The sequence below is a fragment of the Lytechinus variegatus genome, chromosome 14 (assembly GCF_018143015.1).
Source record: "Lytechinus variegatus isolate NC3 chromosome 14, Lvar_3.0, whole genome shotgun sequence".
Classification (NCBI taxonomy): domain Eukaryota; kingdom Metazoa; phylum Echinodermata; class Echinoidea; order Temnopleuroida; family Toxopneustidae; genus Lytechinus; species Lytechinus variegatus.
The window spans coordinates 32,692,281-32,836,459 of NC_054753.1; the positions used below are offsets into that span (position 1 = coordinate 32,692,281).

Below are 144,179 nucleotides of genomic sequence, written 5' to 3' on the forward strand. Positions count from 1 at the left end.
GTAAGATCTGAAAGGTAGCAATCATCAAGACTAAAAGCCTCTTCCTGTGCAACATCGATAGGTCTCTTCCCTCTATTATTCCTCAAATTGTAAGAACAGCCATACCTTAGAAATAGAAGAGCTATGTCTTGAACCATCTGAATCTCTCCCGAGAACACAAGACCCATCAATGAATGCAGAAAGGTATCTCCATTGATATCAATATCTGAGGCACCTTCAACTTGGACTAAGTGAACAAGTACTTGCTTGAAACAGTGACAAGTGTACCTATTTTCCTCAAAGTCATAGTAGCATCTAAAGTGCGCAACCATATCACAAAGTAACTTATGACAGACAGAGTTGGTGAGATGCCTGTATGGATCCCTAGAGACTGAAGCTCTATCTAACCTGCTCCATATGACTTTGATCATCTGGACAACTGGCTGAATCACACATTCCACACCTTGGACACTGCAAAGACTATCAGTGAAGGAATATAAGATCTTTGATAGGTTGATTAGAATTTCCTGGATGTGGCTTTTAAGGTTTTTAACACTGACCTGCCTGATGACATCAATATAATACTGTAGAGACTGACAAAGTAGACTCACATATTGTGGAATAAACCTATGTAGGCTTGGAGAGCTTGTAGCTTGGCTGATGCTGTACCTCAATGACAAAAGTACCCTTCCAACAGGCAAACATCCTTTGCGTTCTAGACAAAGACATTTTGTGAACACCCTGAAGCCTGCATCCAGCGTATCCCAAAGAAACAACAGTGAATATCCATAATCGACAAGACGTTCATAAATAAATTCTTCCTTCAGTGAATTGGGTAAGACACGATCCGCAACCAGCATACCTTCAACTCTCATTGCATACTTGTCACCATTAATCCTTCTGAGGTCATGGAGACTCCTACATTCCGAGCGACCTAGACAATGTTCTAACTCAGATTTCTTGATACTGCCTTGCTCAGTGTCTGGATTATCATAGCACTTTTCTACTGCCATTGTAAATGCTTTGTACGCTTTCTCATACTCATCCTTCATCATGAACGATGAACCAATGATTTCCAATGCTCTTCTTTGCTCTGACTTTGGAATATAGTCTTGATTTATATAGTGCAACACAGTTGATAGTTTCCTATGTAGCCCAGCAATATCTGCAGGAGTCAATCCATCATTGTTGATCTGAATCAAAGCACCATACTGTAATATTAAAGTATCTATGATCCTAGCACTTCTCTTCTGCTTTTTAAACACAGTACATTGACAATATTTTTCATCCAAACAGTACTTTATGATCAAACGGTTGTAAGTATCATCTTGGCTTTCCCGAGTCAAGAAGTCTTTGCAACTGCTCTTGGCTTCTGACACATTGTCGAGAATAGGTTCCCAATCTTCCAAGTCTGTCTCGCTTTCTATGTCACAGCATGGTCGACTTTGGCTAAGAAAGTGTAGAGCACTGTTTCCCTCTCTTTGGCATCTCAGGTTAGGATTTGCTCCTTTCTCTAACAAAAACTCCACAACTTCTTTGTTTCTATCTAGACAAGCTCTCATGAGAGCAGTTTGACCCTCCTCATTCCTCTGATCAATATTGATGTTTCCATGATTCCTATCGATAAAATCCCTGATGTCTTGAAGATTATACATCTCTGTTGTTATGTATGTCGCTAAGTTTATCTGGCAATCAACCCTTGGACATTGTTCACTACTGCCATTAAGAGGTTCCTCTCGAGATGCTGCCATACTTACTCTAGATAGGACATCTGGACCAGTGGATGTTGGGCTGCTCTGCAAGTCTCTCCGAAGTCTGCTACTCATATACCTGTTGATATTAATAGTAAAATGGTAAATTATGAGCACTACTAATGGTAAAATTTAATCACTGATAAAAATTGACTGTTGAGCATAAAGGTGACCACACACCTTCATGATTTTTTGGAATGAAACGTAGTAGAATTTGATGCTTATATTGAGACATGGAATAACTTACTGTGTAATGTATTAAATCATCATACGAATACCTATGTTCATATCTGCGACTAGGCTATCATCCTTCTTAGAATAAAAGCGAATATCTATTTGTAATGCAGGGGTACGATTGGCTACGACTTGAAACTAATTTGGCCTTTACTCCTAAATAAAGGCTTGCAATCTTTCATAATGGTTATATTAGTATTCTTTCAATTAATTTTAATCTCAAATAAAATGTTTCATTCACATTTCCAAAGTTGGACAGTGAACAGTCGTAGGTGTGCAGTGGCCTTTACTGATAAGATATTACATGCAATGCTCCCCGGGTGATTAGATTATCAAGAAACAAAATGTGAGCCCCATCTTTCAAAAAGAGTTAGCCTTCTAGAATTTATTACATATTATAAATAATTAGTATAATACTGCTAATTATTTATAATCACGTAATAAGTTTTAGTATATGTGAAATAATATTTTTGGGGTCTATAAATTGTTCTTCAAAGTGGCATTGCTTTAATATCAGAAGTGCGTAATACACAAGCGGTTCAAAGGTCCACGCCATTGTATTTGCGTTGTTTAGTAGATCAAGGGGTCTACGCGACATCAATCTGCTAGGAAATCTTCATTTTGTAACATTTTTACTCAAGATTTTTTAAACCTTCCTATGCATTAGGCGTAGGAAGGTGTAAATTAATAAAATAAAAACATTTTACGTGATCATTTCATCAAAAGACGGATTTCCTAGGGAAATCCATCTTTATTTACCTGGTTTTCTTATATATAAAGGCCCGTTCAAGACTCCAATGATGAAGAAGTATATGTCAGATTGAAAAAAGACATCATCGTGATCCATGGAGTCCTCAAGACTACCCCCACTATCATATTGACCATTTGTAATGTACCATTGTATGATTTGAACTGAATTGATCTAATAAATACTTCTTCATCTCTTTAAGTACAGGCCACCGTCTGGTGTATTGTCGTACTGTTGTGCGGTGCAATGTATGTATAGTGTCTCAAATAAGGGGTCTAAAATAAACTCTAAAAGTGTGCAGCTAAAAAGACATCCGTAGAAAGTAAACAGAGCTGGATTTTCTGTACCTCCCTTTAGAAACTTGGAAGAGACGTACATGAGATGGCGACCTGTGGAAGAGCGTTTCATAGCCTGGTTGCATCACTATCAGGAAAAAAGCTTTTTTGCATTGTCTGTGTCCTAGCAAATGGTACTTGTAATTTCTGGTTATGACCTCTTTGTGAGGAATGGAGAGATGGGATCAGAGTAGCCTCGAGAACAGATATTAACAAGTTCTTAATGCAGAACATCATCACAACCTTTGCCTGGGCTCTCCTTTCTTGCAGGGATGGCCATTGCAGTTGTTGGAGCATGGAGGTGACACTGCTTGTTCTGCGTTGGTCATTGCAAACAAAGCGAGCATACCTTGAGCTGTATCATTTCAAGCCTCATGATGTTAGCTTGAGTGAAAGGATCCCAGATGGTCCATATTCCATGACTGGTCTAAGTAGAGTGAGGTAGCAGAGCACCTTGACTTCGCGAGAACATGATCTAATGTTCCTTTGAAGAAAAGCCCTGGTGGAATTAGCCTTTTTTGCTACCTGACTGATGTGATGATTCCAGCTGAGCTTTTGATGGAGGTAGATTCCAAGATATTTTGCTGTGTCTCCGTTGTCCAAGGTGTAACCATGAAGGATGTATGGCAATATGATAGGCTTCTGTTTGTTGGTTACGTGGAGGACTTGGCATTTCTTGGGGTTGAACTCCATCAGCCAGTCAGCCTCCTATTGCTCCAAGGACTTGATGTCTTCCTGCAGTTGAGCACCATCTTCCTCTGACCTTATCTTGCAATAAACTAGGCAGTCATCTGCAAAAAGCCTCACAGTGGTGTCATTATTAGACAGGTACTCTGGTCTTCATTGATAAATATCAGAAACAACATTGGCTTAACGACACTACCATGCGGAACTCCCGATGTCACGTGGGTCTTGGTAGAGATGGTTCCTTCAAGGAGTACTTATTGCGTGCGACTGTCAAGAAAGTCAGCTATTCATTCATGGGTATAGTTCTGTATACCTTAAAAATCAAGCTTATGTCTATACCCCTCGCAAGGTCTTGCACCACAAGAGCAAGTTGTGAGACACAGGATCATGTTTTTTACGCAAACCATGCTGAGCATCAGAGAGCATGTTGTGGTTTTCAAGATGGTCCATAATCTTGCTGTGGACATGTTCCAAAACTTTGCATGTCATTGATAATGTTAATGTAGTTCTCTGGCTTTACATCGTTCACCTTTTTTGAAGACAGGGGCAATGTTTGAATTCTTCCAGTCAGCTGGAACAACTCCTTGGTCAGGGAAAGCTTGAAATAGGACTGTCAGAACAGGTGCGAGTTCGCAGTCTAAGTTTTTCAATAGCTGTGAAGACAGTTCATTGGGCCCTGTGGCTTCATGGATTTGTAGACCAGACAATATTTTCTGCACATCATCAGATTGTATGGTGATGGGTTCCATACAGGGATAGGGAGAACTTCCCATGTCCTCCATGTTAGTCATGTCTTAATTTCTAGTAAAGACAGATGAGAACTATCTATTCTGGATGTTACATTTTGAAGCACTATCCGAGTATGCTAGTCCATCGCTCGACTTCAGCAAAGCTATCCCAGATGAGTCACATCTTTTGCTATTAATATAATTCAGAATCATTTAGAATTGTTGTTGAATCTGGGCAGACAAAATCTTCAACATATTTGAAGTAAGCAGCTTTACATGCCTTCTTTGTCTGTTTCTTTACATCCAAGTACTTGGTATAATCCCCAGGGTTGTTGCTTGCCTTAGCTCTGCCAAAGCATCACTTCTTCTTCAACTGCTTCAATGAACGAGTGATCCAAGGTTGATTGTATCTGGTTGATGTTATCTTAGATGGTACATGCTTTTCCATGAGACGTAAGAGGGTAGACTTGATGTTGTTCCACATGACTTGCACAGGACTCGTCCTATCAAATTGCTCTGTAAAGGAATGTTGAAAGGCAAGACTTCTCGGAGGGCCTCCATATCAACATGCTTCCAAAGGAATACTTTCCTCTTCACCGGTCTTTTCCTGCGTGCTACAACAGAGGATTCCACTAGCACGATATCATGGTCACTTATTCCTGGAAGGGTAATACACCTGATAAGAAGAGTGGGCCTAATTGACAGGAAAATGTCAAGAAAGCTGTTCAACCTATTAGGAAAGGATACCATCTGTTGTAGTTCACAATTATGGATCATCGTCAAGAACCTTTGCTTGATTGGCAGAGGCTACTGGTTACCCGATGACGACTCTGTATTCCAGTCGATGTCCAGTAGATTTAGGTCCCCACCCATCCAGATGACAGAACTTTGGTGCTGATTGTGAATTTCTTCTAGAAATTAACAGAGATTCTCCATATAGTTGACAGAACTAGAAGAAGATATACAAAGCACCTATAATAAGGAAGTTATTCTTTGGAAGGCTTACTTTGATGAAGATTGCTTCAACATCAAGATTAGGATCATCTGGTAGTTGTTCAAAGATGATGTCCGATTTAAGTGCTATGAGAACACCACCATATCCATCAAAGCGATCCTTCCGTATCACTTCATGCTCTGGAGGGAACAATTCAGCACTATGGATGTTGCTGTTGAGCCAAGTCTTAGTGCCAAGGATAATATCTGGAACAGAACAATCTATTAGATTTCCGATCTCTTCCTTTTTGTTACATGCACTCTGAAAGTTGACAGTTAAAACCTTCATTTTTTTTTCTGTGACTAGGTGCCTTCTTCTATTAGACTGACGGGATGGAGAAGAAGATGCTATCTGCGGTTCAGGACTAGATGGCGCTGTTTCATTATCATCAGAGAAGGACGATGACATTTTGGAGAAGGTATTGCTAATGTCAACTATAAAGTTGAACAAACTGCTAGAAATCTGGGGCATTCCACAAGAAATACATTGCCAAGATACACTTGAATTAGCGAGAGCTACTACATGGTACCACTGGTTACAGTCATCACATGCAACGCCTCGCTGTTGCCATGTTACCGTGTAAGTGCAAATCTGCAAGGATACTTGCTGGCAGGACCTGGGTTGAGTTCAATGTCTGATGCATTTCTTAAGAGCAGCAGGGTTAGATAAGCGGCTATGAGAGTCTTACATCCACATGTAGAACTAAGCATGTGAATGTTGCCTTCCTTTGCACTCAAAGATGGAGTTTGTTAAAACTTTAAAATCAGTTGGCAGGTTATTGGTTAATCCTATTTGGGCATGCCCTAAAGAAAGCTTGCTGGATGATGACTTATGGCTATGGGTATATTTCAGCCTTGCAAATAGCAATGTCCTTGTAGATCTACGGACACAATTCTCAGAGTATATCATATTTAAGATTGTCATAAGCAAAGTAAGGCAAATAGTCTTGCTAGCTACAGATCCAGCCATTTTTGTTTTGTTTTTGTGGCCAAGCTTATCATCAGGAACCACGTACAATGGATAACTCAATCAGACTTCACCCTCAGGGCTACAGTGAGTCTACAATGATCTAGTAAATGATAACAGTCACACACCATTCACAACTTAATCCAGCAATAAGATAAAAATCGGTTTCAAAATTCAGCATACAAACTAATGACAACTGCCTGAGCAGATTGATACTAGCTTGGATGGAAATGCTTTAGTAGCACCAGTTGAAGAAGGAAGAAAGTACAAGTGTCATCTGCTGCTTGATTGTTAACTCTACTCAAAATACAGAAGATGGGACTGAAGTCAGGGAGCTTGCTTTGCTTCTGTAGTTCAGAGATGGTAAAAAGTAAGCTTGTAACCGATTTTTCAATCGGCAACCGATTCCATTCGATTTCACCACAATTGGCGGTCACTTGATGATCTTTGATCATGCCCCTTGAAGGAAAAAAATTGGATATAAAAAAAATTGGCGATCTAGTTACAGTGCGTGATCGTTCACAACATATTTCAAGATTGTTTTTGAGGTGCTAGCTATTTAGAGGTCGAATTAATCAGGGAGAAAGACGCGCTATTATCTCTGACGATGTTTGCGAAGATAAATATCTTCTCTTCTTGGATGCCACCGTCAACTTGGTAAAGGTCGTGTTAATGACGGACATCACTGCGCTACTCTCTTACATCGTTTTTGATGAAAGACATCTTCTCTTCAACCTCGTTGTGTTAGCGGACACTGTCGTGAAGTTTTAAAGGTTGTATTATTGACAGACATCACTAGGCTACTCCCTTACATCGTACAAGATCAAGAGATCATTCCAATAATTCTAAATCGCTAGCATCTAACACAAAATACATAAAAAAGATTCCCGTCGATCGTTCATTGACCTGTGATCTATGAAAATTATTTTCATTTTATTTTCCTTTGTGACTTTGCTCATAAGATGCGTCATTCTTTTATCTTTCTTTGAATTACTAATTTTATTGTAAAGCAGTAACACCTCAGAACCTTTTTAAAACATGTTCTAAACGATTGAGCATGTTGGCGACTTCCATTCCAATGCATTTGTCTTTGTGACTTTGACTTTGTCAGGAAGATGAGCGCGACCACGAACAAAATTTTGATGTATTTCTTTGTTTTTAAACATCGCTGATTTGATTTTAGAATCTGATTGTTTATTCGATTTACAACATGAGTGAAAAGTCCATTCAAAATCCAGCTTAATCAAAAATCAGTGTGCAGCAGTAAAGTTGCACAATGAAAATACTGATGGTCCAAATTTTGATAGAAATTGCACAAATCTGATCTAAAGATGATTTTTTGAGCTAAATTAGGCCCATATAATCCACCCATGGGTTCAAAGCATCTCGCATGCGAAGGAATATCAGTCGTATGCACGCGACACACACGACACTTCTTAAATATTCTGGGCTTTTGCCCACATATTACCTATAATTTTATATTTCACATTCTACTATGACACTTACCGAATCATTTAGATCCTTCCGTGACTTCTCCTTGAAGTTTCTTTTAAAAAACATGTATTTTTTCTTGATCTTTAGTGAAGATTTTACGGAGATGAAAACTGATCAGCGTGGATATCAATTTTCGCCTAAAGAGGGCCCGCAATTCATATTCATATCAAAGACACAACAAGGGAAAGACTAGGCACCTTCACTATTTTACACGCAAATCCACGCAAGGCATTACGCGAAGTCCGTGAAGTGTCCAATCTTTTCATTGTATAGACTTTGGGAAACCGTGTACGTATTGCACATTCATTAAAGCTTGTACTGCTGTTTCTTTCCAGGCACGTATATTATTTTCATTTTTTTTTATTAGTCATCTTTTTAAATAAGTGTTATCATCACCAATACTAATATTTAATTATGTTTTGAAGGTATTTCATTTATTGGTGCCCATAATTAGTAAATTAATCATAAGGATTGCGCATTTAAAGAATTTAGACACAGTTATAAAATTACAGAGGAGCTGAATCAAGGTTGTGAAATTATTAGCGCCACCAACGGGCTTCCTTGTATTTCCGTACAAGAGACAAGCGAAGTCACTTTCGAGGCAGAGGTAAGCGAAATTTGCTATTTTTTAATGATTATAATTTTTAAATTATTTTCATATTTGTTGAATGTATTGCTACTTCCTGGCAAGAGCCCCGGTGTTTGCCGACTACTTCGAAATCCAGGGTCAAACACAGTTCATCGTACGAGGTTAGTATATATACTAACCTCGTAGAGTCTACTTAGTGTGAGTTTGAGTGTGAGTGCATATAATCCAGACACTGCACACACACTCACCTCCTCTCTCTGCCATTATGTACTTGCATTCAACAATGATAGGGATGTAGGGAGAAACTGAGCTGGGCAGACTCGATTTAGCAATAGGTGGGGCAGTTGGTGAGGTAGTTGATGGCTGGCCCACAACATCAACTAACGGTCATTTCCCTGCCTATCAGAGAAATGTACTCTCCTTGGAGAATGCCAGTGGAAGCAGTAAAGCTGGAAAAAACACATTTGCAGCATTGAGTGAAAGTGAAGGGAAAAAAGAGGAAGGTGTGTTCATCAGTTTGACTGATGTCATGGAGAACTTTGAAGATGATCAGGAACGTGAAAAACTAGCTCAAATCACTATGAAAGCTGTGCAAGCTGCTGTCCAGGCAGCAATACCAGCAGTGATTAAAGCAGTGAAGGATACCTGCATCTCAAAGGAGGAAATGAATCCTCACATCCTCCTATCTCAATTCAAAGTGGATGCTCTTGAGCAGTATACTCGCCGAGAGAATCTCCGTTTCATGGGAATCCAGGAGTCTGATGATGAGAATGTAGATGACCTTACAAGAAAGATCGTCAAGGTGGCAGATAAAGCAGGTGTTAAGATTTCAGAAAGCGACATCTCTACCTGTCATCGCCTGGGATCCCCAACCAAAAGCAAAGGCAAACCAAGACAAGTCATCATGAGGTTCACAACAATGAAAAAAAGAAACGAATTGTATGACAGCAGATTTAAATTGAAAGGGAAAGATGCCTGCAAAGGTGTCTTTATAAACGAGGACCTTACAACAGTCAGGTACTCCATCCTCATGGCAGCGAAGAAGGCGACCACTGTAAAGGGTGTGTCCACAAAGAATGGCAACATTATATGTAAAATGAACGATGACACTTACAAGACTTTTCGGTCACCAGATGACCTCTTTGACATTGGAGTGGACGATGTCGCATACGACAGATTTGGCCTCCACATTTTGGCTTGACTTTCTTGATCTCTCGAACCATGAAGGCACTGCATCATGTTACTTCCATAAATAATGATTAATAGTAATGTAACTGATGATATAAAGATAATCTGCAAATTTATGTCCAAGTTCATTTGATGTTAAGGTAAACAAGATTACTGAAAATGCTTTAAATGTTTCACATGTAAACATAAGATCCTTACAAAAAAAATATTGATAGTTTACGATTACTATATGAATGTTCGTTGCAAACAAAATTTCATGTGATTGGGTTATCTGAAGTTTGGAATGTATCTTTTCCACAGATGTTAGGTTTACAAGGATATTCATTAGAAGTTCAGTTCAGAAAAGCGCCTCAAAGAGGGGGAGGTGTTGGCGCATATATTCATTCATCTGTACCATACAAAGTACTAAGTCCCAGTTTTGAAGTAAAACATACTGAATCCATTTGGATTGAAGCATCATTTGAAAAGCAGACATATCTTATTGGCATACTTTATAGAAAACCAAACACAGATGTATTAGAATTTCAGGAAAGTTTACTTGATGCACTTGAAACCTTAAAAGTGGATAAAACAAAGTGCATTTTAATGGGTGATTTTAACATCAATATGAATAACCCTGGAAATACAGAAGAGGATTTTATTTCAGCTTTACAATGTATGCAATTTCAACAACTTATTAAGGTTCCGACAAGGGTGAATAATTTGTCAAGTTCTTTGATTGATCATGTGTATTCAAACTTCATTTCAAAATGTGTTTATTCAGGTACAATAAATACCGATATTTCTGATCATTTTTTCCCATTTATGTTATATTTGAAAATAAATTAAAGATGCAAAAGGTCAAACAGAAGATATTTAAGAGGAATTATAGGTATTATAATAAGGTCAGTTTTTGTGAAGAGCTCTCTGCTCAAGACTGGAGTGATATTGAAAATAAGACAAATGTAAATGATGCTTATGATGTATTCTTACAAACTTTTGGAGCCATTTGTAACAAACACGCCCCAATTTTGAAGTGTTCTGTTGTAAAGAAAGGGGCAAGGAACCCATGGATAACAAAAGCTATATTGAAATCAATCAAAACAAAACTTAAGCTTTATTCTAAAATGATTTCATCTAACCACCAGCCACAGCATGTTGAAAAATATAAGAAGTTTCGGAACATCTTGACAAATGTTTTAAGAAAAGTGAAAAGGGAATATTACAGCTGCCTATTCATGACTCATAAAAATGACACAGGTCAGACCTGGAAAGTGATAAATGACCTCCTCCATAGTGTAACAGTAGATCAAAGGTCACACAGGTTGAAAAGTTGTGCTCAGAATCGGATACCAATGGAGGGACGACTCACGTTTCTTCTGCAGAGGAAATCGGACAGGTTTTTAATAACTTTTTTGTAAATGTGGGTCCGAAATTAGCAAGTAACATACAGGAAGACACTGCTGGTCGTAGCTTTAGGGATTATCTTTGTGATAAAAGTAAAGGTAAAATGGCTTTTAAACCAGTTACAGAATATGAGGTCCAATGTCAGTTATTGTCTCTGAATGTAAATAAAGCATGTGGTCATGATAATATCCCAGCTAGGTTAATAAGGGATGCAGCAGATTTTATTGCTAGACCATTGTCTCATATTTTTAATCACTCACTTCATACAGGAAGAGTTCCAAATTCAATGAAAGTGGCCAAAGTCACACCTGTCTACAAAAAGGGTGAAAGGGATAACCCTGGTAATTATCGTCCAATATCTGTCCTTCCATTATTTGCAAAGATTTTAGAAAGAATGGTAAATGATAGATTACTTGTCTTCTTGGAAATGAATGAAACATTGTATAAGCATCAGTATGGTTTTAGGAAAAAGTTTAGTACAAAACTTTCCTTAATTAACCTGATTAATGATGTTATCAAGTCGATAGACAATAGAATGGTTACAATTGGAATTTTCATTGATTTTAAAAAGGCTTTTGATACGATAGATCATACTATTTTGTTCAAGAAATTAGAACACTATGGGTTGGAAGGTATGCCCCTTCAATGGTTTATGGATTACTTATCTGATAGATTTCAGTTTGTAACTTATAATGGGGCACTCTCTGAGTACAGTCCAATAACTTGCGGCGTACCTCAGGGGTCTGTTCTTGGACCAACTCTGTTTTTGTATATTAATGATTTACCAAGGTCAAGTAACTATTTCACTTTTAGATTGTTTGCTGATGATTCCAATTTGTTTCATACATTTCAAGCTGGAAAATTTGAGATAGATCTGGGAGAAGTGACCCTAGAATTAAAGAAAGTTCTGAATTGGTGTAATGTCAATAGAGTTACTATAAATTTGTCAAAGACAAATTATATGCTAATTAGAGGGAAGAGACAGGCAATTAAGGTAAGAGAGAAAATTCATCTCATGGACACAGAGGTGCATGAAGTAGATGTTACAACATTTATTGGAGTAGACATTGATAAACATTTGACATGTAAAAATCATATTGCAAAAATTAAATTATGCATACGCAAGAAGGTTGGTATTCTATATCGACTAAGACACTTCGTACCACGAAGTATTTTGATTCTGCTGTACAAGACATTCATACAGCCCCACATCACATATGGTATTGAAGTCTGGGGTGGAGCTAGAAAAAGTTATCTAGATTCTATATTATTAATTCAAAAAATGGCAGTGCGTGCGATAACATTCAGTGCATATATGACAAGATCAGCACCATTATTCAGGGTTCTTAAGATACTTGACATTTACCAACTGTATAGATTATCTATCTGTAGTTTTATGTACGATCTAATTAATACAAATTTGCCACATTCACTGCTGCAATATTGTTCACTGATTAAACATAGATATAATACAAGGCAAAAGGAAGACGATAACCTGTATGTACCAAAGGTTAGGACAAGCTTGGGAAAAGAGTGTTTATCCTATGTAGGCACAACTTCTTGGAATGTGCTACCAACCAAAATTAGAAAGCAACCATCAAGATCAAGTTTTCGTAAAGCTATTGTCGAACATCTGTTGGAAAAATGAATTTTGATACCATCTATATTTTTTATCATCTAGATATCTTTCATATGTAAATACTGTTAACTAATTTTGTTAAATTGTTATGTAGTCATTGCTAGCGTGTACTAGTAGACTCACGATTTTCATTCTTAAAAACATGTTTCTATCTATCTAGACTAGAAGGGGCCAGACTTGACTAGCATCCATGCTATTTTCTGGTTCCTATTATCCTTGCTTTTCTATGTATACATAAATTATTGTCTGTAAACTTGTAAAATTTGTATTATCATTGCATTGGATAATAAATTCATTCATTCATTCAATGAGGACGAAAGGATGTATCCACATTACCATGACGTTCAGGTCGGCGATAGTCATCATAGTATCTATCACGACGGAGGGGGCTTCTTCCTCTGTCTCATCTGTCACTAGGACTTGGTGAACGTCGCCAATTATCATTGAAGTTCCGACGAGCTCGGTGATCGTCGGCGAAATTTATCAGCATAATTACGATGAAGGGGGCTTGCTGCTCTTTCTCGACTATGATACTCATAATCTGGGGAGTCATGGCCATGATGGCCATTGTATCTTAGAATCTCCAGAACAGTGGAGGGATCACCTAAGAGAGAGAGATGGACGGGGCTTGTCTCTCTTTCCCGTCGGAAATCAGGATACCGCCTTGGACTAGGACTGGATGCGCGACGTCGGTCCTCTTCGAAAGGAGAACGAGGCGATTTGTCTCTACTTCGGGTACAAGGAGATGTAGGGTGAAGTGTCAGTGAAGAAACTTTCTTCTCAAGATCTTCCAGACGATCTAAAACTTTTGAAGAGAAGGGTGATCAGAAGTTTCCTCGGATGGAGAGACAACTGCACTGGGGGTATCGGTCTGTCTGCCAAAAATATGAGCTCTCTCAATTCTATTAGCCAACTCGACAGCCTCTTGGAAAGTCTTTGCTCCCATTTCGTGAATTTTCACTTGTAAAAGATTGCTCAGGCCAGCGACAAATCTTCGGAACTTCTCCCCTTCCTTGGCATTATCACCATAAGAAGGAAAAGCTTCCTCGACCAATGATGCAATGGCAGCTGCGTACACAGGGATCTGCTCTCCCGGCTGCCTCACCCGAGCTGTAATACATGACTGGAATGTAGTAATAAAATCTGACCGACCAAAAATTGCGGATAGTCTCTTTTTGGCCCGTTTAAAGTCGGCCCGTTCACTTGGAGGAAGACTTTCCCATACAGAGAAAGCAGGTCCTGTCAATTTGGAGGGAAGGACAAATTGAAGCTTGTTGGCCACCGATGAGTCAGCCGCTGCAACTACCTCCAATCTGCTAACCCATTGTCTAAAGTCCTTTCCGTCTTCACCAGAGAAAAACTCTGGCAATTCAATTTGAAACATGACTATGTCGACGAAGGGTGAAATAGGTGAATAGGTTTGAGGTATTCATATAATTATGAAGGAGGGAGGTTCCCTTTTCTTCTCTAGTAAATACTTGTCTCAAGTAGAGAAAAATGAATTGAAATATAGATCTTCAGTGCTTGGATACAAAGCTGATATCAAAATCTGAACACCAATATGAAGGAGGAAGATATACCACCAGACTGTGTGGATGCAAATAGATCTATATCAGTTAACTACATCTGAAGGAGGGAGATATATCACAAGAAGAGATAGAACTCTTATATCTAAACTCAAATAGCTGGTATATGTCGGGACATATGAGAGGAAGACACCATATAAAGTAGGGCGACCAATCTCAGCCAACATCAAAAATAGGAGGTAGCTAAAATATTACAAAATCTAGTCAGGAGCTACGATGTAAATGACTAGAAAATGAGTGCTGCTGGAAAGCTGGACTATATACTGTTATCAAATGAAGGAGGGTGTAAAATACAAACAAAATGTAGGTAGACTCACCAAAAATAATGTATCAAAATACATGAAGAAGGGTGGAGCTCAAAAATACAATGAAGGAGGGAGAAAATGTCGATGCTGACAAAACAGGAACAGCATAGACTGGAAGTAAATATATATGAAGTGAGGGCGTGGCTGGATCAGGTCCGGATAAGACAACAGAACACCGCTGGCACCAGTTGTAACATGACCGATTGTACTCTTGTAAAATCATAAACTCAGTCTCCTATGCTCTCCTGTAATTAAACTAAAATTATTAAACTGAAGATAGGGTGAACACAGAATAGATTAGAAGTCAACAAGATGAAGTCTAGATCAGCACTGACTTTACTTTCCAATCTTATCTTCTGCCAATGTACCCACATTGGATAATCATAGAAATAAACCAATCAAATGCAAGGAAAATGGTATGAACTATAAAATGAACTAACCCTATTTAAAAATAAGAACCAATCAGAAAATAGAGAAGGGTGACCATGAGTTAAACTGAATCATAATGAGAATTAAACAATAAGACCATGTGGAGTGGAAAGCTAATGGAAAACCAGGAAGCATGACTGAGGGGAAACTGAATGAATGAAATGCAATGAACCTGTGTTGCTATACGAGATGTATTGCGGAGATGGAATGAAAGATGAGATCATGACAATGTATGTGGATTGAGAGGGTGGAAAGAAGGATGAGATGAGTTGGAATGGAAATAAACAAGTTGAATGTAAACAATAAAGTATGGAAAGCCAAATGTAAGAGTACAGATTAAATAGAACCAGCAATATTTACTGTTACACTAACCTCGTAGAGTCTACTTAGTGTGAGTGCATATAATCCAGACACTGCACACACACTCACACAACTCAAATAAAATTACAAAAAAAAAATAAGATCCTTAAATTGAACTAAATAACGACCAACTACGAACAACAATCGAATTCCGCTCACGGGCCACGGCACTTATCATGATCGGGTGGAAATAATCTACTACGACTACGGTACCGGCTACCGCAAGACTCCAAGACGGCAAGAGTTTGGTCGGGAGAGCTCTGGCGACCAAATTCAAACGATAGTGTTCTGACTACTGCCACACTGGTGGGGTTTTTACTAGTAAGATACCGAGAAGGGATTTATCATTCAAAGTATTTTAAAAAAACAATACTAGCCAGATACGGTCTTCAGAAGTTCTTATCAGAACCTTATCATTAGGCCTAAGTGAGAAGTTAAAGGCTTGAACTTGAAGGTTTATTAAAAATAACTTACAAAGGCAAGCTCCAGTCGGTACAGTCACAGTTGGTGATCATGTGTGGACGACGCGAAGGTACAGTAGCGTTAAAAACAATAAGCAAAAATTACGATACCAATAATTTTTGGCAACAAATTGAAAATGAGCGATCTTTTCGAAACAGAATAAGGATAAGATTATAATCAGGGGGCGAATCTACAATTTGCCCGACCCCTAAAACCTGACTTTTGTCTGGTTTTTAAGGAGCTAGGCCTATAACTAAAGACTAAAGTACATCCTATCCTTTTATATACACAAAGTCATATCAAAGATTCTGAGCAATTTTTATAATTATGATCAAGATGCGGAGATAACTTAAAGAATAATGCTTTCGCGAAGCGCGGGCTGAAATCGTTTATGTGCTGACAAGTGACTCATGATGAAGAGGGTTTATTTAAAGAATGCCAGCTCAAATAATAATAATCTAAGCCAGTTCTCAAAACTCTTTGTTCCTCTTCTACTTTTTCTCTCTCCCCCTCCATCTCTCCTCCCTATCTCTCCCCCTCCCTTTCTCTGAATATTGTATACATGTATCTGATAATTACTTGATAATGTGTTTTTGCTTTTTGTGTTACTTTGTAGCATGATGAATGTTGTAAAGTTCGACTATTGTAACATTTAAGTTCTCACATTATGCAACTCCACCTCCTCAGGGCTATACTATCTGATAATAGCATAACGTTGTTCATCTAAATACATGAACATTTCTTAATTCTTATTGATGATTATAATTGCACATGAAAACAAACACTCTTTATTATAAGGTTCTTTGTTTTTAATAAGTAATGCATCTAAACATATATGTCATTTCATTCCAATTTTATTTTGTTTATTTGTAAACCCCGACCCGGGACCCCGACGAGAGCTTCATAACAGAAACAAGTTTTTCTTTCAGTCATCCTCAGGCACTAGTCGGTGGTAGTTTCTTCCTGTTGTATATATTCTTGTTGTCTTTTGCCTGGAAATAAAATAAATATATATCTATATAGCGTGGAAGCGTCGTGGTGTAGCGGTTCTGACTCTCGCCTTGTAATCAGAGGGTCGTGTGTTCGAATCCCACCATGGCCTAGCGTCCTTTGGCAAGGCGTTAATCCACACTTTGCCACTCTCCACCCAGGTGTTAAATGGGTACCCGTTAGGATGTGAAAGCCTATATATGTAGTATAGTCTTGGAACTCTTGTTGGAATACTCCCTAGGGAGTGGAGAAGGTGCATACATTGTATGCGGGCATGCAAGGATCCGATGACCGGGGTAATAATATGTCTGTAAAGCGCTTAGAGACGTAGTTCTGATGTATTAAGCGCTATATAAATGCGGAATATTATTATTATCATTATAGCTTCCTCTGCCGAAGAACTTCAATTCATGCTGAACCTCACCTATAATTATACAACCACATGAAAGTACAAGATCAACCCATCAAAAAATGCAATGCTCGTTTTAGATAAACAAGGGTACCTTAATTGATGTTGAGAAAGTTAAAGAAGTTAGTTATCATCCCCACCTTGGTGTTACCAAGTCCTCTACTCATGTAGATCTTGAACCTAAAATCATTCCCAAGGGATACAATACTCTGTTAGGTGGTAAGGTTCAAGGAAGAACTTCTGGCCTTCAATCATTGCCAAGTTATGTTCCACCTATTGCCATGATTGCATGGGCGTACAGAGAGAGAGAGAGGGGGGGGGGGCTTGGGCTTTTTCACGACCAAGAAAAAAAAAAGAAAAGGAAAGAAAGGGAAAGGGACAAGGGTGAAATATGATATTATTTTCCGAATATTATATGCAAACCTATCACTAACTTTGATTTTTGTGATAAAAACGTCGACATTTTAACTTCTTATTAATCTTACGCGATTCGCCATATTGAACCCCTCAAAATCTTTGGCTCAATACGCCACTGACTATTGTTTGCCAAGGGTGCTTTATCAATATTTTCATCTGACAAGTTGTCAGATCTGACATCTTTCCATAATTTTGATTGGCTGAGAGGCACTGTTCCTATGGTAACTGTCGGATAAAATGGGACTTGTCGGGTAAAACGTCCGACAAGTCCTTTCATGAAACGCCCCCCAGGTGGGTGTTTCCTAAAGCTGTTCGTAAGTTAAGAGCGACTTTAAGAACAACTGGTGATCCTTTCTTGTAAATGGTATACCTATACACCAAAACGTTTATTGGAGATGGTTTAGTGAGTAAGAAAGGTTCACCAGTCGTTCTTAAAGTCGCTCTTAACTTATGAACAGCTTTATGAAAAGGCCACCTGGGGACCGTTTCATCAACATTTTTGTCTGACAAGTCAGATCTGACATCTTTCCTTGATTCTGATTGGTTGAGAGGCACTGTTACTATAGTAACTACCGGATAAATTGGGACTTGTCGGATAAAACGTCCGACAAGTCTTTTCATGAAACGCTCCCTGGAAGAACGATTGGGGATATGACATCACCTGCCCACCTAATGAATATTCATAAAAACATGCCCAGAACTGTTTCACCAGAATAATGCAAATCTATAAAAATTCAATAACTTCGTTATTTGTTACCCGATTTTGATCAAATTTTCAGCATTTTGCTTTGTGAATTTTACTCTATTTATTGATATATAAATATATCCAACCTGAACCATTCCTTTCACAATTTGTGGTGCGACTGCTTACGACCGTTGCGATCATGTGTGTGCAACATATATTGTGACCAAATGATCGTAAACAATCACAAGAGTGATTGTGAAAGCCCCTTTACTGACATAATAATGTATTCGCTTTAGAAGTAATTGCAAACAGTCCTCATCATATCTCTGTTCATGCAGGATAGTATAAATGATGTTATATTTTTATAACAACTCCCATCATTCCAATTCATGCTTATATATAAAGAAAAGTATTAAAACCCCGTGGACAATCATTTTTAACGAATTTTCGCCCTTAGGGATTTGTCAAGTTATGACAAATTTATTAGATTGCGTCAAAACAATGCATCATAAAGATGCACGTATCCAAAATAGTAAGCAATAGCAAAAGCAGTCGACGTGACGACTTGCGAATTTCGTCTGCTAAAAAAATAATTATTGTCCATGGAGTATTAATACTTTTCTTTGTTTGAACCTTTTTATAATCCCCGAGCAGATCATTTTACTTAATATTTTTTTTTGAAATAAACGAATGAAGAGAAGAATGCCAAAGCTGTTGTACATGTATAATTTCTCAAGTAGGCCTATACATTTTAAGCTAAATATTTCTGGTATAGACGCCATGAAGAAGGCTAAAGGCGAAAAATTTAGCAAAGTAAATCGGTGGTTTACAGGCAAAGTCCGAATCGTCTTGCTTTATATTGCCCCCCCCCCCCCGTCTGACTGACTGTCTGTCTCTCTATATATATAATATACAAGAATACAAGAATAGCAATCAATCTAACAAAGAGACTACAGTACCATGGTAGAATCGTCCTTCAACATTACTATACATTGATAGAATTCGTCGACCAAATTAGGGTGCAGTGTCATGTTACTTTCATCAGCAGCATCCTCAAGCAGTCGGTGTGACGACGTGCGTATTTCATCGTCTGCTAAAACTAAGAGCTATAGCAGTATACATCCCAATACATTAACTTCATAAGGACAGTGCCAGGATCCTATAAAATGTGTATAGTGGAATTTAATGTAAGTTCTTTTTGCATCATATTTATTATGGTTTTCAGAGATATATTGTGATTCTGTGGTGATGGTGTTGCAAGTTGTGAGTCAGAAATATTATGAGTCAGAGATTATACATTTAAGTGCTGTTTAATGTAATTTCATTATTTGTATGATTAGTTATTCATTGTAAAGCGCTTAGATCATATTTTTGGTAAAGCGCTATATAAGCACCTGTTATGTATGTATGTGAGTATGTATGTATGGGTGTGTGGGTGTGTATGTAAACGCATGTTGCAGTGACTGGTACTGGTATATATATATATATATATATATATAGATATTGCGGTGGTGTCATGAATTGATGACCCATTATATAACCCCTAACCCCACCATATTGTTTTCGACTTTGAAACAAAAAGTACTTTTTTAGACGGTAAATACGAATTTTAGCCAAAAAAGTAAAAACACTCTTAAAAATATTGGGTAAAAGTGCTCCATGATGGTAATTATGTATCCAACCAACAATGGGCATTTCTTTTGGGCATTATTATTTATCCAGTGTGATGAAAATTTTTCTCATTCTAAAGTAATTTCTGCTTATTTTTTAACCTTACTGGACAATATGCTTCTCGCATTGGGTAAAATACTACCCCAAATTGGTTGGATACATAATTACCCTCGTGCTGGTTAAAATTTTTCCCAATATTTTTCACAGTGAAACGGGTGTAAAATAGAGGAGTGATTTTTACCCACACACGTCTTTAAATATAATAAAGAAACAAGAACAATATTGTTGGTCCGGGTATGGATCCTCATTCTTGTCATAGTAATTTACATGATGGATGCGTGAGAAATGTGTGGATGTGGAAATATCGCATTAAGTTCGGACTGGGGTACTTTGAGCCAGCCAACATGGGGCAAGTTGAGCCATGGTAATTCTTGTGGTGATAAGAATGAAAAATTAAAAACAAAATGAAAAGCCATTGATATGCAGGCAGAAAAGTGTAAATTCACATGACAGTTATTTTACTTTTAGAGGATGTTAGTATTTATAGAGAATTAGCAAGTGGAAAGACTAGATATAAAAATTGACATGCTGCTTCTTCCCGCATATATTTTGTACACATGTGGCTCAACTTACCCCATGAGATGGCACAACTTACCCCACGTATGGGGCAAGTTTAGCCATTTGACATCGTTTTTTTTCAAAGGTCACAATGAATTTCAGTTTTGGGGTAGAAAGTTATATATAGGCCTAGGTGAAAAAATATTTCCCAAGAATCAAATTTAAAGGCAAGGTACTTATTTCTTCAATATTATTAGTCATATCAATTCTAACATGCAAAATGCAAAAAGTGTCACAACTTACCCCGCCTTCCCCTATATATATAGTCATCGGGTCAGAGTTTAAAAAGGTAGAGTGTTTAATGAGAAAGTAGGAGGGAGCTCCGTTTAAACGCAACCCAAAATATTAATCCCAAGTGCGCACAGTTGATTGGTTGAAAATCAAGTTGCGCATAATTTTTAGAGTTGCGATTGATTGCAACTCTTTCTGCAACGGGCCCCAGATAATACACAATATCGAACTTAGTCAGATTAGAACTCGTGGCAGCGGTGGGATGTATTTATTTTATGCACAGGGCATTTGTTTATATTGAAGATTGCTCTTACATTTGAAAGCTTGCCAAAGGTTTGTCATACATATCAACATCTCAACGTATGGAAACTGGATTCCAGCTGAGTCAATTTTAGCTTGTTCATAGTCTCCAGTCACAGACCCTGATTGAAATCTAATCAACAAGCTGCTAGCCTCGCACAACATATTTCATGAAAATTTCCATTCAGCTCTCGGGTTAAAATTAAGAACCTGCAAGCTACGAGCTTTGCATGCAATATATCTTATAGAAGACTCTTTGTGTCCCATAAAAAATGTGTTTACATCTTATGCTGATTAGCAGACCCTTTAGGATTAAAAAGATTCTGCAGGTCTCAATAGCATTTTTCGGGGGATGAGGGTTACCTTCGGGTAAAAAGGGGCAACGGGCTACAAAGCAATTAAGTTTGTGGATTCTATCGCTGCTACTAAAATGAAAACTTGCCGTTAATTTTAAGCAATATGATAACGTTGTCTGCTTCGATGAACTGACAAATCAAGTAATAGATTTGATAAATATGATGAAAGAATAGATTAAGGTCTATAATAGTTAGAGGGTGCGTAAGGCGATTGCCATAAATTACATCTGCATACGAATAGATTCTGAAAGAGTTATTATTGGGTTATCAATTGGCCACAAGATAAAGCTTTAAACTGCCCTTGATCATGTTGATAGTATTGTTCTGAGGCAAACAAGTTGAGCAAAGACAAAAATGATACACTGTCATGAATTCCCAACTGTATTAAGTGGTTTTGAATTTGGAGATTCATATAACGTTAAGCTCGTATACAGTACGTATATAAAAAAAACGGGACAGTTTTGATAAGTCTATGAATTTTTTTTTCAAATTATTATATCTATACTTTGATATCGATAGATGCTCTGTTATCTTATCTTTGAAATGCAATTAAAAAAACATATTTTTTTTATGCTTGAGCGAACATGGGACGTTTTTGTCGGGGGTTCAAAAAGAGGCTTGCGCCAAAATGGTAGAAATGATAATTTTGATAATTAGACTTTTGGGCAATCAGCAGACTTCCTCTTTATCTTTTCATTATCTTTGCCATAATTTTCAGATTGTGCTGTCATATTTCATTTACAAATTTATTTATTTCACTGAATTATTTTGTTTTTCCTTTAAACTTCTTTTACCTTTGAATTTTCCTTCATAAGTAAGAAAAGAAGACTTTTTGTCAACCCAAGTAAGAAGATTTGCATTATTAATTGGGAGAATGTGTAATTATTCAAATCCTTTTATTATGTGAAACAAATTATGTTATGGTACCTATAAAAGACATGAATTATATTTTCAAGGGGTTATTGAATCCTTCAAGTTTAATTATGTGCGTGGCAGGACAAACAGGAAAGGATTCATCTCTTTTAATGGCAATGATGTAGCATATTGAGTCGATTTTGAAGGAACAAGATAAAGAAGATCGGGTAAAATGTATTAAAAATTTGTGAAGCGAGCAAGCAAAACATTTCCACCTTTTTTTATTAAAATATCAAATTTTGTGATTTTGACATAATATTCAGAAAATGATATCATATTTCACTATCTATGTATTCTGTGATTTTCCTTGATTTTTTTTTGGTCATGATTTTTTTTTTTTTTTTTTTGGGGGGGGGGGGTGGGCACCCCGATCCCCCACCCATCAGTATGCCACTATTCAAAGGCACCATAACCTTTCTAGCACACAATGAAAGGATTTGAAAAAATGACGCTCTCCCATACTTCGGTTAAAAAAAAATGCTTAGAGAAGGAATATTCAAAGCTGAAAGAGAACTTATTTATAACGAACAACAACAGAACTATTCAAGCAAATAAGTAAATTTGGAAACGAATTTTGACCACATAATTCGAAAAATATGGCAAAGATAATGAAAAGGTTAAGATGAAGTCTGCTGATTAGCAAGAAGTCCGACCATCATGTTTATCATTTTATGCCATTTTGGCGCAAGCCTCCTTTTTGACCCCTGACAAAAACATTCTGTGTTCGCTCAAGCATGAACGAAACTAAATTATTTTGATGGCATTTGAAGGATAAGACCTAAGAGCACCTATTGACACCAAAATATATAGATCATAATTTGAAAAAAAAGTTTATTGACTTTTCAAATCTGTCCCGTTTTTTTATACACACTGTATAGCTCTTTTGTCGCAGGATGCTAAATTCTTGTTTTTTTCATTTGTTTGATTATTCCTTTGTTTTCGGATTTTGGGTGTGAGTCCTCTTTTAATGTATACTGGTTGCTCTATTACCCGCTTACTTAAAGATGAATTAAATCTCGTTACTATTGATATCAACAGGTATACATGGTATATGTTTGCGGTAGACTTTAGAGGGACTTGCAGAGAAGCACAATATCTAAAGGTCCAGATGTCCCATCTGGAGTAAGTATGGCGACGGCCAGAGAAGTAGAGGATTCTTTTGATGACAGTAGGTGTCTAAGGGTTAATTGCCAGATAAACTTAGCAACATACACGACAACAGAGACGTATAATCTTCAAGATGTCAGGGATTTTATTGATAGGAATCATGGAAACATAAATATTGATCAGAGGAATGAGGAGGGTCAAACTGCTCTCATGAGAGCTTGTCTAGATAGAAACAAAGAAGTTGTGGAGTTTTTGTTAGAGAAAGGAGCAGATCCTAACCTGAGATGCCTAAGAGAGGGAAACACTGCTCTACACTTTCTTAGCCAAAGTCGACCATGCTGTGACACAGAAAGCGAGACAGACCTGGAAGATTGGGAACCTCTTCTCGACAAAGTGTCAGAAGCCGAGAGCAGTTGCAAAGACTTCTTAACTCGGGAAAGCCAAGATGATACTTACAACCGTTTGATCATGAAGTACTGTTTGGATGAAAAGTACTGTCAATGTACTGTGTTTAAAAAGCAGAAGAGAAGTGCTAGGATCATAGATACTTTAATATTACAGTATGGTGCTTTGATTCAGATCAACAATGATGGATTGACTCCTGCAGATATTGCTGGGCTACATAGGAAACTATCAACGGTGTTGCACTACATAAATCAAGACTATATTCCAGAGTCAGAACAAAGAAGAGCGTTAGAGATCATGGGTTCGTCGTTCATGATGAAGGATGAGTATGAGAAAGCTTATCATGCATTTACCATGGCAATGGAAAATCGTGAAGGTTCTGGTACTGTTTCAATGACCATCCAAAGATCTCAGTTCGAAAGTTGCTTGGGTCGCACGGAATCTAGGAGTTTCAGTGACCTTAGAAAGATTAATGGTGACAAGTATGCAATGAAGATTCAAGGCATCCTTGTTGCAGATCGTGTTTTACCAGATTCACTGAAGTCAGAATATGTTTATGAACGCCTTGTTGACTATGGATATTCACTGTTGTTTCATTGGGATACATTGAATGACGCCTTCAAAGTATTCACAGAATGTCTTTGTCTGGAACGCAAAGGACTTTTGCCTATTGGGAGGGTCCTTTTGTCACTGATGTACAGCATCAGTCAAGCTACAAGCTCTCCAGGCCTCCACAGATGCATTCCACAATATGTGACTCTACTCTGTCAGTCTTTACAGGTCTATGTTGATGTAATCAGTGAGGCAAGCGTTGAGAACTTGACAAGTCATATCCAGGATGTTCTTACAAACCTATCAATGACCTTGTATTCCTTCACAAACCATCTCTGTAGAGTAAAGGATGTTCAGTGTGTCGTTGAACCAGTTACCAAGATGATTAAAGTCATATGGAGAAGGATAGATAAACATTCTGTCTCCAGAGACCCTTACAAGCACCTAACAAACTCTGTCTGTCATAAATTACTTTGTGATATGATAACCCACTTTCGATACTATCATGACTTTGAAGAAAATAAATATACTTGTAACTGTTTTAAGCAAGTACTTGCTCGTTTAGTACAAGTCGAAGGAGCATTAGATGTCGACATGAGAGGAGATACGCTCTTGCACTCATTGGTTGGTCTTGTGTCCTTTGGTGAGATTCAGATGATTGCCGATATCGCTGCTCTTTTTCTGAAATATGGTTGTCCGCACCGAGTGAAGAATATTCAAGGCAAAATGCCTATTGATATTGTACAGGAGGAAGCTACTGGTCTTCAAAATGGTTTTCGTCAAGAACTCACCATTCTCTACGATGCCCTATCTCCTGCAACACTCACTTTGCAAGAGTTGAGTATCAGAACCATCCTTAGGTATGATATTCGTTATTGGGGTAACCTTCCTGGAAAACTTTGTTCCCTTATTGATGAACGGTTTCTTGAGGGTTATGACCCTTGGGAAGTGACCTAGAAATAAGGCTAATGAAGATTCAATATCCATGTCTAGATTAAACGTCCTGGTAAGCTCGTAGATTGCGGATTGTGTCCAGGTCCATGGGATATATCATTGGAGTTCTGAACATGAGGTCTGTGTTCAGATTCTTCCTCGAAAGAAGGTCCTAATTTTCTTTGAAAGACATTGATGTACAACTGCCACTATAGCTAATATAAGATCCTAGCTGGAAGGATTTGTATGTAAAGTGATCACCAAGTTGGGTACCTGGCAGCACAAGGATGCTATTGCCAGACATGGATCTCTTTGCCAGTGTTTTTGGTCAGTGATACTTAATGCGTGTTTCTGGTTTGAAATATTTTGCAAAATGTTGTCGGCCTACTTGTTAATATCTGTCTATACTTACATACTAATGAAAAGAAGATTCGAATTCATCAATTATCAATCATCGATTGTCTTCTGAACTTTTAATGTCGGTCTATGATTAAATCAAAGGATAGTTATGATGTTGATTGTAAATGAATACTGCATTTGCGACCCAAAGTATGTGAGTATCATGCGCATTTTTGCGAAAATAATCCTTCAAATTTCATCCTTTTTTTGCATCTTTTTACATGCATCATGAGACGCGACATTTTGTCGATGCATTCGCCAATTTTTATCTCTGCTTTCAAGCTTGCATCTTGTTTTAAGCAGGATTACTGAGGGATTGTGCTTAAATTCTATATAGATGGCCATGTTTTGAACTCAAATGAAAAGAAATGATTAAAAGACGAATTAGTAAGTGTAAGGAATCTAGAGTATTATGATTAATGTGTGAATGTGATGATAAGAATAGAATATTCAGGGAAGCAAGCCAATATTGGTGACAGACTGTAAATCAACTGAATGTTGTAAGGAACACTAATGTTGCCTGGTTGTAGGTATTGATTTACATTGGCCAATTGGCAATGGCTATGGGTTGGTATCATACTACAATATACTCTGGAATCAAACAAAATAATAAAATGCTCATGTGTTAACACTTTCATACTATTTTATTTTCATGAGTAAGGAATGCACAGTTAATATTTCCCGCTCTTTTTATCCAACAGATCCCCTATAAGCAGTGCATGTAAACATGATCTGATCAAGCCGGTATCTTCGCATCTTGAGTTTTAGGCTCATTTCTATGGATGAGTATGAAAGTTTTGGGTTGATGATGTTGGATTTTACATACACATTGTACATTTTCCAAAATGGGTAAAATCGATATAAATATTATTGCACTTTGGAAATAACACTTAATCCATATTTCAGGTTTTTCAGGCCATATTTTAAGAAGGTCTTTTCATGTCAGTGCATGTGTGTTAGCGTGTGTTCATTGAATTAACGATTTTTGAGGAATTACACTATATTTCATCGAGAGCATGGTTCCATGGTTATTTATTAATATTAAAGTTGTTTTCAACTAATATCTAAATAGAACACGTTTGACTGGGGACGCTACCTTATCAATAATTCTTCGTTGAAAGTTTGGGACAGCGGTCCTGAGAAGCGGGGAGATGTTCTCCATAGGTAGAACGGCCTGGGATTCTAGTAGGTGTGACAAAATGTAAAAAAAAATGACCTACATTTTGTTTAACCCCCCCTTTTTTACTTTTCAGATTTACATCAGCACCCCTGTAAAAAAAATCATTCCCAGGGCCCTGGTCTGAGTTTAATTGAAGTTTGTTTTCCACTTCTCGTTTACGAATATATAGAAATGCAAACAATATTGATAAATTATACCTTTAAATACATTGCAAGACAATATTTGGTAGGCAACCGCATCTCTCTTATGCGAAAGGTGGAACACAGGAGTATAGGCAACTTCAAGAAAAAAGAAAATAGTTGATTGATGTATACACGGAAGGACGGGTGTGCTCACATTATCTGCAGGCATCGTAAGATTTCTTGACATACCAAAGCATTTTAAGTAATTTCTTCATAATCGTGAGGAATATTAACCATAATGGGTTTCTATTTTTACAGCTCAAATGTGTTTTATAAAGAAAAAAAGTTTTGTTGCAGTACATTGCTAAATCTATATTGTGCGTTGTGTTGATAAATTGATGATGTTAGTTTGCATTTTGTATTAAAATCTTGATATTTGGTATTTTGGTTGTTCTGAAGCATGTATTGCATGTTGTTCTTGCAATTGCTTTTTCCATTGCAATTGTTCACATAGTTTTAAGGATAAAATGTAGAAATAATTTTTTGTCGCCGATTTGAAGAATAAAAGATGATTAAGTATTCCTGGATGAATTAAAACTGTCCCAAATTCTTAATTTTGGTGATAATTCATATAGCATATCTATATACTGCTTTGATTGCCCTGCTAGAAAGAACATAGTATTACATACACAGTGGTTCACAGTGTGTTCACAGCCAGAACACAGTGTTTTACATTGTGTTCATAGTGCAGTCATAGTGGTTCAAAGTGTGTTCACAGTGTTTTAATAGTATGTTCACAGTGTGCTCACAGTGCAGTCGTAGTGGTTCAGTGTGATCATGGTGTGTTCACAGTGCAGTCATAGTGGTTCAGTGTGATCACAGTGTGTTCACAGTGCAGTCATAGTGGTTCAGTGTGATCACAGTGTGTTCACAGTGCAGTCATAGTGGTTAAGTGTGATCACAGTATGCTCACAGTGCAGTCGTAGTGGTTCAGTGTGATCACAGTGTGTTCACAGTGCAGTCGTAGTGGTTCAGTGTGATCACAGTGTGTTCACAGTGCAGTCATAGTGGTTCAGTGTGATCACAGTGTGTTCACAGTGCAGTCGTAGTGGTTCAGTGTGATCACAGTGTGTTCACAGTGCAGTCATAGTGGTTCAGTGTGATCACAGTGTGTTCACAGTGCAGTCGTAGTGGTTCAGTGTGATCATGGTGTGTTCACAGTGCAGTCATAGTGGTTCAGTGTGATCACAGTGTGTTCACAGTGCAGTCATAGTGGTTCAGTGTGATCACAATGTGTTCACAGTGCAGTCATAGTGGTTCAAAGTGCATTCACAGTGTGATCATAGTGTGTTCACAGTGCAGTCATAGTGGTTCAGTGTGATCACAGTGTGATCACAGTGTGTTCACAGTGCAGTCATAGTGGTTCAAAGTGCATTCACAGTGTGTTCACAGTGCAGTCATAGTGGTTCAAAGTGCATTCACAGTGTGATCATGATGTGTTCACAGTGCAGTCATAGTGGTTCAGTGTGATCACAGTGTGTTCACAGTGCAGTCATAGTGGTTCAAAGTGCATTCACAGTGTGATCATGGTGTGTTCACAGTGCAGTCATAGTGGTTCAGTGTGATCACAGTGTGTTCACAGTGCAGTCGTAGTGGTTCAGTGTGATCACAGTGTGTTCACAGTGCAGTCATAGTGGTTCAGTGTGATCATGGTGTGTTCACAGTGCAGTCAAAGTGGTTCAGTGTGATCACAGTGTGTTCACAGTGCAGTCGTAGTGGTTCAGTGTGATCACAGTGTGTTCACAGTGCAGTCATAGTGGTTCAGTGTGATCATGATGTGTTCACAGTGCAGTCGTAGTGGTTCAGTGTGATCACAGTGTGTTTACAGTGCAGTCGTAGTGGTTCAGTGTGATCACAGTGTGTTCACAGTGCAGTCATAGTGGTTAAGTGTGATCACAGTATGCTCACAGTGCAGTCATAGTGGTTCAAAGTGCATTCACAGTGTGATCATGGTGTGTTCACAGTGCAGTCATAGTGGTTCAGTGTGATCATGGTGTGTTCACAGTGCAGTCGTAGTGGTTCAGTGTGATCACAGTGTGTTCACAGTGCAGTCATAGTGGTTCAGTGTGATCACAGTGTGTTCACAGTGCAGTCATAGTGGTTCAGTGTGATCACAGTGTGTTCACAGTGCAGTCATAGTGGTTCAGTGTGATCATGGTGTGTTCACAGTGCAGTCATAGTGGTTCAGTGTGATCACAGTGTGTTCACAGTGCAGTCGTAGTGGTTCAGTGTGATCACAGTGTGTTCACAGTGCAGTCATAGTGGTTCAGTGTGATCATGATGTGTTCACAGTGCAGTCGTAGTGGTTCAGTGTGATCACAGTGTGTTCACAGTGCAGTCGTAGTGGTTCAGTGTGATCACAGTGTGTTCACAGTGCAGTCGTAGTGGTTCAGTGTGATCACAGTGTGTTCACAGTGCAGTCATAGTGGTTCAGTGTGATCATGATGTGTTCACAGTGCAGTCGTAGTGGTTCAGTGTGATCACAGTGTGTTCACAGTGCAGTCATAGTGGTTCAGTGTGATCATGGTGTGTTCACAGTGCAGTCGTAGTGGTTCAGTGTGATCACAGTGTGTTCACAGTGCAGTCATAGTGGTTCAGTGTGATCATGATGTGTTCACAGTGCAGTCGTAGTGGTTCAGTGTGATCACAGTGTGTTTACAGTGCAGTCGTAGTGGTTCAGTGTGATCACAGTGTGTTCACAGTGCAGTCATAGTGGTTAAGTGTGATCACAGTATGCTCACAGTGCAGTCATAGTGGTTCAAAGTGCATTCACAGTGTGATCATGGTGTGTTCACAGTGCAGTCATAGTGGTTCAGTGTGATCATGGTGTGTTCACAGTGCAGTCGTAGTGGTTCAGTGTGATCACAGTGTGTTCACAGTGCAGTCATAGTGGTTCAGCTGAGTTTTAGGAAGTAGACCAATACAATTTTACAGTTATGATGTTAATTCAACAAATACCCCCAATGGCCAAAGTTCAGTGACCTTAAATGACCTTTGACCTTGGTCATGTGACTTGGAAACTTAGGCATTAATTACCTTATGGCCAAGGTTCATGAACTAGTTCCATATACTTTTTAAGTTATGGTGTCATTTCAAAAACTTCACCTAAGAAGATTTCAAATTGACTCCCCCAACATGGTTTAAGTTCATTGACCCTAAATGACCTTTGACCTTGGTCATGTGACATGAAACTCAGGCAGGATGTTCAGTAATACTTGAATAATAATAATCCAAGTTTTATTAACTAGATCCATAGACTTTCTAAGTTATGATGTCATTTGAAAAATTTCACCTTGGGTTAAGATTTCGATATTGACGCCGCCGCTGTCAGAAAAGCGGCACCCATAGTCTCACTCTTCTATGTAGATGAGACAAAATCTTTCTATCAGCCCTTAGGATTCTTTCAGCAAACCAAAATAAATTATTAAAAAAAGAGGAAAATTAGTAGATTAAAAAACAACAACTTAATTTCCCAATATTTAGAGATACATGTACTGTACTTTGGTTCCTTTTTTCCTCTTTTCACAAACAGTACTTTATTTTTAATTAAATTGTTGTTTATATTTCCATTTATTATCTTAATACGGTTGACTGTTATCATGGTAATAACAAAACAGTTCATAATCATGGTAACATTTATGTTGATAGCGTACAAAGCTTTATTTGGATCATGACATGTTCCTTATTCATATATAGTACTATTCTCATTTCTTTTTTCCTCTTTTCCTTCTCTTTATCTTATTGTCTTTATCTCGTTTCTCTATGTGTGTCTGTCTTTGCCGATTTCTCTCTCTCTCTTGCTTGCTCTATCTCACTTTAACACCATTCTCAATCACTGTAACCACTTTCCAGAGTCCTCCTCTCTAAATCATTTTATCCCTCTTGTTCTTCTGCCCCCCCCCCTCTCTCTCTCTTCCTCCACTATACTGTAATAGACATTTATCAAAGGGATTTCAAAGTTGGTCTAGAGTCACGTATGCTTTTATGACTGTGTATACTTAATTGTATTATGTTCATACAACACTAAAACAAACAAACGTGTAATCATTACGTATTGCGCATATGACATATATTTTATTTCCAATTTTACTTGAGAAAATAATAACAAAACTATGAAATCTTGAACTTTCAAAAAGTCAAAATGGACATTGTATTTCTAGGACAAAAAGGTGCTTTGAATATTAAAACTAATTTCAGCCTTCATCTAGGCCCCGTTAAGACGTGAACAAAAATATAAATCGTAAAAAAGAAAATCACTGCAAGTCTGATTTCTAGTCAGCTACAATCATCATGTAATATTACGGTCTATTGGGAATGACAAAAGGCCAGTTTTTAATTGGCCTTGGTATCAGTCCCAGACACATATGCAAAGTCTAAGGCTCTTTTTTTCATCCAATGCCTTTTGGCTCTTAATGGATTTTATCACTGTAATCTACCTCGGAATTTCCAAGCAACAATACTTCAAGTTGATTCACGACAATAATCTAACATGGAAATAAATTACAGACTAAATGAATAATTGAGAATAGCTAGAGAAAATTTGATGCGTTAATGGAATGGAATATTGCAAGAAAACTAACTTGCTTGGAGGCTAGAAGATTTGAACAAGGATTAAACGTAACGAATCTGGTAGATTTTAGCTATAAATGATTTAAATTGTTTTCTTCATGAGTTGTGTTGTACTTCATATATTTGTATTTTACAGTTTTCTTTTCTAAACCACATTTGTATATATGTATTGCAATTGTAAATTGAACCAATTCTGCCATTTGTCTGCCACATGTAATATTTCATAAAAAACCCTTTGTATTTAGTTAGATTAAATTAATTTCATTTAAATTCAGTTTCTAACCATGTTTCAACTTCATACACCTTTCTGAATGTAGCCCAATATGTTAATTGGTTCTAAAGAGCCATTTAATACAATTCAAGTAACATTAAAATGACCAAGTGCTTGCTTCATGATACAGTTTGTAAGTTATATACAACTGCTGACTCTTTTTGTGAGAGACCTAAAAGCATCTGTTTTTTTTGTTATTCAAGCAGCCTTCTATAACCCTTATCAAATCATGAAGAACATCAAAAGTTGAATTAAAATTGTTGTTAAAAATGAGAAGTTTACTTCACAAGGATTTGAATTTTGATCAACATAAATTTGAATTTCGATCTTTGTAAATTAAATATAATCGATTTGAATGGAAGTGTGTATCAGCACCCAAGAGTCACCAGTTGTGCGTAAAGTTACAAGAAGCTTTGTGAAACCCCATCCCTGTCATTAGATTCAATGCTTGGAGTTCTGTTCTTCTTTACTCATAAATCATATTTTCAGCAAATAGATGATGTCTAGGGAACACAACAGTTATTTAAATAATAATAAAAAATAAAACGAGTCAAACATTGAACAGTTAAAAAAAAATTCTGCACCATTTTGATTTGCTAGGCAATCAAGTTCTAGCCAACTCCAAATGTCCTTGTCATTTGTAAAATGGAAATGAATTTCTCTGGAATAGTAAGATTATCAATCGGACTCACTACTAGACATCTGTTGAGTGTAACAACATAGCTCAAAAATGAAATGGATATGAGGGGGGGGGGGGGGGTGCTAATGACAGGTTGCAAAAAAAGAGTTCAGCAAACATGGGTAGTCTTGATTTGGAATTATTCTCTTACTGCTACTACACATTTTACAGACAGGTCTGCAACCCAACTTTGGAATAAAACAATACATTTGATGTGATATATTGGAAAATGGAACATCCTACCGACCAATGTTCTGAATAATCTTAAAGTGAATAATAAAACAAAAATTGTGACTATTATGATCCTCTGTAAAATAAGAAAAGGCTTAGTTTTGAAAACAAATTGGACTTTACTTCGTAATTTAAAGGCTTGCAATAATCTTGATTGCAATATAAGCATTGTCATTGTTAAAACTTCAGATAAAAATGCCAGAAAGAATGCAAAAAGCAATTTTTTTCCTCCAAAATTGGATCCATAACGAGTTGTAAGGTATTCAGTGGCCTTCAGGCAACTGATTGGAAAAAGTTGCAGGTCTCACGTACAAAAAATACCTTCATAACTTGATAACTTATGAACGGATTAAACATTGTCACCATCGACTGTGATATGGATCTTCACATAATTACGTTGTGCTTTCTCTAAAATGGTTTCTTGGAAGAAAATTTAAGAATTTTGTTCATTTCTGCCTTGGAACTTAATAAACTTTGTTAAGATAATGGAAATAACTTTTTTTTACTATGAAAGATGAAAATTTCACTTTCCTTCAGGTAAGATGCCACTGGGTTATTTGAAGAATTATGAGGGGAAATTGTCTTATTCACGCAAGTCAAGCCACAGTTAGAAGTTATTTATTCGAGTCAAGCCACAGTTAGAAGTTATTTATTCGAGTCAATCCACAGTTAGAAGTTATTCATTAATTATCAATTCATTTCTTTGACTTACCAGGCATCAATTACCTTGAAATTTAAAAACGGGTGACAATTCAAGTTTATGTAAAGATTGAATAAAACATTATTGCAAATGACATTGTCTATACAAAGGTCAAATAAGAAGAAAACATTCCAATCCCACAATTGCACTCATTCAATTTTTACCAAGAATAATAAATAATGAAAAATGTCTGGGACTCGCCCAACATCGAGAAAAGAACAATTTTTCACTGTTCTCCCCTTCTCACTCTACTATACAACAGAATGAGATACCAATAAATATTGTCTAATAAATAATGGTCTCTGTGGAGAACATGAGGGATATATTCATCTATACATGCATTTAAAGTGGGAAATTAAAGCGAGAGTAGAAATATCCCATTTTAATCCCTGATTGAAAATTCTCTATTCACTTTAGAGATAATAAAAAAATGATATCAAGATAGATAAATAAAAACCAAAAATGAACTACAATGGGCAAGGATGATGATAAATATATATAACTTCATAAGATTTTGTATGTTACATTGCATATCACAACCAACTGAAACGCTCTTTAATTTTTTTTTACAGAATATGACTAAACATACTCGATGTATTAAAACATATTTCAAATCAACAAGATTACCAAAAAACCGACAAAACATGGAAAAAATGTACATATACCACATAAGGACCCTATGGCATTTAATTATGACAATAATTCTTTACATATTTTCATGGTATATACATTCTGTTTAGTTATGTACACTGATGCAAGTATCATACAAGCGGATTAATAGGCTATCTCTGACCGATCCAAGCTTACTATGATCTGAAACTTCTCTCTCTCTACAAAAATAATTTCACACAAGGTTTGCATGTACTGGTCATATGTTCAAATGAGAATAATCCATTGTTTCCCATCAAAAAATAAAAGACTATTCCCTGCAAATTTTGAGAAAGTATTGACGATTGAAAGTCTTTTTAGAAAAAAAGGGGAAAGATCATCATAATTGGCCAGAAGTTGCATTCCGCAGCCTTTCAGTTGGTAGAAGAGCAAGCCTTCATAAGAAAAGGTGACATCAGTATATTGTGTTTTGAACACAAGACAATTACTTAAACCAATGCAAGAATGTTCTGTAAGAACTGTTGTTATTTTTTACAAGATGATAAACTCAGGGAGCTTTCATGAAAGGTTTTTCTCATGTTACTATATTTATGATGATCCATCATCTAACAAAGAATCTTAGCACTAAGTATAATGCAGTAAATTACTTTTTTCAAATTATTGAAGAAGATTAACTGATTTTCATACATGAATGCTATGATTGGCTACAGGTTTGTGAGCTTCTTGTATGCTAAAGTCAAATCCCAATGCATACTCTGAAATCTGCTGCTCTGCAGATAAATGCCACCTGCAGTAATACCTCACTTTATTCTACACCACTTTTCTTTAAAGCAACTTCCTTCATTATTTCTGAACTTCTGACACGAACCTGAAACAGCTCACGGAGGCGGTTTGGAGAATCTTTGGTACAAAATTTATTACAATATACCACAATAAAGTAGTCACTTATTAAAGCACTGTATGCTTCGTACAAAAACACTAAAAAAAAAAATCACAATTGTGTAATTCCTTGTGTTATTTCAATGGCTTACTTCTTACCTGGCTTTATGTAACAATTTGTAGGCTTACAGAGGCTGTTGAGCCGTGCAATACACCCATTACAATGTGTAACTTTAGTAATGATCAGATTAATTGATTTGGCAAGAGGTTGATTCAATCAACACAAGCAAAGGTAATCTGCATCCTCAGTACACTAACATATTCATACAATCACCGAAATAATTCTTATTTCAATAAATAATTCTCAAGGAATCAAAGTCATAAGTGTATCTTTTCCTTGTAATGAAATCACACAGCACACTCCTTTCTGGTGTCAATGAAATATTCCAAACTCTGAATTTAACACCAGTCAAGGTCAATTATTTCTTCGCACCAAGGTCAGGTTTCTCAAGGCATTCTCATTCAAGGCAGATTCCATTCAAAGCTTTAATCCTGTTTCTATCATCTATCACTAGATGACTTCTTCCTCTGACAGTGCCCTCAATAGCAATGTAGCAAACCACTTTGGACCTACGCTGGTACAAGGTATCTGAAGTAGCGCTGTTTTTGAGCATCAAAATCAGTTTCATAACTGCATGGTGATGATACAATAGCAGAATCTTTCAAACAGTCATATCTTTGACTCTCACCCTTGTATTCAACATTCTTAGATGACAGCACAAGTTTCTTGGACAATGATCCCCCAACTGCAGATATGTGTCTGTGACACACTTCCATCAGAAATGTTCAAATCTATAGGATTTTCCAATGTAAAGAGTTCCGGATGTCCACACCTACATCAGCATCTAGAAATGTGCCTTTGAGCGTTGAGGACATCGCTCTTCTGCAATGTCTGTGCAGCTGAAGAAACATCTCTTCAGCAGTTGGATGCATCTGTTGAGAGTGACTTCTGAAGTCTGTCTTCCACCTTACGATGGTGATCTTTAATTCTATGAAGCTCTTTGTTTGCCACCGTAAGCTCAGCCATGTGCTTCAGTTCTCGTTCCTTTAGCTTCTTTAGATCTTGTTGCCAAGTCTAAGAAAAGAAACAATATGAAAACCATTGTTTAAAAGTTTGTGTGACATTTTAGCTTGATGAAACTGAAAATCATATCAAAATTTTGATAATTGCTTCTTTTAAAAAGGTCAAGTCCATAGAGAATTTATTCCAACCTCCTCTATGTGGACCTTCCTAATATGCTTTATCTTTATATTCTATTTCATTTGAAAAGTTGTTAATTCTCGTGGCTTGAGTAGTAAAATAAAATAGGTGAAGAATGCAGGTTGGACGTTTACAAAGAAAGAATGAATTTATAGAATTTTCCTAAATATAAAGGGACCTCCTGTACAATTTTCCTATTAATGGATCTTTCACTGAAACAATGCACAATACTAGCATCTGGCACATAGCCCTTCATACTTTGGACTAGTACATTTATTTTTTTAACAGGGTAGCCCAATCAGTAATTACAATATTGTTATATTCTAGGGGTCATGCATGACATAAATACAAAGACATAACTATACCTGTGAACATAATTGCATGGTGAATGTTAATTATGAAACATTGGTTCCAAAAGGCATGGTATTGGACAGAACTGCCTGCAAACTGAACATCTTTGGTTTTTTTTTGAAGATCCTCCTTACATTAGAAACAAAAAGGTACTAAAAGTTGCCTATACTCACCACATTTTGTTGTAAGAGTTCTTTCTTTTCTGTTGACAATCTCATGATCTCTTGCCTCATAGCTTCCAGCTGCTGACCTAGGTTTGCTATAATACAAGCAAAATTGGGGAAAAATTTTACACGCACACTTTATGACATGCCTTCGATTCTTGATGCCTTGCCAACACTAAATGGTGGAAATACTGGGAAAGGGATATTTTTCCTTTAAAGCCACAATAGCTAATTTGAACAGCACCTTCTCAAGACATAAACTACCTCACATAGACCCTGCATCAGTATGCAGTCATCATTGATGAATAATTTCCTTCATACCATAACATTTGCCAAGAAATAGGTTTAGAGTGTGCTTCCAGCCTTTCTAAGTATTTCAATAAAGATCAAATGCCTATTATATTTTTAACCCCAAATTTACAATCAACAAAGGATCACCAATCATGCACAAGTTACATAAAAAAGGGAAGAAGTATTCTAACTTTATAAAACTCTATGAAAACTGAAGGAGCAAGGCAACTAGTCAAAAGTCTGTGCTATGTGTTATAGCATGAATTCCAATATAATGGTGGTTTGTGTTTTTTCTTTCCACTTTTCAGAGCAGCTTTTCTGCTATTAACATTATATATTGTTTATTATAGAATATGAGGATTGATAATAAAAAGCTGCTTATGATATTCCTGAGGGAAAGACGAAGCTTTGACATTTTGACAAGATGCCTAAGTAAAAGAAAGGGAGGAAACAGAGGGAGTAAGTAGAATAGAGGGCATACCTTCAATATCTGCTGCAGCTGAGCATTTTCCTTCAGGACAAATACATGGATTCATTGGACTGGGCTTGTTGCTTGATGACATACTCCCCTGTAAAAAGAAAAACACATTAATGGAATACAGTTTTATGGGTCAAATATACATTCCATTTGTAGTGGTTTTCAAATTATTACATCATTTATCATCCTAAGGTTTTATTTTTGGCATAAACCATGATTAAACTATTACATATTTATTTCTACCTGAAAACTACAAGGGTTTTCCCAAATTAAAATCTTTACAATAATTAGGTCTACCCAGTACCAGCAGTACCAGAACCCCCCCCCCCAGTAATACAGACTTTGGTGCACAGGAATATGACATCCATGTGATGAATACAAATGAACAATCAAAATTTACTTTGCTCATACGGACTATAGAATAAAGTTAAACATAACAAGCCAGAGTAGAATGCATGCAAGAAGGACAGAAAGGAAAGTGGTTAACAAAGCAATAAAATTACATTTTTTCAAATTGTAACAAGACTGAAGAAATTGTAGGTTAGACATAAATACAATCATGATATGCAGAGCTACCAAGTCTCACGCAATAAGCGTGAGACTCAAGCATTTTGGATTCTCGTTCATCCCCTCAAATCTGTCTCACGCAACTATCACAGCCTATCCCCATATACATTGTACACAATGTCTGTGATCTTACTCAGATTCACAGAAAATCTCACGCATAGCTGGTCTTTGAACTTGGCATATCTGGATATGATTATTGAAGTATCTTACCATTCCTGTATCAGAATCGTCATGGTGATCATGTGACTCGTGGTGTAGCTGGGCATCTTCATCACTATTGAAGCTATCCAATGAATTACTAGGTGATACTCTGGTGTATATCCTAGAGGCAACAGAACAGGACATGAAAATTAATATATGGTGCTACATAAAACGGATGACAACAAATCATGAAATAAAAGAGAGCATACATTTCCCCTTCCTCTTGATGTCTCAAGTTTCTTTGTCTGTTTATATTCCTTTATTACCCTACCCCCTTCAAAACTTATTTGCCCATCTGTGATTTGCCTTACTTCTCTTTCTAACCATAATGCTTCTCTTTAGTTTATATTAGACATTTGTCTTTTCTACTTTCTCAGACTTTAAATCCAAATTGTGCTTACTGGTCCCATAACACAAAGGTTAGCAATGATCGTAGAACATTTTTTTTTACAATTGATTGCATAGATTACAATGTACAATCAATCGTGAAAATCAAGCGTACAATTAATCGCTAACCTTTATGTTACGGGACCATTTTCTCAACCTCTCTCTCTTATTTTATTTCTCTCTATCCCCTTCTCTGTCTCTCTCCCCCTCTCTCTCTCTCTCCCTGTGTTTTACCTTTGCTGTTGTGAGCTAGCATTGATATCAGGTGAACTGTTGAGTGAGTTAGAGGAAGACTTATGAGACTCTTGGCTACCGTTAATACTCTCTGATGAATGGGAGGATCGGCTGAGGACACTGTCCCTAGAGTTTGAACAAATGAAAATGAAAATTATTCATTACATGAACGATTCCAGAAATGATCAGAATTGTGGTATGTCCGCCCACGCTTTCCTTCTCAAGTTTACTCCACTTTACCAACTTTCGAAATCACACTTATTTGAGGGCTTTAAACCTTTTTTTACAAACTAGAAAACAGAGACAAATCGGTTCATGAAGGTTCCTCATATAGTTGGTTGGACGAATATACTTCATTGAATTGACCTCATAAATAATGGAATAATGATAAAAAGTGAGGGTAGAGTTTATAGATCATGGATATAAATGTACAGATACATGAAAAAAGGGGAGAATTTAGGAGATGGGAACAAATATAAAGTCACTTCAAAGAGAAAAGTGAATTATAGTTCATTTTCCTCAAGTGGTTTTATGAGAACAAGAGATAAGAGGTCCAAGATAAATCAGGTTGACAAAAATATATTCCAAGTTTTTTTTTTTTAATATTTACACATCAATAAAAACAAACAGTTCCCTCAGACCATGTTATACCATATCCATGTCCAAACAAAAACAGATATAGTCATTAAACATCACATCTTATAAAACTTAGGGTGTTTGACTAACAGGCTGGTAAGAGAAAGAATAATGTAATGAAGACTAAGATTTCCTAACCTTTTTTTCTTTGGTTCTTTCTTGTCTGCGCTTCCAAAGCTTTGGACTGATCTTTGTGATGACCTGCTGTTTGATCTCTGCTTCGTCTAAACATGCAAAAAACAAAACAAAACAAATAGTCAGCTTTTTCATTTTCATTTTTCTCAAAATATCAATCACTTACACATGTATACATACTTTTGCAACACAAATGACATTCCTTTTGCAAGAAATGTAACATAACTTTCATTTAAAAAATTCTGAATATATTTTCCCTAATATTCTCAATAATTTATCTGCTATATATATGCACATATATTGTTGTGATTTTTATTTCCAGAACTAACTTTTTCCATCATAATAATATCCTTAACAGCAGCAATATTGTCATCATCATCATCATCATCATCACCAGCACCGCCAACATCAGAACCACTACCACTACCATCATCTACACTCTTCCTCCTCTTATTCCATCTCATCATTGTCGTCGTCATCACCACCACCACTATCGTCGTCGTCGTCATCATCACCAGCACCGCCAACATCAGAACCACTACCATCATCTACACTCTTCCCCTTCCTCCTCTTATTCCATCTCATCAACTCACAGCTGGGCTTGTGCTATCAGCTTGATCCACAGGCGGCCTTGACAACCCCTCTGTTCCGACAAACAATGTATTTCCATTGACATTCTTGGGTAGCGTCCCTGATGACCCTGTGCTCTCCAGAGATGTAGTGCGCCCTCTAAAGGCGTTCTTGAAGCTCTTGAGTAGTCTGCTGTTACCTCCTGGTGAATAGTCTCCCTTACCCTGACTGGACTGGAGAGGTGAGATGATGTCATCTCCTAAAAATACAAAGATAAGTCATTTGCATATAACGTAACATGACATTGGCTAGAACATTTGTAAATATGATTTTGATTTTTTTCCTGTTCTCTTTCAATATAGGTCATTCTCCACAAGCATTCCACTAATAGTTTATTCTTTCCGCACTATGTATTGTAATTACCATTGAATATATGTTTTTATATGGCTATGGATGATAAAATCTTTTCCTTGAAGCTGGCTTTTATTGTATGGCATCTATCATGAGCTGAAAAGGATTGTCAATATCACTTACAGGACTTTATAAAAGAGTAAATATTTTATACACCATACAAGGAAGAATTAGAAGCACAGCTTCACAAATGAATCACATATTAAATCCTGTCTAAAGCTCTGGTGATATGTCAAAAATGTGAATGAAGTGGAAGTTGAATAATTTTTTCAACCAATTTTCAATTCTATGGTATTTTCTTAAACTTTCAATTTCTTTGTATTTAGCGGTCTTTCCTTCTTGGTAACATTTTAAACAACTTCAAATGGCCCATAAATAATCTCATAAATTTAGTGATTGGCTACGAGAATCAACAAACACACAAACAGCCCATTACATACTTCAGAAGTGTTTATATATACAAAAGACAAACGTGTAGAAATTGTGAGAGGTATACCTGCTACAGCACAAAAGATGTCTTCATTCTTTGACATCAGATCATGGTAGAGATGATCTAGTAAAGCACTTCTTGTTCTGGCTTGGATACTGGCAAACTTCTGAGCTTTGTAACATGAGTGTTCAGCATTGAGGAGCTTACAGAGTAAGAACTCCTTCAGTTCAGAACCTTTCTTGTAGATTGATGGAGCTGGCAAGATTGGACCAAAGGGTGGAACATTGTTCCTTGCTGTTATCGTTACCTGGAGAAGACAAATACAGGACAGTTTTTCAACTGAATTTCTTAGGTTACTGGAATTAAGTATTCCTGACCATTACTGATGCTAGGGTTCTCCCAAAACTCATGTTGCACATACTAGAATTTTTTATTTGTATAAAATAACCAACTGCTAAAAAGCGCCCTCACCCTATTTCTCCCATTCTTTCTTTGACTTCTCCCATTACCTCTCCCTTCCCTTCCTTCCTCCCCTCCCTCTGTTCAGCCTCTTCCTTATTATCTTCTTATCCTTCTTCTTCTTCCAAGTCTTCAGAGCACATTTCAAAAACATGTAGTTCAAAAATTTTAATCCGATTCATCTTTGATGAAAATTGAAAAGGCAAATATAAACCATTTAAACATCCATCAGTCAAGATTAGCTCACCTTATATTTGGTTTCTTCTGAGTTAGCCTGGATGGCTTGTACAACGATGTATGCATGAAGGAAGTTTGATGCAATCATATCAGGAATGAATGGCGTATTCTCCTCCTGGAAGATGATCGCTACAATGTCGTTACCAATGTGTCTCTTCCTTTGGAGCTAAATTGAAAGCAAACAACAGAAAAGAGTTCTATGTCTTATGTGGAAATGACCAAGGAATAGTAATTAAGGTAGATGGTATTTCATGTGGAAATGTCCTTCATGGTTATAAGATGGAAAGCATTTTGAGAACCCCTGCCTCCTCTCTTCCAGAGCCTTCTTCTCCCCTCTCTTCATATTAACATTCATATTTCTCCTCTTCTGCCTTTTCACCCCTTTCTATTCCATTCTTTTTCTTCTCTGATTTTTTAAAAATTGTTTCTTTCTTTTCTCCTCTTACTCCCCTTCTAATTTCCTTCTTTCATTTTTTCTTCTCTACCATTTCAAATGTATCCCTCAATACAGACCAGCAAGATATACAATAAAATATGGATAGCTCTACTGCAGGTTAAAAAAAAACTGTTATAGCCCCCCTCCCCACACCTGGGCACCATAACACAAAGATAAGCGATCAATCGTTAAACGGACTGGCCAATCAAGATAATGGTTACACATGCATTTGGTTTAAATTACTGACCAGGAGCCAATCAGTGCTGTTCTTTCATATTTGCAATTCATCGCAAAACTTTGTATTACGGAATCCTGATATCAATTTTCAAGACCATCCCATATTTGCAAGACAGAAAACCTGAGATAAACTATGAAGATAATTATGATTGGCATACCTGTTGTGCATCTCCTTCTGTATAGGGAAGCATGGTTGAAACATGGAACATGATTTCATTATTGTGGTACTTGCAATAAATGGAATGAGTGCCGGTTTGGCCGTGATTTACATCTAGACCTCCTCGAAAACTGCAATATAAGGAATAAAACACAAAGAAAGGTGAATGGCAATGGAGTATTTGTACTACAGATAACTTTGCCAAAGTTGAATCTTATGGGACCACAGCAATCCATTCTACTTACAGGAAATTCCACTTAGAAAAGGCATATAAGACATTTTGCATAATCTGGTTGAAAAATCGCTTTGACTGAATATTCAACCAATCGAATTTTGACTTGTGCAAGTAGTTTACCAATATCTTTTTAAAGCAATGACGAGGACTGCTTCATACATCAATTTTGATCTTTTTATCAATTCAGTACAAGTCTTTTATGCAGAATTGCTGTAAGGAACTATTCATCGCAAATCCTAACCTTTGTGATATACAGAGACAAGGGGGAATGTAAACAAGCCACCATGAAATATACCGTCAATGAATCCTACTCTAAAATCATTGTGTGTCTTTCTCATTGGCTATCCCGCATTCGCCATCGATTGGAATGAGACAATTAACAATGAAAAAACACTTGCAGAATATCTGAATGAAAGATGCAGCTCAGAAATTTGCTTAGGTGCCTTAATTGTCATTCTCTAAAAGATAGATGGATTGTAAATGCCTATAAGGCAGGATTTCCTACAATTCAAGCTTACTCAGATGGACTTTTCTAAAAATTATTATCTTGACAAACTAACATAAAAGATATCTTAACAAGCAAAATAAAAAACAAACAAACACAACAATACTGAAGAGCTATAAACAATTTTTTTTGGGGAAAAATCTCATGACAAAACAATTACAAACATTACAAACAATTACAAAATAAATACAACATTCTAAATGTAATATCCCACAATATGAACATAGTGAACATTTTATGTTCAATATCTGGTATTTAGTATTTATTACATCATGTATTTTACAATATCATATATATTCAGTTTCCAGATTTTTGCAATAAGGCTTTCCCTTTCTAGTTGCCTCCTCATTCATTTATAAATTATGTACACTCTTTTTTTTATTCAACTATTTCTCAGATTTTATCATTGCATTTACGATTCCCATGTAACTTATGTCAACTTTGTATGTGCCTTGTTTTGTTTTTTATGATGAATGGAATAAATGCCATCAAATCACTTCAAAGTAGTATCTCACTATTTTTCATTAAAATCATGAAATTATTTCTTAAGCTCCCTTACCCTGAGAAATTTTTGAGCTCCACCTTATCTCCTAGCATCTCTAGGAACTCATCAAGTGCGGGGCTTGAGTTCCTATTACCAAACATCTCCTCCTCCGTTGATTGGCCGAAGCACTGGTAGACCACACCAAACTTAAACTTGTTGACGAAGGAGTGTTCATCGTAGCTTACAATAAGCTCGGAACCCTGGTAAATCAAATATTAACCAGATTTTATTTCAAACAATGTTTCTTTGTTTTTCTTTTTAAAAAATCAAGTCTTGAAATAGACAGTGTGGAATATGCATAATTCTGGCTCACGTTGGTTTTAGATCGCTGGCTTTCTCCAGGAAGGCCATTCTGCGGCTTTTTCGATCCTAGATGACAGTAGAACTCGGTATGACTTATAAGGACTTCAATATTGAAGAGAAAAGTTTGCAGAATCTGGTTTGAAAAAGGCTTTGATTTTATTATATGATTAATTGATATCACTCTTTTTTTTTGTTATTGCTTTAAGTGTAATTAACAAACATAATGAAAAAGTAGACACAGAGAGTAGGTGAGTGAGAGAGAGGGAGACAAAAGAGAGTGATAAGGAGAGATAGAAAGAGAGAGTTAGACAGAGAAACAGAAAGAGGTATAGAGAATTGGAGAGTTGGATTGTACTGGTACAGTCACGTTCTATTTCATCATTTTACACTGCACCAATTGTATTCATAATCTCATTATACCAGATGTGACTGCTCCCATGAGTGTCATTTGACAGTGTGTTTGCCTCAGACTATCCCCACATAGCGACAGACAGATAACAAGGAGTGAAGATACTCACCTTTGGAAAAAGTACTGGTTGATATCTTTCTGTTGTAATACTGTCACACAGCGTCTGGAAGAAAATAGGAGTAAGAAAATACTATTAGCTTTGGTATAGCAAGGCAAAGAGCTCTTCCAGTGGCAGCTCCAGCTTATTAAAGTTACAATAATGACAGTGCGCCCTGGACAGGATCATCTTTAGATGGGCGAAGCCTCAAATGTCATAACATTCATGATTACATTTCATCATTAATCAAGAATGTGAAATATCAAATTAGGTTTTTAAAGTTTGTTGAAAAAACAAAATACTAGGTTATATTCTTTAAATAAGTAACACCTTAAAATTGTGAAAACCTTAAAATTTCATTTTCTGCTATAACATGCCTAGTTACTTGACTCCAAACACCCATTGTATAATAACTATATGGTCCTATTTCATAAATCTTACTCTGATAACGGAGTTACATTAACTGATAACAGCTTTTGAAATGGGTGAATTTGTCATAGTAATCTGGCTCTTGTTCTTAAAGGAGAATGAAACCCAAAGAACAAGTTAGCTTGTATGAAAGCAGAGAAATTAAAGAATAAGATCAATGAAAGTTTGAGTAAAATTGGACAAACAATAAGAACGTTTTGAGCTTATGAATATCAAGATCACTAATGCTATGTTAATATTCATTCAATCTTTCTCAAACTTTCATTGAACTGTTTCTTTGATTTTTCTTTGTATGAATTCATCTGATTTCAAGGGTTTTATTCTCCTTTTTAATAATAACAAGTGTTGTGAAAAAGGAGCCAAGGACTGTATGTTACCTTTGCGATTCTTGCTGGTATCGGTGAGTCTCCAAGCGTTGAGACAGCAAGAAGATCATGGATAGTACCGGCTTTAGACCTGAGTACCACTCTCAATGCATCCTCAGTGCCTATCGTTTCATGCTTCACTGATAACACTAATGGACCTAGGTCCTCATCTTGGGCAAAGTAGTTAAAATGCTCCTGATTAATACCAAAAAAAAATGGTTGAAAAAGATTTAATAATAATATCATTATACTGGCTTACATAGAAGCACTTACTGCCAACTTAATAAGAAGACTCTTTTGCAGCAAAGTTACAAATTATTTGGTTTTTAAGGATTTTCAATTAGCAAACTAAGGTTTTTACCCTCTCTGTAATATTACTCACACGCTACTTTAAACTGCCTTTTTCTGAATCACTATTTGACTATAATTTCAACATAAAATCAAAAGTGAGGGAGAACTGGGGCATAGGTGAGTACTAGTTTTTCAATCTTCAGTTCACCCATGAGGAATCTATCATAATCCCAGGTGTTTTCTTTACAGGTGTTAATTAATAATTCCTGCCTGAATAGTCTAACTTGCCACCAGGTATACTGGAGCTAAGGGGGTAATGACTTAGGAGAGGGGTAAGCACAGAAAAGGGGTCTTCCACCTAACCACTGTATGAGGAAAAGAGTAATTATAGAAGAAAATACCAGTTTGAAAAAGACAAAACAAGTAAGCAGGGAATAGAGTTTGGCCAGGACGACATTGTGTCGATAATGTGCTGATTCATACACGTAATAAATCAATCCCGAACACTAGTATAATCCTCTGTACAAGTTTTTTTGTCACGTTTCACTTTGAATGGGCCAGATGAATTGAAGTTCTATGGGATTTATGCATATCATTTGGTGTCTGTTGGTAATAGTGACATGCTAAGGTTACTGGTCTTTCAAAACATGTTTATAATTAGGGATCTTTCACTAATACTGTTCTGTCACATCACCCCAAAACATACTGTTCCTAAAGGGAAGCCTTGGGGAACCCCACAGGATATAGACATAGTTAAGTGTATAATTTTTTTAGTATAGTTTTCAAATGAGACAAGGAGGGATGAATACCTTTAAACCAAATGGCACCTAAGGGTTGTTTTGAACCATGTTCAACTGGTTAAGAGACCGACCATTCTACCACTGAACCATTTGCAACACACTGTGCAATCAAGATCTACAGGTCATTTTCTATCTTTAGCATCAAGGAAAGCCATTGGATGATACACTCAAACTAAGATCCTACAGTAACAAGATTTAGAAGTTTATCTCTCAAATTAGCTACTGATATACAAGCATCCAAGAGATGATGAACTATGCAAAGACATGTCTGATACTCCGATCAGGTTCCAATCACCAGACTCTAAAAGGCTTTCAACAACCCAAAACTGGTCTTTAAAATCCATTTTTCAGGTTAAGACATTTATATAAAGTTAAGTTCATGCTACTTCTGCTGGCTGCCATGTCCTTATCTCGTTAAGAACAAGTCTTGCATTGGGATTAAATGGGAATTTTTCACTTGTAAGTCAAGTTTAAGGAGGGGACTATATAAGTATTTAAGGTCTAATATCTGACGATGCAACGATCCAATGAAAAAATATCTACAAGAGTTTTAAACCCATATTCTTGGCTTTAGTTTTTTCTTCTTTAGCAAATATTCGCTGGGAATGTCATCGGCTCTTAAGCCCCTGCTTCCTCAACAGCTTGTGATTCAGGACTGGCCAATTACAGCGTTGCATGCTGCAGCAAATCTTACATCACGATGAAAGCCACAGTCCACTTACAGAAGCCTCTCCAACCTCCCTAAACTCACAAAGTTAGTTTTGTAAGAACTCCCGGGAGACCTCAAGGAAATAGATACGATTGACCTACATTTCTTCCTCTCTCTTAAGTCCGTTTTCCCCTTTTTTACCCCTATTCGGTCAGTGGGTTCTAAAAACAACTTCTCGGTGGGCGAGACGCAAAAAGATTTATTGAAGAGGGTGAATGAATTGCAGAGGAGTCTGCTTTTGTTTTTTATTATCATGCAATGATAGGATTGTTTTTATCACTTGTTTACTGATAAGGAAAAGGGAAAGCAAATTTGCAATGAGAACAGAACAAAATAAAGTCAAATCTGATTTAGCATCCACTTATATAGAAAGATCACCCCCCCAATAAACACATGCTTGGTTTTCCATCAATAATTTTCTCCATTCAGACCTATTACCAGAATCTCTTCATAAAGACCACCTGCTAAAAGGGCCAGTTTTGTTGTCTTTGTTAATAAAGTGGTCTAAATACAGGCTTACAGGTTTCACTGCAAATTTATATAGAAATTATGCTCTGTAATATAGATAAGCGGGATCATAAGAACGTTCCAATATATCGCTGATGAGGATTCCATTTCACGAACACTGTAAGATGAATTTAATGATATTGCAGTGCACTATCGAGAACCCATGACCTAGAGGTAGAGCAGTCTATCACAGGTTATTGGAAAATTAGATAATGGTTCCCCTGCGGAATACCAACCAGTTAGACACTCTGCTGCTGGCAAATCAATAGAGACGTTGCCAATTTGTAAAATGGGTCTGGATATTTTGAAGAAAGTGCAGACGATCATGTGGGTACCTATATTGGCATTTCTTATCAGAGATTATACATGAGGGGGAACAGCTATACTGTACATGTACAAACTATCATACCCAACTTAAATAATTATTTAATTCACAATCGACCATAGATAACAACTGCATTATCTATTGTAATATTTGAGGAAACAGTAGGCTCACTAATGTTTGCAATTCTACATCACCCGGTTATATAACCATGGAATGCATAAACATATGAATATGGTCAGAATGTAAGAAATGCTAAATGCCTGGTCACATTTCACAAAGGAATTTTTCATTTTGTTTGGAGTCTAAATCTTTTCATTTGTACTTACTTGGAAGTGTCTGTCAAGCAGTGGTTGCACATTTATTTCAATCAAGGCATTTGATTAAAGGGAATGATAATTGTAAAGGCAAACAGAAACACTTCAGAATGATATTGAATGTAAGAAATTTTAGTATAAGCAATTCATATTAAAAAAAACTTCATAATAGTACTTTGGTTTGGTTTGAAGATTTATAAATTTAACAACGGGAGCTGAAAATCTTTCCAAAATATTTTGTTTTCAACTGTTAGATAACTTCACTTGAACATTTCTCTTGCTACTTGAAGCATTAGACAATATGTACTCTGTAGTGTTTTTCTGTATTTTTGTTTTTCTCTCCATAAAAAGCATCCTCGAAAGCAGATCAAAGAAACAACCTTAAAGTGATTACAAAATGGAAATGGGAAATTTATCATATATCAAAACAATGTTATTAGATCTTCTTATTTCTGTTTGTATCAACTAAAGGGATATTGGAAAGGAAATTGATCTTAAATCATCAAATTGGCATGTATTGATCTGATTTCTCACAGCTTTCATATGTTTGATAATAAACTTGAACAGAATCAAAACCAAAGTAGGAGGCGCAGCTGACACTTGATAATGATTTTATAATTCTCTGATAAAAATCTTGATTTTATGAAACACGAGAACAGGAAAGTGATTATCATGAACAAAGGTTCGGCCTACATATTGACAAGTCTGTAATAATTTAGGGCAAAATAAGGTTTTTAAAAGTTGTATAAAATGTGCTTGATCAGCATGTGTCCCATAAAACTCAGTAATTGGATTGGAAGTATACTTTCATTTCAATCTCACAATAGTCAATATTAAACTGTGCCAGACTTGACCAGTGGCCCATTTTCAAGTTCCGTAGCAATTTTCAGAGTCCCTTTTCTCTCTCTTGGCTTGTGAAACTTGGCAAGAAGCAGGCTTTTCTGTCTAACAGGGGAATATCAAACAAGTCTTAATCTGGATAAATAAAGGGGTACTTAAACAGAAGTCGAGTTAAATTGGGTTTTGGATATAACCTTAAACAGGTGATGTATTATAGCTGATTTATGTTGTAAATCATTAAAGGGTGTTTTGTTCTAATTAGAATGATTGAAAAGCAAAAGCTTTCACAGGTGTGCAATCATGTCCAAGAAGAATCTTCATGAAAAAGGAGAAAAATTAAAGAGAGATTATCAGCACAAAGTGGAAAAAAGTAAAAGAGCGGGATAGAGAGAGAGAGAGATAGATAGATAATGATTGGAAATTAAGGGGACAAAAATTGGAGAACATAAGAAGTTTCAAAGAAAAATAAAGTGACAATAAATAGAAATAAATGATTCTCAAAATATATCTTGGTATCAAATAAACTGCAATGATTAATGCTTTCATGGGATGGCGTAGGTGCAAAGAGAGGGAATGAGGTTGAAATACAGACATAAGAAGCTGATAAAAAGAAAGAATTAGATAAAGAAACAAGATGGAGGAGGATATGATAAGATAGAAAGAAGATGTTTAAGGAGAAGAAAAAGTTACGAGATAAATTGGAACCATCTTCTAATTTTCTGCTAAATGCTGACATATGTCACCTGTGATTTATTAAGAACTCTATTAAATCTCATGGACAAGCTTTAGGCTATTTCAGGTAGAATAAAACCACATAACAGAATACTTACTCAATGTGTATCTCAAAGATTTCCATACTATCCTATTTACACTGCAAGTTTTTTTTAATAAAAGAAACTTGTACAAGATTTCCTCATGGTGTGAAAGTCAGAACATCCAAATCTTACAAAAGACATAAGAGAGCTTTTAAAGCTTGCAAAGATTGCCAGGGGCAAAATGTAAAAATATTGTTAGTCAAGCAAAAGGGAGATGGAAAAAAGATTCATTTACTATTTTCGATTTTTAATAACAAATGATCTATGAAATGATTATTGAACACAAGGTCAAAACACACTTTCAAATCAGTCTGGTCAATCTTAACTCCAAAGATGAAAAAATTGGAATATTTCATTTGAGACTCTGCCAGAAGAACTCAACCGACTTAAATAATCTCAAGGATTTCTTGAAGATTAATTCCGATTTTACTTTGCTTCAAGCTGTGCCTTATAATAAACTTGAGCACCTTATATACATCAACCATCAACAGATGATGGTTCATCTTCACAAAGTATTTGTACTTCAAGATTCTCCTTAGGACTGTTGCTTAAAGGACTTATCACTATTGTAACTACCATTTCAAGGAATATCATAACCATTCTACATAATTGGCAGATCACTTGTAAGGATTTGGAAAACTCCTAGTTAACAAGTTGGGACTGTTTATAGAATATTGATGTTATACAGAGAACAAACCCTATCCAAAGCAAGGTAAATCTTTCTTCGAATCCTAGCAGGGAGGAGGTGTTTGCCTCAGAAACCAGAGACTAGCCCTGTCTTCTCGGCAAGGTGTGAAACTCAATTACCCCCCACTAAACATCCAAAGCACTAAAAAACACCCCTACGATCCTTGATCAAGAACTTCCCCTCGCTCATTAGGGTCTGAGCTTACACCACTTCCACACTGCCAGTCAATTCATGTCAGCTAGGCTGCTTTGTGGTGCTTAGTCCTTAAATATAATTCACCTTTTTCACAATTTTTGTTTTCATTTTAATTCAACAAATTTGATTTACCAAACAGTTGTCAGATTGCCAGCAAGAAATCTATCTGCATTATGCTGCACTCGACCCAAGTAAGGTGAAATGGTACCTAGCAGGGTTAATTCCTTGAAAGCATTCATCAGCGGCATTTAGTGGTTGCTGGAGCTAAACCTGATGTGCTTATAGTTGCACTTTGTATACGCTAAAAACACTGTTATATTAATTCTATTATCATCATACATAGAACGATCTTTGGATCTTATGTATAGCAGTGAATTGGTTAACAACATCCACAACCAAATTGATGCAACAATGTAAATTTTGCTAGAGCACACATTTTCACTACTAGGTCCTTTGGAGAGGATTCAATGAAGCCTAAACCGTTAAAAGGCCTAAGACTTTTGCCAATGGGGACATTCCTGGCTATGTATCTCTTTTCAAATAAAACTTTCTTTCGGCTTTATTCTCCACCTCCTTATTCAATTAAAGAAACAATGTGGACTGAGTCACAAGACATCGCAGGTTCTAAGGCACTAATAATGCCCCAAACGATGGAGGATAGCTGAGCTAATGAAGAGCCAATTTAAAACATTTCCTGATTAGACTCCAAAAGAAAATACAAAAGCACACAATACAGGGAGTACAGGAAGGGCACTGAACTGCAGATATAACATGTACAAGCCATAAATGATATGATGTATATTGTAAAAGCAGGGGGTTATATCACAAGAATTATGAAACCTGATCAATGTAAGTATAACGTTGCCACTTTGTAGCATTATATTTTGGCTTCAAACAGAAAGTGATGACTAAATTTTCAAATTTTCGTAGTGAATTCGCTAATTACTTCAAGTCTAAATATATATTGGAAAATATACACACCCATAAAAAGAATCAAAAAGACAAAGGGATCTAGTACCAAATATAATTATTTTAAGATATGAATAATTCTTAAAGCAGACTTTAACTTTGACTTGTAATTCAAATACTTGTGTATTGTAAATTTGGCATGAATCATATATACCCAAGTTGAAATAATTTCCTTATGTTCACAATGTTATCACAATTTTTTGTTTTGTGCTATGTATATACATTGAACAATGTATCTACATACAGTGTGTAAACTAGTGAAATAAAAGAATTTCCTCTATGGCCAATGAAGTCATTCAATTCAATTTCAATTCATCAAAAATGTATATAAGTTACAAACTTCTATTATACATGCAGTAAGTTTTGATAAACAAGCAACATAAAATAAATATTCAAGAAAAGAAAATACCAACACAATTTTTCAATGCTGGAATGATCACATTACAATACACATTCATAGGGTGTGTCTCGTGTTCTATTTAAGGTAATGAAATTGGTGTACATGGTCATTGTCTAAAACATTGAACAAACATTGATGAAAATTCTTTAGCTGACAAAGGAGAGGGAACGCCTTTTATAATTAAACGATAAAATGACCTCCAAAAGGGTCACTTTTAAATCCTCCCCAAGGGTCGTTGTGACTCAGTATCTATTGTCTTATAAACCATGACAGACTTTGATTTTGCTACATGAAGGAGCCTGGGAATACTCATTAACAGGGTTTAATATATTGAAGGTTTTAGGAAGACTATTATTATCATAGGGCCTTGGGTGGCATGGAGAATTAAAACAAGCTCAGAACAATCTTCAACTGAAGTGTAAACTTTCTAATAATCTTAAATATATTGCGGTCCCTTACATCACTGGAGTGTTTCAGTTTTAAACTGTGATGGAAGATAATTTTTTGGGGGTTCATTTCTATGGTCTATATTAATTTCTAGAATTAAATTATGTAAAACAGTCAAGTGCATCTAACTAGGAGCTTAGATAGGGACACTTGAGTCCATAATCAGCCGAGAATTGTGATGAGACAGGAGACACAAATGCTGTCTCAAGACAATGTTTAAAGGCCTCCAACACCATTTATCAAGTCAGCAGATATAATTAATCAGGACCCTAGAATGTTCAGGAGCATTACATTGACTCCATTCTCACTACTGTCCTAATACTAGTTTACTAGAAACTAGTTTAGTGGAAACTAGTTTAACGTGTAATGAGAACGGTCAAAGTGAAGCAATCTTCCAAATCGGTTAAAAAAACACCTTGCGATGTAATTTTGTAGGTCGCTTCGCCTCATTATACTGGTTTTAGCATAAGTAAGGACACAACCGTTCTTTGGGAAGCAATCTTTGCACATTTCGAGCTAGCTCCACACACTGTATGTGGAATGCCTACGCTGCGGTTTCAAGTTTCTCGTGAAACATGCCACCCCACTGAGAGTGTTTCCATGGGAATGCTAGCAAAGCAATCTTCCAAACTGGTTTCCTATACCAGTTTCCAGTAACCCAGTTTTAGAAAGTATAATGAGAACGGTGCCATTGCAACTACTTATGTTAGAACCTGCAAACAACTGCCGAGGGGTTATTAACATTAATTGATACTTGTGAATGATTATACACCCTTGAAATGTGATACTTTGAAGGAAATACTCTTGAGGGTACGCAAGCAATGCGAGGTGGAACAAATGGAAATTATGGTGAAGAGATTTATTTATATTATTATTTCCTCAACATTTCTTTTTATGTGTGTAAATCTGAGAACCAATGAAACCATTACCTGGAAAATTAAGAAACAAGTTAAACTTTAACAGAATGACACACTGACTTGCTCTACTATGAAAAAAAACAAAGGAATTAAATTTCAATTCTGATAAGGTGGTCATTATTATGTATAATGTTTTGAACCACAAAATGTATACCATATTCCCATTGCTAAATTCTGGAAGTACACACTAATTCATAATTGGGAATAAATGTGTACACACTGTCAGCCGAGGCATGCAATCTTTTTGATGTCTCGACTACAAGAAAACAAGGGAGTCCAAAATATCCATAGTTTGTAATAGCTACAGGAAAAGGAGCCCTAAGAGCTGAAAATCAGCAGTGCTTGAAATATCAATTATTTGGCAAAGAATCAGAATAAACTCCGGAATTCCCAATGACTGCACGTTAGTGCCAAAAAACAAAATTCCTTTAAATCCCACTGCCTCTCGATTCATCACTTACAATGCTTTTTAAGGAAACAAGAGATTTCAAGAATAATGTAAAATGGATGAGTTGTGAAGTTTGAGGGTCTTGTGCCCCTCCTAAAGGTTTAGAAGGGGCATCAAGCACATGAAAAATATTAATGAAACGTGTATTTTTGATAGTCCATGCTCCTTCAAGAATGAATAAAGGTCTGGAAATAATTTTAATAATTGCAAAAAAAGCTGCAACCTTTTCAAAAATATGATTTATCTGAAAATAACAGTTTCAAGACAATAGTATCCAGGTAATTGCACTTTTCAACCTCTGAGAATTAAAATGTGTGAATCCACAAGTTAATACTGTGCTTCATAAAACAAATCATAGCATACCTTTCCAAGGAAGTATTTTCTATACATCTGATTACTATCATCAAACTCCAACTGAAGAGGGAATGGAATTGATGAGCATGACGGTGATGGCGAGATATCCCCAACCGCCGACAAACTTCCGTTGAGCGATGACGACGTGACCATACTGCAGGCTTCTTCGTCGAGGCTAGTATCGACATCTTTCTCTGACCTGGTGTCATCTGCATTGAGGGTGATTGATCCATCGAGCCAGTAGCCTCGATCAGTCGGTTGGACTATGGACGGGTAGGGTCCCTCTTTCTTTAATAACTACAAGAAGAATAAAGCAAGAAATCACAATAAAAAACAGTATTTATTTTAACACATAGAGAACAAGATTTCTCAGTTGTAACAGAATATGAAATCTCAGCATAGCACCATATCCTTAGGAAAGGCATTACTCTACATTTGCCAGACTGCAACTATGACAGTGAACCCCAACAGTAAGGTGTCATCAATAGAAAAGTCTATTCTACATTGCGAAAAATGCTTCCGTGGTAATTCCCTCTCACGGTTGAGGAACTTTTTAATGAAGATTAAAGTAAAAATATGTCATTATTTCCAACCCGGCAAGAATCAACAGGGCACTGGAGTTAGGTTTTCTAAATATTTGGGAAGGATTCACTTTTCCCAATGACTCTAATGCTGTCTGGAGCTTCACATCCAGGGAAATTGTATCCAGACATCTTTGGCTGTGCATTTAGAGATTCTCATATGACTATGCCCTACACAAGATTTACTTGTCTAAAATCATGATATCTATTTTATGCACCCTCACATTGAAAAAATCATATGAAGCAATAGTTACCTCTTTGATCTTATCTGTATTTGATTTTTTTGCTTTAACCTTTGGTTTTGGTGAGGGTGAGCTGAAAGAAGGCTGGAGTACGACTGGTAATGAACATCTTTGCTCATCTAATCTATCACTCTGTAAAGAAATCAAACAATGAAAAATTAAACATCAACACAAGAAGTAGATTTGGGAATATTTTACACAAACCTTATTCTACAATCCCACCAATGAAACCAACACTCTGGAACGATTCACATCTATTATGCTCTTTCTACTAATACTGTTTTTTTTTTCACTCTATAACTTGGCCAAACAACATACATTAGAGTTAATTCAATTACTAAAATAAAATATCTCTCATTGCTCAATGTATCACTCAATGGAAAATATCATAATATAATTAATTCATACCTTGGTCACATTTGCTATACGGCGGCCGTACGGCAAGTCGAAAACAGCCATTTTATTTATTTTAATTCAAACCACCTATATGTAGTTGGTACAAAAAAAATGTTAGAACGACTGTTTTCGTCTCGCCGTAGAGCAAATGTGACCAAGGTATTAGTCAAGGGGTAACAGCAGAGTGAAAACATTTAACCCACATAAACTCAGCGTGACTATCTATAATATATTTTCAATGGCAAATTTTAGTATGAAACAGTAATATCCTTTACTCATTTTTTGTATAAAAAGTTTAGCTTACTCTTCAATACATTTGAAATTTTACATATTTTCTATGTTGGCCTGTGAGAACCAACCTAAAGAGATACTCTCCATAAACTAAATACCCAAGGAGAGTCTAAACACCTATATCTCATACTTCTCCTTTATCTTTGTTTAGAATGACTGGAAGCAGATCGCCGCTGACATTGAAGGCTTTGGAATCTTAATGGAGATGATGACAAAACTGCATCATCTTATCTAGTCACTATCGGAAGATGAGTAAGAGAAGTATGATGGGATATTTAGAATGCCATCTTTGATTATTTACTCATCAATATGAACAAGATGTCAAGTGTGGGTTTGTGAAAGCAGAGACAAGCGATGATGAGTAGGTGAATATCTAATGCTACTATAGACACACCAATGAAACTGACCCCAAACCAAGCAATGGTATGTCATTGGTAATAATGTAATTGATTTGGTCGGTCTAGAGGGGTTGGTTCACCAGTGAGACTATAAGTAGCATGAAAGACTGAGAGATAGAATGTAGATGATACAATCAGAGACATACAAGACCTACATTATACATTCAGGTTATGCTGTGTTAGGTCGTGCTCAGGTGCTGCATCAGTATACGGTGTCTCAGAAAAAAAAGGAAAAGTTGTTCCAAATTCAAGTGCCTAAAAATATTGATAATTTTTTTTTCTACTTCACCAAATTTCCCTTGCTCTATTACAAGAGGCTTTAACCAATGAAGCAAGTAGAATTGAAATATTTTGAAAGCCAATAACTAGTAATCCTCAAAACAATGTTAAATTTTTTGTGGAACACCTTGTAACACACCATTTCATGCAGTAATTCCTTTTCTAGATTCTAATAAATTTAAATTATAAATGTACATCATAGCACAACATTAACTGGCATCTTATCAATGACAGAGAAAATTAAAAAGGATTTGACAGATTGATGATATGAAAAATGAAACCACAAGACAATATGAAATTTGAGTTCAGAAAGAGAGAGAGGGGTAGAGAAATAGAGATGTACATAGACAAATTATGATTAATACTGAACATTGCACAATAAATAACACCCACGATTTTGGTCCAAATTGTGCGCAATTCTCCACTGTTGCCAATAGCAACCGTTCATTAATTGCATTCAAATGACTAGAGGTGAAATTTTTCTTTCAATGTCTCCTGAGTCTTCCAGAAAATTTATTGTCCAAATATCACCAGGCGAAATGTGGGGGAATAAAGCACTCTATTTATAGCTGCTAACACACATCAGTGGCTTACAAGAAACTATAGAATGATTGAAACAGGAATGGTGAAGACAAAAATAATCACTGATGAACTTTTCCCCAATAGCGATAGTCTCTGTTTTTACAAGATACTTGCTTTTTATAAAATCTGAATCTTCATTGAAAGTGGTGACTGAATTATTATTAGAAAATGTAAGGCAGACTTGATACAACATGGGTAAAGTAAGGTATAAAGGTAGAATGAGTATTTTTTTTAAGAACTATTTTTAAACAGCACGGTAGCAAAATAAAGTAAAACTAGAGTAAAAAAAAAATAGCAAAAAAAATTGAAAAGAACTGCTGGTGATAGGAAATACAAGAAAAATAGAAGAGGGTGAAAAATATCAAAATAAAGTAAGTGAAAGATCAAGAGAGGAGAGGGGCAAGCAACGAGACTGACCTAGCGGACAAATAATACGCCCAGGGTGATCATAACATCCTTACTTTTCTATAAAATCGATTTAGATGATTTAATTTGATTTCGGTTCCCCCTGAAGGGTTGGGTCCCGCGTGATTCACATTGCAAATTTGTATCGCCTCCGCTGAAAGACAACTTGGCAAATTAATTAATTAGTTCTGGTCTGCTGAAATTCATTACCATGTAATTTGGTGCGATCACCTTCAGGCAACAATAATTCCATCTTTCATGGTGAGTTGAGTAATGAAGAGGATAAAGGGTTTTAATGGTCAGCTGTTGAATGCTTGAGACTCAATTTTATAAATTGGCTTGAGGACTTGGAGGTATGATCAGACCTATGATGTATACACTCAATGATGTAACAGAATAACATAGCAAACATCATCAAAACATTTTCTGGAAATTAGTGATAGAATTTTATAGGAATTACAAATAGTTGATCTCGGTTAAACCTGTTATATTAAAATATTTTGTATGAAAACATTACAATGCCAATAATGTCTTTAATTATCCTTTCTTACTTCTCAAAGAATTATCTTGAATGGAGGAGTGAAATATGCTGGAATTCGATACCAATCTTTATTTCTTAAACAAATTGAACCAGAATACTTAAAATTTGACATTTTATCATTTTCAAGGGCTTGAATACCATTATAAAGAACTAGAATGCTCTATTATATATATTATATTTGACTTTAATTTAGCTTTTATAGAAAAAATACACGAGTATTAACATGAGCTTGAAATGTTGAGAATTATTGTAATTTCTAACAAAGGACACATTACATACTTTCACCAACATGAACACAACTTTTTTACCCTTTGAATTTTTTTATAAAGAGTTTTGAACCGTTGTGTTCAATTGTTTCTGTCAGGATGAAATTACTTGTAAACATGCTAAGCCTTTGGAGTGGATACTGACTGATGTTTGAGAGCTCGCTTGTCTGCACCTAAATACCAATGACTTCTTATTTTAAGAGGATTATTTTGACAAGTTAGTAGCATGGCACCTGCTATCATGTTGACATCATGTTGAACATGGGTGGATTTAAGGGTGTGTTTATGCTTCCATTGCGAGGACAGAATCAGCGATTTCAAATGTCGATTCAAAACGCCGATCGTAAACATGGTTCTGGGAGTGCTGTTTATGCTTAACTTTTCAGAGCAAATCATGATCTCCAGCTGGCTTCGCATTGTAAAGCGAGGTCAAATTGGGCGCGCCTTTTTTCGAAAGTTTTTTTTCCGATTGTTGTTATTACGTGGAGATAAGAATGGAGCAATATGACTGTATTGCCCGCGGATTTTCATCTCACCGGAAGCATGTACCAAATGACGTTATTTAAACACATTAACGATCGTGGTTCTGTTTATGCTTCCCCAGAAAGCCTGATTCTGGTCAAACGACGTTTACAAACGCACCTTTTTGTGAGTTTATGATCGGCGTTTTGAAACAGCGTTTAAATGACAGTAAGCATGGACGCAACCATGTTTTGGACTAACCACGTTTGGAAACGCTGATTCTGGCCTGAAAAGTGGAAGCATAAACATGGCCTTAGAAGCACATATAGGAAGTACATGCACTGCTGAGAGATTGGGAATAGGAAGAGTGAGAAAGGAAAGGGTAAAAGAAAAACAGAAAAATGAACAAATGAAAATACAAATTCCTTACCTGTATCTTTTCGAGGAACTCAAAGAAATCTAATTCTGCATCGTTTTTCTGAAAAATAAAATGAAAATTATACGATTACTTTTGATATCAGCATTTTATGCAAAATACTAATGTCTAGAGTGAGTCTATGAAAATTTTGATGCTTTTTATAAGTAAAAGGATAAAGAATACATAGTTTAATACAAGATTGAATTACATATTTATCCAAGGTTGCAAGAATGTTTGTGATAAGAAAGTCGGGCCTACAAATACAATGGGTGGCAGGAGAAAATTTTCATATTTCAATACCGTATCTGACCAATGTTGCTAGTCATTATTACAAGAAACTGATCTAGTTATGGTAGATATCAACATGCAGAATAAATTATCAGGTACTTGAGGCATGGATAATGAAAAACAGGTATTGTGCCTTTAATAAAATTCATGAAGCAAATATTATGCAACATTGGATTAAAGGCATTTTTACAAGGTAGGAGACAGGCACCAAAACAAAGACATTCATTGAGAGAAATAAAAAAAATGCCTGACTTCAGGAATCTTGTATATGATTGCACTCTCTTGACCAACAGAGTCAGGATGTAAACAAAGAATACTTCATTACATTTTGTTCTTGAATGATGATTACTTGCACATGAGTAAAACCAAGAAATCTCAAACATCTAGAGAATGGTTCACCAAGGAGTGGGTCAAGCTTCTCGATACCGCACCCATTCACACAATGCAATTTATTGAATTACAAAATAATACTGCTTTACTACTACCAGCATATGTTTTCTTAATGAGACTAATTAACTTGATAGTGCAGTGCATACCATTATTATCTCTTTCTCAAGACATTGTTTGTTGGTATAAACTTCTTATATTTTTTCTTTGATCTTTCTCCTAGTGTAAACAGGTTGCGATCAATGGTTTATTCATAGGCTATGGATAAATGAGTGGTCAAGTTAAAAAAAAAAACACTAGTCGACTGGTCTTCTGGAAAGCTGGCTGGCGTCAGGTCTTGAAAGCCAAACAGGCAGCATGCTAGTCTGGTATTTTCCAGTAGTGATTATGATGCTCCAAACACTTATGCTTTTCACACTGCATTCATTTCCTTGAACCCATTCTATTTTTTACAATGTCTTTCTTAAACCCATTCTATTTGCTGAGCCGGGGTTGACGCCTAAACCCCAGACTATTCAAAGGTCATGAACATTGATGATTTGGCCACACAGCGTGTGATTAACATGCAATTTCGACTTCTGTGATAGGCTATTAATGCTTAGCGCCACTTTTACTGAGACCGGTTTCGTTTCACACTGCATCTCTTAGCACCGAAATTACCCTGCTTTTTAGCAGGGCCAGATATAGTACCGTAAATTATCCTTGCTAGAACCGAGGTGGACTAAGCTAAACCCCGGGATATTGATGGGGCTAAGTACCACCCCCCTGAGCCCCACCTATTTTCCAGAGTTAAGGAAAAAAATGTGCAGTGTGAAAAGCATATTAGCATTTGGTGCAATCAATATTGCAGATAATGAAGAAGTTGATTTTCTCTTTAAACATAATCTGAAATGAAATTTGATGTGCCCAAGCTTCACTTCCTAGAAGAGAGTTAGGCCTACACAACAGTGACACGTTTCTTATTTCTTAATTAAGGACATCATCAACACCATTCATTTACTTTTCAAGCACATGTTTCCATAATTTCATTCAATGAAGAAAGGAATGTTGGCTCTTATCTGCTCCTGGCTCATCAAAAAGCCACAATGTCTGGAGGTCTACTTAAAAATGCTAATTTTCAAGACATGGTCCCAATGTTATCTAACTAAAAACAAACTTATCAATGAAGTCTGACTAACTCCCTCTTCCCTGAAACCATCATGGCCGATGATTTCAAACTGTTATTTACACAGAAGATAATTATGAGTACATAGCATCATCCGTCATCCCATGTCACCCACCCCCTCTCCCCACCAGCCAATGAAAAAAAGGGGCAATATATATTCTGATCTGCGCAATAAATAGAATTGAATAGAATAAATAAACCCATTGTTCCTTATAATACAAGTTACAACAGTATTGTATTACTGATTTTAAAGGTCCATCTGCACAGTATTACCTCCAAGAAGGATTGCATACTAAGACCAGAACTTCCTTGCACCCCCACGATTGTTAAAACACACCATATAAGATCTGAACTTTCAGACTACAAGATAGGAATGGAAATTATGTCTTAAATTTACATTACAATATAATGCCTATAGTCTGTGCCTGCAGACTCATTCTTGGTTTTGAGAAGCCACTGAATATACTATATAAGCCTAGATGAAAAATTCAAGTCAAGAAGTTAGTACAAACTAATACTAGGTCTATGAATGCTGCAAGATTTTAAAATACATGTCAGGCAACCATGCTATACCTTCAGGAAAGCAAGGGAGATATTATAGAACGGGTTGAGTTAGGATGACGTTTTTTATGTTTTTTTTATTTTTGGAATGACATAACAATGCACCTGTCTCGTTGCATAATCCAATGAAAGCAACTTTTGCTCCTTTTTTGGAAGCCCCACGATATGGTAGACAGTGAAGTCAGAGACAGGCATCTTCTTATGATGTTTCATTCTGGCTTCCACATCGTAAAAATAAAATCTTCTGCACTGAAAATGGTTGTTATTTGAAAGTTATGTAACTCAACAATGAACCTGCTGTCAAACAGGAAATGGGCTGTGTTCTTAGGAAGTGATGATGAAAGAGAGAGGAGGGGGAGAAGGACAGGAGAGAAAGGAATAAAAGGAAGAGTGATACAGAGAAAGAATGAGAATGTGGATAGAAAGAGACAGATAGACAGAGTGAGAAGAACAAGAGGGGAGGGAGTCACAGAGGGCGGTGCTGCACCATCCCGAGTTTGTCCAATCTCGAGATTTTAGCCCGATCGGCTCTCTTCGCGATTAATCTCGAGATTCAAGAAACCCTGTCTCCACCATCGCAAAAAGAGCGATTCTTGCTTGAGCGAGGCATCAATGCATTATGGTCCCATACCATGAAAAAATAATCCTGAGTGCGTCTGCACCTACGAATTAGCGCGATAATTCATAAAATAGCACGCTATTATGCAAATAATCCCAAGCTGACTTGGGATTGCAATCTCGAGATTAATCCTACGAACTAGCGCGATACTTGCGTCTCCATTGCAAATAATCTTGAGATTGTTCAGATTGGGATAATTTGCCGGATCAGAAATAACTCGCTTATTCAAAAACTCGGGATGGTGCAGAGGGCCCTAATGAGAGAGAGAGAGTGGGAGATGGGGGGGGGGGGTAGGCTTCCATCATCTCAAGGACAATGAGATGGAAAAAGTCCAATTAACAATTGGCCAGTATCATCTGTGATAATCAAAAACATTCACCATCCAGACTCCATAATAAAGCACACACTATCTGATGAAGATAACCTGGCTCTAGTCTAACCCAGACAAACATTTGATATAAAGTTATTTGGTCCAACAAGGAAAGTGGCCTAGTTCCATGGTCCTATCATACCATAGATCTACAATGAATACCATTTCCATGTCCAATATGCTACCATCTAACAAAAGTGTATTACATCAAATGAAAATATCATTCTAAAGAAATTTGTGATATTTGGTAAATTTGTGTACAGGGGAATAAATTACTAATCATGGCTAATGTTGAATAGTTTTCAACTTTGTACTGGACAGGCCTCCACTGTATGCATGCATGATCTTGGGCAGAATAAAACTTTTTTGTACCCTTTCCCAAGTTCCCAACAAAAGGTAAGCCAGTCCTGGGCAAACCAAAAACGATTTGGTTGACTTGGCCAAAAATCATCAATTTGACTCTTTTACATCAAGATTTTGTGTTCTAACAGGGTCTTGAAAGATTTTAATATGGATCAGAGTTATCATCAGAGATCATTTTATAAAATAGGCCTACTTTGATTTGCAAAGGTCTTCACTTCAATTGGCCCTAGTCAAGCCTATGATGTAGGATAAAAGCCAAATAAATGATGCAAGAACGGGTAAAGGCCTAATAGCTACCTGCCAAATGTAATCAAATCATGTTAGAAAACTTAAAATTGGTTTTCAAAAGTATGGGGGTTTGATAATTATTTCACAATACATGATATGAGCCAGACAATGTCAATTTGCTCCAACTGATGTCTGACATACTCTACCTGATGAATTCTATGTGCTAAATCCTGCGGTTCCCACAAATTACTGCTAATTAAGGATTGACCACAGGCTTGGTTGAGGCTAAGCATGTGCTTCATAAATAGTAATGATTGGTTTCTGTAAACCAATGCTACAACAATGGTCCCCTAAAAATGTATTTTCCCCTAAATTGCTATTTTCATAAACCAAAATTGTTAGAAGTTTGAAAAATATGACTTTTGTATGGCTTCTATAGCCTTCTAAGCCAATAGTGAAGATGTCAGTGTGATTAAGATCAAGGGAATACAAGTGATCATTTTTAAATAAACATTCAATAATGAATAATTATAAGGCTTATCATAATATAGCACTCTGTATGAACGTGATAGTGAAATGAAAAAAAAATCAGGGTACAATATTTGAAATGATTGATGTTTTATAGGAAAAACAAAATGTGATTTATTTTGGTATGGCTTTCATTTCAATGAATCTTGTGACCTAATGACTCTACCAGGTTTCTCTTCAGAAATCTACCCCCAGTCTCACAAGTGAATATGATTGATCCAATTAATCTAAATGATGGAAAGTAAGCAGATATATATATTTTTTTAAGGTTAGGCACTATTATCCATTTTCAACAAGATTGTTGACGTAGATGGACAAAGACATTGTGTGAGTATTTCTTAAGGACATGATTGGAAAGGGCATTTGCATTCTATACAATGGTATCACTGCTCCCTTTTTCTAGATTCAATCACACTTGGACACACTTACCATATGGCTATTCATATTATGATCTGCTTCATAGCTTATAATGACAAATATCCTTGACCGGAATTCTTAATTTTCCTGAAAATCTCTCTAAAAAAAAAACATGGCCTGACTACCTAACATCCTCTAATACATTTCCTTTCATCATCTCATATATAACCTCACTGAGAAACAACACAGATATATCAGAAAAAACAATGAAATAAGATTATCACATTTCTGAAAGAAAATTGAATAGGTCTAAAATCTTAGATAAATTTTTATTGTCTCAATGGCTTCAACAATTGTCATACATAATCATCAATTTAGTATTTCCAACTAAATAAATAAACATCAGAAAACCTAATATGATTATGAAATTTCTGAATGAAAATTAGAAGCCAAAATCTTCCATTTTTCAAAACTATTGGATCTATCAACTACCACATGATCCCAAAATTATTTCTGACTGAATAAATTAAATATGTCCTGTAGGTCTATTGTTCTTTTTAAACTAAGACTTTAATAATATATCAAACTTAGGACAGAATAAATTGAAAAGCACTTTGATACATCCCTTCAAATATTCAACTCAGTTTGAAGTATTTTATTTTAAGGATTTCTCAGTATCTTTCTAATCAGTTTCTTTGTTGGACGTCAGGAAGTCAACATTTGGACTCATCAATCACTACTGTGTTGAGATAAGGGAGATTTTCTTTAAGAGGGAATATTTCCAGGACAAAATAATTACATTTTTACTTCAAATTGAGCATGATTTTAAAAATCCTCTTAAAGCTCCTCACACACAGTGTCTAAGTAGATGATTGTCTCTGATGAAATGACTAAGGGTGTGTTCAATGTCAGTTTCAAAATTTAAACAACATGAAACGTGATTGAAAACGTGGTTACAAAACGCAGATATAATGAGAAACAAAGGGTGTGTTTTATGTCCACTATTCCCAGTCGTAAAAGTAAACATCTTTCAAATAACGATTCAGGAGGAAAATATTAACGTTGAAAAAGATGCGTTTGTAAACCTGATCAGCACTAATTTACAACCTTGAGCATCGCCAATCCGACATTGAACACAATTGCGTGTTCAACGTCTTTGAATTTGCTCTCGTCGTGGAAGCCTACACAAACAGGTGCTAGAACTGACCTTATTTGTGATGGGTCAAACTGAGCACTAAAGCTGCGCGAATTATTTAAAGCGGGAAATTTAAGAATGATCAACATATAAACGGCTTTATATTTTTGACACTGAACGGTGCACCGCTGATCATGTTTGTGTTCAGTGTTTTGAGTTTTCAATCATGATTCATGTTGCTGTTTAAATTTGAAAATCAACATTGAACACACCCTGATTTAATTCTTGATTTTGTCTGGGTTTTAGTGAATGGAGATAATGGAAGTCTGATCAAGTCTCCAAACGGTTCAAAACAAAATAGATCAGACTGGTAAATGCTCCACATCCTGTGCCTAAAACTCAGCAATTTACGTCTCTCAAGTCACATTACAAGGCTCATTTATACTGCTAAATGCTACAAATTATATGAATGTCACATACGGTTTTCAGGATGTGTTATTTGAACATGATGATATAATATTCGCTATTCATGTGTATACGCAGTAGCCTACTATGCAAAGCAACTTCAGACAAAAGTGGTCATCAATCTCGCGGTCAACAATCTCTCGAGTTGGCTAACTTTCAGTGCAAAATGCTCCCATTTTAACTATTTGTCTGTCTATATGGCTAATGACACAATCAGTCTGAAATTGATTCAAATTCAAACTGTCAGATGAATAAGACAATGAATTCATTCATCAAGCTGTCAAATCACCTCACACTTAAATCAACAATACAAGCAAAACGAACAGAGATGCTATTGGCCTATAAAGTATTAGATTCAGTATATACTTTACTTAGGCCTACTTGGTTCATTCTTAAAACAAATTCTAGCTTATTTCTGTGTTTCAAATTGATAATCATTTAATTACACCAAACTCAGCTATCTAATATCATGATCTAAGCATTCTCAGACAAAAAGTGTTTTCTCTGAATTATTCATATCCCCTAACAACCTAGAAACAAAATAATTCATTTTTACATTTGCGTTTAACTATTTTGTCAAAATCTGAATTTTGTCACATAAGTACAATTGTAAGCAAACCAGATGATCACTTCTAATTTTCATAACTAACAGAAAGCCTATATTATAGAGATATTCATAAAGTTTCTGATTACCTCCTTATCAAATGACCTTACATTTCAAAACCATTCAACTCTAATCATGTAAGTTTATTACTTCCTCTATACAGAGCCAGCATGAATTATCAATTTGATCACCTGTTTTCAAATTGCACAGGTGAACAATGTGGGCCAGCTAAATAGGGTCGTCTGCACAAGCCCGAGTTTAGCTATTTCTGATTCGGCAAATTATGCCAATCTGAACAATCTCGTGATTTGCAATGGAGACGCAATTATCGTGCTAGTTCGCTGGATTAATCTCGAGATTGTAATCCCAAGTCAACTTGGGTTTATTTGCAAAATAGCGCACTATTTAATGGATTTTCCCGCTAATTTGCAAAGTGCAGACGCACTCAGGATTATTTATTCATGGCGTCAGACCATAACGCATTGTTGCCTTGTTCGAGCTTGAATCGCTCTTCTTGCCATGGTGGAGACGGGGTTTCTTGAATCTCGAGATAAATCGTGAAGAGGGCTCATAGGGCTAAAATCTTGAGATTGAGCAAACTCTGGCTGGTGCAGCACCGCCTCGTGAGAGCTTGCATTGGGGTTACAATTGTGAGACTGTTGAGTTTGTTTGGAACAGTGAATCAGTTCATTTTTCATAAGTCAGAATGAATAAATTAACTTGTAGGACTACAATCATTAAATTATTCTTGCTCATTTGATTGTAAAACCATGAAGCTTCCATTTGAAGTTGGTTGATACAATATATTCTTAATGCACAGGTTCATATCAAACCAATGAAAAAGAAAAACATGTATAGAAAGTAATAAACATTCCATACCTTGCTAAATCTAGCTAAAAAGAAACCAGATGAAATGCATAGGCCTACTGGTATACATGTACAAACTAGTTGCAAAATGAGACTAGAATTTAATTCGTCATGCGGACGAATTAGGTGGTCTGTCTTTATTATTGCCATCATGATCACTATTACCATGTTCATGCAGATCAATGTGATCTTCATGATGACAACTGAATGTTGATTATGGATAGAATGCTTGTGAAAGACGGGAGATGATAAAGCACTATAAAAGGGTCTCTTTGATGTATGACAATACATGTGATATGAAAAAAAGTAATTATAATCTGTTTTATCTTGCTAAATTTTAACTTTCGTACCTTTAAATTATCATAAAAGATCTTGTACGAGATGGTAAAAAGAAAAAAAAATGAAAAAAAAATCATCTTGTTTACCCCAGGATTCGAACCTGCGCCCCCGAGAAAGCAAGTCAAATGCGTTATCCATTGAGCCAGGATATTCCACATAGAGATTACACGTAAGCAAATTTGAGAATTACAATTCCAATTTTGCAAGCGAAATACGGGCATGATCCCGGCATCTGATCAAAAAATGGAGGGCATATTTTCGAAAGCTTAGAATCTCGGCTACAACATACTAAAAGCTCAGGGAAAACTGACAAGAAACAATGGAGATATAGCTCACGAAATAGAGGAATGTCGAATCTAGTTTTGAGAAAAGGTCATGTCCCATAGAGATTACACGCAAAATACATGTGATATGAAAAAAGTAATTATAATCTGTTTTATCTTGCTAAATTTAAACTTTTATACCTTTAAATTATCATAAAGGATCATGTAAGAAGCGGCAAAAAGAAAAAAAAGTGAAAAAAAATTCATCTTGTTCACCCCAGGACTCGAACCCGCGCCCTTTAGAAAGCAGTCAAAGCCACGATATTCCCCATAGAGAATACACGTAAGCAATTTTGAGAATTACAAGTCCAATTTTGCAAGCGAAATACAGGCATGATCCTGGCATCTGATCAAAAAATGAAGGGCACATTGCGAAAGCTTAGAATCTCAGCTACAACATACTCAAAGCTCAGGGAAAACTGACAAGAAAAAATGGAGATATGGCTCACGAAATAGAGGAATGTCGAATATAGTTTTGAGAAAAGGTCATGTCCCATAGAGATTACACGCAAAATACATGTGATATGAAAAAAAGTAATTATAATCTGTTTTATCTTGCTAAATTTAAACTTTTATACCTTTAAATTATCATAAAGGATCATGTAAGAAGTGGCAAAAAGAAAAAAAAAGTGAAAAAAAAAATTCATCTTGTTCACCCCAGGACTCGAACCCGCGCCCTTTAGAAAGCAGTCAAAGCCACGATATTCCCCATAGAGAATACACGTAAGCAATTTTGAGAATTACAAGTCCAATTTTGCAAGTGAAATACGGGCATGATCCCGGCATCTGATCAAAAAATGAAGGGCACACTTCCGAAAGCTTAGAATCTCAGCTACAACATACTAAAAGCTTAAAGAAAACTGACAAGAAAAAATGGAGATATGGCTCACGAAATAGAGGAATGTCGAATCTGGTTTTGAGAAAAAGTCATGTCCCATAGAGATTACACGCAAAATGAGGAAAAATGACATGCCTCTTTTCATCGCTGTTTTACGCAATGATGCGTTTCTCAAAACGAATATTCATGTTTACTAAGGAGAAAGAGTACATTCTAAACTACAACATATCGAAATCTGGGCGAAAAATGATGTATATTCGAGAAGTTACAACCAAATTTGCATAAATTTGATGACGTCATTTTTGAAAAAATGAAATTTTTAGTTTAGGCGCCATTTTGATGACGTCACGATATAATTTAGGGACAATGGTGACATGAAATCACATCTACAACTCATACTCTATCGATATATGAAAAAAAAATTGGGGGTCAATGGACTATTTAAAGAGCTACAGTGGATTTGCAATAGGCATGTTTTTGCCCATATATGGCCTATAGTGAGAGCTCGCGCGCACACGTGCTGCAAACTTTAACGGGTGTTAATTTCGTTATTAATGGTCGTAGAAGGTTGATCAAGGTATCAAATTGTTCAGAATTTTATTATCAATGAAATGATGTAAAAAAAACGGTGTTTCTGCGTTGCGTTATGGCGTTACGCGCGGAAACGCGCACGCATGCGTGCGCGCGCGCAAATTTTTGAAATGCTTAGAATGACCTGAAACGTACTCTCGTTTGGTCAAAAAGTGATTTTGAGCATTTTTAAATTTTGACGCGCGCGTACGCGCGCGTCGTGACCTTTAGGTGACCTTTAATGACATGACCTGATGACTCTTGACCTGAAGTTGATGTGATGTAAATTTGATTGATTTCTGATAATTAATAATGGAGATATGATTGATAATGTGATTTTACAAAATGGCGCCTAGATGACGTCATCATGACCTGATGATCTTGAAAAGCTTATTTTGACGTGTCCATGACAGATCCTATAGATGACATGAAATTCAATGAAATTGATCAAGTCTATTTTGAGATAACTTGGCGACAAAAAAATCGTTAAAAATAAAGAAAGAAAGAAGAAAATTCTGACGAAATTAAGAGGTGATCTGTCAAAGACAGACCACCTAAAAATATGGGGTGGGGGGTTGACAAAAATGATCCCACCCTCCAAAAGTGCAAATATACTGGTATGGTTGTAGCCACATAGTAAAGGGGAACAAAATTTCTCTGCTTTTTACCAAGCCAGCATGTGAAGCAAAGCCTTGGAAACTCAAGCATCCAACCAAATGGCTTGACGTTAAAACCTTGGAAATCTCTCTTGAATACCCCTCCATGATCTTGAAAAGTCATATGAATTCTTGAGTTGTCATTCTTTGAACATGTCAAATCCTAAACACTAACATGGTTGTTCTTCTATCTACTTTATTGCTCAATAAATGACTGAATAGCAGATGGGGGAGAAGGGGAGCAATAAACTCATGCAGAGATTGAAGTCATACACTGTGTCTGGTGTGATGGTGCTATCAGCATCATATGCTTCCAACTCCCTACAATCCTTTACCCTGTAGAACATTACAGGATTAATTACACCAACAATAACCAAGTAAGTCTTTTTTTCAAAGTCACAGAGCTAATGTGAACTAATTCATGATTAAAAAACAGTACCTAAGATTTAAAACTTCTTGTTTACAATGATTCATAAAGAAAAATATATAATTTTGATCTGATATCACTTGTGTCTACATACATTGGTTACAAGTCAATAATCGTAATAATTGAAATAAAAATTCACAGCAGACACCTCACATGTCATAGGTACATTTTAGTATTTAGTGTGGAAAATTTCAAGTATATTAGTATAAGTTTTGATTTCATACCTTTACAGCGACACCTCCATTTACCGGAGGTTTTTCTTTTGGTGTGTGTTCCTCGCAGTATAACTGCCCCTCCATCTCTCTCCTCCTGTACATGGGCAAAATAAAAAATATATATATCATGAAGAAAGCAAACTTGGAGAAGAATGATCAATAAATCCTATCAAGAAATGCATCTTTTAATCTGCATTGTAAAGAAAATATAGCATCAAAGTGGTTTTGTTCTTAAAAGCAAAACAAAGCAATGAATAATGAAAAAAAAGTAACACATAGTGACATTTACTGTAAAATGTCATTAAAAAATTGAGCTTTGACACTGAAAATACTAAATTTACATAGTTTGAACAGAATATTCTCATCACTCATCACTAAATTAGTATTATATAGGTTGGATTATTAAGCCATACATCATCGTCATACATTCATACCACATGACACATTTTCATGAAAAAATTGTGTGATCATACATAAGACTGCATCTCCTCATGAAACAAGACAACAGCGAATGCAGTCTTCTTTCACAATGAACTGTTTTTGTTATTAACCAAATACAAGATCCAGATAAAATATGCTATGATTTCCATGTGCAATTTCTTCATTTGTTTATAATATATAACAGGATATATCATTTTAAATTCTTTTATTGTTTATAGTTTGGCCAGCAGACCTGATTAGACTATTTCTAAAGCTTTTCATCTCTGAGAAATTATGGCAGAATTTACCAGCAATTATTTTTTAAAAGGGGGGGGACTAATCAAATGTGTGGTATTATAGTGCAAGCGTGAGAAATTTTCCCATTTCATATCACAAGAAGTCTGTGCGAGAACTGAGAATGGATGTAGATAAATCACTCAAAGCAATATTACCTTCGACGCAATGAGAATCTGCGTCCAGGAATAGCGGCAATTACAGGCGGCATTTTGACAAGATAATTCTCACGAACTGATAAAAAATGATCCAAATGGGTGCATGTGTTTCAAAACACAGGCAAGTCGTGCTAAAAATATCCTTCTTGGCTTAATTCTTCAAGATAAAATTTCACTCTGGCTTTTCGACTTGCTCTCTTCAAAACAGCCTCCTCCCAAAGTTAGAGAGGACTGCGGTAATCCATGTCAAAATGTAGAGATGTAATATGGAGATTGGTGACTTGGGTAGGAGGGGGCTGGATCACAGAGCCAAATAAGGGGCTGACCAAGACCGAGAAATAGAGAAAGTATTTTATTGAAAGATTCTATCCATGAGTGTGTGTCTGGTAAAAGAATCGCTCGGGACGGTGCAATCACTGCGGCGGCGAGTAAATGAGGTTCGGTAATGGGTCTGAGTCAAAATAAGATGGCGAACACAGATGTGTCGAGGGAAAATGTTTTCCTTATTCCTCATCCGGGGGCCCAAAACCTTCCGAAGATCTTTAGATCAAATATTTATTGATATGATTGAGCCGAGACTGTCGATGGTGGTGTATGGTGGATGGATTAAGCCGCTGGGGTTTGCCCAACAATTACAGGTTATCCATCAGAATGATCACAGATAGTGATTAAGATCCTTTGTTGGACTTGAAAGTTGGGTCAATGATGGTGATGTGATGAGATGCTTGGAAAGTTGTATCAGACTCTTGGTTATGAATGATGAGGTTCAAGCGCTTGGGGACCAGAAAGTCAGACTGTCAGATACCAATGAGCATCACTCTGCTTCCGCTTAAACAATGCAGTGATGATAACCACGGATGACTGTCCATTAGATCAATACACGCTTACTCACAACCCAAGCGACAATCAGCAATGAATTATAAGGCCAAGTTCTCGCAACAATCATGAAGCGATAAATGCAATTATTGCCTTCATCAAAATCACAACACGATGTGTAATCCAGATGGGTTTGAAAAACAAAGGGTTTGTTATTCTCTATGGAATGTTGGTAGAAATAACAGAGTAACTTTCCTTTGATACAGTAGTGATATCCATCAAACTATCACCCTTGTAGTAAACAAATTCCTTCACTTTGCCTCCTGGCTGCTATCTGAAGTCCAGAGAAGGTCAGATATTATACTCCAAAATTTGGCCAAAGAGATGTAATTGCTTCAGCAAATGTCCTTAGAGATTGCCTCCTTTCTACCCATTAGCCAACACAGCATGACCAACGCTCCAACTGGGTTTGGAACACTTTTAACAAACAGGAGAAAAACAGTGCTTGATCATTCATTTGTAACAGTGGTAAAACAAAGCCAGTTTTGATCCCCAAAATTCATTCAAAGTATGGACTTCTCAGATAACTTATCATCATGTATTTCAACTTTACAGTGGAGAAAGAGTGATCTTTACGCAGCTTCACCCCTAACTGGAAGTGTATAATCCAAACAGTGGAGGTTATACCAGTTCTTGTTGTAGTGCTGCTGCTACTAGTGGTACGACTTCCAGTATTCAAGGAAAACACCCATGCAGGAAGGAAAAAATTGAGAAGTCAACAACACTGCTATGCAATCCGATCCAATCCGGTGAAACCGTTAGATCCTTTCGGTGACATCACAACTAAGATCTCTGATGAGAGAGACAGTAAGAAGAGATTTCTTGAAGAAAGAACTCCCAACATATTCCCCCAAGTTCTCCTTAATAATTAACTGATGTGACAGTGAGGATAGATATTTAGCAAGTGCACAATCATTGATCAAAATATTTGGAAACAATCTAGGATCAGTCAATGGGAAACAGTGACAGTGATCTAAAGTGAAGCCAATGACAATTGAAAACTGATCACAACGTTGGCTCTTGATGAGTGATGTAGTCAATGGAATGATAACAAATGTTGCTCCTCTAACTCCAAGTTGGCAAGAGATGAGCTTCAGCAGCCAGAATAGCTCGGAGTGAAACACTTCTTGTCCTGGCTAGCTAGGTCTAGCCAAACCAAGGTCTGGCTTGTCTGAGAACTTGGAATGAAGTGAGGAGAAGGGGCAGTAAGCAAGCGAGGAAGGGAAGCCTTGGCTGTGGTGTAATTCAACCAACAGGAAGCACAGTGTTATTACGACCAATCACAAGGATCTGGAGTTACTTCCTCTTCACAGCATTCCCCTAAACCTGACACTGCCACATAAGGGAGCTTTCACACAACACACATTTATCACAATCTGAAATGATCTTCCATAAAACCTCTTTTCAGGCTCCAATTTTCTCCTGAATCCAATCCTTGCATAGGCTAATGTCTGAGTGGATTCCTTTTTAAACAGAGAGAAATAGCATACATGGTATATATAGGACAGGGGTATAATCCCTATATAGATTCCAACATTGAGGTAAACCCCCATGTACCAGCAAGAAAATGTTACTGGGCAAAGAGTCTAAGCCAGGAGCTTTCACACTTGCCCCATTTATCCTTATCAAGCAGGATCAAACCTTAATTGAGACACTTCCAACATGACAAGCTCCATGCGCCTTCCTTTATGGTAGGGTCCATGCCCTAAATAAGTCTATTCAGGTCTGTAATTTATGCCTTTTATTTAGCTTTGTCACAATATATTGTTTGAGACTCAATGAAGATGAATTTGACATTCTAAAGACAGGACTCCCGCCGACGTCTGTGACATTTTCTTTATAGTGTTTGATATTTTTGGTTCAACACCTTTTAATCCAATCACCTAGACAAAGACCCATTAGTGAGGGGGGGGGGGGGTTACCCATACACAGAACCCCCTTTTAATGGCATTTTCTCAATATGTAGCAAAATACCATTTATCTTAGAAGTGATTTTATTGGCCAGTTTGCACTTTCTCCCTACATGCCAAATAAGAAACTCATCTTGTGAATTAGTCTTCATACCAGACCCTGTTCATGTATAACATGCAGATCTGTTGTAATATTATGGAGATAGAAAGAGATATTGAGAATACTGTGGTTTTATTACCAGTACCAAAGTAAAGAAATCCACGAGTAAAACAAAATAAAAATGAATGGTATGAAAGTGGACTAAATCTTGAATAACACCTTTATCTAAATATCCCTTTTGCCTAGGCTTACACTTGGCCATTTTTTGTATTGAACTCTGGATTTATCAATATGAATCCTACAGTTTAATATCAAATCTCAAGATTTAAATTCAATTCTATAACATTTATATTCAAATTTCGAAGGTTAACATCTAATTCTGGTGTTTGGACGATCAGTCAACAGGCCCCCAAAATATTTTAGAGGCCGTTCTCATTACGCTTTCTAAAACTAGTTTACTGGAAACCGATTCAGGAAACCAGTTAGGAAGATCGCTTTGCTAGCGTTCCCACTTGATCACACGAAAGTGGTTTTCAAAATCACTTCACGTAAAGTGCTCTTGTTGCTATGGAAACGCTCTCAGTGGGGTGACACGTTTCGCGCGAAATTCGAAACCGCAGCATAGGCATTCTACACCTGTCGTGTGGAGTAGCGTGCTCAAAATGTGCGAAGATCGCTTCCCGAAGAACGGTTGTGTCCTCACTTACGCTAAAACCAGTTTAACGAGGCAAAGCGATCTTGAAAACTACATCGCGAGGTGGTTTTCCAAACTGGTTTGGAAGATTGCTTCCAAGACCGCTTTGACCGTTCTCACTACGCGTTAAACTAGTTTCCAGTAAACTAGTTTTAGGAATGTAGTGAGAACAGCCTCTTAGCAAATATCTCTTAATTTCTCATAATAATAATTTTCTACATTTTGCTCTACCCCCACTTCCCATTTTTTCCTCCTCATAAATCTATCTCTTTGTCTGTCATTCCCTCTTTCTTTTTCTCTCTCTCCCTATCTATTTGGTTCTTTTGGGATTAAGTGGCCTGAAACATAATGAATAGCAATTTTTATTTCTGAATACAGATCAGAACAACATTCAAGCACCAAACTTATAATGAATAGGGTCTGCAGCTCTAAACTACCAATAGAGGGAGGTATTTCACATTAGTCAGATCTTCTCTAAATCACTGCTGCATTGTTACTTAATGACTCCATGGCTAGACACATCAAAACCATTTTAATTCATGCAAATATTTACACACCCCTCTCTCCTACCTTCAAATGAAATTGACTGCTAGACAGGAAAATTCTCCTTTAGAAATAGTTCAATCACACCGCACAGGGATTCTATGATCAAATTTCACACTTTTCATCATTTTAGATCTCAAAACCCTTGCAATAAAGCCGAATCACTTTCTACTCATGCTACATTGAAGACCTATTGTCTGCCCTGGTTGCATTAAACCCAGTATTTTTTAATAAAGTAGGTAAAACTAGAGATGCTTGCTTTCTTTTACGCACGCATTATTCTACACAATGAAATCTAAAAGCTGATCATCCTTTTCATCATAGCAAGAAATGCATGAGCGATAGTCAGCTTTAATTGTTAGATTTAAACAATATCTAGATGTTTAGATATAAAATGGTGGTACATTAAAAAGGTGCAAATTTGTATCATTGTGGAGTGAATCATTTAGTAGATTTTGATAATCGGTCACAGAAACACAAATATCTAATTAATGGTAGATTACTGTTGAATGGAATAAATTATAAAAAAATAAAGTAGAAAGAGGTGACAAACTATGCTGGGGATGACCTAGTCTGCTGTACAAACCCTTAAGTTGATCTGAACAGTAACAATAAGCCAAGCATTTACTATTTTAAAAGAATGTTATTTTCTTTGAACAAACAAGAAATGCACATCGCTAAAAGGAAGGGAAAGTAGTATCTCCATGACTCCATCAAAGAAAATGTATTATGCTACGATTTACTTCCAATCACTGCTAAAAAAGAGTGATTTTTTTTGTTGGTCTACACCTCTTTTTTCTATACTTAAGTTTTATATTACATAAGCAATAATTGTATGTAGCGTTGTGGCCCAGTGGATTAGTCTCCGGACTTTGAAACAGAGGGTCGTGGGTTCATATCCCAGCCATGGCATAATTTCCTTCAGCAAGAAATTCATCCACTGTGTGCTGCACTCGATCCAGGTGATGTAAATGAGTACCGGCAGGAAGTAATTCCTCAAAAAGCTGTGTGCGCCTTAATCGGTTGCCTAGCTTGGCCGGGGTAATAATATAAGCAGTGCCTTTTTAAAGCGCCATGAGCACCGAAAGGTGGACTTGTGCGCTATATAAGTAGCCACCATTATTATTATTATGTAACAAACCTGTACTTTGTTATATTCATTACTATATGTAAACACAAAGAGTATGAATGTATCCTTTTTGATCTATATCATGTTTCATGGAAAGTATCAATAAAATACTATTGAAACATAAAACAAAGTTGATCTGAATATGCAGCCTATAATGCTTTGTGTACTAAAGGCTTGAAATGGCAAGTTTTGTAAAACTAGTCTTTGCATGGAGACTCACTCGATCAAAATTTCAATCAGGGTCTGTGCCTGCAGACTATAGATGACCAGGCGTGTGTTTCACATAGAGTGAAGTCTGACTTAAGTCATGCTTTATGCTTGTTATAACCAGCATTATGTCAATGATGGATATGTGAACAGATAACACATCTACTTTAATTAGATCTCACCAACATGGTGATGAATTTTATTCCATATAAAACATGGCCATGGAATTTATGTTAAATTTTAGTCAGACTTAAATCTTTGTGAAACACCCATTAGTTGATTTTAAAGGTAATAACAGTAGTAGCAGCAAATAATTATTTCACGAGAAAGTCTTTTAAATTAAGGTAAATTGTCAAAATATTATCATACATCTAGATCTGGTACATTAATGTAAACTTATCTTTGAAAATCATGATATCTTAGCTCAAATTGATATTTCTGATGATCACTAACACAGACAAGCTAATGTGGGACAGTGTATTAATAATGCTTCGAAAAATACCTGATTTGATGGAATTTTGTGCTGATCTTGCTCATTTCTCAGCAATTATGTACTTTTTTCCAGAGCTATAATATTTTTTATTCATGCATACAAACATTTTGGTGATAATTTCATTGGATTCTGTTCAAACTCATGAGATTGTTACCACAACTATAACACCCAGTTCCATAAATTACTTATATCATTAGATCTGTCTTCACAAGCTTAGCACAATACTCTCGAGAAGAGGACAAACAACTTTCCCAGAGCTCAGCTTTATTCATTGGAAAATACTTGTCGGGAACATTTCATGAAAAACCTTGTCAGTAAATATAACTGACAAACTTGCTCTCGGCCAATCACAGGCAACGATTTCAGTAGCTTTTAACGATTGTTAGTGACAAGATACTTCATGAAATGCTCCACTGTTCATTCCAACTAACAGGGTGGGGACTTCCCTTTCACAATGATTACCCCCTCCTTCATACAATGATCCTTTTCCTGCACCCCTCATGACCAGTCCTGAGTTGGTAGGTATCCCCTTCTTCGCTCTTAAATCTTTAAATTACATCCTCTTAAATTAAGTGTTAATTGACGATAGCTTATTATTTCTTCAGAGGCTTTGATGATTAAATGTATGGATTACTTTTAATACAGACAAACTTGTTTTTGATGTAAAATCAGCAATATCTTAAAATTTTAGACAAATGAATACAAAAAAATTGAAAATAATAAAGATTTGCTATGCATTGGGCTTGAGAGTGCCCAGTGGAGTCAGTGTAGTCTCCTTGCGACACACAGATTATGAAGGTCACAAGGGTTCTTTATTGGTACAATATAATAGGTACGCTTAATTCATTCTAAAACTGGTGAAAAGTTTGCAATTTTGATTACACCAGAAGATGGAATGAAAATTACGATTTTGAATCTGGACAAAGTTACTATCTACTGAGCCAACCGGTGTGTTGGCTCAGTTGGTAGAGCGTCCGTCTCACAACTGGGAGGTCGGGGGTTCAAACCCGGCCGCGTCAGACCAAAAGACGTTAAAAGATGGGAGTTGCTGCTACCCTGTTTGGCGTTCAACAATTAAAGGGATAGAGCCTCGTCGATCTGGCGCTGCACGGTGGCTGCCGGGCCCACGATCAATTGGGCAAAGCAAATTTTCGGAGTATTTCATTCCATGTCTTATTTCGAACAATAAATTATGGATTTGGATTTTTAAAATTATGGATTTGGATTAAAGTGATTGTTTAACATTGGTTTGACTTTTAAAAAATCTGAGCTAGAAGGTCACACTTGTCACTTGTGTCTAGGATATGTGACAAAAAATGAAGCCCAGAAAAAATTGCGTTCGAAAATAATTATTTAGTGCTTCAAAAATTGAAATATAAAGTGACCGGAAACACCATCTTAATTTCATCCCATACACTTATGTGTACTATTTAGGCGTCTACAAGACGCCTATTTACAAAATTGGGCTTTCCCTTGTAGTTTTAGCTTTTCATTCTCAATAATGCTTGTTTTTAGGGTTTATTAGTTCTAATACATGCACTGATACACAAGTTTCATCTTGGTTTGGAAATTTTTAAATCGGCTGCTCACAAAGTTAAACAATACCTTTAACTTTTTCCCCACCCTCAATATCAATCTTCCATCCTCCTTACCGCTCCCCTTCTATGCTCACAGTAATATATTATAAAAAGGAATAGAAAAATAGGCATGTTGATTCCACGACTTTGGGAATCAAAGTCGTGGAGATTTTAATTAATGGTAACCTTGTTCCTACTTTAATTATCTCTGCATAGGCATCAGATGACAGCTATTCATCATCAAACATCTAATATAAAGGTTACAATGACATCCATAATTCATCTTTGATGCAGTATCTTGTATCTCTTACATTAAATTAATGCTCCTAATGTAAATGATACTTCCATTTCCATCTCTCTCAATCATCTTTCTTTCTTTCTCTTCCTTTCTTTTTTTTTCTTTCTTTTTTTCTTTCTTTCTCTACTTCTTTCACTTTCTCTCTCTCTATCAATATCAATCATTTCATTCTTTCTTTCATTCTTTCTTCTCTCTTTATCCCTATCTATAAGTAAAATATTACTTTCTTTCACCCACGCCCTTTTACTCTGGCACTGAATGCTGAACCAAAAGGACTTTACTGCACTCAAACACTTCAGAAAGAAATTCACTTGAATTCCTTATGACTCAAACTAATACCCCTTTCATATTGCGCTTTTCACCGGCGAACTTCGCCAGCAAAGGGGAAAGTGTCCAGTATGAAAGGTACACAGGAGAAGTTCACCGGTGAAACAGCCAGTATGAAAGCAAACCGGTGAACTTCTCCTCGTTTAATGACGTCAGAGGTCAATTTTTTTCTCTCCCAAAGTCCCCTGTACCGAGATTCCGCGCGCGATAAGTTGCAAGCTCAGCTGAATGCTATGGCCAAGTAGATACCCTCGAACATATATTTTTTTTACTAACAATATTTATTCAAAAGCACTTTTTACATGTATAAAATGCGCTAAAATATAAAAACAAGGTGGTATTGTTTGTTTTTCTCGTAATACTTCCAAAATATGTTGTAATTAATTTTTTGATACCTTTTTGTAAAAGGTAAGAAGTAATGTTTACAATTTTCTTTCGTTTTGTTCTGCAATCGCCCGTTGACTTTCGCCGGGGAAGAAATGTCAGTGCGAAAGGGTACATTTTTTTCTTCGCCGGTGAAGTGAGGAATGCGAGGCGGAGAAGTTCGCCGGCAAGGTTCGCTGGTGAAAAATGAAAAGGGCAATATGAAAGGGGTATAAAAGAGTCCTTAAATATCTTAACCTTCCTTGTGTCAGCTCATCTAGATTTATTGCCAAGCAATATCATCTGATAATGAAATACAAGATAACTGGTTATTGAAATGCCTTCATTCCCAAGGGTGTGAACAATGATTGCAAATTACTTGATAAATGCATCCTTGTACTATCATTATTCATTTCAAGATAGATCTGAACAACACCCCCCCCCTCAAGTGAAAAAATAGTTTCCTTCAACTTTTCATTTATTTTTCTTCTATTAATGGAATTCCCTGATCTATGCATGTTTCTAGCTTTATCTGCAGTTCTCTCAATTGGAACTCTACCCCTCCCCCTTGTGCTCCCTCACCCCCTCCCCTTTACCCCTATGGGCAGTCCAGTCGGTACAGGCGTCAGGAGACAGGGACAGTTACACACTTTTTTTAATGAAGAGCATCTTGCTTCAAGCTCTGCTATGTCCTATAATTAGCTCATTATCTAAGGCAGGACATCTCCATGTTTTGTTGATAGATAACTCCGTAGAGTCCCAGAAACAAAAGCAATTGGTCAAGTCGCCCTTAATTGGCTAGGACGGGGCTTTAGTTTCGATCCTAGACTTTACTTGATTCAATTTGAAGCATCTTGTTTATTACCATAGTCTACAAAGCTTCATTGCATTCACTTGAAGCAAGCCAGATCATATTTCAAAAGAAAATGTGACCGGTAGAAGGGATAGGTGTTGTAATTGGAGCACATAATTGGCCACAAAACAATATCCACTTCTATATGAAGCATAAACCTGTAGGTATTATGACTGTTTCTTTTATTTCCTGAGGTACCATGCGAATAGACATGAAAATTACTCTAACATACAATGAGCTATGATGGGCGCGGATCTGGGGGAGGGGGCACAGGAGGGAGCATGTGCCCCCCCCCTTGAGAAGAAAAACCAAGGTGTGCCCCTCTTTTGAAATTGAAGACCCTTTTTTTTGCTTGTCAATTTTTTTCCGGTACGAAGTTTTCTTAAGGGTCAAGTCCACCCCAGAAAAAAGTTGAGTTAGATAAATAGAGAAAAAACAAACAGGAATAACAGTGAAAACTTCATCAAAATAAGAAAGTTATGACATTTTAAAGTTTCACTTATTTTTCACAAAGCAGTTCTATGCTCAACTCAGTGATATGCAAATGAGAGCGTCACTCACTATTTCCTTGGTTTATTGTTTGAATTATACAATATTTCAATTTTTACAAATTTGACAATTAGGACCCCCTTGCTTGAACCACAAAATGTGGAACTACATGAGTTCAGGGAGGAATGAAACTGTGTTTGACATGGCAATGACAAGAAAATCAAAATATTTCATATAATAAAATACAAAAGAAATAGTGAGTGGGTGACGTCATCGGTTCCCTCATTTGCATACAGACCACGATGTGCATATAACTGTTTTAAAAATTAAGCGAAACTTGAAAATGTTATAACTTTCTTATTATACATCCGATTTTGATGAAATCTTAGGTGTTATGCTTGTTTGATTTTTCTCTTTCTATTCAAATCAGCTGTTTATTGTGGACTTGTCTTTTAATTTGTGGTTGAAAACCTTTTTTTTTTCCTTGTCAAAATTTTCCTCCAAAAAAATTTGCCCCCACCCCCCTTTTGGAAAATCCTGGATCCACCCCTGAGCTATGAAGCAGCTTATGATAAGTAAGATCCATAGGACAACGGGGTCTAAGTATTGTTTTCAGTAAAATGAGCCAGGGTAAATTGAGTATTCCGCACTTGGGACCCGTAACACAAAGGTCGGGTATTAATCGCTAATTTGAATTTCAATTCTGATTGGTTCCTAGTCAGTAAATGCGCTTGCAATGATGATCTTGATGATAGGTCATTTTATTTAGCGATTAATCGCTAACCTTCTGGTGTGTAACAGGGTCCCTAGTCACTTGACATACGCTGACGTGCATATATTCCTAATATTACAAGTTAATCTTTTGAAATTGAGAAATCCTATTTGTGTTAGCAAATTTTATATCGATACCTAGAATTGAATGATAAAACAGTGTGCTGTACATCACACTGGCTTAAAAATTAAGGGATGAATGGGGAAGTTTACCCTGACAAAAGTTTATAGTAAACATAGCAGAAAAATTAATAAGAAATACTGCTGAAGGTTTGAGAAAAACCATCAAAGAATACAAAAAGTTATTAGAAGCTTTATTTGATTTGTGGTGTCATATACCAGCAGCTTCCCTACATAAAATAATGACATGTCATTTTCTCAGAAAATTGAAAACGATTTTTACTTTACATTCAGTATATCAAAAGACAAATAATTTCACACCCGTTCCTAAAAAGAAAACAAAGACAAGTCATCAGGAATCATTAAAAATTGAAATTTATGCATTTTATATTACATAACATATGGGGAAGCAGCTTGTTTATGACGTCACAAATCCCAAAACTTTACATTCTAATAACTTTCTTAATTTTTGAATGGATTTTTCTCACACCACCAATATTTTTTATAATTTTTTCTGGCATTTTTACAATAAACTTTTCTTCAGGGGGAATTCCCCTTTAAATACATTAATATTACCCATTGCATATAGAGAACACTTTCTTTTTCAAACACAGACAATGATTTTACAGTAATACCAATGAACTAACTCCAAACCGATTGATTAGTAATCATGTTACAGCTTCTCTCGGTCTGCAAATTATGACTGTGGTATTAAGAGTAATACCGCGGTCACATTTACTCTACGACGGCCGTACGGCAAGTCAAAAACAGCCGTTTTATTCATTTTTATTCAAACCACCTATATTTAGCTGGTACAAATTATGTTAAAACGACTGTTTTCGACTCGCCGTACGGCCGCGGTAGAACAAATGTGACTGAGGTTTAACTGGTGTGATACAGTCACACCTACCAAATTGAATCCAAACCAACCGATGATATGTCTTTAGTAAAAATATAATAGCTTCTGTCGGTCTGGAGTCGGTTTCTCTGATGTGACTAGAGTGGTTGTTATTCACCCAGCTGAGAAGGATCAAAGTCAATTACTGAAATAAATTCAGTCTGATCCTTCTTTAGAGCAGCTAGGGTGTCTTGTACTTTGCAAATACATCAGGAAATTTACAACAATGTCAGAGTGATTAGGTGAATCTCAGAAGAGAATTGTAGAGTAATCTTACTTTTGTCTGCAACAAATCCCAATTGTCTCATTCTGTGGGTGTTGGAATTTCCTTTTACAGTTATAAGGAAATGAGATGGTGTTTTGGGGTTTGTGGGTGAGTGTGTCTGAAAACAAATAGAGGGAGATGGAAAGAGGGAAGTGATGAAGAGAGAGAGTCAGAGAGGAGGTGAAAAGGGAAAAGCAGGGACCACGGAAACCAGAACCATGCACAAAAACCTTAAAATTACCATCTGATTATGATTTTTTGCATGGTCACCCCCCCCCACTTTCAAAACGGTTCCGCGGCCCCTAAAAAGAGAGGTAGAGAGAAAGAGAGAGAGAGAAAGCACAAAAAAAAGAAAAGAAAGGGAGAATGAGAGAGAACATATATACATATAAAATATAAAGGTAGACAAAAGGAGAGAGAGTGAGCGAAGGGGGGGGGGGTTCGTGGGGTTAATTGAAGGATTAAATAGAAATGGAGGAGAAAGGGAGGGGATGGGATAGAAACTTACCGTAGGGGAGTGGCAGTAAAGGGATGGGGAGAGGGATAACTGCTAACAATAATGAAATTAATTAAAGTATATTGATAGAGCAGATATTTGTTTCATAAAAAAGATGACTGGTTACTAGGAGACAAAAGACAGTCTAATACTGCAGAAAGAAGGGGGGGGTACCTAAAATTAATCATTAGTAATGTTGACATTGACATGATTACATCAAAGTTAAAAGCATACTCACATCATTCCTATGGCAACGCATCAATTCATTACAGCTGATATTGAGCGAAAACCCATTATACAGCTTCCATTCTAAACAATGAGTTTACGATTGAGTTACCATTTGAATCATTAGATGTCCCATGGTTGATTATGATGATTTCTGACAGTCATTGAATGGCAGGTTTTTTTTTACACTGCTATTTAGAGTAGGTGGTTTCAGACCGCCTCGAAGTTCGCCAGTTCCAGGTATTCTCTGATCGGGAAATTTACCCCGATCAGAAAATACCAGGTATTTTGGTAATGTGAAAGCAAACTACGCGTAATATCCCCGAAAGAAAATACCCGCTAAATAGTAGGTACTTGGCGAAATTACGAGAACTTTCGTGGGGATTTTTCCAAGGTCGCAGGTATTTTGGCGATGTGAAAGCAAATTACGGGAACTTTTATCCCAGCGTGCCGTTGGGCGCGGCGGCGTGGGTGGCTGCTGGGCTAGTGATTTTGAATCTCCCGCCTTGCCTGCTTATCAGACCACACTGCGCATGCTCGTAACTTCGGGAACTTATCCCGAAGGATGTGTTTCGGGGCGGTGTGAATGCAGGAATAATTAACGAGTATTTTTTAGCTTTAAAAAGTTCTCGTAATTTAACGGGGATTCTTGTGATCGAGGCGGTTTGAAACCGCCTAGTGTTTCATCCCCCGCAATTCAACAAATGTACTCTTTGTAACGATAGCAATGTACACACTGACCGACACTGAATATATATCATGCAGTAATTCATTGGCCAATCGATTGCAAAGACGAGTGGGTTGGTAAAAAAGATGAGCCATGGAAACAATCCTTTTTCAAGTCCATTAACTTCAGATTAAATCAAATTGGAAGGCAATAAAAGCACTTTTATAATGGTCAATCCACTCACTGGTAAACCATGTTGATGTCAATTAAGCACTGAACTAAAAATTAGTCTCAACTCAAAGATGTATGATATCTAACGATCTAACCTGTCGAAGACCGAGCCTCAATAATTTATGCACCCAGGGTCTATGGAAACGGCATGTTTGGACCATGTATAAATTGAAAATTTGATTGCAATTTAATCTTTGCTAATTTGGAGTACCAAACATATCCCCCTCTGTATATACTACAAAACTCAAGCAAAATTTTGAAATTCGCGACTTTAGAATTAATGACAGGACCCCCCCCAAAAAAAAAATACAGGGAAATAAGTCCAGACAAATTCAGTATCCCACCTGAAGAAAAAAATCAAATGATGATAATAATATCCCCCCACACAATGAACTGGGACTCTAACTCTAATACACACCTGAAAGAAACAATAAGAAAACATGTCTTACCACAAGACAGTTATATACAATCTGACAACATTGAAAGGGGATTAATGTGAGATTATCTTCCTTAATCTGAAGATGTAAGGATTAGAGGATAAGCTCTAAATGAAAGCTCATTTCCTCAACAAGACCAGGAAAGGTTCTCTTTTTAACTTGACAAAGATAGACATGGTCTATTATTTCCTGGTGATCCATTTGGGGGCTTGTCACAGATTTTGTAAGATGCAGGAAAATGCTGTCATAATTGTAACAAATAAAAACAAAGTGTTATTATAAAATTATTACTGATTTATCTATTTCTTCCTTCCTGTTTTGTCTTCTTACTTACCCCTTTAAGATAATCTGATATGACTTATCAAGACAAAAATAGTACCAGCATTATAAAAGTCTTTTAAAAATGCTAGGAGACTCCCCACCAAGGTAGGCGTTTCTAGTATTAGAATTGCCTTCTAAAACCTAAAGATATTTTTTTTTTCAGACAAGTGTTTTACCATCATTCTTGAACCTTGCAGAAATAATCCGGATAGCAGCTTAAAGCCCATAAAAATACCACCATGGCATAGTTATCACGACTATAATTACAATTAATTTTCTTCATCCTTTACTTGCTGTAATTCAGATTGCTTTACAAGAGTGATGTTAGCAAAATCCACCTAAAAAGCACCCTTGATCACAAAGATTTACAGGTATCGATGGGGCCTATCTGTTTCCTTTCAATTTGCTGACTGGCAGTGTTTTCATGGGTCTGAGTTGTTGATTGCATGGGCAATGAGTAACAGGATCTCAAGTTGATAAGTTCAAATTGACGAGCAGGGATGAGTAACTCAGAGTCCCCCAAACTGATCGGTCATCTCCTAGGTTGTCATCAGCATCATGATGTGGACGGCACAGATGATGACAGGATGATAAACTGGACCGTTGTGGCCCAGTGGATTAGTCTCCGGACTTTGAAACAGAGGGTCGTGGGTTCGAATCCCATCCATGGCGTAATTTCCTTTGGCAAGAAATTTATCCACATTGTGCTGCACTCAACCCAGGTGAGATGAATGGGTACCTGGCAGGAATTTATTCCTTGAAATGCGTGTTGCTGTAATCTTAGTAATTACGGCAGCCAAGCTACAGCTGGGGTAATAATATCCAAGTCCTTTGGAAGCGCATAGAGACATTATTCATAATTGTGATATGTGCTATACAAGAACTGTTTATTCTTCTTATTATTATTAAAGTGCCATTTGGTCTATACCCATTTTGTCTACAATCCATTTAGTCTCATCATATATTGTCTCTCTAAAACCACTTTGTCTACTAACCATTTGGTCTAATGGCCATATAGCCTATTTTCCGTTTTGTCTTATTTCCAGGGACCTGTTCCACAAAACTTCTGCCATAAAAAGTCTTGCAATTTTTTGGGCCAAAGCTTTTTAATGTGTAATTTTCAATGGCAAAATTTTGTTTGCCAGAGTTTTTTTTATGGCAAAAAAGTTTTATGCAACGGGTCCCAGGAAGGCTTTACCCATTTCATCTTATACCCACTTGGTCTACCAGACCTTTATGATTAGATGTATCGTTTACCGACCATTTTTTTTTTTTATATGACAAAGTGGAAAATAATAAATGTACATAAGACAAACAGACTATCTGCTAATAAACCAATTGGATACTAGTTTAAAGATTAAATGAGGGTAGGTATAAATGGTTGCCTGGTGTCATATCACAGTCTAAAATATTATTATTAAACTTCAGGGGAGAAAATACCTGACAAAGAAATTTGAGGTGAGGAGCTTGCCAAACCCATCAATCTAATTGAAAGCCTTGACCACTTGGCCCACAAATTGGACACATGGAGATGTCAACACAGATGCTTATGGCAAATTCTATTATTTCAAATACTACCTTTTCAGTCAGTAAACAGGAAAATAAAAGAAAATACAACATCTAGTAATAAAGAAGTGGACAAGGACATATTTATATTTAATGTCAAAGTTACTTCATCAAAGACTGTATTACCACAATGTGCAAAGAATCTAGAATCTTTGGTTCAAAGGTACAGGTATCATCACACTACAACCCACCACATACACACAAAAAAAATAGGCACCGTTACTTATCATCATCAGGACAGATCATCAATACATGTGTCACATGATCTCTTCTCATTACTCGCATTTTCATGTACCAAGAAAATAATAAACCAGTAGAGCACCATGGAGTTCTGTGGTTAACAGACCACCTATCATTTGCATATTATTTACTGCAGAGATAGTGCTTAAAGATGAATGCCAGTTGTGGTAACGATTTCAAAATGAGTTCGTACAGAATCCAATGAAATGACCACCAGAGTGTCTGTTTGTATAAATAAAAAATATGTGCCAAAGGATTCTGGAAGAAATTGTGTAATTGCTAAGAAATAAGCACAGGATTCGGGTCAAGCGTTGGGCCGACATTCAAAGCAATAATAATACACTGTCCCACGTGCGCTTATCTGTGTTGGTGATCTTCAGTGTGAACATTTTTCAGTGTAGATTTCAAGATTTCACAAAGTTTAGTTTATGTAACTGTACCAGATCTACATCCTCGATGATATAGTGACAATTAAGCCTAGTTTTACTGACTTTCTTGTGAAATCAGTGTTTACTGCAACTACTTTCATTTATCTTTAATGTTTTATACCTCCATCTCAGTGCTTCGAGGAAGCCTCACAGTGAGAGTGGGGTAAATTAAATCGAAAGGAATCAATAGCATTTGTTATGCAAAGTATAAGAGTGTAATGTATGCCGCCCTCTAGATTCGAGCACGTGACCAACAGGTAATAGGAGAGGAAAATCGTGTTTAACCCACAAATTTGAATTGCTTTCTCAAACAAGCCATCATCTCACAGACAAGGCTGAACTTAAGATGGAAGAGAGGGATACAGGGAGAGATATTGAGATGCTATGAGAGAAAGAGAGATAGAGGGGTGGGGCATATCTTGACTGAGGGGTACATAGCGAGAATAATTAGGTGGTTTCAGACCGCCTCGAAGTTCGCCAGTTCCAGGTATTCTCTGATCGGGAAATTTACCCCGATCAGAAAATACCAGGTATTTTGGTAATGTGAAAGCAAACTACGCGTAATATCCCCGAAAGAAAATACCCGCTAAATAGTAGGTACTTGGCGAAATTACGAGAACTTTCGTGGGGATTTTTCCAAGGTCGCAGGTATTTTGGCGATCTGAAAGCAAATTACGGGAACTTTTATCCCAGCGTGTCGTTGGGCGCGGCGGCGTGGGTGGCTGTTGGGCTAGTGATTTTGAATCTCCCGCCTTGCCTGCTTATCAGACCATACTGCGCATGCTCATAACTTCGGGAACTTATCCCGAAGGATGTGTTTCGGGGCGGTGTGAATGCAGGAATAATTAACGGGTATTTTTTAGCCTTAAAAAGTTCTCGTAATTTAACGGGGATTCTTGTGATCGAGGCGGTTTGAAACCACCTAGTGATAGTGTGTGAAAAAAAAGAAAGTGAAAAATTAGAGGGGAAGCTGGAAATAGAGAGATAAAAGAGGGGGAAAGAAGCATATAGAAAGGGAGATAGAGAAAGAGAGGGAGAGGGGGGAGGGAAGGAGACAAAATTGGGCGTAGGATCAATATCATTCCTGACTTCACCAGGTGATGGATGAGCATGCAACTAGAAGAAATTTTCTTTCAAATAATTCACTTTCTAAGATTCAGGGCTCAATATCAACCTCTATAATCAGTTAAGGTTGAATAAATTTACATTAGGCTTACATTAAAATTTTATACAGTAGAATCACATAGCAACAAACCATCAGGCGCATAAAATTTGTCAATAGTTGCATGAGATAAAAGTGACATGTTTTTTTTATTTGTAACTTATTATTTTTTCACACCCCACACTGCAAACATTCCCAGTATTATGACCACGCCAGAGAAATGTTGAAACAATACCAGTTTGTTTTAGGCTAACACCTTAGCACAGAAAAGGTGGTTTAAACATCATCATGTAGGTTTATGACTGACCCCAATTGATGCCTAAGCTATAACTCTAAACTGGTGTTGTTTCAACAGTTCTGTTTTGTGGTGACCGTGGTCAATACAAGTAAAGGTTCAGTGATTAATTAACAAGGTGCAATGCAGTGCAATCTTATCTATGTACTTCATGTTGAACCTGTGGATTAAAGTCAGTCAGTCAGTCAATGAATGAATGAATCAATCAATCACATCTACATATCTTTTTACCTGTATCGTAGACTACTCTCTGGTAGACTGAGAGTCCTTTTCCGTCGTATGGGGGTAAGATTATCGCCCCCATACCCACTTCGACACCGGTCTCTACGTATAGATACACTCAATCTCCTCAGCATGTTCACTCCCAATTCAGATTCAATCAAGATTGAAACTTGTCAGGTTCATATAAATAATTCCATTTTTATATCGCTGATGAGTTTTGATTGCAGAGTTAAGAGAAAAGCTCAATTTTTCACACGATTGTCAACTTTCAATTCTCTCTATAAATATTCCTTTTGTTCTGATGGCCTTAGTCAACTGCAGGATTTGAAGCTACTGTAGTACTCATAACGCAGAGACAATCAAGATATGGTAGCAAGTGGGTACCTCATGAAGCAGGAAATTCATCGTAGATTTTGCAGTACTAAGATGGTCACCATAAATGCAGGAGCAGCAGGACATCACTGTTCATATGTGTTTGGTTAGAAAATGAGCACCTTGTCCTACGATAAACTTTTCTTGGATATCTTTTGCAGTAAGAAGCGAGCCATGAAGGAAGATACTGATTCAATTTGATACAGTGACTGATGGAGACACATGAAGACAATATGCATGATATAAATGTTTCTACAGAGGGGAAAATGGGGGGGGGGGGATGAGATCTACTTATGCAGCACAGGAACACATAACATAATGACTAACTGGGAAAAGTGCTGTTATGTGAGGAAAAAGCAACATTAAAGTTGTTTTCCCTCAGTAACATAAAATTAAAAAGAAAGCTTGGAAACCATAGGGAGTCCTTCATCATTTTGTCACGCCCAGACAGACAAAACCTTTTTGATTTACTGAAATAACCAAACTCTTGTTACACAGAATTAAGTAGGATCAACAGACAAGATGCAGCCTTCTAATTCATTATAAAGAGCAGACTAATATAACACCCTCGCATCTGCAATTGATAAAAAGAAAATGCCTCAGACAAAAGATGCTTGTCTCGATAAATATGATTTTACATTGCTGAGTTTACAAGCAGGTGGAGATGGAAATGGTGTTTCACTCCTTGTGGAAATTAAGGTTGTCCTGCTTCCTTAGTGAGTTTTATCAGTAGGCTCTGGAAGTTTTTAAACAAGCAGAGTTTTCCCAAAGCAACACAACTTAGGATATCATAAGAATATAGATCCAAAGAAACCTGAAAGATATCGTGAAGGAGACATGATAGCTCAGGTGTAGATCAGCGGTTTCACAATCCAGTGACCAGAGTTCCATTCCTACTTGGTGTGGTAGTGTCCATAGGTCAGGCATTTATCCTCACAAGGTCCCTCGGAGAGGACCTTAAATCTTTAGTCTTCTGATTGCTTCTTTACAAGCATTCATTAGCACCCACAACCACCATCTATAATCTGGGCATGACAAAGAGGTGCTATATGAATTACAAATTCTGAAGACGATACTCATAGAGAAACTAATATTGTCATAATTCAGAAAGTATCTTTATTAAAAACAAGACAGAATTGTTCCACGCTACAATGGATATTCATACGATCAACAGTATTTGCACATATCCATAATGCAGGTTTTACACTCATTACATATCAGGATCTTGTAGCAAGTCACATCAAACACCTGAACACCTTACGTCCTTGCCAAAAATCTTAGAATTTATGAATATTTCATCAACTGTTTCAGTAGAAGCACTAACATGACGACAGAGATGGCCAACTAGAAAAATGTAATAGATTCCAAGAAAAGAAGAGAGCTTGATGGGTATATCTCAAAAGCAGTATAATAGCATCACGATACTGATAGTAAACTGACAGAAAATTGCTTCCTGAAACTACCGCTGTACCAGATAATTATAGACATGAAGGAAGCACTTCATGAAACAAACAGTCAATGATTATCACTGACTATTGTTATAAGCTACTGAAATCCTTGCATCTGATTGGCTCAAGGCAAATTTGTAAGTAAAAAATCAGACAGGATGCTTTGTGAAATACTCTTGAGGTTACATCTTCCAGCATAGACTCCCCACGAGATCACTTTACAGCTTATAATATGATATGCTGGTGATAATTCTCCTAATCCCATCTTCGCATCTCACAAACCGTCTTTCTGGAAAACGAACTTTCTCCACCGTATATAAGAACAAAAAAGAAAACTACATTCTAGACAAGAAAGTTTCAATAGCATTGCTTCACTGTGGTTGATATGATATGGAGAACTCCATGAGCTGACTTAGAACATAAAAAACATAATAAATTCAGCAATCGACTTTAGAAGAATCAGACAGGTAGACGACCACAGCCTCGTATTAGAGCAGATATCTAAAAAAATGATCTCATTTAAATGCTAATACCAGCAAGAAATGATTGTTATCAGCTGCATCAGCCGATGATCAATCCAATGAAGATGTTTGAATAGATAACAAGAAGACACCAATAGATGACTTCACAAAGATGAGGTACGCAAGGACATTCTAAGATAACGACTACGCACACGGAGTGCCACCATGCAAACACTTTTAAGTTGAGTCGATACTTTGCTAAGAGCCTCGGATTCCTTTGCATGAAGTTACCAAGAATGGAGACAATTAATTAATGATGCAAGGAAAATTGATTAATTAAGAGGATGCTGAAAATGGGCTGATTTTAGGGGTAGGCATGATTGCAAAATGTTTGTACTCTTCTATTTAGATGACATGGGTATCCATTTCTTGCTTGCTTTGAAGTTTTATCAATGGAGAAACACAGGAGATTTTTATCCCCCATCCTTTTTTTAATATTACAATTTAGAGTACACTTGAGCCCATGTGACACTTGTTCCAATAAAATCAATGCTTCTAAGAAACAAAACCCCACAAAATACTACAAATAAGTATAAAAAACAATTTTAACAATAGAAATTCAATATCAGATATTTTTACTTATCTGAATATAACAAACTGATAGATGTTATTGTGAAAAATTAAGATATGTCACGGTCAAGACAGTTGGAGGAGGAGAGGATTAATTTGCAGAACTTGTATGAAAATGGTTCCCTAAAGACTCAGAGGTTATTTCAGACATCACAAGTGAAACCATTACACGATATTACTGGAGATTTATTCATGATTAAGGTGAACATAATCAAACCTACATGTGCGACAGGACTACATCGTGTTTGGCAATTATAGGTCGTCAATAGACACAGTGCAATCACAGTTTTATGCATCATTCATAATAAATGCTTCCATTAGTCTCCTTCCATTAATTAACAAAGCCGTGACTGTGAATGTATTAATACTAATCATGAAATTCCTTCCTGTCTTGCACCAGCATCAATTCCTTAGTGCTCCTTTATTGGAGATTATGCAGCTGCATGCAGTTTTACATTACATGACAGATTGTAAAATTCTGGATATCTTTCCCTTACCATTCAAAATTGACAAGGAGCACAATATCCATGTAAAATCATGCCCTTACTTGAAAAAAAAAACTTTGAATTTTCAAGTTTTATTCATCTCTGTTTGCAGGATTGACTATTGATATTTAGCATTGCTTCATCATGGTAATAAGAGAACCATAATCCTCTGAAAAAAATGTTTTTTCACCAGGGAAGTGGGAGTACTCTGTTTTTATCAAGGCCATTAATATCTTGTAAGCAACATGCTTTCTTTCCTTTTGATTTTGTGCTTTACCCACAGATGTTCCAAAATAGAAACATTCTGTAATTTGTCCTGATGATGAAAACATGCAAATATGAGAAATGAATTGATCAAGGAGAAAGCTTGTACTTGTACAAAATGCTTCAAGCGAATGCTTTACAAAGAATCAATTTGATGTCAAATCACAATTCAACGGCCCGATGCTCACTTGCAATCAAATGAACAATATCGCAGAGAAATATATGGAAATTCACATCATGCCTTTATGAAACATCACCCTTAGATAAAGAAGTTACATCATTATCATCCCATTTGTCTATCTCAAAGAATCCTTGCGCTCATTAAAAAAAAAAGTGTCCTCGGATCTTCAACAGTACCCCCACAGCGGTAATAATGTCTTTTCACAAGGTTTTCCATCTCATGCTGCCTGTCCTGAATGCCGCCACAAATGACTAATTACCATGGCAACCAAGTATCATCGTTTCTCTTGCACAAGGTGAGGCAAAATGAACAACATTCCAGAGAAATCATTTTACTCCATCTACACGGTCCATACGCACCAAATACAAAAGCAATGAAAGTCAGGTTATAGGATCCTCTACAGTTGTCATCATTACCAAAGACTAAACTAGCAATAATCTAATTCTTTCCTAATGGCTATGAAAATACAAGTTCAAACTGATAAATCATCAGGCTTCAGTAGCGCACTACATGAAATGGGAAACAAAACTCTTTTCCCTTTTGCACACCAACCACATAGGATAGTAACCCAATGTTATTGATAGCTTGATATGCAAATGAACCGCTTCCAGTCACTGATAATAGAAAGCTCTGTGAAGGACATACGAGTCAGATTTAAGCCATGGACCAAGCATCTGATATCAATCGCGGTTGTGTTTTTAAAGATGGATAGACAGAAGCTTACATGATCTTGCACAAAAAGAGAATTATGGTTCTTTGCCAAAGAGAAAAAGGGGGACTTACTTGTAAAAAGATGAGAGCAAAGACTTTGAAAATCTCTTCTCTAGCGCTTGAGGCATAAAAACCTTTTGTTTTTCACTCATGACTTCAAAACAGATATTCCACAAGGGGATTGGATGTAATATAATATGTATAAATACCACTATTCTCCCTTGGCAAGATCAGGATTTAAGAGAGTGAAACAGGCTTTATTCAGATGTCAGATCTGTGGTAAGACTGAATAAAATATTCCTCATAGCATGAATGTTTCATTTTGAGTCCAGCTAGTACTGGTATTTCTCTCAAAAAGGCACCCCACCCCTCTCCCACCCAAGGGGGGGGGGAATGTCATTATGAAAATTGAAATAAGAAATGACAATGCTGCCTTTCTATTCTTAAAAAATAGTGTTGATAATTTTACATCATACAACTTTTTATAGAGTATGACAAATTTCAACAAAAGTAATATAGAAAACCAAGAATGCCATGGGATTCAAACAAAGCTACACATTATTCCAAAAGGCATCAAGCTGTATCCCCCTCTTCACACCCAGGTTAGTCTTGTGGGTCACCATGGAGTTTATCCTCCCTGCCATTCTCAACCGAAGCTACAGTAACATGCTTCTATGAGTTATTACGTTTATAAACTCCTCATGTAAGGCATTTATTTATATTTGCCACTCTCAATCCAGGCCAAGGCAATATCAGACAGAACTTATACTATATGCACTCACATCTGTTGAACATCCAATAACCTCATTAGAAAAACTCATCAAATGTCAAATCATTTTATTAGTATTGAAGACTCCTAAGTTCATGAATATTGATGTGGTTCTCAAACCCGTCTCCATCGGGGTATCTATATCCTTTGGTTGTCATCATCATGAACATGTAACATATCAAACGAAAGAATGAATAAGTGACTCTTATCCATTTACATTTTCTGATATAATCCACACCTGATATTGGATGGTGCTTTACCGGAGATCACCCCTTTCACATTACGAGAAGAAAATCTGGTCATTATCTTCAGTCAGTGCTTACGCAAATCCTCTACAATTTCAAATCAAACCTACAAAAGCCATGTAATGAACAACATTTCAGGAACTTCCATCAAGAACAACATCAACTTGTCTACTTAGAACTTTGTGCAATTTAAATTGCATCATGGCATGACCAGTTCATCTACTCTCAATACATCAACCCTATAGAGCTATTCCAATGTCCTTGGGTTCTAATATCTAACTTTCAGCCGATGCCTAACAGGTAGAGCTACGGTCTATTAAGACGTAAATGAAAATGGAAAAACTAAATAGGTTTTAATTGCCGGCTGACGTATGCAACTGGGGACATTGATACAGATACTTGGATAGTAAGATAACTGTCAAGTAATGAATGAATGAATGATAGGATTCATCACAACTGAATACAAATGACAGAATCATGTTGAACAACAAATTTCAAAGCATCTGAAATTGCACAAAACACCAACTTTATCGTAACAATAACTGTGATGGAAAGATAAACCGTTCCCTTTATCACGATAATAAAGAGATGACCAGGAAGCCTGTTACCATGACAACTGCACTGCCTCAGAGGGCAGAGGATAACATCTCCATTAGAAAGATGTAATTCCTTGGTGGCTTGGAGCAGAAAATACCATCTCCCTGCGACAATGTTCTGATGAGAGTGGATCTGAAAGACTGCATGGTTGCCAGGTGTGAAATCTGTATCCTTTCCTCTGATGGGATTTTGAGCCATAGGTCCCATAAATAAATGAAATCCTAAATATCACTTGAACACTGATACTGAATTCATTCTATTCCTCTTAACTCTTAACATGACGTTATCTTCAACTGGCACCAAATAATACACATAAATACTATAAACATGCAATCCGTTCGGCACTTCTGAGTTATATGCTTCTTAACCACACAAAGATACATTATAATGCTTCATATGGATTGTTCCATGTTGACACACACCAGTACATTAGATGAATATTGAAATAAAATCATCTTGACAGCTTCCAACCTCTTTAGAACTATTAGCACCTCCACACCAGAGTGAAAAATCAAATCAATGCCTAAAGATGAGGCGAAGAGCTAGAGATGATGGATGAGACTTCCAAATATGGAGTATATTAGAAGAAGAAAATGAGATACAGGACAAGGAGATATGCACATGTCTAGTGAAGACCGTTTAAAAAGAAATCATTGAATGATAAAAACAGACTATTTTGGGGGTCAAACATCTCTAAATGGATCGCCCAAAGGTTCAGGCCTCAAAATGGATGGGCAGAGTAGCAGAGAGTTGAGGGTGAAAACAAAAATCATCGCCCGTTAAAACGTTTCCCACTCGCTGACCAACCAGCCGTGCTAACTTCTACGAGACTAATTGTGCTCTTTGGCTCGTATGTAAAAGAGATCAATTTTTAGCTTTCTCTTTCTTATCTGAGGCCAAAAGCACTGCATTTCATTGAAAAGTATCTAGTAACTCTACGTGTCAAATGGCCCAAAATACAGACCAATTGTCATCACTTTGCATGCGATATCTCCAGGCAGAATTCAAATTGAATCCATGTTTTCAAGATGCACAACCACTTAATCAAATTGCAAGCTTGGGGATCACACGCAAAACATGAAGTATGCTCATAAATAACAAAATGGGAGCAATTTAATGGTGACGTTTGCTTGATAATTCCAGGGTTCCAATTTCACCTGAGCTTCCATCCCAATTGCTGCTTAGGTCCATACTGAAGTTCATCAGCTAATGCTGCTCATAAATAACAAACACAAAAAGAAAATTCAAATAGTGATGTTTGCAAGATATTTTGATGGCTGCTCTTCAGTTTCAAACCAATGGCTGCTGGATGTGCTGAAAGTCTCCAGTGAACAGTTCCTCTATTTCTGATCAAACAACCTTACAGACATGAAATAAATAACATGTGGATAGAATCTGATGTTTTTGACAAAAAGTGCCAAAAGTTCTCCGGATTTATCCATTATCCATTCCTCCCACACAGTTCTATTTTTTTCCTTCTTCTTTTGCTTTTCTGCTCAAAAGATGGAGTGGGCAAGAAATGACAGAGAGAGAGAGAGAGAGTGAGAGAGGAACTCGATCATGTAATAGCATCTTCTTTTCCCGCCCACTTAAAGACACGTTGTGTCGTTGGCAAATATCTCCCTCCAAGATCAAATTATTCCGCGATGCAGCGCTGCTAGCAAACATGAGCAAGATATATGCCAGCATAAAAATGAAAAGAATTAAAAAGTGAAAAAAAGTAGGCAAAAAAGTCAAATTTCTAAGGCAATGAACAGGATTGTACACATTAAGGGTTGCTGTTTAATGATCTGTTTTCTTGTTCTCTAGCTACATGGTTTCTATGATTCCTCAAACTTAAAAACAAGAGAAAGAGAATTGAAATCTAAATCCTTACCAGAGAATGAAATGGAATCTCTCAATGACACTTTCATTAAATGCACGTAACATTAGCAGGTAATTGAATACCATTCAGATAAATATATTTCAATATGCCACCCCTCCCCTCCCCCATCCGTAAGCAAGTAAAAAAGATTCATAGTCAGAACAATTGTCATGACAAGACAATGATCACAGATAGAATAAGGGTGAAGTGTAGTTCACTCCCAAAATAGGTGGAAAATGTATATGATAAAAAATGTATAAAAAAAGTCACATTTCAATAACACCCCACCCCAAAAAGAAAGAAAAAAACAGTGGTCATCTAGCTTTACCCATTTTTGGGTGCCAATCATATGATCTATTGCATTGACTTGGCCTTAACAAATCAAGACCTGTAAACATGTTCCTGAATCACCATTTAAGGGTGATGGTAAACCTTGTTTTGTAAAACAATTCAACAATTGAAAGATTGATTGGTGAAAGTGGAAGCTGAGCTCACATGATAAAGACTAGTCTAGATAAAGACCTATATCACACATTTCTAATAAAATAGATCACCATAACCTTGATTTTCACCAGTAAAATCAAATAGAAATGTACAAACATCAAACATAAAAAATCAAGAGAAACCTAACAGCAGAATAATCAAGAGCATATGAAATGAAAGATAATTAGAGAGGATAATTTACAACAATTATGTATTCCCCAAAACCTGTATCAGGACTGTGGCAAGACTACCAAGAATTGTAATTAATTTGTTGAACATTGGATAACAACTAGATTACTCGTGTCATGGATAGAATGTATTAATCATTCATTTTAACTAGGTTTCATCTTGAAGCACAACCTGAAGGTGAAACCGATATCATTTAAAAGTAGAGTAGAATCACCATGGCAACAGTAGCTGCATTTACACAACAAATATAAAGGAGGTGATAAACACTAAATTGAATAAAAGTGTATCATATATTATAACCCAAAGAAATTTGCAGCAGCTTCCGTGCAAACTTTTATGTCCTCTATCATTAAGGATTATCAAACAACAAATAATTCAGATAAATACAAAAAAAACAGATAAGCTCGTATAGAGCAGGGACATCCCTCTCACGTCCCTGTATAGAGTAATCAAACTTCAAATGAGATATATCTAAATGTAAGCTTTTTCATAGGAAATGGAGCAAAGATTTGATTTTCATTTTAATTACATGTATATCAAAGAGGGGTATAGCATAAAAGATATTGAAAATTGTTTGAACAACCTTTAAAGGTATTGTTTAGCTTTGTGAGCAGCCGATTTAAAAAATTATCAAACCAAGATGAAACATGTGTACAAGTGCATGTATTACAACTAATAAATCCTGAAAACAACCATTATTGAGAATGAAAAACTACAAGGCAAACCCTTATTTTGAAAATAGGCATCTTATAGACACCTAAGTAATACACATAAGTGTATGGAATGAAATTAAGATGATGTTTCCGGTCACTTTATATTTCAATTTTTGAAGCACTAAACATTACTTTCAACGCAATTTTTTCTGGGCTTCATTTTTGTAACATATCACAGACACAGGTGACAAGTGTGACCTTCTAGCTCATATTTTTTAAAGTCAAACCAATGTTAACCATTCACTTTAAGGCACAACCAGCAATTTAATATCTAATGAATAAATTTTTTCAAAATAATACTCTAATACCTTGCCATTATGATACACTTGCTTACAAAGAGAGAGGGGAGGGGTGAGAGAGAGAGAGAAAGAGAGTGCCCTTATCCATCTAAAACAATCAATGATCAATATTCAATGAGAAAATCATTGAAAATTTTCTATTTTTGAAACAAGTGACTTGTTTCTTTTAATGTCTTCTATTCCTAATGCATTTCCCTATAATTATATTACAAAATCAAAATATCTACTTTTATTCTGACTTGATACTGATTTTTCTTCTTTTTTTCCCCAAAGAATGGTGTCTTTATATTGTATTTATGATAGGAAGAGGTGAAGACATTTATTTTCAAGGAACTAACAAGGAGATGTTTTCTTTAATGAAAAAAAAACGCAAATAATTTGTGGTTACTTTAAGAAGAAAGATATCTCATGAAATATAAAGTAGTTTGATATCTGACATTCAAAATAATAAAGGTCAGTCCATATGTATACCAAGCAGTAAGGGGGGGGGGTCATGAATAAATTCAAATGGCTTCTTGATGACGTCAAAGGCCAACAAGCGTTGGTGGAAAAATACATTGGCGAGTAAAATATCAGAAAAATATGGGTAAATTGGGGGTGGATGAAATCATTTCTTACCTAGTTTCTCTCGTAGGTGTACCAATTATAGAAGCCCACCTGCAGTCCATAGTGGTGTATGCCACGCTACGTGCAATGCTCTGAGCTATCATCTTGGGTTTTCCTCTCGTTAGCTAACAAATCTAATGAAGGTCAGCAGAGTGACAGTGACAATGTTTGTTTTTGAAGTTGATCTTTTTTAATGAAACACCATTTGTTGATCACTAGTTTTCCACTAAACCTGTTGACCAGGTATAGATTGATGGGGGTTATGGATAAAGAGTTATGTTCAGCTTACAGCAAGTTCAAATTGAATGCTCTCACACGTAAAGCAGTAGTAATTAAAGTCCTTTTGTCATCTCTGAGGTGCTTCTTCACAATATTGTCACCTTCCTGATGAGTATGGATTGGTTCAATCTTCCGTATGCATCATTAGATGAAAACATCATCAAAGACCGCATCTTGGACACAGATGAAAGGTCATTCGTCCTATGTTACTGCCGAAATTCACACTGGATGGCAACAGACAGCCCAAAATAAATCTTGACTGCTAGCATACTTTTCTGTCTCCTCTTAAATCTTTGCATCCAAGGATTGATTCGCAGGTAGTTTTGCAGTCTTTTAGCATGAGAAAGGAGTAGAGATCATATTGTAATGTCAGAGTCAAACAGAAGAATTAGGCTAGCAGAATAACCTGATCAAATCCACCAGAGAGACATGTATGCAGTCCTTCCAATTAATCCATGAACTTGAAATACACTCCATTCAATCACGGATAAATCTTCAAGTTCCAGATTTTTATTCATGGCCTTTGCTATCCTATCAGTTTCTTATTCTGACGTAATATTCCTTGAACTTAAGCGTATACCAAGAAACATAGCCTCCACAATATAATAACACCACACGATCATCAGTTTTATCAGTGTAATAACTTGATATTTATAAGATCTGCAGGCGTGTTGATGGAAAGTGACATTGAGGACTGTCCTTTACCGACGTGTAAAAGATGGGATGGGACTGGATGATGATAAAATGTATGATTCACACCCTATATGAATTTAAACACTTGAAAATTCAGAGTGGCTGGCAGCTATGAAAATGACACTGCCGAGATTGGTTGCCCTGTCTGCGTCAGAGGTAGTGAAACGCAAACAGCTACGTGTTATGAGCTCAGCAAAACTGCATCTTTGCCTCCGGAGCAATCTCCAGCCCTCTTCTTCCATGAAGATTGGCAAGAAGGGAGAGATGAAGGGGAGGAGGAAAAAAAGAAGCATCATTCAAATAACAACATGAAGACATTCATGACATAAATTGGAATAGAAAATGTCAGATCTTCAGCAGACCGAGTTTGCCTTCAAATTCTTCCCCCAGTCTATTCCCTCGAGCCTTGAAGCTTCTTGATTTTACCTTTTCATTATTTTGAATCTAGCACATTGGATAGAGGTAATGTTGGTTTGTCAGAGGGATGCTAGTCTGATATAGCAACCAATATGACAATCTTTCCACTTCAAGCTTCGATAGATGAATATATATATAGAGAGGAACAGCAATGACAAGTCACTCTTCATGGTTGTTAAGGTGTATGTAAAGGTGTACTCTGGAAATCTGTCATATCATTTTACTTGAAACACATTTTTGTTAAGACCAAGAAAGCAGGAAATGCAAACAATAATGCATGATTGATAATAGATTCATTTCTAATCAAGATTTAATATGGGGGATAATTATATAAACCAAAACATCAACCAATATAAAGTCAAATATAAAAACAAAAGTAACTGACACCCACAATATTGACACATTTACAGTAAACTATTAATTGAATAAGCTTTCAAGCAATTAAATCTTGAGTAATTATTCAAAAAAAAGGAAAAGGGAAAGTAATATTAGGGTAGTTTTGTTTTTCACAGCATCTGCACATTGGTCTATACGACACAACAAACCAATTTTACACTCTTATTTTAGCCACTCAAACACAATATTTAAAGATTAAGAGTTTGTTGTAAGAATGAATTCATTACTTTGCTGAAAATAGTCTTACAAATTAGGCCCTTGTCAATGAACGCATTCTTCCGATATTCAATGATAATGATGCATTCAAATACAAGATATACAAACAAGGACTTGACTGATGAGACTATCATAATGATGAAGATGCTAGTAATGTAAGTCACATCTGTGAGAAAGGGCATACCCTCATGTTATTTTTCATGTACTCCAGCCCTGCCCTCCAATTTGAGAGATGATATTACTTTGAAAGTTTATTGTATGTTTACCAGCCCCCAGCACTCCAATTTTGACAGGCCGCTCTAATTCACAACATGGAAGAAGTTTGGATGCAATATGACATTAAGGGACACGAGATTTCATCTCACACCATACCTTATGGCACGTCCCACGCAGGGCGTTCAGAAGATAGGGTGATTGCACGGTGGAGGGATAAATTCAGATGGGTTATGGTGAAGATTTGATTGGATGCCGCGGTGTAAATTAGATGGGTTGGATGCGAGGATGCGCCTATGACATATGAGGCAGGTGAAGACAGATGAAGGTGACAAGCGACAAATCGCTGCTCATGAAACCTGCTCGTAAAAAACCCCCAAACCAATCACTCGAATATAAATCAAACAGGGAACCTGCGAGAACTGTATGCATATTCGCAAAACTGTAATGAGAGTATTTTATTTGAATGTTGAATGAAAATATATTCACGATGAGGTGAAAATTTGACATAAACGTACATTGCAAAGAAAAAGGGATTTAATGAGAAACAGCATATGGGAAGCTTTCATTCATTGAAAGGAAAAAACAACTAAATGCAGACAAAACAGCCCCATTTGTAGAGGACATTATGTTTACAAGGTATATCTGATTTTTAAAGGTAATTATATATAATTATTATTTCACCATTAATTGTAATATACCAATGGTGAGTAGTAGACCTAGTGATTTTGTATAATTCCTAAGTTCTGTTTCTTGGTATTCCAATTCAGAGTGTAGATATTTCTTTCTGGGAGCCGGCATCTCTATGAGATCTTAAAGATGCCTTCAATTTTCCTTGATATTAATTGATTCCCTTGATGCTACATTAAATCCAGGGACCCAGTTATACCCATTTACACTGATGAAACCAACTTCAAATCGACTAATGGTATGTCATTGGTAATAATGTAATAGGTTTGGTCGGTCTAGAGGGGTTGGTTTCACCAGTCTGACTAGGGCATTTCGGAACATGAATAGAGGGGGGTCCTCATGGGAGAGTGAACATAACGCTATAATGTGTAATCCAAGATGCCTTATTAGTCGGTAACTCAGCCAAGCATTTCTTCAGGGGGTATTATCACGAGGTATCTGGTGATTTATTCTGACTGATGAATTTGCTCTTGACCAATCAGATGCAAGAATTTGATTTCAGTAGCTTATAACAGTTGTCTATGAGGACATGTCTCATGAAATGCTACCAAGATCTTATCCTAACATCCTTCCTTCATCTCAAGCTCTTTTGAGAAGTCTGTTCACTTTGCTGGTATCCCCTGGGTCTACTAGCAGATGGGACTAATTATCATTTGGCCCAACTATTATTTGATCTAATACTCACTTTGTCAACTCATAGTTTGCACTTTGTCAAATGAAAATTTTCATTCATAAAACCCATTGAACCATATAGAATAGTTAGTGGACCAACTGGATATTAGTCAAACTAGCCTTACTGAAAAAAAATCAGACAAAATGGTAAACTGACTAAGTGGTAATTAGACCAAATGACTAGGCCTAGAAGATTAAACTAGGATTAGCTCACTGGTGGATCCAGGAGGGGGGGGGGCACAGGTGACCCGTGCCCCCCTTTTAAGAGGCACAATTAAAATTTGTAAAGATTTGTTTTGCTTGTCAACTTTTTTCGTGGACGAAATGTCCTTAATTTTGGTTAAAACCTTTTTTTTGCTTGTCAGGAAAATAAATGTGCCCCCCCTTTAGAAAATCCTGGACCCGCCCCAGAATTAGATGTTGAACTAGAGAAAGTGAGTGGAGACCCAAGTGGCAATATACAATTCACTTGTGTCTACTAAACATTAATTGTACAATAAATCGGTTAATGAACATACATGATTGAACAATATGTAAAATAAATAAATCAAACTTACTGATTAAAACTTAAAAGTACTGTCAACAAACATGTTTTTCTTTGACATAACTCACAGAGTTTAAGCCATTTCAGATAATGAAAACCCTCTACCAACTGAAATAAAACAATTACCAACTTAATTTGATGATAACACAAAACGAGACACAGCCATAAATGTTGAGAATATTAGATTAACAATACTGAGAGATGTGAAATAGATACCTGTGCGGTATTTGCGGGCTCAATAAACAAATATAGCAGGATGAAGTCGATACTGTCACAAAATAGTCTCAGTAAATCAGATCGCATGAAAAATTGCACTACATTGGAACAATTTTCATCATCACAAACTGGAACGAAAAACATTTCTGCAACTGGTGCATTTAAGGAAAAAGACACTTTAATAAAGTAAATATCGAACATTGGATCAAAAGGGAAAACAATATCGAACATTGGATCAAAAGGGAAAACAAATTTTGCTAGGCAAAGATTCCAACAAACGCTATGTCAATTTTACACATCATATAAAAAATTACCCCATTTAATCTCATATTATACCCACCAAACAGACATGTTCCCTTTTTGGTTAATTCTGCTACATAACCCTTTATATAGTGTTACAAAAAAGACATAAATGAGTTTAAATGATTGAGAATATTATATAATTCACCTGATTTGTAGTTTTTCCAAACATGATTTTGATGCTTGATTTCAAATACAAGTTTCATATCTACATAAGATATTCCACACAAGCGGTAAATATATCTCTAATCATATCTCAGTACCAAAACAGGAACAACAAAAAATCTCATTAATTCTGCATCAGAATAATGCAGATGCACCGACAGAGAATGCATTCAGTATTTTAATAAAAAAGTCTGCATTACAAGTGTAGCACTTATTCATTAATTCAATGATATGGTCATGTTCATCTTAAGTGCGCACAATGGTAGCTCTTTCATTAATTTGATATGTAAAAGGAACAATCTAAACAAGCCTTGGCTTCTATTTTGTCCTTTCTACATTATTTTATATTGTAAACTTGAATGATTCATTGGTGAAAATTGATATGCCAAATCAATGTTGTTGTGGCCCTTTCATCAATTCCCTTTTCTATGAAATAGTTAGTCTACACTTCCCAAGCCAAAAAAGCAATGAAAGGGGTCAAAGATCCATCACATTAAATGCATAAAATCCAGGGCTAAGCTCTTTCTTTCACAAACAAATGATTTAAGTAGAGAGTCCGCTTTATCCAAACAACAAATTAATGCTAAGAATCATAAAGGAAATAACTCCATATGGTAATGTATTGGTAAATGCCTTTCTAGTTCTAAAGAGAACCAATACAATGATGATGAATGATTCAATACAAATAAAAGCATCACTTGGGAACATTTAGAGCAGTTTTGGAAAAGATCTTACAGATATGGAAGCAAATAGAACATATTAAACCATAAAAAACAAATCTTACTGATGAACTTAAAATGGTATTTTCGAGGGAATAAGGTTATTGTAGATATATTGCATCCTTCTCTCTTCTCTCTCATCCCTCTCTATGTTGCTCTCTCTTGCTCTCTCAGTTTCTCTCTCATTTTACAGATATATATTCATGCGCCGCTTCTCCTACTTTCTATTCTACAAATTGAAATTCCATTCCACAACAACAGTTCATGTGATAAATTGGACACATTTCTGATGTTCAAGTCATCTTTGAATCTAGAAACCACTATCAATTTGAAACATGATGTATGTACCTCATTTTTTTTCTGAGAAAAAAAATCATAAATGCTTTTTTTTGCTCCTCATCTCTTACTTGCCTGTCCATTCCACTGTCTCCATATTTCCTTACATCTCTCTTTATCCTCCGTCTCGCCTTTCTTAAAAAAAAATGGCCTCTGAAAAATTCATTAAACGTGGATGGAAACATGTTTTGTAATAAGCATTTAACAAAGTAAACATTCAAAACAACATTATCTCAAGAAGATTGAAGTTTAAAAAAACAGCAGGTTTTTATAAATGCTTACCTCAGGCATGGTAATTTCTTTAGGAGACTTACAACTCTCATAATCATCCAATATCTCCTTCAACCGATTCTGAATCTCTTCTACGGAAATCTTAGTTTATAGGTACGCCACAGTTTCCAGGTAGAGTAAAGTGCATAGATATCAGTTTAAAAACCTTCAGCAAATGGAGAATTGTTGACATCTAATTTCGCTTCAATCGCTTGTCATATCTTGTTAGTTTAACCCCATATCATGCTTAACAGTCTCATTACCGGTATTGGTCCACCATCTACCAGCACGCCACAGGGGTAAGTCGAGTGTTAAATTCATGCAGGAGGGCGGCTCTTCATCAGAAATAGCAATTATCTCAATTTTAATCTCACCCGATCCTGACCTTGTGCATGCATGCTCAGAAACTGTCACAAATTTATTATGTAAAATGGAATATGCTCGCCCCTGATACTAATTACTTCCTTTGTTAATTTCAGCATGTCCACTTCATATAATTCTGTTGCATATCCGGACAAGGTGATGCCTTTCAATCAAATTCATCAATGTTTCCGAAAAGGTTCTTTAAAATTTCCTGGGGGACCTAGAACAAAGCCAGAGAGGCCAGAGAGATGCCGAAAAACAAAGCTGACGATGTAAGAATGTTCGCATCGATCTGTTGCTCATTCCTGATCAATCAATATTTTCCAGACCAACCCTCTTATCAAACAGACGTCATGACATTGGTCTTAATGAATTCATCAGATGATCTGAATGTCTGGTAAATAAAGTCAAACTCATTTAAAAGAGTATGAGACACACACAATGCAGATACAGTATTTCCATCAATTCAACCCAATGCCCCAAAATGTTCCTGATCATAAGATGAAAACAAAGATAGTGGCAACGGAGAATGATTTTGGTAGCAATTCTTGAACACATACTCCCATCACAACAAAACCCATAAATTGTACCAAACTCTATGAGTAGGTAAAGATACAGCACATTAATACAAACTACAATCCAAAAGTACCTCAACTCAGACCATAGAGCATCTGCTCAACAGAGCATAATTGTATACTCTATACGTCTGCTCTATAGCATTGCATATTTCATATTTTCCTGGCATAAGGGCATTATCTCTATGTAGGGCAATATGATGTAACATCTTTCTTGCTCTCATGTGATGATTTCATTGCGTTTTCTATATGATGGGGAATAATACAATCAGCTGCACACTGAACAAGTACTGTCACCAATCCAAGGTCTTCACTAGTTGTCCCTCTCTCTACCAGTCCAATTAATAAATGTACTGAGCTGTTCACATATGCAAAATCGCTGCAAGTATGGTTTAATACTTCCACACTAACTTTTTTTCTTGGTGACCTGATAGGTTAACTCAAATCATCAATTTCATATTCTTGGTGGCCCTAAAACAAACATTACAATTTATCAAATCTTTGGTAGCCCGACTGGGCCATCAAGTGTGGGCTTTTACAGAACTTTGGTGGCCCAACTCCATTTTTGGTTGCCTCGGGCCACTGCCAATGTCAAACTGCCAATGACTAAACAGCTCTAGGGCAGATTTTTAATTAGTTGGATTTGATTACTGTTTCATCTGAACTTGCTGTTTATTGGAATCGGGTTTGACTGTGATTTACATACATAGCCTTTGAGATTTAGATATCAATTGCAAAATTCATTATGTCATTATCAAAGCTTACGAAAGCCAATACGTTTCCACTCTTGCTATAGAGTGGAAACGTATAGAGTTTTCTGAGGGTATGCAGTCACATCTAATCTAGTCTATGTAAGGTTGTGGATGATGCATCCTCCCAGCTAAGGGCATCAGGTGTGAAATAAACAAATGGGAAAATATGAAAAATTCATGTAAACATTTAACAAACTCTTGAGGCTAGAAGTGTTGTAAGTTAATCATGTTCTTTTCAATTATCACTGAGAGTAAGGTATGAGGTTTAAGTGACATGATAATCATCAGAAAAATTCATATGTGAAAGGTCCACAACCAATTATTCCTAAAAGACAAACTATTGTAATGAATACAATAGACCCAGAGCAGCTGGATTGGAAATTCTTTATTCTAGGGCAGGGTAAGGCCATTAAATTGATTAGAAAACAAGGATGTTATAATATGAAATCAATAATTATATCTTATTGTTTGCCACATTTAATCAATATAACTCAAATGGAAGCTTACTTCATTCTGACAAATGTCACTGACAACATTGTTGCAATTCTTTTTCCTTTCAAATTATTTACATTTGTTTATTTGCCTACAGGTAACATCATTCTACTCTGTATGCTTTGTAAAATTAGAAATAGAATGGACAAACTTTGAAACTCCATTGATAAACCAAAATGAAAATTTCTACTACAATATCTATTTTAGACAGGAGAGTAAATAATCGTATTCATCTAAGGCTAATTCACCCATATAAAAGCCTATGCTCATCAAATACCAAATTTTCCCACAATTTTCAAATTTCTACAGTTCAAAAAATAGCCCTGTCCTCATTTTGATCCTGTCTTCACGTCTGCTACATACGTTGCAATTATTCTATTTCTAAAATTAAAAGGAGCCAAATTATAAGAGAAACATTATGAACTGATAAAGGCCTGGTGCATGTGAAGGTCATGTGTAGCTAAGGAATGAGGCGTAGTCAGTTGGAACTAACAATACACAAATATGCTGATATTGATTCTCATAGAAACTCCCTTTTATGATGACTCACCCATGTCAAAATATTATGTTTGTCTGGATATTTCTTGAAATGTAAGAATGAAGCCAAATATGAATTTGAACCAAAAAAACTTTCATATTCATTATAGGTTGTGTAAAGTACATTAGTTGAATAGACCACTTTCTCAAATGCCATATCTTTTGGGAGAATTACGTATTTCATTTCAAATTCATTATAATATTCAATTCATTTAGATACTTTGCATACAGTATTTTTCAGATAGATTGATGTTGCTGCTCAAAGAAATAAGAACTCAATAGGCAAAAAATTAAAATAAATAAGAGAAATGAAGAATAAAATGTGTTTGAATACTATAAGACATTTTACATCTCATGAACACCAAGTACAAATTCAACACCTTGTAAAGAATAATAACTAATTAAACAGAACCAGTATATAGGGTTTTTATTATAAAGCCAATGTCATATTTTTAAAAGAAAGGGGAAGTAGCTTATTCCCATAGGCTCCCACAGGAAACACCATCTTCCTTCATAAACAAAGGTTAATACTCATAACATCGCTTTAGGTTACTTCTCAAGTCAGAATAGTGGAAATAAACTTAAAGACATACGAAGTTGAATGACCTACAGAAGTAACAAACAGAAAATGATTCAATGTCTTTAGTTTTAGAAATAAAATAATGAATGTATGGACTGTATATCCTGATATGGTCAAATCAAATTCAAAAGGTTATCATGTGCAATTATATACATTTTTGTTTCCTTTTCTTTATAGATGGAAGAAGGATATCCGACAGTCATTTTGTGGTAGGTTTCCTTTATAATTGAGAGTTGAATGGTTTGGGAGAGGGGCATGGCATTGGTTACTCTGTACGAAAGTTCCTCAATTAATAATTAAACCACCCAAAAAGAAAAATATGAGATAGGATGGGATGATGATATGGTATGATATTTTGTTTTCTTCCTTATCTTTTCACAGAAATCATGTAGATCCGGATGTGTGACACAGTTTTGAATGAAACAATATGGTGGTTGGGAGACAGAGAGAGTGAGAGAGAAGGTGCTTTTACACCGACTCAAAAAGAGAGATCTTCCCTGACCAGAGAATACTGAGTATTTTCGCATATATATAAGAAAGGGGAGATAAAGGGAGAGGGAGAGAGAACGAGAGATGATGAAATAGAAGGAAGGGAGAAAGAGGGGGAGATGGATGGAGGAAGGAAGAGAAAGAAAGAGGGAGAGAGAAAATAGGTGGAGAGAGAATGATGAAGGGAGGAAAGAAAAAGGGAGAAGGGATAGTGTGAAAGAAAAAGAGTGGAGGGAATGAATTCATGAGAGAAAGAGTTGCAACATGAGACAGTAGAAGCAAATCGACTGATCAAATCAAAACCACATTTTATCGAAATTTCTCCCTGTAATATTCAGTTCTCAATGTTTCTTTAATGAAGGACTTCCTGTCAGATTTATAGTTTATTTCCTATTAATGCTAGCTAAATAAGAAAAAAAAATCCCATTTAATATCTCTTAAATAAAGAGGTTTAATGAAGCAATGACCTGCAAAATGTTGACCCGCTATCTCTCAAATCCAGATATCAGCCAGATTTCTTTAAAATTCTATTCAGTTCAGAGGATTTTTTTGAGATTCCATTATCATATAAATACAAAGTAAATCAGATAATCTTTACATAATCATCAAATTAAAATTGAATTAAAGTATTCTCATTAATTTCTACTTTCTATTTTGCTCGTTTGATATCCATTTTTCTTTTGCCCACTTCTTTATTTCTCACAATTTATGTCACTCTACATTTCTTTATAATATTTCAATACTTCTTGTATCTTCTTCTGTTTCTCACTCTCCATCTATATATTGCACTCTCTCTACCCCTCTCCCTCTCATTATCCCCTCTCTATTTATAGAAAGAAGCAACAAAATATATAATTGCTTGAGACCTCAATTACATAACATCTCCCCAGACTTTTTTTTCAAGATATAATATATGAACTCATATCAATCTCCATATGTATTGTAGCAGAGTTTAGTAAGCTTGATAAAGTACTAAGGGTTTGAGCCCTATAGAATCTCAAAAGTAGTAATTATGTTTATGTTTTGATTGGATATTAGAAAACTATTTACCCTTCTAATGTGCAACACACACTTTGAATTGGAAAAAAAAAATGGTTATGCATCTTGTCAATGACTTCAATTCAATCAGAAACCTAACCAGTTGAATCCCACACTGTAAGGAATTAAATGAGAGAGGGCGCTATACATTATAACTTCTCCAGCTACATAAAGAAATTGGGCAATTCTTATCCTCCACTCCCAGTACTCATGCATACACCATGATCATAACACCTTTGAACAATCATTCTTCAACCACGCCAGGGACAGGATAATTTCCTGATAAACCAGCATAACTTAAAAATTAAGAAATTACCCCTACATTTTATGCAAAGATTCCATCATATCTCTCTTTTAAAGAAAATACAGAGGTACGTCTTCCTGAATTAATTGTTGAATTTTCTTACTGTAACTAATTCACACTAGCCAAAGGGCCTTTTCAAACGTGAATCTTGAATCATCATTTTATGATGATTGCTATTGTGATCATGACTGTAATTAGCGTCCATGATTCTGATCATCTTGTTTGGTTTCATGTGTTAAATATTTGTCATTAGCTTTATTTTTCACTGGAATCATCATCCAAATTAATGTTGTTTTTACCTTGTAAAAGTGCGGTCACTCCAAACTGACCAATGACATGCCATTTATAAATAACATAATTTCGCTTTTATCAGACTGGAGTTGATTTCATAGGTGTAATTGCAGTATAACCGAACATCATGAAAATATATATATATATATTTTTTTAAAGCAGATATTTCGGATCATTTTAGAGAGTTGCAACCGTGATTTGATACGTTTTAGAGAGTTACAACCGTGATTTGATTATCAAATTCACAAGTTGAAGGATGTCATACAAAATTCTTATCCATACAAGTAGTTGCATCACTATAACTGATATGCCTAAAATGCAAACACCATCATACAATTATATTACAATTCATTTACAGAAAAATAAGAAATTTTGAGACTTACCTGTTTGGATCAGCAGGAAGATGCATGAAAAGATAAGAGAAAGAAACAAAAATAATTTTGGTTAAATCTAAAGGAAAAAAAGGAGAAACATAATTTAAAAGTAAATGTGTATCAACCAATAATATCATCAATCACAACTGATTGATATATATAGTTTGAATATAATTAAAAGTTCCTTACCTAAACCTACTAATTCTAACTGAAGTTCATGAATATAATAGTTAAGACTAAGAGCCCTTTTTCTTAATTAAAACCAACTATTTCACACAGGTTATTCAAATCATTCTGCAACATCTTTCACTTTCATTCACACATGAACATAGAGACGTATAGGCTAGTGATATGTACACAAATTTGAGAAGATAAAACTGAATTCATGAACATATAGAGGCCTAAATTATAGTCAGTACAATAGGTGATTATATCATATCGAGTGGAGGAAATTTTCTTCAAATACATTGATATGTTTCCAGGTTGTCATATGATAAACCTCAACCAAATCACAACAAATGCTGCCCTCTTGAGTGCTTGTGCTTTAAATTACATAGAAAAGAGCAAGATGATCGTTTGACAACTAAAATTATGAATCTCCCATGGTAAAGTAAGGTAAGGTATACATCCCACCAGTCTGTTAAAAAATTATACAGGCTTTAAAGAGCAAGATAGAAACAAAATATACAGACTTCAAAGAGCAAGATAGAAAAATAAAGTTTTCTTTGATATCAAAACTGAATGGATACACTTTGATTGGTAAATGAAAACAAAAACCTAGAAGTTTTTCAAAATTTTAATTTAAACTCATTGATTTCTATAAGAATGGCATATTATCAAAATGACATTTGAACAATCATGGGGGGGGGGGGAAGACAAGTGTTTTTCAACTTTACACAGAAAAATCAAGAATGTGCGAACCACAATTAATTCATGAATGCCTTTTCCTTATCCCCCGCATTCACATTCAACCTGAATAATACACTCAATGCCTCAAACTATGGAAACGGCGATAAATTGCAGGAGCAGAACGGCTCAAGAGAAGAGAAATGGGAAAGTGATTTCTTTGCCTCCAGCCAAATCAATATTCATGGTATGCTAACATTGTCATGTCAAAAAGGCAAGGGAGCCCTCTTTGTCAGCCCTAGGGAATTCAGCTGGGATGTCCATACAATATGGGTTCCTTACCTTTGGAGGCAATGAACTGATAAGAAGATTGTAAAGAATATTTACTTCTGTTTCTTAAAGAAATCAAAACTCCTTCTCTGTCTCTCCTATATCACTTCTCTCAATCTTTTATTTCTTCATCTCTCTCTCTGCTCAATTCCTAATTCACTTCTTCCATTAACAAATCTTCTTAACTCTCCTCTTCTCTCTTTAAAATATACTTTTATTAGGTGATCTGTCAACTGACAGATCGACTATTAATATCTTACAAATTTAATTTATCATCTACTTTTCTTGTTCAATCATATCTCCATTATCAATTATAAAAAAAATCAACCATATTTCCATCACATCAATTTCAGGTCAAGAGTCAACTGTCCACGTCATCAAAGGTCATTATGCGAAACGTCAAATTTTAAACTGCTCAAAATCACTTTTTTTACCAAAGTAGAGTATGAATGAAGTCATTTTAATCATTTCAAAAATCTGCGCGTGCGCACGGTTATGTGTGCGTTCTCGCGCATAACGGCATTATACAATATAGAATATAGAACATAGGTATAACAGTTCGGTTTTCATCATGATTATCATATATTGATCTGAATTAACATGGTGATCACATTCATGAAAATCAGAAACAGATCACCTAATTGTCCCTCCTTTTGGTCTTCCTTGAATATCATACAAGTGATATGGTGGGCAAATATTAAAATATATGGATGATCTGAAAAAGTAGGTACATATATTTCGTCATGCAATAATGGCTCAAAAATTAATTTTTTGATAATTTTTTGTATTTGAAAAAATATATACAAATTATATTTTGTTTTATGAAGAACTTGGAAATATGACACTGATATGTTAGATTATAAACACCATCATGATATAGGTCTCTTTTTATCCTTTCTTTCACACAAGATGTAATGCAAGATCTTTTAAATGACATATTATCTAACCTTTTCAACAAACTATCTAGAGTACTAATGCTTAGATGATAAAAGATGAGACACTTACAAAATGATACTCGTTCACAATATCAGAAAAGAAGATTTATAAGAAACCCACACATAACATATAGAAACAGATATTCCCAGTGAGGAATTCCCTCTTTGACATAACAAATACTTCATATAAACATTAACAAAATACTCCTTTGAAGATTTCTTACATTTACTCCCACTCAGCATCCGTTTCCATGGCAATGATGGAAACCGAACGACATCATCAATCATATATCAAAGTGAAAAATAATTGACATTTCAACTAATCCCTGTGTATCTTTCAGAAAAAGAAGATCGACATTAAACCAAGAGAATAAAATTCAAATTTGCTGTCAATGACACGGTATTAGGCATATCACAGGTTGCCATGGCAATAGAATGGTGCAATATCTATCACTGAAAGCACCTTCTTACATCATACAAGGACAAAAAATATTTTATAAGGTAAGACAGAGAATAGAATGATGGAAAGCAATCATTCCTTTACGAGTTCCCTTAGGTTATTCAGGAAGAAAACAGGTCAACTTTTCATCTTGTCCTTTACTAATATGATAGCCCAACAAGAGACATCATTAACACTATCAGGATATGATTCGTTCAGATAAAAAGATATCTTTCCTACAAAAGGGGAGAGAAGATGGAATATAATTTTCATGATTGTAGTATAAACATTCATGAACAAATAAGGACAACAATCAATTTAAAACAAAGAGAAATAGGGAAATAAAAGAAAGATGAGAGCCATTCATCAGCTAGCCTGTAGCAAAATGGAATGGATGCCCCCTCTTAAATAAAAAAATCTCAATCAGATATGTTTGAAGTATATAGCATTATTTTATGTTGTGATATTTTAAAGGGGAATGAAACTCTTGGAACGAGTTAGCTTGTGTGGAAACAAAAAATTACAGAAAAAGATCAAAGAAAGTATAAGAAAAATTGGACAATAATGAGAAAGTTATGAACATTTGAATATTACAATCACTAATGCTATGGAGATCCTACCATTGGCAATGCGACAAAGATGTGTGATGTCACATGTGACCAACTTTCCCTTTGACGGATTATGAAATACCCCCAAAATGTATGTTTTTGCTCTTTCTTACAGTGATACAAACTTTTCATCTATATTTTCTTTGAAAATCTGTATGAAATGCCCTCCTATAGAAAAAATACATGATCTACCGATGAATGTGATAAAAGAGGCAGTTTACGTAAAATATATACAAAAGTACTTGGAAAGTTGTTCATCACACTTTATTATCGCATTGCCAACAGGAGGATCTACATATCAGTAATGATCTAAACTTCAAATACTCATTGCTTTCTTGTCATTTATTACTTTTTTCAAAATTTTGTTAATCTTTTTGTTTTATTTTTGTTTTTTCGCACAAGCTACCGAATCTTGTTGCAAAGGTTTTATTTTCCTATAACAAAGAGAATGGATGTCATTGACAAGCAGAAAAAAATGAGAAATAAAATGCAAGCAATACACATATTAGGGCAACGGTCATTGAATATATTTACACCTGGAAATAGTCATTTGCAATTCATCCATTACCTGTACAAAAACTGACCACTAGATAATGGATGAGATGTGGTCTGTCCATTCCAAAAGGGGTAAAGATTACAAGAGTGATAGGGAAAATGAAAGAGGGCAGTAAATTGCACAAAACACTGTATTTCTTTTTTTTTTACACAGAGAGTGATGGTGGTAGTCAAGAACATTTATTTTACACCACCCCCACCAATTAACTTCATTTATACACTTTCACGTCTCTACTAGTCATGATAATATATCTTTTTTCTTGTATGTTTGTTACTTAAGTTCAACAAAGCATTCAAGTACAACAGATCTTTAGAAATTAGCTTAAATAACAATTTTTTTGGTGGTTCTGAAGTTTCACTGAATACTTCAAGATTCTTCCAGAATTAATTTGTTAGATTACCAAGTACTTAAGGTTTTAAAAACCCCAAACAAAGAAATGCTCACCAACACTATCTTTTGGGATGATGGACATGACAACCTTTCCTTGCTCCACCTAACAAGGGCAGTATAACTGAATACATTCCTCATCAAATCACAGTCTATATACCTTAAGGCCTTCTATAAGGAGATGGCTCACTGTATACCAATGAACACAAATTCAAAATCGCCAGGGAATCCATCGACAAATATTTAGCATGTGTATGGCACGCATATAGGGAATCAATTAAATATATATTTCACTTTAAAAATATATCTTTCTCTTCCACTAAACCATTTCACTTAAAGAAATTTATATTTCACTTTCAAAAATATATTCCACTTTATCAAAAAAATATATTTCACTTTAAAAAATATGTTTCACTTTAAAAAAAAAAGTATTTCACTTTTCCCCAAAAAATATGTTTCACTTTTCAAAAAAATATATTTCACTTTTCAAAAAAAAGATATTTCACTTTTCAAAGAAATATATTTCACTCTTCTAAAAGATATATTTCACTTTTCAAAAAGAAAATATTTCACTTTTCTAAAAAAAATATATTTCACTTTTCCCAAAAAATATATTTCACTTTCCAAAAAAATATATTTCACTTTCCAAAGAAATATATTTCACTCTTCAAAGAAATATATTTCACTCTTCTACAAGATATATTTCACTTTCCAAAAAAATATATTTCACTTTTCCAAAAAAATATATTTCACTTTTGAAAAAAAAATGTTTCACTTTTCAAAAAAAAAATCATTTCACTTGATACATTTTAATTTTGAGAGAAAACAAATCCTTTCACTTTTGTTGGATAACACATGCGGCTGCCGTATTAGACCGTAACTATCCTCACGGAAATATCCATTCCTCTCGCTACGAAAAACATTTCACTCGTGTTGCAAATTCATTTCACTCAATTGCAAAAAAATACGTTCCTCTTTTTTCTCGGCCTGTAGGCGGCGCGCACCATTGTTGGCGGGACGAGGAGAAGGTACATGATATATCTATCTATCTATCTATCTCTCTCTCTGCCTAATATATATATCTATCTGTTTAAATGTCTATCCTTCTATCTATCTATCTATCTAATATCTATTTATTTCGTTTAATATGTCTGTATATCTGTGTATTTATCATTCAATCTTTATATCTATCTATTTATTTACCTATCTATCTTATGTCTATCTGTTCAGAATACATATATGTCTATCCGTATGTTTACTTTTTATCTTTCAATCTAATAACTATTGATCTGTCTAAATAGTTATGTCTGTCTGTTTATTTGTTTGTTTAACTATTTAATATCTATCTATCAAATTTGTTTAATATGTTATTCTATCTATCTACCTATCAATAAATATATCGATCTATTTTCTCTCTCTCTCTCTCTCTATCTATCTATCTATCTATCTATCTATATATCTATCTATCTATCTATTTATCTATCTGTCTGTCTATCTGGGTATGTACCTATGTATCTACCTGTCTCTGAATCTATGTGTATATCAAATATGATATCATTATCACCGCTGGGAATCATCGTATTTTTTTCATCAATCATTATCAGTATCAGCCTCCTCATCTTTTTTTTTTATCGTCAATGTCTATCTGTCCGATACCTATCTATCTGTTTATATCTATCTACCTATCCATCTGTCTATCTATCTATATATTAATCAGGGGCCGCGGAACGGTTTTCAAAGCGGGGGGGGGGGGGGGGGGGGGCTGACCCAATCACAATCATACGGTCACGGTTTTGGAAAAAAGTAAAGGGGGCTGCCCCCCCCCAGCTTCCGCGGCCCCTGTTAATATATATCTATCTTCTATTATCTATCCACCTATCATTTATCTCTCCATCAATCTATCTATTTATCTATCTTTCTTATATGTATCTGTTTGAATATGTATGTATGTTTGTCTATTTATCTTTCATACTTATATCCACTCATTTGGTTAAATAATTAATAAATAATTAATGGTTTGTTTATCTCTGCATCTACGACAGACCACCTAATTCGTCCGTACGACGAATTAAAATCTAATTTCACTTGTTACATTTTAAATCTGAGATCAAACAAATCCTTTCACTTTTGTTGGATAACACATACGGCTGCCGTATAGACCGTGAGTAAATTTCGTTCTTCACGTAAATATCCTTTCCTCTCGCTACGAAAAACATTTCACTCATGTTGCAAATTCATTTCACTCAATTGCAAAAAATACGTTCCTCTTTTTTCTCGGCCTATAGGCGGCGCACACCATTGTTGGTGGGACGAGGACAATGCACAAATGCCCATAAACACAAATTGTAAAGTTAGAATTTATCGGTGATTATGCACAATAGCCAGGGCAATCAGCTGTTGCATTCGGCCCTACGATCAATCACTAACCTTAGCACGGTCTGGCTATACGTTTTGTAGGCATGAGGCATGAATACTTCATACATACACTATCTACGGAGCTGAATGGTCAAGGTATAAGTGTTGAAATTTCCCTTTTCTCCCTTCCGTCTGTCTTTTACTTCATTGACATACGATGGTCATAATGATTGATGAAATGAAGCTTACAAAAAGCTACATTTCACCGGTCAACTCGCTTGTACCTGCACTGCAAAACCAAATTCTCTCCATTTTGTATGAGACATGAATGGGGGGTCACCATCCTTAGAACAGACATAAAAAGTGAGTATACGGGACTGAAGTTGGGTAATGACATTATGGACATTCTCGGCTAACACCACAGAGATGTATACTAATTGCGCGTTATATAAGTATCTCTATATGGCTAACACCAACCTTTTCGGGCTGAGCGATGACGTCATCATCCATCTTCAGTCCCGAATACTCACTTTTTATGTCTGTTCTAAAGATGGTGACCCCCCCCCCTCATCACGTCTCGGACAAAATGGAGAGAATTTGGTTTTGCAGTGCAGGTACAAGTGAGTTTACCAGTGAAATGTAGCTTTTTGTAAGCTTCATTTCATCAATCATTATGACCATCGTATGTCAATGAAGTAAAAGACAGACAGAATGGAGAAAAGGGAAATTTCAACACTTATACCTTGACCATTCAGCTCCGTAGATAGTGTATGTAAAAAGCATTCATGCCTCATGCCTACAAAACGTTATAGCCAGACCGGCCGTGCTAAGGTTAGCGATTGATCGTAGGGCCGAATGCAACAGCTGATTGCCCTGGCAGCTGTGTATAATCAGCGATAAATTCAAACTTTACGATTTGTGTTTATGGGCCCACCTCGTGGTGCATTGTCCTCGTCCCACCAACAATGGTGTGCGCCGCCTACAGGCCGAGAAAAAAGAGGAACGTATTTTTTGCAATTGAGTGAAATGAATTTGCAACATGAGTGAAATGTTTTTCGTAGCGAGAGGAATGGGGATATTTACGTGAAGAGCGAAATTTACTTACGGTCTAATACTGCAGCCGTATGTGTTATCCAACAAAAGTGAAAGGATTTGTTTGATCTCAGATTTAAAATGTAACAAGTGAAATTAGATTTTAATTCGTCGTGCGGACGAATTAATTGGTCTGTCGTAGATACAGAGATAAACATACATAATTATTTAAACAAATGAGTGGATATAAGTATGAAAGATAAATAGACAAACAGACATACATATTCAAACAGATACATATATAACAAAGATAGATAAATAGATGGCTGGAGAGATAAATGATAGGTGGATAGATTAATAGAAGATAGATAGATATATTAACAGGGGGCGCGAAAACTGGGGAGGGGGGCTTCAGCCCTCCCCCCCACACTTTTTTCTGAAACCGTGTACAAAAACGTAAAAATGACCATATGATTGTGATTTTTTGCATGGTCCCCCCCCACTTTGAAAACCGTTCCGCGGCCCCTGATTAATAGATAGATAGATAGATACATGTAGATAGATATAGATAGATAGATATAGATAGATAGATAGAGATAGATAGATAGAGATAGATAGATAGATAAAGAGACAGATATATAGATTTGTAGATAAAAAGTGAAAGGATTTGTTTTCTCTCAAAATTGAAATGTAACAAGTGAAATGATTCTTCGTCGAAAAATAAATATTTTTTTTGAAAAGTGAAATTAATTTTTTTTCAAAAGTGAAACATTTTTTTGGAAAAGTGAAATATATTTTTTTGAAAAGTGAAATATATTTTTTTGAAAAGTGAAATATATTTTTTTGAAAAGTGAAATATATTTTTTTGAAAAGTGAAATATATTTTTTTGAAAAGTGAAATATATTTTTTTGAAAAGTGAAATATATTTTTTGAAAAGTGAAATATATTTTTTTTGAAAAGTGAAATATATTTTTTTTGAAAAGTGAAATATATTTTTTTTGAAAAGTGAAATATATTTTTTGAAAAGTGAAATATATTTTTTTGGAAAGTGAAATATATTTTTTTTTAAAGTGAAATATATTTTTTTGAAAAGTGAAATATATATTTTTTTTCAAAAGTAAAATATATTTTTTTTTCATAAAGTGGAATACAATTTTTAAAAGTGAAATGGTTTAGTGGAAGAGAAACATATTTTTTTCAATTGAAATATATATTTAATTGTTTCCCTATGAGCGTGCCATACATGTGTGTTGGATTGAGGGTGAATGGTGATTTTCAATAGAAGAGGGATTGATGTTGATGTTTGTCCCTCACAAGATAGCCATGAGGATATTTGGATTACTGGAATCATCTATCAAGAATGGGGGGGGGGGTAGGATTCTGTTTATTGACAATTTGTTGCTAATTTGATTCTTAACAGTATATTTTTGAGGTGGGAAACAAGAAAAAACACTAGTTGTAGAGTAGTAGGAAATGTTTTGTGATGAAAGCAAACAAGGATTAATTTGCCGACACATTGTGAGCCACCTGATCAGGTTCTACTGATCTTAATCTATTCACTTTGATGATCATGGGTACAGCTTCTTGACTATTGCAACGAAAATGAACAAATGCCTCCATTTCATGAAGATGAAAAAATAGGAAAAATGCTTTGTTAGAAACTGAACAAAAATATGAATCCATATATACATTAGTATTGACAATTTGTGAATAATATGCCAATAATTTGATATTATTTTCATACAATATTCTGAAAAAGACACCATGCACCATTACCATTTAAAGATAAATTCCAGTCTTGGTAATGATCTCAAAATGACTTTTGACACAATCTAATGTAATGACCACCCAAGTGTCTGTTTGTATGAATAAAAAATACGTGCGAAAGGATTCTGGAAAAAATTGTGTAATTGCTGAGAAATAAGCAAAATAAGCGCGGAATCGGTCACTTCCGTCAGGTCTTTATCCCAGCAATATTAATACACTGTCCCACGTGTGCATATCTGTGTTGGTGATCTTCAGTGTGAACATTTTTCAGCTTAGATTTCAATATTTCACAAAGTTCAGTTTTTGTAACTGTACCAGATCTAGATCCTTGATATTCTGACAATTAAGCCTGGTTTTACAGACGTTCTCATGAAATCAGTGTTTACTGCCACTACTGGCATTTCTCTTTAAAATCACAGAAATTCATGAGAATTCACAAGAATGTCTAAAACTGTACTTTTTACTGCCTGGCTTGTGATGAACGGACTTCTCTAAAAAAAAAAGATGAAACGGGAAGCAGCATCGATTCGAGCTGGCTATTTGCCAACATTTTCAATCCTTTTCGGAGATCGGTTTCTGAAATTCAAACCCAGGGTGCTCAATCACAGAAACATACGCCTTAACCTCATTCTCTCTCTACCCTGCATAAACCACAATCTTACACTGGTAGTCTAGCTGAAAAAGACTTTTGAAATAGGCACAACCTCTCTTCCGTCTGATAGTTGAGCTTGAATGGTCATGGAGTCATGTCTGCTCCTCCCCCATCCCCAAAGACACAGTTCCCCTCCCCAACCCTAGATCCATTATTGATAGTCATCCCTCCCCGCCCTAGATCCTTAGCAACCGCATCCCGCCCCTAGATCCACAGCCACCCACCCCACCCCTAGATCCATAGCCACCCCTCCCGCCCCTAGATCCACAGCCACCCACCCCAGTCCTAGATCAATAGCCACCCCTCCCCGCCCCTAGATCAATAGCCACCCCTCCCCGCCCCTAGATCCATAGCCACCCCTCCCCGCCCCTAGATCCATAGCCACCCAACCCAGTCCTAGATCCATAGCCACCCCTCCGTGCCCCTAGATCCATAGCCACCCTTCCCCATCCTAAATCCATAGCCACCCCTCCCCAGCTCCCTAGATCCATAGCCACCTCTTCCCAGCTCTAGATCCATAAGCTAACCCTCCCCCTACATCCTCAGCTGACCATGTTTTAAGTCAACATGAATCTTGTCTTGTTTGTATAATGTCAACTGTATCTGTTATGTAACTGAAGTGCATGCATCATTTTTTTATGATTATATTGATTTTAAATAGTATTGAAGATTATAAGAACTAAACCACAATTACCGGTATCTTCTGCATGCTTGTTTTGATGTTATTAGCTTAAGATTTGAGGGCATTTTCCCTCTCTTTCCTACTTTCACCTTTTTGCATTCATCGAGTGTGCCCCCCCCAAAAAAAAAACGTTGGACAATGATTATAATGTTAATATGGTTGATTGCAATGAATAAAGTCTAGCTATATTAATGAAAATCTATGTGCCTTAAAAAGAGACTAATAGTAGGTCCCTCAGATGCCTGCTTCTCTTTTCACACACATGCACACACTGCGCAGGTGTCCCCTCAAAGATATGGCATAAATCAATAAATATACTCATATTTCAATAGTCCTTTTCATATCTCATAAAAACATGATTGCTCCAATTTCGGACAAAGTAACCATCATTGTTGGAGATGTTCCGGGGGGGGGGGGGGGGGCACTCAGTATATAATGCATAGTGGGTATGTGCCGCGGAGGGGACCCCCATTTTTACACCCAAATTTCCGTTCCAAGGCATAGCATTTTTGTCTTATTGAGAAAAAAAAAAGAAAGCCGCTCCAAGGCATAGCATTTTGTTCTTATCAAGAAAAAAGAAGAAAGAAATCCATTCCAAAGCTTTGCATATTTTTCGTTACGCCGTTCCGGTCGCATTGATCTGGTGCAATTTTGGTGAAAAGCGGCCGCCTAGTGCGTCCGACCATAGTCTATGCGTGAGCGCACCCAGCGGAGGCCGCGCTAGCACGTACTCACATGCTGGCCATCCGTTCCAAGGACCCCCGTTTTCACAAAATTGTAGTTCAGAAGCCCGCTCCAAGGACCCTCTTTTTTACAATAAGCCCGCTCCAAGGCCCCCTTTTTTGTCTCGCCCGCGGCACACCCCTACCACTTATTTGGTCGAGTGCCACCCCCCCCCCCCCCCCGGGAGATGTTCTTCTACTCCACACTGACTTCTGTAAACATTGCAGTTGGTAATTTGCAACAAAATACATATAATTTTGAAGTGTACTCTTATTACCTTAGCAGGTTGAGAAGTTAGAGCATTACTTATTTCATTAATGTGCTAACGTTTGTAGTCCAAATGGCATCCTCAAAAACAGCATTATAATATGATAAAGCATGATAATAATATTCCACAAAATGGGTTCCATGGAAATGATGCATATCATGTGATGGTCATTGCAACTTAAGATTAATGGCAACAGACTAGATCCCTTTGGAAGATGAACACTATATGTCAGACTCTCTTGGTTGTAGTTTCTTTTATGTTTCTAGTAGAAAATCATATCTCCCCAATTCCTAGGGCCCCTTCATTGTCCCTGATAAATATAATATAAAATATAGAAAGCATTACGTGACATGGCACAGGGAACCCCATCCTCTTGCTAAATGATGCCGATAAAAAGCCAATTGGCATGACGACGGAGAGCTATGTTCTATGGTGACAGCGATGCGCTAGTCACACTGAACAAGTCTAGACTTGATAGAGAAAGATGGTGTGTTTGATTATCACCATTCAGTGGTGTGACTGGACTCTAAATTTCAAGGATTTCAAATAAATCCAGATCAGCTTTGAATAGTGACAAGGCAACTGTTAGAATTAGATTTAAATCTTGTGGATTTGAATATCAAGCAAAAAATTTGAATTCAAATCTTTTGAGATTTGAAAGTTAATCCTTAAAATTGAAAATAAATCCAAATATTCAGCTGGTCACTATTCATTAATATCTCAACACCCCCCAACAATCATATCAATAGCACTGACTGGGAAAAGAGAGTTTACTTTTAGAGGTGTATTCTCAAGAGCAATTCAATGCTTTCTAGTTGTTTTGATGGGCAATATACAGAAATCAAAAATGGGGAAGAGGAAAAACAAAGCAAGGTAGAAGGTGACAGGAAAGAGTAGAAAAGTGTCAGATAGAGATGAGGATAGAGACAGAGAAAGGCATGCCAACAGAGAGCTAGAGAGACACAGGTTGGCACAAATAACAAACAGGGAGAAACAGAGACACACAAAAAGAGAAAGAGAGAGGGGGGGGGGGGGCAAAAAAGGAAAAAAAATAGAGAATCCATTTTCATCCTGTATAAAGATGTCACCTAGAAAAATGGAGAAGGGCAAAACCAATTCAATTCAAATCACCAACACTACTATCTCTCATCCTGTTCCATATTGCAATTTGAAAGATCATTTCCACCTACATCACTTTGACCTGTTTGACTACATGGAAGACAACTACTCCAATAATTGATAACCCTGATTGAATTGAAGCAAACTAATCAACATAGGGTAAAGTGGGCCAAGCACAGAACCAAGGGGGGGGGGCATGTAACCCCTTCCCCTCCCCAAGCAATCCAATGAGAACTTTTCCTTTTTTATTAAAAGAAAAATGAAGGGAAAATACACAGAGTAAGTGGTGATGACATTTTTGGGGGTTCTTTTTTACTTTTTTTTTACATGTCAATTTTTCTTTTCTCAGAGAATGTGCCCCCCCCTTGGCACATAAATTCTGGATCTGCCACTGCAACTGTGTCGCTGTCTTTGCTAATAATCAGATATTCTCATTTTTTTGTCAACAAATTTTTTTTCTCCACTGTGATTTTAGGTTTATTGAATTTTTAAAATCAAATATGGTAAGGCCAAAGCCATTACATTGCAGGGGCCTGTTGCAGTAAAGGAGGATTGTGTATGGAATTCAAGAAATCAATCACAAGTCTGCAATACATGCTTATGATTGGTTGAATATCACATAGTGTTTAATTGCATCTCTTTGTGAAACATGCCCAGAGTCAAATGTAGAGAAGAAACAACTAATAAACCAAATATGAACGCAACTTATAATTACATTCTATAAAAACAATCCTAATTTATAATGGGGGGATTTATTATTGTCTTTGACATAATGTTTGTTCAGTCTAATCTAAAATATAACTGTTTTCAGCCAATAAAAGCTAGAACCACTCATTCAAAATAAGAAAGGCATTGACTTCCCTCCCACTAATGTCTCTCTGCCTCTGAAATGATTAAAGCCAAGGAGAGATGTACTTTCTTCAATGGGGAGTAGTTAATGTAAGTGGAGACTCCACACAAATTACATCTATTTGTTTTCACTGTGTTTGTCTTTGGTGGGTGCCGTGATGTATGATGCAGAAGTGGAGGGGAGGGTTTCACAAAACCTTTGGAAAAAATTATACTACTGAAAGCATGAAATTTGCCACACATCATAATGCAAATTCTCAAAGTACACATGGAAATTACGATTTAACCTATTTAGGATCTACAGTAGATGTGGATGTAGCACTGCTACTCTCTTTCCTGTGTGTACAAAGTGACAATGATGAGATTATTGCAAAGAGGCTTTGATGATAGTCTGTTTATCAAGTATGAAATATCTCGGGCAATTACATTCTATCATTGTTGTAATCATTGTTATCATTATCATGATCATCGTAGTCATCCTCCTCCTCATCATCATCATCATTGCCATCATCATCATCATCATCATCATCCTCATCATCATAATCATCATCATAATCATCACTATCATCATCATCATCACTACCATCACTGTTGTTGTAGAGACATTCTGAAACATTGCAACTTCCACTCATCAAAGTATATCTCAAGAAGGAAAAGAATGCCCAAACCGGTCAATATATCCCAACAGAATCCAAAGCATTCCCCAATGAGAAACACCTTGTAACCTTCAAAGAAGTACACACTCATTAGACCTATCAAACAAACGGGAACATTTAAACAGGTTTCGCTTGTTTAAGGCTCGCCTCAACTTCATTTCTCTAATGGAAGTCTGTTCTCTCTGACATACTTGATCAAGTCTCTCTCACTAGAGCGGCCCCATAAATGCAATTACACCTCACAATAAAAATCTCCATGATAGACATTAGTAGTGGAGGAGACTCAAAATGTGAAGGGCTTGATTATTCTCAGTAAGAGAATGGTACAGAGAGGATAAAGTACACGGAGGCAATGTCTTGTAAGTTGTTCAGTCAATGCTTCCACCAGACAAATTTGTTTTGGAAGTTAGATTGATCAGTGATTGAAGACTTGCTAAGGGTGAGAGAGTGTTATTGCTCGGATAGACAGTCTCTAAAATGAAGAGCTTTCTACTAGTCTGAAACCTCAGAAGGGGGTGGGGGTACCATGACTATACTATTGTACACACATGGGGAGGGGGCCTCAACTATACTTGTGTACAAAAACATGACCACAGATTTTCAAAACCACCCATAAACTTGTTATTTACTTCACTGGTCTAAACAAACCCTCTACAGAAGTGTAACACTAATGTAAATATAGGTTTCCGGTTATCAAGGAATGTTTATATTCTCACCAACATCCAAACCAACTATGAAGAAAACTCAAAATGACAAACCATTGGGCTACTAGCTCCATTGACAAACAAAGGAATATATATATACTTCATACTCACATTTTACATTATTACGTCATGCCCATGCATGCATTTCTGGTTGGTGTACAGCAATGTATTAAGTGACCTACTTCAAACTTACTTGGCTGCTGAGGAAGGATGCTATGTTTGGCAATCCTAAATGAAATCTGGGGATTTTGAGAAGCCTCTAGAGACGGTAAAAATTATTTGGGATTGAAACAAATTTGGGGATTTTTCATGCATTTTAGGTGATTTTTAAAGGTTTTGATGAAAAGCTATACGATTCGTTATTTTCCAGTAATATGATGATAATAATAGATCTACTGTAGATCATAGAATGTTCATCAGCACATTTCATACGCAATTCAACGGATGTATTCATTACATTGAACTTAGTTGGTTGTACGATACAATGGTATACAATGGTTTTGGGAAATACCCATGATATATGTCCTCAATTTTTTCAGAAATTATTGTGATTTGAAAAATTTGGGGATTTAGGGTCCAATTTGGGGATTCTTAGAGTTCCTTTTAGGGATTTTCTTCAGCTCGGACATGGCAACACTGAATGAAATCTGGGCCATTGAAAACCACCATTTCCTGCCCCCCTCTGGTTTCTCCTGCCAAACAGCCAAGGATTTTTGTCACATCCATGCATTCAAAGAAATGGGCCTCTCGAAAAGTATGTAGTCCCATCCATTAGTAGGTTAGTAGGCAATTTACTCATCCCCTTGGCACGGTAATATGTTCTATTTGGTATCCATTTAACGGTACACGCTTAGAATTTTACATGCAACAGGTTTAAAGGACACCCATTATTAGGAAGGGGTTGGTTTTCACCATTATCATCATCACCATCAACACCGTCACCATTAACACCATCATCATCATCACCATCACCATTATCATCATCACCATCAACACCATCACCAAAATCATTACAACCACTACCATCGCCAACATCACCATTAACACCACCACCTTCTTTTATCAGCAGACCAAAAATACACAAATGCATTTTTTTTTGTGAGAAAAGTCAGATTCGAGTAATGAATTTGTTAAAATTTGTATTAAATGGCTTAAAAACTGCATATTAAATATGCAGCATGGTTGATGGCATAAATAATCATCCCCTGCGTGATCTTCTTTATGTAGCGCAGCAGCAAATTATTTAAAACAAAAAAAAGGAAAACGACAGACCAAACTTTCTGATCTTGAACTTATGAGGGCAACATCCCAACATACCTATTTTGTCCTAAGGCCCAATGCCCATCTTACTTTAGATATGATGCAGTTGTTAAGGAAATAACTATAAAGCAATCAATATTCACAGCCAACTGGTCCTATCTTCCGGTCTGACTGACACGAGCAATCTCAATAGTATCCATTACGACTTGCGACCATTGAAACTCGTAAATAAATCAAATTTCCAGGAAGTGCGTCCCTTTTAAAGATATTTCACTGTCACTCAACCGCTTAGCTTAATATAAAATATGAAATGAGGTGGCGATGAGTAAAACACAAGAACATAGTCTCTTTGGATAATGAAGTGTAGAAGAAAATCATTTAGAGTGTGTGTGCAGGAGTGCATGGGATTTGATGGAAAGACTGAAAGAACTTTGTATAGCAATATAAATCATTGTATATCCTTAAAGGACAAGTCCACCCCAACAAAAATTGATTTGAATAAAAAGAGAACAATCCAACAAGTATAACTATGAAAATTTCATCAAAATTGGATGTGAAAAAAGAAAGTTATGACATTTTGAAATTTTGGTTAATTTCACAAAACAGTTATATGCACATCTTGGTGGGGATGCAAATAAGGAGACTGATGATGTCATCCACTCACTATTTCTTTTGTATTTTATTATATGATATAGGGAATATTCTCCTTATTGTCAAGTGAAAAAATGATTAAATCCTCCCTGAACATGTGGAATTAATATCGTTTAATACAATATGATTCAGTCAAGTTGGTCCTTATTGTCAAATCTATAAAACAATGAAATATTTCATTATTCAAACAAATAAAAAAACAAGAGAAATAGTGAGTGAGGGACATCATCAACTTTTTCATTTGAGTTGTGCATATCACTATTTTGTGAAAAATAAGCAAAACTTTTAAGTGTCATCACTCTCTTATTTTACGTCCGATTTTGATGAAATTTTCAGCATTTTTCTTGTTTTATTTTTCTCTATTTATTCAAATCAACATTCTTCTGGGGTGGACTTGACCTTTACTAAAAATTTCTCACCTCCTTACACTCTTCATATCTACTTTCTATTCCTGCTTCATTTTTTGTTCAATTTCTTAGTCTTCTCACCTCTATATCTCCTTCTTCCTATTTTTCTCTCTCCTCTATCTTTCTCTCCATGTCTCTTTCTATCTCCCTCTCTCTCTTAATGTCTCTTCCTTCATCCTACCACGTAATTCACACATCGTAGCAAGTCTGACAACAAGATTAAAATTAGCAGCTTTTCTTCATACCACTCACACACGATTCTTCAGCGTTCCGCCACGGCAAAATTCAATTCATCTGCAAATATCTAAAACAAACCTCTGGTGTCGAAAACCGATATTAAGCAGGAAATCTGATTTGATTTCTACAAGCTCAGGTGCATTCCAGGGTAACGAAATTATGTTCTCGTTTCCCCCAATAACATGGCAATTGCATCCATCCTTCTTGGCAATATTTGAAGAGCACAAAGAAATGATGAGGATCGGCTTGTTATATGATCTTCAAAAGCAGGCAATATCGATTAGTCTTCTGCCTACAGGACCTACTACCAAAATATCATCACAAGACAAAAATATGATTTCTTGTACAAAAAAAAAAAATAAAACCACATTCTTTACTCTGTAATTCATTTTTAAAGTAATATTTCAGACAATGAATAATGTCTGTTCATCTTGTGACTTAACCATAACATGACACATTGCACTGGTGAAATATTATGGTGGTGGAACAATTCATTCGTGTAATACAAAAAATAAGGAATTATTTGGATGGATTGACAATTTCAGTATGAGAAAGAGGAAAAGTGTTAATTGTTAATATACATCTAATATCTCATTCAGGAAAACCCTTTATATAGAAGTGAAAACTATACATACAGTATATTTTGATATAACGATAAAAAGCAAATCTTATAGAGAACTTTGTATTAAATTCATATCAAAGTGCTTTACAATCCTGATAACATAAATGTACAGACTAAATTTTAAAGTGGTTAGCAAACCGGTTTGTTCTGGGGGAGGCGAAAGAGACAATGGTCTTAACGCAAGCAACCTTAATTGAGACCTTCAAGTAGCAAATTCAGTATGAAAAATCCCAGCATTTTAGGTTTTACAACGAGATTGGATATTAAAGTTTGGAGGATAGATGATAATGGCTAACAGAGCATTCTTATCGGTTGTCATGGCAACACATCTTAAGCCGGTCAGAATACTCTCTCCCTCTCATTCTCTTTAAAACTATGTACCTCATTTGCATATTTGATTTTTATGGTATGACACACATAGAGGATGATGATGGTCAGTAGAACAGTCTCATCAGTTGTCATGGCAACACATCTTCAGGAGGTCAGAATGGTGGTACTCATATTAATTTAATCTCCCGAGTCCTGTTTTCACTCTCTGAACCTATTTCTATATTATCTCTTTTATGATTGACCAATTGACCCTGAGGAATAATCTATCTCCCTGAAAGATCTATTACTAATACTATCAATCGGCTTCATCCCCTTTGTGAAGTGAATCACCGTCTCTAGTAATACAGTTTTTCTAGTCTGACATAATCTTTCATCTTCACCTATGCCTTAATTATCTTTCTTCTAATTTTCTATATTCCTTTATTGTTTGATCTCCACCAATCTATCACCTATTTCTGTCTTCTAAACCCTCTTTTCTTTCTCTCTATTGCTTCCCCCTAACGCTTTCATCCCCTTCCCTCTTTCATTCTCCATCTCTCTATAGTATATCACACTGCAGTTTCAGTAAATACAAAATATTCCCCCCCCTGCATAACATTATAAAGTTCCCAAAATACATAATGAGAGCCTAATTTTCTTCAAGCTCTGCTTTTTATTTAGGCTCATCACTTTTTTTATACATTTTTAAAAACATTTTGTAGTGTACATTATGTTTAAATACTTATGTTAGATATTTAATTTGATCTTTGATACACTACGTTTACTCGGATCTAAGATGTCCATAATGTTTACGAATACATTTGTTATGTATATTATGTTATTTGTTTAAAAGTGGAATCAATAAATAAATTAAATGAAAAATCAATTCAACAGTATAGTACATAATACAGCTGAATTCAGTATGGAGATAACAAACACACTTTTGCATCGTTCATTCACAATTTTCCCCATGATTTAAAAAATTTTGAAAAGAATTATTTGCAAACAGTAAAATTACACATTTTATGAGCTGGGGTAATTTAATTGTAAATGCAGAGCTGCCATGGTGATCAGAAATACCACATAATGAAGAATTTTGTCAGCCCGTACAGAACAGCTGTAGGAGTTTAATGCTAACACCCTTGGTGATTTGATCCATTATGCACTGTTTTCTTTTGAAATTCATGCTAATGGACTGAACACCAAATTGGCATCTTAAAGCAATAAAAATATTTTCCATCGCTCTCCCTCTCTTTCACATGACTATTGAATTTTCATTTTGACAGCGCTCCTTGAAATGTCACAGTAAGTTGGATACATATTAGGACTGACACGTTTTTTACTCTCCAAGACGAAGGATAATCGATTCTCTTTTTCTTCAGACTACTTTCGCATAATAAGCATGATTTATTAGCTACACGAATGGTGTAGAATGGTCAGTGACTGGAGAAAGCAAACATGTTTTTATTGAGAATGGAGAAAAAAAGTTCAAATTAAATTGAAATGGCTTATCTCAATGCTAAAGTGAATGATAAAAACGATAAAATTCTGCTTATACTATCAAACACGTCAGACAGAAAGATATATTATTTGATATTAATAATTGTTCAAAACCTCATGAAGTTGTGAAAATATGGAATATTCCACTTAGTCTATAGAATGGTGGTAACATACCTTTGATTTCTTGATTTTAATTTATTTTCTTTTAATGTATATTTTCTATAACTTGAACATCTTCTAAAGTAAAACAGAAAATATGCAAGACACTGGGATTCAGGTGTGTTGGCTCAGTTTGTAGAGCGTAACCGGGAGGTCAGGAGTTTAAGACATTAAAAGTTGGGAGTTGCTGCTACCGTTTGAAGTTCAACGATTGAAGGGATAGAGCAACGTCGATCTGGAGCTGCACGTTGGCTGCTGAGCCCACAATCTATGAGGCAAAATGAATTTTTAGAACATTTCTAATTTAGATAGCTATTTTGAACGATAAATCATGGATTTTCTTTTTTTTTTCATTCTAAATATAGGTTCAGAATTGATTATCAGGCTTCTTGACTTGCATCACATTTTGGAGTGAGGCAAATTGAAAATATGGGAAAAGTCAAGCAATAGTGAGAAGAAGTCAAGAATGGTGGATAAAATTCTATAAAAAAACCCCATAAAAAACGCACACCAAAGACTAAATAAAATCATATAAATTTGAGTTTATATCTTTCATATTAAGGTAAATCGTGCCGTTGGGAGACTAATTTGGTGTCAGCCTGGCATAATACAGCTTTCCTTTTTTGAAATCCTCAGAGACAATAAATAAAACCATCAGTGCATAACAACCAGCACTGACTTTTCCTAAGATTACCAATAAAAATAGATCCCCCTTGCAGGGGTGTTTGGTATGGGTTAATATCTTTGACTGACCCCTTTTCCTGTAGTGAGGCCCGCTTGCTTGATGTATGCTATTCACACTGCATATATTTTCCTTAACCTCAGGATATTGGTGGGGCTAAGGGAGGGGGGGGCTTAGTCCCACCAAGTTCCCCCGGATAAGCTTAGCCCACTTCGGTTTTACACTGCGTTTTAGTAAAAAGGGCTAGCACGGTAAATAGTACGGTACTATCTGGCCCTGCAAAAAAGCAGGGTTAGCCGGCTTATTGCGGTGCTAGCACCACAATTGCAGTGCTAAGAGATGCAGTGTGAAACAAAACTGGGCCAAGGAAAAGTGGGGCTAAGCATTTATCCCAATCACAGAAGTCGAAATGTTAATCCCGCTCTTGTGTGTCAATATTCATGAGCTCTGCAATTTTCCAGGGTTAAGGTGTTAAACCCAGCTTAGCAATTAGTATGGGGTTAAGACATACATTGTGAAATAAAATAAAGATAGTCTGGGGTTAAGGAAATGCAGTGTGAAAAGCATGATAGAGTGCTGATGAGCTGCTAATAACACAGTTGATCTCATTAACACATTGAAGAGTGGTAGGAGAGCAGGTGGCCATCCTACTTCTTGATGTGGGTCAAACTCAAAGGCAACAGACTAGCTTTACTTCTTAGGTAACCTGTTGCAAACTTCAAGGGTAGTATGTCACTAGTTCGCTGTGGAAACCCTTCCACTTCAGGTAAACAGTCTGAATATGCAGAATTAAGCTGACTTGTGCGATGAAGACCCATGAAAACAACATTGTTGTTGTTGTTAGCTTGGGTTTTGAGGCACGTGTCATTCAGATATGATATTTACGCCTGGTAAAAGAGCTTTCCTTTTTCAAAACAAGTCATAATTGTGCAAGTCTTGTCTCAAGACCAACTTGTTTAAGGTTAAATCAGGGTCTGTGCCAGCAGACTATCATGACACAACTCCACTGAATAACATCAGCTAGAGGTCTCTTACCCACAATGCAATGTTTTGATCAAAGACATGTAGTCTATATCACATGCTTCATAAAAGTAGAATAATTCATGGGAGGGGGAGGAGAAAAAAAATAAATATCAGAAGTACAATATTTTGCTTGTTCAGTTAAGTAAATGTATAATATTGCCTTCATCTTATTAATTTAGTGTAAAAGAAATGTAGTGATATTACCTCCTAAGTTTTCCATCACGATTAGATCACAAGATACATCAGGACCAAATTTCTTGCAATAAATCTACCTATCAAAAGACTGCTTTGAATTCAAATTCCTTTACTGCTATTTGTAGCTGCTGATATTTTTCACTTTTGAGATTAAAAAGAGAATACTCAAATCCTAATCTGAAGAATTATTCATCAAATACAGAAGCTACCACTACTCTTAAACTTCCTTAATTCAAGACTCAGATTATCCTTGGATTGAAGGAAACGCTAGACCCATCTATGCTACAATATACAGGAGACAGACCCTAATGGACATAGAATCAACAGGAGATTACTACATACATCATTAGGCATACACGACACCATCGTATAACAGCCTCAAAACACACCGCTACCTGACAAACTAAATACTCCCAACCAGACTCCTTTACCAAACGCCGCACCTACTCACGTAAAAATCAATAATACATATACACCAACAGTTAACCTGGCAAAAACAAAACCCTTCGGGGATAGCGTGGACACAGGATTGATAGGAAGAGGGAAGAGGGGGAAGGGGAAGAGGGGGAAGGGGAGAAATGACAGGGGAGACCGTCGGAAGTCCCTAAATGTAACCTGAATTAGTTACTAATTGATGGCCTCAAGTTAGCAGTGTACTTTGGAAGAAGGCTGGCTTGATGGGCAAAGATGTGCGTGTTGCTCCAAGCCATTTGGGTGGCTTGTGAGAGGAGAGAGGGATAAAAACCAAGATGTATATATATGGCTAAAAGAAAGAAACTTGAAGAGGAAGAGAGGGAGAGACACAGAGAAAGAAAGAAAGAGAGAGAGGGGGAGGGAGGAAAGGAGCAAGGGAGTGAGGAATAATACAAAAACAAACATTTAATACAGAAAAGAAGAGGGGGACCAGTGAGGAAGTAGGGGAAACACACAAAAAAAAACACAAAGGAGAAAATATAGAGGGAAAGAGAGGATAAGAGAGGAATAAGAAAAAGAAAAACATACAAATAAGCAAGTAGCGTAGAACAAAGAAAAACAGGCAAAGTATGAAAAAGACAAACATATAGAAGTAGAAATCTACATTTTCTTCAAGGCACTGCATCGCTTGAAAAACTTTATTCCAGTACTATACATACTAAACGCACTTAAATGTGATGTCTTTGAAGTACTCCTGTGAGCGCCTCTTTATGCGTGAGCATGTGTATGTCATTTTTAACCTTCGGAAGGCATGTATTTTACATTTGAATCTACCTAGAATGGAAAGGTGTTTGACTAGTGAAAGAGGCCACTGGTTTCAAAACCAGAAGCTACAGGGTTCAAATCATACCACACTTATGTATTTCTTTGATAAATTTGACCTGGATTACAATATAGTGGGTCATTGGCAAGACTCAATAAACAAAAATTAATGATTGCTAAGATAAAACTGTACATAGTAATAATATCCAATTCACATATTTCCTATGATGTATCCCCATGGTATAATATTACTATTACATTGTCACTGTCTTATCATGATGTTGTCACATAATGATATTCAGTATCAGCAGTAGATATAGACTCACTATTCACTGCCCATCTTAAAACAAACAGTCTACTCATCAATTTCATTTATCTATTTACTTATTTATCAATCTAATTATTTCTAGAGGGTTTCACGACCAGGATGGGGGGGGGGGGTTATATTCATAGGATGGGGGAATTACTTATTTACTGGTTTAGACCACCAATTTCAAGAGAAGACAATGGTCAATCAATTCATTTACTCTTTTTATCTGATTATAAATATTTTCACATTTCCATTTTTCAATAATAGGATTTTGTTATTGAAATCTAGGAAGGGGGGGGGGGGGTGGTGGATTATCCGTGTGAAGATTTGTTTATAATATCAGTTGGGATTCTCCTTCCGGTATTCTATTTCGGGTAGTCTAGCCCTATTCCTTTCCCACTTATTCTTGGTTTGAGTTCCCACATGGCAATCCTAGCGTAATAAACGGAGCTGAAATTGTATTAGCGCTAATGGGCTGTGTGAGTAATACAGTACGGAAGGATTTCACAGGGAATGGTTGAAAGAAAAGAAAATGAGGCCAAAGAGTGACGTGGTGGGTTGGAAGAGGAGGGCCAAGGGAAAGTGAAGATGAAGAAAAGAAGACAGGTAGGGGAGGACAAAAAGACAGACTAGTTAATAAGTTTTGAGATGTGATGAGAATTTCAAACAGTCAGTGATTTTCACTGAGAACTGTAATAAGGCTCCAGTGCTTCCACTTTTCAAAACGGAACTTCCTGGAATTTACTCTGAAAGTTCTTGGAATTTTACAAAATATCCTGGAATTTTCTGAATGTTCTCCAGTCTTCTTAGAGTTATAATTCTCTTCTATACACACACACACACACACACAAAAAAGAAATATAGAGGGCCCAGTGCCGTAATTGAGTTAAAATTTTGAGGGGGCAAAACAACAGGCAAAGTTTATAAAGAGTTGTAAGAGAGCAAAAATTTTGATATTTTAATTAAAATGATCTAATTTTGTGATAAATTTTGTCATAATATTCAGAAAATAATATCATTCCCGAAAATGATAACTTCCTGGAATGATCCTGGAAAATAGCAAAACTTCTTGGATTCCAGGAAGAGTGGAAGCACTGTAAGGTTCGGAACAAATTAGTCAGTGAATATTACCAATTATTTTGATTCATGAAACAGTCCCCTGGATCTATAGGGCATGATAACATCTTCATCATTCATAATAATCTATGGCCCTGTTCTCATTATCATCCTTAAACCTGTTTAGTGGATTAGTGGAAACCAATTTAAAGTGTAATGGGGATGCTCAAAGCGATCTTGGAAGTGATCTAAGATGTCTTCCAAACCTGTTTGGAAAACCAACTCGCAATGTGGTTTTCAAGATGCCTTTGCCTTTTTAAACTGGTTTAGGCATAGATGAGGATTCAGTCATTCTTCGGGAAGTTATCTTCACACATGTTGGGCATGCTATTACAGTCCACACACTGTGTGTAGAATGGTTATGCTGCAATTTCAAATGTGACATGTGACCCCACTGTGAGCATTCCCATAGCAACAAGACTGCTTTTATGTTAAGTGGCTTTGAAAACCACTTTTGCTGATCAGATGGGAACGCTAGAGAAGTATTCTTCCAAACTGGTTTTGTGGACTGGTTTACACTATAGTTTTAGGATTGCGATGAGAACTGGGTCTAAGAATGGGATCCTACCCATCTTAAATAGACACTATAGATGTTAGGGATAACCAGATTAAACAAAGCTTACATATGCCACCAGATATGAGAAGCTTGGAGAAATTTTATGACCCAAGGAATGAAAATGCAGGTTTTCTGTAAATAGCAAAATAATCATTTTGCATTTGCACATCTATGTGAGATAAATTATAATTCCACACCTATTTATAAAAAAATACAACTACAAATCTACATCATGATATTACAATCATGCTCCCCACCTTTTGTTAGAAGTGATTTTTATTAAATATATACATGTATGAGTGGAGATGTCTATCTTTGTAAGATATGAATTTACATGTTATTGATTAATAGAGGGGAGGACGATAAGATAGAGATAAGGGGAGGGGTACCAAGATGAAATAGAGAAAAAAACAGCGATGAACAAACAGAGAAAAGTATAGAGAGCAAAAGATTCACAATAAAAGAGAGAAAGAGAAAGTGAGAGAAACATGGAGAAATTTGGAGGAAAAATAAGAAAAGGAGAGGGACATAAACCAAAAGGAAAAAGCATATATAAAAAGAGAATTGTTGGCGGTTATAAAAAAAACATGTCAGCATTTCAATAGGTATTTCAGACGATTAAGCTAATCCCTCTTTTAAATGAAAGGATTTAAGAGGATCATGATGAGAGGATTAAACCTAAATCGGCATGGCGATATGACTAAATAAAGACTGTTTACATTTACATGTATAACATCACAGAAAATTTGTAGACATCAGATACAATTGACAGCTTTAACTGCTCATATAAGCATCAAAATTAGAATGTCTTTTGCGAGGGCATCTAAGAAGTCCATCTATCATTTTACAAGATTTTAATAAAAGACCAATGAGCAGACATATTGTTTGATTGCAGCGCTTTTTTTACAGTGACAGTTTCAAGAGAAATTTGCCCACTGCTGCTCTTCCTTTGTTTGGAAACAGAAACACCTGTTGGTTTCATACAAATAAGTCATTCCTTGCAATCCATATAAAAAAGATGTTTTTCAAGTAATTTCTAAACTAACACGGAAAATGGAAGAAGCAGTTAACTCACTGTTTTCCAACAAGCATATATATATATACATAGAAAACAACTAGGCCTATATCTAATCTAATATCTGTGTGTTTTTTTTCCAATCTCTATACTCAAGGTCAAATTAAATCAGGAAAATTTTTACAGCCTAACTTTATGAAAAGAGTAAACACAAAAATTGTAAAATCATTCATAACCAACGGATTCTTATAACCTTCCCATTTTTGTGAAACCACAGAGGTATTGTAGCTGAATGAGTTCATCAATAAATTTTGACATAATCGTATTATAGTGGTATTGGCCAAAAGCAGATTGACATGCACCACAAGTTTCCAAACGGCAATGGTATTTCATAATACAATGAGGTGTATATTGTTCAAATAGTACATCCATTTGCATATATAATTAGTATCATATATAGTCCTCATTTTATTTAACCATTTTTTTCATAATAGTACTAAAACACACACACACATGTTCAAATTAAATTGGTGATCCCAATTATAAAACCATTCACATTGAACAATAGTTTGATAAGAACTTGACAGTGTGAACTAAAATTGTTTTTAAAACCATGATTCTTGAGAAAATAAGTTTTCCTGAATGGATCATCAAGCCTTTGGACTAACGAAGTTTCTTAATTCACATATCACAAGATGAATATTCATAGCTGTGTCTAATCCATAGAGCTCATGTAAGCATCACTGCAGTTCATTAAATCTGATTTGTGAATTTTTCGATGTTCTTAAGCATTGCTGCTGGAATAAACATAAACATTCTTCTTACCAGATATATCTAAAACATAGTCATCAACGATGACGATGATGTCATGGTATTGATGGCCATTGATAATGATGATGCTGCTGTCAACACCATCATCATCATCATCATCTTCATCATCATCATTATCATGATCCTTCTCCTCCTCATCATCATCATCATCTTCATCATCATCATTATCATGATCCTCCTCCTCCTCCTCATCATCATCATCAGCAACAATACCACATCCAGCCCACCTTACTCCTATAAGTTAGATCAAACAACTCCCAAACTAACTGACTGGTTCAGATCAAAATAAAGGTTTACACTTGATATATACAGGATGGCTCTTAACTTCATATACCATTACAAAGAGAACGTGGGATTCAATTCCCCAAGGCTCTTCATTACAACTTGTTAAAACCAAAAAAAAAGTTCACACAGCAACTATCAATCTTCATGCTAAAATATAACATATCGTCTATTTCCAGTAAAAGTTCATAATTGTAGGCCTATATCTGACCAACAAATACTGACCCCTATCCTGAACTACCATGTGACATGACAATCTGCATCTTGGTATTTGTTTCAATTTTTTTTGCTAAATCTCTAAAGTTTCTTTTGTTTTTCTGCTTAAACCAAATTAAATTCTTCCAGAAGAAAAGTGGTTAAGAAGTCCAAATTCACTTACCTATTTTGATGATTGAATGAAAGAGAGCAGTTGGATGTTCATGAAAAGAAATGAAAACAAAAAATAAAGTGAGTGGTGAAATCAAATTCAATTATTATTCATGTGTAATTATTAAACAGCATGTCAGAGAAGATAACATTTATATATTCCTATTTCTTGTAAACTTTTTATGAGAACAATTGTCCATAAAATCATAATTTATATTGGTGTAATGATTATTTGTTAATGCTATGATCTATGGATTAACTGATGTTCATCTATTAATTGAATATTGGTTGAATGGTATATTCACTCTTCAAAAGTTGGGCAACGTACTGTCCACACGACAATTGGTTAAAAAATGTATCCAACTTTGGTAAAACTACAGAATACTGTGTAGTTTTCATCCAAAGCACACATTATGTTGCCAAACATTTTTAAGAGTGTATAATAAAGCTAATGTACAATTTGCATCATCACAAGCCTGAGCTACTTCATACATTCTGTTTGAATACATGGCAACCATAAAATCATTTAGTTATATTCTGGCAAGGGTTGGTAAGAATGTGAAAAAAAATTCTTTCCACACCAACAAAAAAACAAACAAACAAAAAAAAAAACAAACAAACAAAAACATGTAAAGCAGTATAGAACTGCACATCTATGGTTTTATTCTCCACAGATAGAATGTACGTCGAAATGGTTCAAGGGTGATAAAATCGAGATTAAAACACCTTCCTTCATTGAATTTCGGTATAAACATTTTTTGTCTCTAAGTTCTGAAGAGGTTGGATGTAATTCACCCTCATAAAATAAGTGGAACACTCTGAAAAGTAGACTAAGGGGTCAGAAGGGGCTTGTCCACCCAGACCAATCAGTGTAGAGTTTCAAAAATGATCCCATGATGCACTATGCAGTAGTCTAAGAATTCAGACAATAAATAAATAACTTGAAGCCAAAGTCTATATGACCACAAGTGAAACACTCCAAAATAAATGAAAGACTGCCTTCTAATTGAACAAAAAGATTGATTGATTGATGCAAAAAAATGTAAAAAGGTACATGAGAACTCTTTACTTTGTCATAAAAATCAACTCCAAAGATATACAAAGCTCAGCTAAAGCCGGGGTAATAATAATAGCAGGGCCCGCTGGGAGAACAATTTTTGGAACTGAAGTGGCTACCCTGGGTAAATATACCTATATTAGTATTAGTATTATCATACAACCAATTTAAGCCTATAGACTACACAAACCTAACTCTTTATTTCATATTTTCACAACAAAATGGTTTAAGGGAGCAGACTATTCATAAACTGACTGCAGATAATTCTAGATGATCATCCTCACAGGAAGAAATATGAAGATTTGTAGAGTGACTGATAGAAGAGAGAGCATTAGGTCTAGCAAAAAGGCATATTTATTATTCAATACTGACTAAAAAGAAACGAGTTGCCCCCAAGAGTTACTGTATACAACATGCGACCTTCACCTCTGCAGAGCCCAAGTGCATTTAAAACAGTCTTCACTTGAATTGAAATGTCATAACTGTCAATGAATCATTTCATACAGATAAATCAGTTGTTCGACCATTCAAATAATATATTTTTATTTATGATATTCCATGATCTGAAGACCGCGAACTCCTTATAAATTTTCACTGAATCAGATAACCAACTTGAAATGTCTCCCTTTGCTTTTATTAAACCATGATTTGTCCATGATGATGACATTGAAGGTTTATTAAATGAAAAAAAGGTGGTCTATTCAAAGGAAAGGTTTTTTTTAAGCACGAAACAAAAAAGAAAACGTCCCATTATAAAGGTTTTCACATTAAAAGAACATCACAAACATCATAGGTTGTGAAGGTTTGAATGTGCATACTAAACTATTAAACATTAACTGGTAATTCAGTGACGTATTATGCAGGCTCCCTCTTTTCTCTAAAGAATGTTTTGATTTCTCTAAGCAATAAATATTATTTCAAGTGTTTTCTCTCTTCAATTTCATGTTCAGCATTTGTTTTTGAAATGTCAATTCTTGAAACTGATTTGATGAACAAATGAAACATAATGCAGCACTCTTCTCAGTTCTCTAAACTCACATTATAATAAATTTCCCCTGAAACGATAATTATTTCAAGTAAAAACCACTGTATGAAGGTCAGAAATTGACTTTGAAGGATTGAAAGTGATGTCTTAATGCTTGGTTTAGCTCACTGCATGAAGAATGGAATGGATATTTATGCATGAAATCAGCTCTTAACATAAGCTGTCAATTTGGTTAAAATGAACCTTTTGAAGACTATTCCTTTAACCAACAAAAAAGCAATTTATATATATCAATGAACACTCCTTACTTGGAGAAGTTTTCATACACACTTTAGTATGCAAGTTTTAATTCACCCTTGTTCTTGTTTTAAAGAATATCTTTCCATAAAGAACACACTTTTGAATCCATCAATTCTTACAGGTCAAGTCCACCTCAACAAAATTTTGATTTGATTAAAAAGAGAAAATTAAACACAGAAAATTTCATCTAAATTGAATGAAAAGTCACATTGTTATGAATGATTTTTGAAATTTTGACTATTTTTCATATACATACACATGAACAAGTATCCAAATTAGGGTTTGTTGATGTTACCCACTCACATATTTGTTTTGTATTTGTTATATAAACTCAATTTTATCTATCTACCGTTCAAATTTACAAAGTAAAAATGCTGCTCAAATATTTCATACAATGTTGTTTACTATATGACCGTTATAGTGCTTGTTTAACAGATTAAATGAGTATTTAAACTCTAAACAACAAGGTTTATTTTTGAACACGAATTTTCAATGAATTAATCATGGTCGTTAATCATGGTCGTTTTAACTGTTAAACAACTACTGTAAGGTTCATATAATAAACAATGTTGTAAACATTTTAAACATTTTTTCTGAGAAGTAAAAGTCTGAATATGAAGCCTATACTACCAGTGACAATCACCCATCTCCTCCCTGCCTATTTTACACCCAAAATTAGAGCCAAGTTCATGACCCCATGACCCCTACATGTCAAGCAAATAGAAGGCCCTCCTTCCTATCAAGTCTGGAGTGATTCTCTGTCGCATGAAATCAAAGAAATTATCAAGATATCTGGTATGGAGCTACACACAGCATCTGTTTGAAAGTCTCAACAGAATTGTACTTAGCTTTGACATTGGGGGAGGAACTTGAAAAGCATGTTTCTTCCTTAGACCATGACCTACATTTCAAAATGTTTATTTCTTATTTAGTTTACCTCATAAGACCTGGTGAGCATTTCATATTAAAGCTATTTGTAAGTTACTAACAACTTTACATAAGGTTGGTGAGTCCGTGACCCTTTCCTGTTGTAGAAGATATACACCAAATTTGTATTAGTGTCGATATAGTTCAAAAGAAAGGAACACCATTCCATTCCATTCCTTGTTTTTATTTGGCAATAAGTCATGAATTACTATTTTTGCCACTCACTGTATATAAGGTAGGGTAACAATTTTATTAATTATTATTATTTTTTCCCCCTTTTTTATTATTTATTGTATATTCATTCTTTTTTTTCATGAAATTACAAAAAAAAAATATATATAAGGTCGTTGATCAACGATAAGGTTGTTGATCGACCAGTCATTAATTAAGTTGCTCTTAACTTAAAGTTTTATACAACATCCACCCGGGGAGTGTTTCACAAAGCATCCAGACAGTGATTTTTACTGATTCATTTGTTCTCAACCAATCAGATGCAAGGATTTCAGTAAAGCTTAAAACAGTTGAAAATCACTATTTGATTCATGAAATTCTGCCAATCCTAGTTACAGACCTTAAATTCACATTTCCTTTTCAACCATTAATTGAATCATGGATATATTTTGAAAACATCTCAAACAATAGCTAAGATCTATAATATACCTTGACCACATGGCTAATTACAGGAATATTAATATCAATATCTTTGTGGTCTAACCAAATATCTATTTCCTTAATCCACTTTTTATCAATCATGAGTAACTGGCCATGTGACATTCTAGGTAGGCTACAATGCACTAACTGGAAACCTCCTCATGTAAATACCTTGTTCTGTACTCTTCTCTTCCAGAAATGAATAGAGATATATTTTAATGATATTCTTCAATACCAATCAATGTACTGCTTGATTTAAAGCATTATTTTCCACTAAAAGTGACAGATTTTTTTGTAGCAATCACTTCGCTTATTATCTAAAAATGATTTAAACTGAACATCCTGAAATATTCAGAGTTAATGAATTATATTTAATAGGAACATTATATTATATTATTATTATCATTATCATATTTGC

General features: G+C 36.0%; 3 protein-coding genes across 5 annotated transcripts in view; 1 reads left to right on the forward strand and 2 right to left on the reverse strand.

Annotated features, from left to right (window-relative positions):
* LOC121427717 overlaps window positions 1–1,809 on the reverse strand; it is a 5,778-nt gene extending 3,969 nt beyond the window's left edge. The window contains exon 1 of one of the 2 annotated variants that reach the window (XM_041624247.1): window positions 1,737–1,809. The gene's annotated coding sequence lies outside the window, so the exon portion shown is untranslated. Of the gene's footprint in view, window positions 1–105; window positions 180–1,736 lie in introns of those variants that run through there. The other variant, XM_041624248.1, reaches the window with a different exon arrangement.
* A 21,771-nt stretch (window positions 1,810–23,580) lies between these two features.
* LOC121427318 lies at window positions 23,581–25,473 on the forward strand. The gene has a single exon (XM_041623657.1). The coding sequence runs from the start codon at window positions 23,581–23,583 to the stop codon at window positions 25,471–25,473; it is 1,893 nt and encodes a 630-aa protein (XP_041479591.1).
* A 5,789-nt stretch (window positions 25,474–31,262) lies between these two features.
* LOC121427212 (rap1 GTPase-activating protein 1-like) lies at window positions 31,263–90,677 on the reverse strand. 2 transcript variants are annotated; one of them, XM_041623491.1, is made up of 18 exons: window positions 89,947–90,677; window positions 70,872–70,956; window positions 59,570–59,617; window positions 55,532–55,651; window positions 54,706–54,993; window positions 45,690–45,872; window positions 44,896–44,949; window positions 44,090–44,274; window positions 42,792–42,921; window positions 41,971–42,126; window positions 41,331–41,571; window positions 40,447–40,682; window positions 39,857–39,942; window positions 39,083–39,208; window positions 38,471–38,582; window positions 37,697–37,784; window positions 36,934–37,019; window positions 31,263–36,283 (listed from the first exon to the last, which is right to left on the reverse strand). In XM_041623491.1, the coding sequence occupies exons 1-18, from the start codon at window positions 90,069–90,071 to the stop codon at window positions 36,125–36,127; spliced, it is 2,508 nt and encodes an 835-aa protein (XP_041479425.1). In that variant the 5' UTR covers window positions 90,072–90,677; the 3' UTR covers window positions 31,263–36,124. The 2 variants fall into 2 exon arrangements, with proteins under 2 accessions (XP_041479425.1, XP_041479426.1); XM_041623492.1 differs by lacking the exon at window positions 89,947–90,677 and adding an exon at window positions 71,735–72,267.
* Between the last annotated feature and the right edge of the window lie 53,502 nt (window positions 90,678–144,179).

Excerpts from the sequence above, each read along its gene's own strand:
- LOC121427318 (XM_041623657.1), top strand. The coding sequence starts at position 23,581 with ATGGCGACGGCCAGAGAAGTAGAGGATTCTTTTGATGACAGTAGGTGT.
- LOC121427212 (XM_041623491.1), bottom strand. The coding sequence starts at position 90,071 with ATGCTGAGGAGATTGAGTGTATCTATACGTAGAGACCGGTGTCGAAGT. Across the intron at positions 42,127-42,791 it reads CAGAAGGAGATGCACAACAG|CTCCAAAGGAAGAGACACAT; the intron begins GTATGCCAATCA and ends CTTTCAATTTAG. Across the intron at positions 41,572-41,970 it reads CAGAAGAAACCAAATATAAG|GTAACGATAACAGCAAGGAA; the intron begins GTGAGCTAATCT and ends TGTCTTCTCCAG.